Here is a 121,896-nt window from a genome sequence, read left to right as displayed (position 1 = left end):
AACTTCTGATTTGTGGAGTCCATTACAAATATTTATCCAGTACACAGATTTTCCCATTTGAGTTGTACAGTGGACCCCCACCTTCTCAGGGGCCTTTGGGACCATAACTGAAATGTGAACAGCTGAAATCCTTGAATATTTGAGATCCCCTCTAAAAATGGTTGCAACCACAGAAGTTGAAAGTTTAACTACCAAATATACCTTAAGATGGATTCTGCCCTGGTCCCTTCTGACCCCACTAGGGACAAGGATGTACAGAAAATGGATGGATGGAAACTGTCTACACGTTGATAACATCTGCTGTCTTCCTTGCCTTTTGTAGATACAACCAATCAGTGCCAAGGAAAAGAAATGGCACTCCTCGATTGGCTCCTTGACAAAAAAACTTGTCAAGTAGCATTCTGCATTTCATCTTTCCAAGTTGAATATCATTTAGAATATTTTAGAGATGCTATAAGGAAGAACTTGTGAATTTTCTGCAAATAACTTCCACTCAGCACAGAAAAAGTTGCCAATATTTCACTGTGAATCAGAAGGGATTGAGTGTATACTTCTGTAGCTCCTCCAGAGTCACCATGACAGCTTATCTGCCTCGCCTTTTCATTTCCAAAATACGGCCTGAACTGTGCCCTGGGAGATGTTATTTTATAACCTAAATCTGCTTTAAACTTCTGTCTGCTGTCTGGTCACAGGGTTTTAATTGGGGTATCTATGCATTCCTGCTTTTATTTATTTTTATTGGTAAATGAAAATTTAAATGCACATATCATGCTACATATCATTTCTTCATTGATGAAATCATGTTGTTTAAAATGTGTACTATAACTCTCATCTACCAGATTTCTGCTGTCTGCCTGCAGAGATTTCCTTTGATTTTAGCTTCTAACTCCACCCATTTGGTGCTGCCATAGACCAAAGCTAAACACTAACGTGTAATGTTTGCAAATATTCTTTGCCCCAGGTCTGCCTGAAAGATTCTTGGTTTCCTCTGTGGGAGAAACTCAAGTTCAGACCCATCAGTGCAGCTCGCTCCTTCGGCTGCATAATTCATTGCGATTTCTCCATAATTCATTTTATTCTGCGTCGCGTTTTGTCACTCGCTTAATTTACAAAGAACCCTCTTTGGCCTGTAATATTCACCTTATCATGAGTTTTATTTCGCCTGACAGTCATTTTTATGATTACTTAGTCTGAAGGAAACTTCTGAGGTCCACCAGGAAAAACACTGACTATGATGCTCCAATAATTGTAGTGAGCCTTATGTTTGACTAGCTCATCTATAAAACCAACTATGGAGGAGGACATCTTAAGAAAATCCGCCAAACACCCAAACTGAAATCCACCACTGGAAGCATTTTAGGATTATACAGCAGTGTGCCAGGTGCACACGCCATCTTTTGGCCAGGAGCTGATGATCACGATCTTATTGAGCGGTAGGTAGCCTTACCCCCTCTGGTTCCCACAAGCCTGGCACAGGCTTGAACAACGACAGACTGGAGGTCAGCCAGAGCCTGCTTTAATGAGACTGAAGCCACACCAAAGCTTGGCATATCTGTCCTCACTTCAGAGCGAACGTGCCACGCAGTCTGTGTGATGAGAGCCAAGCTTGGCCCCGAAACAGTCCTCTGCCTGTAATTCCTCTTTGTTACGAGACAAATCTTTCTTTTTCTTTTTTTTTTTTTACCTGAAACTGTTTTGAATATTGGTTTTTGTCTGAACCCATGTGTCTTGAATGCAGTGAGGGTTTAGGACTAACAGAGTGAAGCTATGTCAAACAAGACTTAATTGGTTTTGTTTTGGGTCAAAGCAGCTTTTCTATATTGCTGACTCATAAAGTCTAGTTGAATACATAAGAAAACAGTACAGGTGCAAAATGGAACATGATTATGTCTGCACTCCCCCGCCCTTCATCCTTACAATAACTTTCAAATATATTTAAAACCCTTGTACTTTCCCACAGTTTGTCACATTATTTGCAACTTTTATTGTATTTTATTTGGATTTGTGAAGTTGCAGAACAATTAGGCAGAACAATTAGGTGTTTTATATTTCTTTTTTCTACAAATACAAGCCTAAAAAATGTGATATGCATTTGCATTAATAATCTTTTTCTCTGATACCCCTCTGTCATTTAATCTTGGTAAAAATACAGCTGCTCTATGAAAGTCCCAAAGGTGTCTTTGAAAACTTCTGTCAAAAACATCTTCACGAAGACCAGGGAACACAGGTCAAGGAGAAAGTTCTGGAGAAGTTCAAAGACGGGTCGGGTTCCAAGCCTTGAACATCTTACTGAGCACTGTTCAATCACTCATCTGAAAATGTGCACTGAAAGGCACAACTACAAACCTCCCGAACACGATCAGTTAAAGTGATAAGCATTAAGGCAGTATGATAATTATAGGGACATTTTTTCATCGCTTGAGTCAGAAAAGCTGCTCAGAGTTGATATAGGAGCAAAAATCATGGACTAAAACGTATGTGAAAAGATGTGAAATTGAGATAAAGTTTCACTTTTCTGCAGGATAAAATCCATAGGAAAGCTCAGTTGAGGTTTTGATGAAAGTCTAAGAATCTATGGTAAGAGTTAAAAACTGATTTTCATATACTCCCCATCCAATGTGACTGACTTTAAGCTATGTTTGCTTAAAGTCAATCATTTCAATCTCTAGATGTTCTAAGCAGGTAGAGACAAACCTCTGAAGGCTTACAATTGCACGCCAGTTTTTTTTATTTTCGCTAGAAAATAAAATAGACAACATAGATTATTTTTCTTCCACTTCACAGCTATGCCCTGCTTTGAACCGGTCGAGCAAACACAAGTCTCATCTGATCATCAAATCCGGTCATTCTAATGGTCTCTGGAGTTCTAGGTGTCCCTGATTAGTTTTTCAATAGGATCTAAGTTAATAATATGTTGTTTTTTCTGTTGGTCTGTCTGGTTGCTTGGATGCGGAAAATGGCGCACATCAGGAGCGCACCCAAGATCTGATTCTTTCGAAAACATTTTGACTGTTTTCCATTAAAAAGATAATATCAATTCCATTAAGGTTATTGGAATCTCAAAAACTTTAGATTAGCTTTCTAAAAGTGTCACCAGTGGCATTTTTGCGCAACTTTGCGCATAGGTTTTATATTTGGTGTTTTTTTTACTTTCACATGGAATGCCAGATCAGGTCATTTCAGGCCCAAGCGACATCTCCATTTTATTTGAAGTCTTATTTTATGTCGCCGTGATACGGATCACGGCGAAGTCATCCAACACAGGTATGCGCACTGCGCGTCCACGAGTGTCTCCATGCGGAGAGTTGCTCCGGTGCACACAAGGAGAACTTAACACTGATTTCAGATCTCTGTCCAGCACTTTGCAAGTTTGTCCCTCTGCTGTGAGTAGGCTGGAAAACGGGAGGGTTGGAGACGCTTTGCTTCATAATTGATGTTTTCCCATGGAGGAGGAGTCCGCGTCCTCCGAGAAGGGGAGACTAACCGTAAGGTGGGAGAAAATCTCTTCTTTTTTTCTGATTTTTTCCCCCCTTTTTTCAGTGGGATAACATCAGGAGGGTTTGTCTAGGCGAGCCAATTAAGTCCCACCCCTGCTATAGATCGCTGCTATAATACAAAGCAGTAAAAGCGCTCGGCTCACACGAGCGGCTGCAGTTTAAACCAGAGATCCCGTGGCTTATAATTCTCTCACTACTTTTCTTTTTTTTTATATCCTCTTTCGATGTGCCCCGTTATTACCATCAGTCTGAGGCGCTCATTTCCGCACCTGCCGCGGTAAGAGACCAAGAGACGCAGGCGGAAAAAAAAGGGGGGAGAAGAGAGGAGACAAGGACATCGGCAGCTGAGATAAGACAGCAGCCGCAGCGGTGACTCTTTTTTCTTTTTTTCTGTTTTTAGATTTTTTTTTTCTTCATTATTTTATTTTTAACATGCATCAGCGCTGGACCAGAATCGCTTCTGTCGCTCTCATCTGCTTGTCCTTGGTGTCCTCCGCGGTGGGATGCGGACCGGGCAGGGGCTACGGCAGGAGGAGACACCCCAAGAAGCTGACACCTCTGGCGTACAAGCAGTTCATCCCCAACGTGGCGGAGAAGACCCTGGGGGCGAGCGGTAGATACGAGGGCAAGATCACACGGAACTCCGAGCGCTTTAAAGAGCTCACTCCCAATTATAACACAGACATCATCTTCAAGGATGAGGAGAACACAGGAGCCGACAGGATGATGACTCAGGTAAGCGCACTGAATAATTTTGTTTTGTTTTTTTGTTTTTTTTGGTTTTTTCTTTCCTGTATATTTTTCTTCCTCCTCCACCATCGCCGCGCACTGCAACAGCCTCCCTGTCAGACTGATTGCGCACGTTAGGTGAAGTCTGAACTCTTCACACTGAGCCTTTTAACTTCACTGTAAATGCAGATGCACTCTGATGCGCCAGCCTGGGACTTTCTCGCACAGAGATCCAGCTGGAGGAGTGATGTGCAGGCGGACATTCAGGACACTCGGCCTTCATTATTGTGACAGTGAATTTGAAATATTAATGCGCCCCCCCGCTCTCCCCCCCCCCACCAACCCACCCTCCTCCTCATCCTCCTCCTCCTCCTCCATCTCCTCAAATCTAAATTTGTATCTGAATGAGGCTCCATCTGAGAGCTCAGCAGAGCCTCGTTCTTTGACTCTTTCTTGTGTGTATGTGTGTGTTTCTGGATTAAGGTGATCATGTTTCGTGGTGATGCGTTTTAGACATTTCTTCCATCTGGATTGTGCGCGCAGGGGGTGCAATGAAAGATGTTGATTTCTTAAAGGGTGGGGAGCCAGTGGACGTGGACCGGTTACGCGTTTTCTGCAAGCGAGTTTTGCAGGAAGGACGGCAGATCTTAAAGCGCGACTCGATTCCTATCCCCAGCGTCTCCCCGGCACTGAGAGCTCGGCGAATTAGGAAACACTGAACATGCAGCTTTGGGTTCGTACCGGTTCAGTGAGAATAAAAATGCGACGGTAGGAGTGATGGTGGCGAAGGTGGCGCGCTGGAGTCTCTGAACTCGCGCCTTGCACCAGGCATGGGCTCCGATGAAATATTCAAATATATATTCAAGGTCTCAGCCTTCCCCACATATCCCTCCTCTCTCCTTTCTATCCGATACATGTAAGTTACCAACAGATGAGGATTAGGAAATTATAGGCCTTTGGAGGATGGCTTCTTTCCAGAGTGGAGCCGCGAGGATAAACTTTGGGGTTCTGTGGTTAATTTCCAATAGAAATTGACGTTTGAAAGGAACTTGGATGTTATTCCTGGAATAGATTTAAACACGCGTGGAAGGGAGGGTGCTAACTTCGTTAAAAGTGTTTCTACGTTACTGTGGTCTTGTGTTGCATGGTTTATTTTTCAGCCAATTTGTTAACCTGGACCACGTCTTATTTTGAAAAGCTCCAAGGCATTCTCAGTTTGACTTGAAGCAAAAGTTTAACTTCTTAGAGTCCAAGTAGCAGACCCCGATGGCCACTCTTTTCATTTACATCACATCACATAAAACTATTACAATGAGTTAACACACAGGAAAAGTGACGGTGGCTGCAGGTGACTTAAGCCTTACGTATAAAGATTTACCAGCGTGGTTTGCACTGTGCCTTAAGTTGCGCGCATTGGCGCGCAAAACTTTCCGCGCAGTTTTTAACCCAGTCTCCGGCGCTTTAGAAAATAGATATTCGGTGATAAACGCCCAGGCGGTAACTCTGGTAGATGTGAGCTGTGTCAGAATGTAGCAAGCAAGCGACCCTGTGAAGAAACTTCAATTCATTGCCAGGGAACGTGAGAACCATCCCGTTTAGTCTGATACAGTTTTGGAGGAGGATAGCTCCAAAAGTGACGGGGCAGCTTTTACTGCGGCTTCACCGCTCAGTCAGCTCCATGTGTCTCATAATAAACAGGTGGAGATGAGCATATCCTCAACTTTCTTTATGATATATCTTATTTTCCTTTTTTTTAACTAGCTGGTCTAAGTCTCTGATTTCTATTTTAACGTAGATGAGCTCGACTTAACGGGTTGAATCGCTTTTAAAGTAGGTATTTATGCAGCGTAATAAGTGAGTCGGGGAAAGAGACTGACAGGTAGCTGATAAGTGTTTCCTCTAACCAAATCATTTGTGAAAAAAGATTAAGAGGTGGGCTGCTGAGCGCCTCACCCCTCTGGAGCGCAAGAGCGCAGGTTTGCAGGCTCCCTGCTGGGCTTTGCTTCATTCATGGTGGCTGAGCAGAATTTGGCTTAATTTGCGGCACACGACCTGATGAATTAATAAACAGGGTTCAAGCTTTTTACGTCTCTTGACCAAGACAATCCCCACTCTGTGAGTTTTTCCCCTTCAACCCCCCCAAACAGATTGTATTTTTTATTCATCACATGCTACAAGTGTGATGCACAGATTAAAGGTCTCTGTGAAACCTCAAAAAATCTTGAGCTGTCCGTGAGGCTCCTCTGATATTTCACAGGTCTGTCTGTCAGCAAACTAATAACACCTCCACTTAAGGAGGCATGTCACGTTTTCCAGGACTCTGCAGGAGCAGAATGATGAAAGTCACCCCCCCACAAACACCCCATGTCTGAAAGGACTCTTTGTGATGTTTTATTTGACATATTAAGAACAGTTGTCCTGGAGAGGGCCAAGTATCTTCACTGAGTGCTCACACACACATTTTAAGGAAAGATAATCTTCATATCACCTTCAGAACCAGTTATTGATTTGAAGGAAACAAACAAACATTAGTTTGAGCATTTAGAATGTACTTATCTTGTTTAGATGGTTCCTTCTTTGATAGGGAAAAAAGGGGGGACATTTCACGCACCTTCCAGAAACCAAAGACCCAGATGATATAGGGCCAGTGAAGCGAATGCAGTGCTTTATCCATATTTCATGAGCAGCTTTCTTACCCGAGCTGTGCCCTCTGACGCTGCTGCTCACACTGAGAAATGCAAGCTCAGGATCAGAGGTGCAGTGTTTCAGCACAGCTGAGAGAATTCATGGATTTATGTGGGGATGGAGAGGCTTCACTGAGTCCAAATGTTCGTTTTCCCTTGCTACTGATATAAAAAAACAAAAAAAACAAACAGATGTATAATGGAGAAAGTGTGCAAATGAAAGTGTGGCAATAGAATCAGAAAATATTCAAGTTTTTAGTTCAATTTATTTGAATGATCTGCATTGGTTTCAGCTGATTTACTTGATTTCTGCAGAGATGCAAGGACAAGCTGAACTCGCTGGCCATCTCTGTGATGAACCAGTGGCCCGGGGTGAAGCTCCGGGTCACAGAGGGCTGGGACGAGGACGGCCACCACTTCGATGAGTCCCTGCACTACGAGGGCAGGGCCGTGGACATCACCACCTCAGACAGAGACAAGAGCAAATATGGTACCTTGTCCAGGCTCGCCGTGGAAGCCGGATTCGACTGGGTCTACTATGAGTCAAAGGCCCACATCCACTGCTCTGTGAAAGCAGGTAAGTAGGGGGAAAGATAGGGACCAAAATCAAGTCGTCATAGAATTGCATTTTGTTTAATACTGTCATTTTATTTAATACTGTCTCAAAATGTATAGGTAAAAGAAAAAAAAAAAGCATTGCTTAGTTTTATGAACAAATGCAGTGAAAATGTAACTCATTGTCGTGTAACTTGACAACTTGGAGGAAGTCGGAGTTGTAACTTGACTACTCCTCTCAATTTATGGTCATGTAAAGTATTACACATAAGTGTCTGGTTACTGGAGGTGGGTAGGGATAATTTATAGAATGGCGATTAGCCCCCTTGATCTCCCCTGCTTGCAACGTTGCATTAAAGTGGGAGCTATGAGGTGTAGACTGCTGTGCAAATGAATCCTCAAAAGCAGGTGCGGCTTAGGATTTTTTTTGGACTTATCAGATGGCCCTGCAAAGAAAAGTGAAGAGAGCTGATTAAAAAAGGCTACATTTTAAAACATGTCCTACTGGTTAACACTAGGTTTGCCGGGTAAGATGCTTTCCACGAGGGGGAATAAATAACTTCAGGGTAGCATGTCTATGCTATATTTGTACTCGAAAATTGGATGCTCAGTTTTTTCTGACAGAATTGGAAGAATAATGTCCCCTAAATTCAGTATCAAACATGGCTTCCACACATGAAAACTGATAAGGAGTGTTTACCTTGTGTTTCAGTATGAGCTCCACTTGTGAACTTTTAAACAAAAAAATAGGGGAAAACTTTAATCTTTAGCCTTGCTAATTGTTGTTAGCAAAACAACAACCAACAATGCTGGATTTCCAATCTCCAACTTGAACTTGGGTGTCTCATCATTTCCAGAGGAGAGGTTTAACTTTTGAGACAAATCAAACCATATACCATGTAGACAGGCTAGGGTTGGGGAACAAACAGTACCAGGAAGGAGTACCTGTCCCTCTCTTACCACTGGGTTTTCTTTATTATGTCAATTTGGCTCACAGCCCAGGATGTAATTCTGTCAGGGGGCAACAATAGTGCTTGGGAAAAAGAAGGTTTAATGTCAGTTGTCATTGAATTGGTTTCCCAAAACTCACTGAGTTGTCTAGTCATTGGAGGACGGGAAAATATAAACGTTCAGAGATTGGCCACTTATTTGAATTCAGATTCTTCTTATTGTTGTTTAGGGAGCATTTAACAAATGTTTTTTAAATTAATATCGACTATGAAATCGACATTCTGCTTCTGAAAAAAGGGAGATGTTCAATACTTTTTGGCATCAAGACCAACCTTATATTGTGCAGCATAAAAATCAAAACGTGTCAATAGGTCATACCTGGACTAAAGATATTCAGGGTTGATTCTTGAAACTTGTTTTCGAAAACGAAATATACAGAAACAGACTTACATTTGTAAAAGGTTGGTCATCAGAAAAATGAGGCAATTTTCTTTTCTAGATGCTTTTCTGGGAAAACAAACGCATGGTGTTTAAAAACCACAGCAGTCAATCAGGTGCAACAGGTTGCAGATTAAAAATAATTGTCTTCTGTTTAAAAATGTTCTCAAATGAGTCTGATTAATCAACATTATACGCTTCCCGGCAGTGCCAATGGTGATGAGGAAGGAATTTCATAAGAATATTTCAGGCAGTGATGTACGAGCACCTGTCATCCATTTGTGAGCATTTACCATGCAGCTCATTCCTTTATCTTACATTGCCCCACACCGTCTCCTAGTGGGAACAACAGACTGCAGTCTCAACAAGGCTGCTGGCTGTGACCCAGAAAAGCTAAAGCTTAATGGATAGGATACAACAATATTTTGGATAAATCCCATTTATTTAAAAAATTCATTATATATATATATATATATATATATATATATATATATATATATATATATATATATATATATATATATATATATATATATATATATATATATATATATATATATATACACACCACTCACAGATGAACCATCACGCTTCTCTCAGTCCACTTTATTGATAAATCCCTTATTTCTCATTCATCTCACACGTTCTGAGATCACAGTACGCTCTAGGCTGACATGTCATCAGGGGTCATGCGACTTTACAGAAAGGATTTGGCCGAACAATGTTGGCCAAATCTGGTTTGCAGTTGTCACCTCATTTCATGCTCGGGAACCTTAAAAGAAGATTAAAAGCCCCCAAATTCTGAGTAGAAAAACCTCCCTTTTCCCCCCCCTTTCTTTTTTTTCTGCATGATCCTAGAAACTGGTATGTGGAGAGCTTCCACCAAGGCCAACATTATCGTCATCAAGACTGACAACAAAGCAAGGAGAGGTGGTAGACAGGGTGGTGGTGGAGGGGGTGTGTATTGATGTTGCACAACAGCAAGCATTTAAGAGTCCGGGGGCACTCATTTAAATTCAAATCTACAACTCGAGAGGCATGGAAAAGTGGCTCCACTGAGTAAATAGTAGTTGTGAGTCGCCTATTTGTGTGAATTGTCACATGGAGGTTTCTGCACCTGAGTAAATATGGGGAGAGAGCTGGGAAAGGCGTGAGTGTTCTTTACGAAGAGTAGCTCCATCCACCAAGCTGATTTAGAATAACAATGCTTGTTCTTTATTGGGCTTTTTTTTTTTAATTAAGGATAGATGAGCCCAGGCTTTTAGGTTTTACAGGCCAAGCCAATACACATCTGACATCAAGGAGCCTGCAGGACATCAATATGCAAAATGCATACAGGAACACCAAGACGTCTAAAGGCTAAAAAAAAAAAGAAAAGAAAAGAAAATCATGGGGAATTAGTTCTTGAGTGGCTTTTGAATGACAGCTGTTTTATGACTGTTAAAAAAAAAAAAAAAGAAAATCAAGTTTCAGGCTGATACACATAGAATATGAAGGAGACCCCAAATGTGACACCTGAAGAAATTTAAGAGGAAATGATTCTGTAATTAAGGCTATGACTTTACATTTTCTAACATCATAAAACCTTCAGGTTATAGACTAAGTCAATACACATATATCACATGCATGGAGGAGCACTGAGACCTGTGGAAAATGAACAAGTTGAAGAAAAATAAGTTCTTAGTTGTTTTTGTAATGATGATTATTATATGAGATTGAGTCTTTTGATTTCACACACAAAAAAATCTGGTTTAGGTATCTTGTTTGAAGAAGCCAGTTTGGCATCAGTATAAAAATGCAAATAGGCTCAAGAAGATGTGTGAACATCAAAAGATCTGTCAAGAAATGCCTTCTTCAGCAGGTTTCATATGAAGGCTATATTATCAATTTAAATGTTGCAATTTTACAGGAACTTTCTTGTTTTAGGGCACATTTGAAGCAAAACCAAAAGAGCTTAAATATGCAAAAATCTTTGAGCTCATCAAATTGTGTCAAGACTGAAAAAAATGGAAAGAAATGTACTTCTTTTATAGTGGCTATGACATGAGTTAAAGCCTTCTGGTTTCATAGGAACTGTCAGACTTAAAGAAAACATCACTCTCCAACAAGCATGAATCAATGACTAAAGGCTGAACAAAAATTCAATAACAATTATATTTTAAGTTCTTTTCTTTCTTTTTTTTTTTTTTTTTTGAGTCAGTGTAATGACTACATAAACTTTTGTTCCAACAGAAAATTCAGTGGCAGCAAAGTCAGGTGGCTGCTTCCCGGGATCCTCCACAGTCACCCTGCAGGACGGCAGCAAGAAGCCGGTCAGAGACCTCCAACCTGGGGACAGAGTCCTGGCTGCGGACGGCGACGGAAACCCGACCTTCACCGACTTCATCATGTTCATAGACCGAGACTCCACCACCAGGAGGACCTTCCACGTGATCGAGACCGAGACGGGCCAGAAGATCACCCTCACCGCCGCGCACCTCATCTTTGTCGCCCGTGAGAACTCCACGCGGACGGCGACGTTCGCCAGCGACGTGCGACCCGGACAGCAGGTGTTCGTCTACGACGGGGAGCGGAGACGAATCGTGGCGGTTCACGTGAAACGGATTTACACGCAAGAGCACGAGGGCTCCTTCGCGCCCGTGACGGCACAGGGGACCGTGATGGTGGATCAGGTTCTGGCATCCTGTTACGCGGTGATCGAGGACCACCAACTTGCGCACTGGGCCCTGGCGCCCGTTAGGATCGCCCACTGGGTGTCCTCATCGCTGTTCATCTCCCGGCCTCGGGTCAGCGCGCACAACGAGGGGGTCCACTGGTACTCCAAACTCCTTTACAAGCTGGGGACGTGGCTCTTGGACGACCACTCGATCCATCCACTGGGGATGTCAGCATACCCAAGCTGAAAATCCCCCCCACAGGAACAAAATCAGACTGAAGTAGGACCCTCGAACTATCAGTAGAATGACATATTAAATAATAATAATAATCTTAAAATTAAAAAAAAGAAAAGAAAAACGAACAAAAAGGCCCCAGCGGAGTTGGGATATTTATTTCAGTGACTTTTCCATGATGCGTCCCCTTTCAATGAATGAATGGAGCCTTAAAAAAAAAAATCCTCTTTGAATAATTTATTCTCATGTGAACTCTGCTGCTGCTGTCACAGAAATGGATTGTGAAACGATGCGAGCAGCAAATTGTGCATAATCTATTTTTGTATATCTCAACTACAAAAAGCAAAAAAGATTTGAAAAAGGAAAAAAAAAAACAACAAAAAATATAAAAATGAATTAAAAAAAATATAACTGGACAGAGAAGACGATCACTATACATGTGCAACTGACTGTTATATTTTGGGGGTATAGAACAAACTTTGCGGGGTTCCATAAATTATATTTTTATACACAGAAATGTAAATTAGATTTGCTGCCGAATCACATTTCGTTATTTGAAATAGTGTAAGATATGAGAATATATTTTAATTTAAAAAAAAATACAGTAGCTTGGAAAGTATTGGAATTCTTGTACTGCTATTTGTTTTATTTTATTATTTTGGTGTCATGTCTGTATTTTTTGCTTTTTTGTGTGTGTGTGTATGTTTCTGTTTTTTTTTTCTGTTTTCTTCAGAGGAAATGAACATGTCAAAAAAAAGAAGCAGATTTTGACAGTTCAGTAACCATTAAAGTAGTACTGAAGCAACTTCGTTAAATAAATTAATAAGTAACTCTTGTAAATGTACTAAAATGATATTTGTTTTTTTCTTTTCATATTTTGTAATAGGGACATAGTTTTCTATGTATAGAAAATGACCTGCGGCAGATGCACATGTCTGGATAGTCTCTACCATACCAGTTAACTTTCATAACAGGGCGATGTGTCAAGAAATGTCTAGAGTTTATTATTTATATGTTTATTACAAAAACGAGATAAAGAAAAATCTTCAAACTTGCAGTTGTCTTTGTCTAAATGAGCTCCACTTAAGAAAATCCCCCACATAAAGAAGAAGCCCCTAAAGCTCGTAAGTTACCTTTATTTCTTATGTTAATACAATTTTCTATTTGCAAACTGTGTGGCGGTAATGAGCAAGAATCTGGCGTTTTGTGTTCTAATTGGATGACTTGAATTATTGGCAGAACACTCAAGAACAAAAAATAAATAAAAACAGAGAGAGAGAGAGAGAGAGAGAGAGAGAAAAGCAGAGAGGGTGGGACGAATATTGCGCTTTGAACCGCCTTTTGCATGCTTGTGAAATGTTGAGAGCCTATGTCAAATTTAACGAGCTTTGCCCTCTGCAAACAACTTCCCCAACGTGCAGACAGATTAAACAGGAGCGTGTTTGTTGTGCCACCGGTGTCGGCGGCGGCTTCAGGTCAAACACGGGCTGTAGGAAATATAGTCCCAAAATCACAGCTTCACTTAGTCCGAGCAAATCTCCGTAATCCTCCGCTATTTTCATACAGACTTATAGTACGCGTTTAGTGCTTAATGGAGCGCTTTCAAGGTGCATCTTTGTTAAATTGATTCCAGCGCCCAATTTCTTGCACGGTGGCTCGGAGGTTATTAGTCAGTACAATGGTGACACCGTGTGGTAAAATAGAGGTACTGATAATTGGAGAATGTTGAACACACAAATATATCTCACTTAACAAGAAATGCTTGCATGGCAGAAACAATCTGAGTTTAGGTTTCTACCATAGTTTATTTTATTTTTGTTGGTCAAAGGTTAAATCCACTTTCACAAAATCCACTCCAGGAAAAGACAGCATTGCTCACCCAATGGAAGAAATCCATCCTTTTACGATTGTGAACTATCTTTAAAAAAAGCAAAGAGAAAACTTCTCCTTAAAATGGATCTAATGATCTGTTATTCTGGTGATTACATCACCAGAATAACAAGAACCTGTAAGAGTTCTTGAGGAGGTCTTTATATAGAACCAGAACTCCTCACCATGAAAGAGTAAATCAGTGGTTCTGGTATGTGACTAAGATTCCTCCTGGATGGTTTCCTGCAGAGGTTTCTCACTGGGAGGAGATCCTGGGTTAGACCAAGAACACAAACCAGGCACCATATACAAAGTTTCTGACCTGGACATCCCCTTGGGGTTGCCTAGAATGGACTGGAGCGTGTCACAGGGGAGAAGGATGTCTGGGTTACTGCTCTGGATCTGTTAGCCATGTGACCTGGTCTGGATAACTGGAAGAATGAATGGATGGCCTGACTGAAATAAAATACTTTTGAGGAATTTGTTCAAATTACTTTGAGTAGCCTTTCTTTGAGATCATTCAACAGATTGCCTTAAAATATTATAACACATATAAGATCTGAATACAACACCTGCAATAAGATGAAGTGCCTCATTTTAATAGGACGGGGCAGAAAGCAGGGTAGCAGTCTGGTGCTCCTGATAGCAGCAGACAGAAAAAGTTGGTGTAGATGGTCTGAAAAGTTTGGCAATGCTCAACTTTTTTGTCCTTTCTTAAACAAATCTCACACTGATGTTAAAGACACTTTAATAATCCTTTCAGATAGTGACGTCTCAGTCGTATATGCAGCCATCACAGGTTTGAGTCTCAGTCTGTTGACCTTTGACCACAAGTCTTCCCCCTCACTCACAACTCATTTTCTTGTTAGCTGATTGTCAAATACAGACCACTAGAGTAAACACTCTCCCCCCCCCAAAAAAAATGACTAAAGTGGTGAATTTCAGTAAACAATTTGCACCAAAGTTGAAACAGAAAAGCTGGTAATCCTAAATGTGAAATAGAACATGGTGGGAATTAGGAAGTTTTAACCATACAGATTGAAAAACTGACACCTAAAGTCATCCATCATTGAGCTTTCAAAGGTAAAAAGGGCCAGTGAACCTGAGTTTCTGAGCACTGTTGCAACATGAGCAGGAATTCCCTTTTCTTCTCCCACATTGTGTTGTCCTGTTGATATTGTGAGGTGGAAACTTCAGGGAGGAGACAAAGCGGCCCATCTCTGCCGGTGCTGTGACCTTGGGTCCCCACCAGATACAAAAGCATCCGCGGAGGGCAGCATTCCTCAGAGCAGGTAAACAGAGCCGTCTCTAATCCCTCTGGGGGCCCTCAGTCTGCCAGGGCTCAACAACCGCTTTTACAAATGCTGACATTTGCAAACATGAACAGTCTGGCTTTGCTGGAAAACAAAACTCCCAGTTTTTGCAAATGGTGTTGGCTTGCTTGGTCCATCAGTCCTTTTTGCTCTTCTGTGGCGGCAGAGGTGTGTTAAGTTAGAGGGAAATGAACAGCATCAACAACCTGATGCAATTCAACAATAACTGGAAAGAAGTCAATTTTTTTTGTCATTTTGCATCTCCAAAATGACTAAAACAACCCCAACAAATAAAATATATAAATACTACTACACCAAAATAATACTAAAGGTCTTCTCTTTCTCAGATAAATTTAAAAAAATGCAAATTTATCAAAAGAATAGGTAATAAAAATTAAAGGTATGTCTGCAGCTATTCTGAAAATAGATCTGCACATTTTCAGCTCCCCTCACCATCTTCTGCAGGAACCTCTGGCCTGAGTAGTACTATGTGTGGCTTCTGTTTGGGTAGGCATGGGCCCATATGAGATTCCCAGTGTGAATATCATGACCACCAGAGGCTGAACACTGCACTCACTGAAATAACACCAAGATTCAAAACAACAGTTCTATCAAGATCTATTTCCTTTTGTTTGAACTGGTCAACAGACGTTAGTAAAATGCGACTTTAATAAAGAGTGGTTGAATGGATATTTATATGATCCAAGACGCATCATTTATGACCAGCAACTGCCCAAACCAGACTTTGTATATTGAGAGATTATGTATGTGAGAAAATCTTTGACGTTTATGGTGCATTAAGAATTTAATCAGAAAGTTAATGGTTCATTTTCCACTTCTACCAAATGAGCACTTACTTTCAAGTTGCATGCTGATCTGCGAATCATATTAACTTTAGTGTGATTAGCAATAGTGCAAAGCTAGTTGAGAGGTCGGCATGATCAGAAAAATGCAACAATTTAATTCATGAAGATTTCTTCCATCCAACTGACCAACAGCCTCCAAGTAAAATGTCCTATTGAAAACTGAAGATCAAAACCATGAAAAAATATGCATGCCAAGTTCAGAAAACCAATGATTGAAGCAAAAGAAAAAATAAAAAAGTGCATCTTTATAATTTGATTACAATTTTGTATAAATAACTTTGGTATAAATCCTTTGTACCAAAAAAAAACATTTCTCCCCAATTAGTCAATCACACATTTGCTCTGTCAAGTAGTTTATTTTCCATCTTTGCATTCCAATGTAACAAATCACAACTTTATATAAACATTTTGCAAGTTCAAATGTACATAACTGTAGAAGATTTTCCACATTCACAGCATCAGAACAATAATTTCAGACATAATCCTGGTCATTTCACATTTGAAATGTCACTGAAGGGTGTAAAGACACAACATGATGCTTTGTCAACATTTTCTATCAAAACTCCATGTTGGATTTCTTTAGTCACTGTTCGACATACAGTTCGACATCAGGAGTCCATAGAGGCTTCCGTTAAAGAGTTCGACCAAACAGTGATTGTCAAGAAGCTTGGAGGACCCTTTGGTGCAGAGAAAGCCATAAAGCAGCTCTCTTTAGAGTTACGTGTCTGCTCTGCGAGCCCAGAAGTCGTCACATAAGTGGAAACCTCCATCCACAGGGCTAACAAACAATGGTAATCCAGGCAGGCCAACCTGCTGCAATTCACTCAACAACAGAGGTGTGGAAGGAAAGATGAGAAATGGTCAAGTTTGTGTACCATATGTAAGTAGAAGAGCAAAGGAAAGAAGAGGCAGCAACAAAAGATCTGCTGCAGCTGTTCAGGGAAAAAAGGTCAACATAAAACCTTCATTCTGAGCCCAGGAACTGAACGGCTGAAAGAAAACCCTGAGTGTTAAGCATATGAAACAGCATTAATAAGACAGGAGTGTCCTTGGTCCATCAAAGTGCTCAGGATTATTCTGTTGAAGATAAAGTGCATAGATTTAATTCAGACATTACAGACAGTACTAAATGCAACACTTATTAGCTAGCCTGTGTGTCTAAAACAGTACACGAAGTGGATCATACTAAATACTAGGAATGTCAGAGAAGACCTGACTACATAAAATAAAAAAAAATAAAACTGAATAGAAAAAAAAAAGAAAATTATTCTAGGTTTACAGCTATCAACAAAGTCTAAGTATCATTTATAAAGTTTGTACAAGACAAGCCTATGTTCGAGGCATGGAACAGAATCTGACAAAAAACAAATGTATTGCTTTTTTTTTTTTTTGATAAAGCAAATCTATTGGTTTAATTCTAAAAAAACAAGGACTTGAAGAAAAGCAAGGCAATTTTAGAACACAAGTAATATTAACACGTGCCTCCAGTGAAGCAAAACAGTTTGTTACTTTATATTGCTATGTTTGAAATAAAAACATCTGAAGTGAATCTGAATAGGTTTTATGAGCTTCAACTTTTTGAAGCTCATAAAATACAAAAAACACCAACCGAAACTATCTGATCTTACTCTTATTTTAAGAGTAAGGTCAGATATTTAAATATTACACAGACAAAAAAAAAATTCCACAAATAATCCTAACACGCAGTTGTATTGACTAAATTACAAAAATGACCAAAAGAAAATTCGTTTGTGATCAGAATAAACAACTGAACATTTTCATTTAGGCCTGCCTATCCTGCTTGTGATAGAAAGAACAATATTCAGTGTTAAAGTTGTTAATGAGAGAAGATGGCAAAGACGAAGCAACTACGTTCAGCATCAGCGAGTTGAAGTCAAGAGAAGCAAAGAAACGTAAAAATATATTTAAAAGGAAACTATTTTCTACAGCATGTTGACAAATGTCTGAGCTACATTCACTCAGCACAAGAGCCAAAAATAACATAACTTTCAGCAGATAACAGGAAGGCCTGATAAAGTACAGCATTCTTTAGAATGATCAACTTTGGATTGTAAGGTAACATACTGGATTTGAAAATGTTGGCACTCTTTAGCAAATCATAGTTCAGGTAGGGAACTGACTTACCAAGAAAACCCACAAATGCTATGGGTTTTGTGAAGCTAACCTCGCTAATGTCCAATACAGCATAGCAGCTTAAAAAGTCAACCATTGTTTAAATAGTAAAACCCTGTGTTACAGAACTGAGACATTGCCACTTTTGAATGATTGATGTTTGCAACTCTATTAAATCATCTCCTTTAAATATGAGTATGCCGTACTAGCAATGAAAAATATGTTCTACTACATGCTTGGCCATTTATATGGTCACTCAGGCTTAAACCACAATAACTGCGTCTTTAATGGATGGGATTGATCTGGAAAAAAACATAAAAGAACATTAATATGACGATTACAGCAGATCTTCAGATCATCTGGATCCCGAGGCCTAACACGAAAACAAACAATACATTAGTGGTTCTGAGCATCCAACTACATTACATTTTTGACCAAAGCTGGCATAAACATGATTATCAATTAATAGACCGATTAGAACTTTTTAATAAAAGATAAGAGGAAAACAATAAACCAAAAATAAAAAAATAAAAAAAATGCACGAAGTCTATTGTAACCACAAGTGGTCTGATAAAAAGCAGTTGCTGCTGTTCAAACAGCTCACTGTGTATTTTGTTAATATGCAAAATTACTGCATCAAGTTCAACTATTCACAGTTTGTATGCAAGCAATTCTTCATTGTAAAGTACAAAAGATTTCAATGTGAATCTGTGTTTGGAATTATAAAGACATAATGTCTTATAATATTGTCATTATGAGTAGCATTGCTGATACTTGTTCCAAATCCATAGGATTTACTAATACCTTAAGGAAAATCAACAACTTAAAACACAGGAGCATAAAACATATAAAGAAAAAATCTCTAAAATAGCTCAACTTAAATTAAAGAGAATGAAACATGCTGAAGTCAGTTCAGACACAAAGAATAACTTAAATGTAAAACTTCTTGTTTACAAGAAGGAATTAGTACCCTCAGTTACTAAGATCTTAGTGAGGTAACTTCATGAATGTGCAGCTTCTTTAAAAGTAAATTATTTCAATTAAACCCAAATTAGAAAGGAAATATAACTAAAAGAGTTTGTGACACATGCAGAATGGTCAGATGTAAACAAGAACTTGTAAACAACAAGATTGTAGTTTAAGACACAAAATTAGGTTCTTCATTTGGGGTGTCATCCAGATAAGCAGCCAAGGGAAAGTTTTATCAAACCATCCAACATCCATATTTAATACTCCAATAATTCATCTATCCTTATTTCATCTAAATTACACCACAGTAAAATTATGCAGGCTTTGTTTTATGAGGCTGCACATCAGGATGTCACCACGGTAAAATCTGAATGTTAAAATGTCTAATATTCCTGATAAAATCAGTGCAAAAATGGACAATGAAATCCTTTTTTTAAGCCTAGCTCTTAAATATTTAAACCTAAGGAATATTTTTAGAAATGGTTTAATCCTGAAGTAGTAAAATCTTCCATATGTACGACACGTTGGTGAATACCCATAAACTCACAGCTTCTGTGAAGTACAAAAGATTAAAATATAACACACATATAAAGAGACGTCCTTATAAAGGCACCAGACACATGAACAGCACACATAACCAAGCACACATCTTTGAGCTAAAGTTTGACCGGCTTCACATACCAGCATGTGTACGGTATATTGGCCATGTTTTTATTAGCATTTTTTTGTTGTTTTCCTTTAAACGTTTGTTGTTTTTTCACTCATGAACAGAAATTTCAATTCTTGCTGTGACTCTAAAATAGAAACACACCACTTGTAAAAAGGATTTCTTTCTGGACAAATTAGCTCAGCTTTTACATATAAAAAAACTAACTTGTTACAACTTGACTAACACAGGAAAAGGAAAGTAATAGTCAAAAAGGATAAATTAAGAGCAAAATGTCTTGTTTACTTATATACACGACCACTAGAAGTTTAATGGTTGCTCCCTCAACATTTACTACGAATAATATTTGAATGTCACCAACTTCAGTGATATTTTTTGTGGAATACTTAAAAATGTAGTGGAGAAAGAAAGGGAAATGAAATGAGTTTAAATGTCAATTGAAATGTTACAGGAAACCCGTTTATCACTGATTTATGTATTACTGTATAAAAAGTCAGAAAAACTTGGAAAAAATATGTATCATAATAAGTAATGGAGAAATCTGGGTAATTTCCCAATAGCTTTTAACTGAACTACTTCAGCATGTTCAGATGACTGTTTGTGTGAATTCAATTTGTAGAAAAAGGTTTGCAGTTAAATTTCTTTGACTTTTCTTCTAACTAATAGTGTTAAGCAGTGACAATGATTTCAAATCCAACTAAACCACACTGCTCAGTTATAAGACACCAACCAATCAGATGACTTCAAAATCTTAGATCCTTTCTCTGGCTTAAAAAAAAAGGAATGAATGAAAGCAGTTTTTCTCCCAAAGCAATTAAAAAAATGATTCCAAATATAGCACTTGCCAACTATAAGAAATCAAGTCACTTTGATAATAATAACCTTTCTATTTTTGGTACAGCTCTGAACTTTTGACAAGTACATAATCTAACAAACAAACCGCATGTCAAAAGAAAACATTTATCTCCAATGCCAACAGCTAAAAGACTGAATTATATTCAGAACAAAAAGAAACAGAAATTCTTTAATCTTTAAATCCAGAGGACTCTGAGGAGAACCAGAAAGGCTAACAGTATTTACAAACTCCTTAGAGTGCTTGGTATTCTGAAAACTAAACCATCTAAGGATCTCTCACAGCTGCTGCTACAGTAAACATCCAATCAGCATCCAGGTCCCTTCTGTCCCTGCATTAAACATCCCCACTAGATGGCGCCATTGGCCCAAAAAAAACAACCTGAGGATAAAGCTTAGGCTGAAACCAACAATGCAACGAAAGAGATAAAATACTGCCACCTACATCAAGGGAGTAAAAATTACACCACAAACTTCTGCCTGCATGAAACCGAAGTATAAAATAAACATACTATGAGGGGGTTAAAGCTGAATAATAATTATGTGACTTTTTAAGTTTAATATAGATAACTCAATGAAGAGGGTAGCAACCATTAGTTATCCCATGATAGATTTTACCATGTCCTTTTGAGATTGGGGAAAAAAAAGAAAGTTCAAACATCAAGGGATGATTCACTGTTTAGTGTCTCTTCAATGCCATTTTAAAACTACAGACACTTGGCAAGCAGAATCAAACACATGCATGCACATAGGTACTGTCTTTGTGTTCATTTGTCCAAACTGGAGGGAGACGAATGATGAAATCGGTGGCGAGACGATGAGTGTGTTGAAGAAATAATCCTGTAGCCACGTGGAGCAGAGCTTTGCACGAGAGACTCCCACCACAGCAGAAGAAAGAGACCCTTTGGTGGATCTGCTGAGCTCCTCAGCCATCAGTCAGCGACACATCAATGTGGGACAAATCAATCATGTGCCTGTGTAGCAATGGTGAAAATATTGTTTGTACCACAGACTGCTGAGAGACATCATCATAGGCTCTATCAGGACTACTAATCATTTAATTATGTAAACAAAGATGAAAGGAAGGTGAGTATTGATTACCTATGGAAGCTCATTTGGAAACTCTCAGCATGCTGGGGATTGGAAAATTTGGCAATAGCTTTTCTCTGCTGCGGCATCATTTTGAACATCTGCAGGAGACAGAGAAGGAACGAACTGAATAGAGAGATACTCATCCAATACACAAGAGAACATGGGGGTGGTGGGGCCGACTGGGGTAATTTATTCATTAACTTCAAAATCAATCCAACAGAGGGCACTAAGAGATCACGTTTCAACACATTTCTACACTGGTGGAGAGATGAATTTCATACTCTTTGAACTCTGTCATATTTTTTCACCAAGCCTCAATGTTTTCACTGGTGACAGACCAAACATAGAGCAAAACAGGAAAATTAAAGTGAAATTAAAGGATTAGAAATCTAAAAAGTGTGACATAAATTTGTATTCGATGTTTCTGGGGAACTGAACTTTTTTCCCTTACTTTTTTGAAAAGTAACTCAAGCTCAGTCAAATTAGACAAAGTATTTCTGTGAACATCAGTTTCTAATCTTGCTACTGAAGCCCCCATTTACACAAAGCTGCTCTTTAGTAAAAACTAACATTTGTGTTGCGATCCAGCCGTTGTGTTGCACATTGCCAGTGATTGATTTGAGTCTCTGACGCGATCACTTTTGGAAACCATGTTTCAGAGAGCAAGTTCTTAGGAACAACTCCTGCAGAGGTGTGAAGCACTGTGAAAAAGCACATGCCCAGAACACATGGCTGTAGGGTTTATCTATGCCAGCACGGGCAAATAAAAACAATGGCTGATAGCATTGTACTCTATTGTGCCACGTAACTTGTTCAGCTTAATACTTCTGACAAAAAACACATCTGAATCACAGAAAAACTTGGTTCACTGGAGACGGATTACTGTTTTCTAAATTACGTGAAAGCTAAGACCTATGTTCTGACGACATGCTACAATCTCACAGCCAAGTAGTGGCCTGGCATAAAAACTACAGATGATTCAAGGTGTCTAAATGGAGAATTTGTCCCAAATCAAGATCCATATTTGGTAAAAACTAACTGAAAGGGAGAGGGCAACATGGCAAAAAATGTCAACATTTCTTTCTCCAACAGTAAAATTGTGATCTTGAGTTTCATCACAATTTCTGTGTAAAATAAATGTCCTTATATATAAGCATATAATGAATAAGAGAACTTCAACACAGAAAGTGCTCTCCAGATCTCTTCTTTGCCAGATCATCAACACAATGTAAAGTGCATCCATCTTTCAATCAGCTTTGAACAGCTCCCCTGTTTTTGAAAAAGAAAAGCAACCCCACAGCATAATGCTGCCACTGCCATTGAAGTGTTTGTTTCACACTGAAATGGAGCTGTACACCACAGGATTCACCTACTTTGACATGATTGCTTTTACTTAAAAAATTGCTTTCTTCTAGCAACTCTTTCATCAGAAGGTTTTTTCCATCAAATAAAACCCACATAAATGAGATTGATGTTTGTGGCTAAAACTAAATCAGTGAAAGTTTGCAAAATATATTTTAAACTTGAACCTTTATAAAGATGTGGCGTGTCCTACCTCTATAGGGCCGATGGACATGAGGAGGTTCTTGAGCTGAAACTCAGTAGTAGATGTGGAGAGGCCCTCGATGCACACAGTGCTGTGTTCTTTCTCTGCTCCTTTTTGGCTCTGCCTAGTGGGTAGTGGGTGACCCCGTCCCACCGGACCAGTCCCTCTACCTCGACCCCGACCCGATACAACAACCTATACCAAGCAGTGAGCGAAAAATAAATAAAATAAGGCTTGAAAAAAAAAATCTAAACTCTGCTTCTGTTGAAGATACGTTTCTTTGTGCAAAGATGCGTTTAAAAAACGTCACACATTTTTCCTCTTGTGCCTTTCAGACTTTTAACGTGATTGACTCATCACATTTCTACACAGAACATAAACGTCAGAAGATGATGCCAGGCTGCATGACATATCTTCATATGATCTTGTGTGAGAGAGAGGTATGTTTCCCCTGGTGCAGAAAGAGGAGGAGGTGGAGGAAATATGGTTATGAGTGTGTGTGTGTATCTGGGGGTTGAGGGAGCATAAAGGCAGAGCAGCCATGCAGGCGCAGTGGTGGCTGCCTTACACTGTCAGCATCTGCAAGTCTGGAACCAGTGACAAGAGCCTGGTGGTGACATGTGCACGGAGCGGCCAGGGGAGATGGAGGATCTCTGCTTGTTCTGCTGCTTTCAGCCTGTCAATACTCCTGAACCTGGCACACCGCTCTGTCCCACTGTATGATTGCTACATCTACCTAGCGCTGGCATAATCACTTTTTACAGGAGACGTTTTGGCTGGGAGTTGCCATGAAACACGAGTTTACACTAGTAATAAATACATTACAGGTAAAAAGATTCTTAGTGTCCTAAAACAAAAGAGACAGAGGTAGAGAGAGATCTCTTTCATGTCACACCCTGCTTTGCTGTGCGTCTCCCGAGCCCCCGCGGCTAGCCTGCGGTGTTCCACCTGGTCCCACTTGCTGCTGTCCCATCATGGTCACCTTCCTCTGGATGCTCTGGTTGAGTGGAGGTGCTTGCCAGGTGCCTTGCTGCTGCGCTGGGCTGCTGGTTGCCTCGGGCCTCTTTCCACTCTGGATTGGAAAAATAAAAAAAGCACTGAGTCACTAACCAAATTCTGCTTGTCTTTATTTGTGTGCAGCCCCAACATGAAGTATTTGGCCAACATTTTACACAGTAGCATTTGTCCTCCCATTATCCAAGAGCAGGATAATTCTGTGCTCTCTCAAAGAAGCACAGCATGTAGAACTTGTATTGCCCGTTTTATTAACCAATCAAAATGAGTGTTGAAACGATTCATCTGATTAATTGTGATGAATTGATTACTGAAATAACTGTCAAATAATTTAGTATTGTATTTAGGAAATACTCTGACAACTTTGAGACTGAGAGCTTTGTAATGAAATGCATACATGAGAGAAAAATAAAGTAAATAAAGATTAAAAGATAGAAACAGAACGGGTGTTAAATACAGTTTATACAAGCTCAATAAAGACAATTTTAACATTTTTTTCTCAGAAATGTTCTGTTGAAAATGTAAACAGTCGAAACATGTTCTAGTACTCTTTCGGTAACTGTTAAATATGCTTTTTTTTTCTCCGATTAATGGCCTCTACATTGATTGCTATAGTGATTACTGTACTTAGAAGTAGGTAGAGGTTCACCAATTGCAATTTTCTGTCCGATCACCAATCTCTAAGAAGCCTGACCTGCCGATTCCAATTTTGGCTGAAATTAATGACTTTTTTTGCAAGACATAGCAAAAGGTTACCAGGTTTGCAACAGTAAGGAGACTATAATTTTAGGTTGTTTTTTTTTTTTGTTTATCAGGGGGGAAAACATGCTCAAAGGATGATACAACGAACACCATGTTCCACTATGGGAATGAATACAGCGTAGACTAAAAAGTTTTATTTGGGTCTAATCTGACCAGAGCAGCTTTTCTAAACATTTGCAATGTCCCTAATATTCTAACCTGCATATAAAAAGAATAAATGTATAATTTTCTTTCCATTCTTCTATTACACTATTTGTGTTTGTCACATAAAATCCTGGTAAAATACATTGAAGAATGTTGAAAAGTTGAAGGGATATTAACACTTCTGCGAGGAACTGTATATAATTGACCAACGGTTGCGAAAGGAGCTCCACAAAAGAAACTAAATATCTGCAATCACTGGAACTGGATTTCTATCAGCCACTCTGCAGAGAATAAAGATCAACCCAACAAGGTGATGGACTCATTATGAAATAAAGTCACAGCTCTGCTGTTGACATGCGGCAAGGAATTGAAGGTCGTCCCTTCTCCGACTCTGCAGAAAGATGTGACAGATCAATACACGGGAAGAAAAGAGCCGCTATCTCTGACCTGTCCCCAGCGGAGAGTAAATGGATTAATCCCTTCTATAGAAATCACAGCTCCTGATTGCACCCATCAAATGCTAAGCTGTATTACACTGAAGCGACAGCAGCTCGATGTGTATCCCATCCCTCCTCCCGCTTCGCACACAACCATTTTCCTGAGCTTTTGTGTTTTGCACTGCTTTTGTATTACCTTTGATTAAAATATAATTTGCCTCTTATCTCTGTGCCTAAGCTATACAAATCCAAAATCCTCAAAAGTGGCAACTTTCTTACACAGGTATTATGTTATCCCCCCTTACACCTTCAACCAAGAAAGATTAATTACAAGGGTCTTGGATTGGCATCTATTGTTGCCTCACACCTGAGAGATGGGTTGATATCAAAAGCAACTGAGGGATGACAGAGAGGAAGAGGGAAGGGGAATAAGAGGAGATAACATTGTCAAGCTCTCGTTGATGACAGCAGAACAATGCAGGAGGGAATCTTTTTCGCTCTGCAACTTATGAGGCTTTTCGTTTTCAACCACTTTTTCTCCACTTCAGATCCTCCTACACTTTTGGCTCTCATTCTGATTTCCTGATTTAGTATGTCCATTAACACAGTGACACCCTGTGAACTTCATCTGCAGCCAGTCTGCAATTTTACCGCAGCTGCTTCATCCTAAGGGATGAGGGGCTGAAAGCAGCTCATTTCAAATAGTATCACAACCCGCTGACACGTCTCTTCAATGATGAGTATTAATGCTCAACATGCATTCCCTTTGTCATTGTTCAAAAATAACAAAATAAAGATTAGTGTGCAATTAGAACAAAACAATAACTTAACATAAACCTTCAAGTTTTTTTGTTATCTTACACTACACATTTCAATGTATTTTATTGCGATTTTATACCAAAGCTCAATAGAAAACGTGAATAATTGTGAAGCAGAAAGATGTGTTTTAAAGATTTAACAAATAAAAGTAAAAAAAAAGTGTGGCATGCACATATGTTTAACATGCTTTACTTTGACAGATCTCAATAAGATTCCATTTATAATTTATCTCAGTATAAACCCTGCTGTTTTCTAAAGGCCTCAGAAAGGCTTGTTAGAAAGGATTGATGAATGAACTGCATCATGAAGACTACAGAACACGGCATACAAGTCAGGGATAAGGTTCTTGATAAATCTGAAGCAGCATTATATTATAAATCATTAACCTAAACTTTGGACAGAGCTCAGTTCAACCCATTGTCCAAGAATGGAAATGGTAGGGCTATGTGCAAAAACTATGTGCAAAAATACATCATCAGGACAACTAATAATAGTGTACCACACAAACATAGTCTTTATTTAAAAATAAAAGCTATGTTGGTTTGTGAGAACAACAAACCATGGTTGAAAGTTGAAGAAATTCGTAAGATTTCCTGCTTACAGTTTGCCACACAGTAAACTAAAATTGTGGAAGATTATTTTGTCTAATCAGATGAAAACTCAACCTTTTGTCCCACAAATAGTCTATGAAAGGCTGAAAACTGTAATTGCATATCCTGAATTCATCATCCTTATGGTGAAGCAAGGAAGCAGCTGCATCATGCTATGGTGATCTTTTTTTCTGCAGATACTGAAAACTAATTATAAGCTATCTGGGGGTTAATCCTGGTATCCTGGTGTGTGTGAATACAAGAATGGTGACGTCAAAGCACAGAGCTGAAATCTTATAAGTTTATTAGTGTGTTCACACCAGCTCTTTTTAGTCTGCTTTAATCAAACTCTGGTTCGATTGTCCAGAAAGTCCAATGTGAATGTAATTAAACCCAGGTTTAGTTCCATTGAAGTGAACTACGGTACGTTTTGAAACCACATGCAGATGCAAGTGAAAAAGAGATAGAAAATAGGAATCAGACTAGAAGCAGGGCATTCTGGGTGAATACAACCTAAACAAACGTGAGTGTATAGTGCTAGCGGAAAAAATGGGTCGCCAAAGACAAAAGAGAAATCCTTCAACCGCTAAAATATGACCCTACTTCATTTTTATTTGCATTTTGTGAAGAAGGAAGTTGCCCTATATGTCTTCTTCAGAGGTTTTCATGTTGTGGATCTTGGTGCATACACCACAGGTGAGGGGGTGAACATTTTTTCAAAAGATTTGGTTCTTTTGACACTGCAATGTGAAACCCAACTGCACCAACTGAAAATGTAACAAAAGTTGCTATTTTGGTCACCAATCGAACAGAGTCTACCAGACTACCGTGTCAAAAAAACAATGACATTCACTATGCACTATGTTTAAGATATTTCGCACAGAAGAATGAGCTAGAATTTCAGTCTGCAGATGTGCAACACTGTAAAGATATGCCTAATAAGACTTGCAGCTGTAATTGACCCAAAAGGTGGTCCAACAAAATAATTACTCAGAGTATTAAGTAGTGGTGGCACTACTTAATACAGCCTGTTTCACTTTGCAAATATCGACAATGTTGTTCAATCAAAAAAATATTTCAATGAAAAACTCTTAAGCATGGGATTGTAATGTAATCAAAATGTTTAAAAAGTTCAAAAGATATCAATAGTTTTGAAATGGAGAGTATGAAATGGCATACCTGAATATCTTGTTATTCTTATTTTGCTCATTCGTCTTGAAAAGAGGACATCAACCTTTAAAAGCAGAGCTGAGGAATCTCCCAACTCCATAGATAAATGTCAAACTGATCTTTTTTTATTAATGCCACCAGACTTTTTGAGTTCCAAGAGGTAAAACGTGTGTAAAGACATTGAGGCTTAAATACCAGCTCCTAATGCTTAATAGAAGATACTGTTAACAGATCCAATTTTACCAAAATGACACAGACATCGCCATGTCATTCTAATAGGTTAGATATCAACTACATAACAAAATAGACAGTGAGAGAGAATCAATGGCATTTCCATCCCCAGTTATGCAGTTTCCCTTGTGGGTAAAATCTACAGCAAAGGATCAAATAAATGTCAGACACAAAAGGAAGTGTCAAGTAAAAATGAAAACCTGAGCTCACCGGTCCTGATAGTTTGACGACTCTGACTTTCTGTGGCACCTGCTGGGCTTCCACACCTGCATTTTTCACACGCTGCATCACAGTTCTTTTCGCCCCGGGTTTAGGTCCAAGAGTCTGAGCTGGGCCTTGCCTCACTGAAAGAGGGGTGTTCTTTTGAGGAACTTGAGCGCCTGGTTTGTTTGCACTCTGCAAAGAGCTATTTCTTCTTTGTTGCAGCAGAAGTGGCTGCTGCTGTTGCTGCTGCTGCTGGTTCTGTTGGGGCTGCTTCCACTGCTGCTCAGGACCTGAGCCAGGGGTCTGTTGCTCCTGTGGGCTCCCTTTTACCATCTGTAGGCGTGACTTGACGTTGGGGCGTGGGGCAGGGATCAGGGCAGGAATGCTAGGAGGCATGGCACTGTCCTGATTAGGATTAGTTAATGTGTGATTTACTGACTGTTGTGGCCTCTGAGGAACCGGCCTCTGCTGCTGGTGAGCCTGTAGTTGTTGCAGGTTTTGTTCTTGCTGCTGCTGCTGCTGCTGTTGCTGCTGTGGTACAGGGAGCTGATTTGGTGGTGAAGGTTGAGTCTGTGTAGGAGTAGAGTCCTGGTTTTGTGTGTTTGTCTGAGCGTTAAGTCTCTCCAGCAGCTCCTTCTTCCTGACACCAGCCTGCATCTGCCGCCGCAGCTCCTTTCTCTTCAGGATCTCCTCTCTGAGACGCTTCTGCTCTTCGATCTTCAGACGGTACTGCCGAGTCTCTTCATCTTCGTCAGGGTCCTGCACCATAAAAAGGATGTTGCAAAAGATGATTTAACAGTAAAAAGGGCTGCTCAAAAAATTTAAAAAAATCATAATAATTGTAGTCAATATTACAATCATTATAATATGCCATAGTTATTTAGTGGGGTTAAAACATCCTATATTTATCGCACTTGAAAGCAAAATTAACGTTTTTTACCAACATAATGTTAAGTTGTATCTTTTAAGGCATTACTAATTTATTTTACTCCAAATAGATTTTACATCACTGGAGAACATTGAAGCCCTGTCTATTTCCAGATTTGTCTGTGGAACATGATTCCAAATTACTGAAATATTCTAAAAGAAAAGTGCATATTGGGAAACTGAAATATATAGAGAAATTGCTACTTGACATCTTAAACCCCCACCAATATCAGAAATTCACTGTACAAAACATTTACCTCAACTTCCACTACTTAGAAAAAAATTAAATGCTGGACCTCACTTCTGAATCAACAGAATTTCCCTTTTTTAAGTCAAATGACCAAACTTGGACTAGTGCTCGTTTAAAATATGTAACATTTAGATAATGTGGAATGGACTCAGTGGCTGCTGGTATTCACTAGATTTACAAACAGTATTGGCCAGATTGAGCTCTAAATAAGTTTAAATTTTAAGGTACTAAACAACTCTACTGCAACAAGGCACAGTATTTCCTGAGTTAAATACATTTCTCAATTATCTGAACAGCAATTTTGTTGTTGTTTTTTTCTTGCAATTGGGTCTGATCCTGGATCACTGACCTGTGGTATTGAGCTGGATGGTGTGTTTGTAGTTTCCTGTTGTTGAGTCACCACCCTGCCTGCTTCCCCAGCCTGTGGTTCAGTCTTCGCAGCTTGGCCTCTTCCTCTGCCACCGCCATACGCCGGCTGAATGCTCTGCCCCGGACGCGTTCCCGGCGTTGTCCTGGCAACAGGATTGATGCTGGCAGCGGGGGAGGAACTGTTCATGTTTGTGTTAGCAGGTGCTACAGGGAGCTCCCGTAGGTTGCTGTTGCGGTGCTGCATTTGCTTGGAGATGGGCGTGTTCTGAAAACACAAAGAGATTTAATTCAGGTCTTTAATTACTTTTATCTACTGGCATAATTTTGGTCTCAAATGAAATTGAGGGGTTCCAACTGAAAAAATAAATACAATGAAATACAATGAGAAAAGACTAATTTTGCGACACTATGGCAAAACAGAACACTCTGATTTCACTTTGACCAACAATGACCTTCTCTGTTGATCTCTTACCATTCTCTGCCTGTTTGACATGTTCCTCTGTGGGGGGTTCTGAGAACGGGGATTCATGTGCCTGGGGCCACCATGCCCCTGCTGCTGATGGAAAGGATTTTGACCATGATGTGTCATGGAGCGAGGCTCATTGAGATTTATCTGTTGGTGCTGTTGATGGGGCATCTCTTGCCTATGGTGGTGGTGCTGCTGCTGCTGATGTATGGGATGGGGAGATAAAGGATCATGATGTGGCAGCTGGGAGACAGGGGGCGTGTGCATCAAGCCCTGCAACGGTAGCATAATTCACATTAAAACAAATATTTTAAATCATCTTGAATTATTTTTCAATAAAAACTTGTGAAATGTGCTCAACTAATTTCATCTCTTTCGCATGGAATACCCCAAGGCTCTGTTATGAGGCCTTTACATTTTTCTGTACATGCTCTGCCTCCCAGGAAACATCATCAGGGAATAAAATATTTCTTTTGCCTTTTGATGCCCCTGGCACCTACTTGTACCTCTCTCTGAAGTCTTCTGATTCCCTAAACCTCTCTTCTTCTATCTAAGTGAAATAATCTAATGGATGAAAAATTTTATTTACAAAGCTGGCAAAACTGAAATTTTGTATTTTTGGTCCACCAACTCAGAGGCTTTTAATTCTCTATTCAGGTTTTATGCTGGAATCTAACTTATTTGTGTGTGTATACAAGAGAAAAAAATTACAAGATTATCCATATTCATTTTAAAGGACACACTGCTAAATGATTGGAGTACTTAGTTTTGATTGATTTTTCAACTATTGAACAGCTGATTACAAACAGAGCAGATCAAAATTAATGTCATCATCACCAAAGGGACCACTTGATTTGGAGCCAGAAAAGTCCAAATATGATTGACATAAATACAAAAACAACAATATGCACGGCAGAACGAGAATACAAACTATGAGTGTCATACAGACTATGACACTCTCTATTTTGGCTAATCAGTTAAAATTATGAATATGGTTATCCATAAAAGGGACAAAAGCAAATATTTTTATCTGTTTGTATTACACTTTGTTAACATGGATTTGAAAATACTTGATAATAAATCTTTGGTCAACAAGAATATGTTTAGCTTTTCTTGCAACTCTGCAGAGTAGTATTTACTACCCTGCTCAGTTTGGGCTTTTGCTTTAAAAAGAGAGACACAAATCATTAAATAAAAGTAAAAGCTGAAGCTGACTAAATAAAAAAGTTTATCATTTTCAGAAATATTCTCAATGTCCAATGAAACTGTAAAAATTTAGGCTGTATCTGTTTAGCAGCTGTAAATCATATTACAGTTATCTGTGTAGTCTACAATCTTAACAGCTCTCATGAATAAAAACCGGAGGGCAAAGTGGAGACTTTTTTCTACAATCATTTCACTTTTCTTCGATTTTTGAGAAATTCATCTTTAGAAATGACACAGATAAAATTCTACAGTCACAATCAGAATCCTTGTCAGTAATCAAAGACACCTTTGTAGAGTCATATGGAAACTTTTTGCCTTTAATTAATAACTGGAACAATACATTTCCTATATCTTTGCTTGACAATTTTGATTATGGCAATTGGCAAAATGTAATATCCATTGCTCGTTTCATAACTGGCTACTCTGTCATGCTTTTATTGTGTAAAGCACTTTGAACTGGATTGTTACTGAAATATGTTAGACAAATAAACTTGACTTAAAACTAAAATTTGAGGTGATTGATGTGAACTTAACTTTAATTGTTGCTTATGTTATTGTTGTTGGATTTCAAATATGACACGATAAGGATTCCCTCACTAGGGGGAGCTCTAGACTATTTCTCTTGACAAAATGCATTGGCTCTTGCTAAGTGAGAATGTTTTGATAATAATTCAGAACACTTAATAGAAATTTCAAGCAGAATCAGAGCATAAACAAGATAAAGAAATGTCCACCACTTACTCTTCGTGGTACCTGCAACCCAAACTGAACTGGTGGAGGGGGGAACATGTTGCCCTGCTGGCCGAATGGCTGTCGAGGGCTCATGAAAGGCCGGGGCTGGTTTGGGGGACCACCTTGTTGATTCAGGTTCACCATCCCCTGGTGGCCTTGGTGGGGAGGGAGGTTGGGTCTCGGGGGTTCTCTCTGGAACAGTCCTAACGGGCCCTGGCCTGGCTGGTTGAAGGGCGCTCCAGGAGGGCTGAAGCTCATGTGGGCCTGGCCAGACAGCTGGTGGTGGTGGAGGTTGTTGCCGCTGTTCATCAAAGAGCCAGGCCCTGGGTGATCAAACATGTGCTGACCTGGAAACCGTGATGAATCTCCACACTCTGTGGGCACACAGGGAAGACAAAAACAGCTCAGTTTAGTTTGTTTTCTCCTAAAGAAGAAATTTTAGATTTCTTTGCAGCATGAAAACAACATCAGACAACTCTATCAGGGTGAAGGGTGGAAACAAGAATATAGGTTATCAATTTTACATTAATGATGGGTATGAAAAATCATAAATATGTATGTTTAAAGCCATTTCCAAGGTTCATTCACATGTATATACGAACATGCATTTAACATGAGATCTGCTAATACAGCAGCACCAGAGAGCTGGCAGCATACCCTCTAGGTATAGGGCTAGAGGTGATGAAGAGAGCTCAATATGCTCTGAAAGCTTCCTAATACTCATCAAGGCTAGACGTTGAGACTAACCTCCTATAAAGAGAGGCTCCCTGTCCTGAGGGCCCTGAGGTGGTTGGTTCCTTAAGGGCTCCATGTGATGAGGCAGTCGCTGGGGTGGACCAAAATTACCTGGCATGTGCTGCTGGAAGTCTCCAAGGCCCTAGGAAGAAAAACCCACAAAACTCATGAATCATTTCACCAATCTGGAAACTCAATAATGGAAAAACAACTAACTAATAAAGGGAGAATTGTGAAGAATTAGACTGGGCAGAGAGAATGTGAGTAATTGAAGTGCTGGGGCCTTTAAACAGATGTAAACATCAATATGCATGCCAATACCAAAGGAACCCTTCAGCATGAATTCCTGAGCAAACCTGCATTAATATTTCTTGGGGCTTTATTGATATAAATGAAAAGCCAGTGTCTAATAAGGAAAGGGTGTTTCGGGGGGGAATAGGTGGCCTCATCTTTGTTTCAACCACTTTGTCTGGTCGACAGCTTTCTACTCTAAACCCAATCAATTTAACCAAGAAAACCAGATAACAACTATTTAATCCCTCCTTGGAATTTGAATCTCCCCTCATAACTGTCTCCTTTATTCTTTAAACATCCATCTCTGTTGAAAAATTAACCTCCTATTCAACACGTGACACTTCCACAAATGGGCTGCTTGCCTCTTCTGAGCCTATTGTAAATTACTTAAGATGCTATCAAGGCCTAATCCATCTTTATTCCACTTCTCTATGGAGGTATTTAGAGAGAAGATGTGTTAAAAAGCAAGGCCAGAGTCCCCAAAACTTGCTTAACATAAAGTTAATCAAAGGGGCTTATGAAGACAGGGGATCACAATGAGGGCACAATCATACTATTCTAAAAGGTCAGACAGACAGGTTTGCACAATGAGGACTCCGGTGTCCATATAATACCTCTCAAATACCACAGCTCATCCTCTCACTTCTAATCCTTGATAAAACAGTGTCTGGAAAGCTCAATATTTGAGTGAAGCTGGTGAAGCTCCAAGCTAAAAAGGTATAATATATGTAAATATGTAGGGGTGGCCAAATGTTAAAGTGCTCTTAATGAATGTCTGATTTTAACAAGATGGGTTTTTTTAAAGAGATTTTATATTGATTTCTTAGAGTGAACAATAAAGTTAATTGATTTTTGAAATATTTTAATTCTATGGCAATACATATATATTACTATTTTTCCTCTTTCTACATAAATTTTGTACCCGTAAAATTAAACTTTTCATAGCCACTGACTTTAACTTTTGATTATTGGTTTGTTTCTTATTATAGCCAAGAATTTTAATTAATTATGGCTATAAAATGTCAATGCAAAAATGCCCAAATATGATATGTAATTTAATTGCATGTTATCATCTGAAAGCTTTGTCTTGCATTTAATTGTCATTAATTTTCATTCCAATCCATTTTTGGGCCAACCATCTGTTAAAAAAAGAAATTATGCAATTCATTGGAGTCATATCAAGTAGCAGAATGTAGCAAATCACTTTAAACTGGTACAACAAGTCCTGAAATGAACTAACAATTCAGATGAAATAAAAATTGGAGAAAACAAGACAACAGATGGACAGGATGGATGAATCTTCTTTTTTTTTGTTTGTTTTCCCAAACAGGGAAACTGCATATTTACAGTAAATCTGTAAGAACTGTGAACTAATCCTAACCATATATTGACGGTCTGTGCTCATCTTAAGCTCGGGTGATGTCAAAAAGGCTTTGAAATTTACACTTTTTTGTGCTCACAGACAGAATAAAGGTTTCATAAAGGTGACACAACAGTTAATCTCTAAATGAGTCCTAGTCTTGGCAGATTTAGATTTAAAATAATTTTCACTCAACCAAAATGGTTGTCGGTATGAAAACAACAAAAGAGTGTTAATTAAGAAGAAAAAAATATTTCTGCAATCATTTGCATTTTGATATGCTGAAAATGTGATATAATTTTTTCAGTAAGCAAAGAAAAAGCCTTTCCTGAGCAGCTATTTGCATCTTTGGTGATAAACTCCAAAACTCCAAAGGCTTTCGGACTTAGGCGCATCTTAAAATTGGGGGAGGGAAGATGAGACGTGTGACTCATATCACATGTCACTTATAAATGACAACTATAGGGGATATGATGGCATTTTTGAAAACAGGGTTGATTAAGATGGGAGAAATTAAAAGTACAACTGATACCAGTTTGATCCCAATTACTACCTACTATGTGTAGGACACTGATTCCAAAACTCCATAGAAGCTCGCAATTGAAAAAGGTTTCAACTGTCCTTTTAACAGTCTCAACCTAACGTTGTACAGTTCACAATTCTAACATTAGTATTAGAAGCAGTGTTGCACAGAAGTCCTGTTAACTTTTGTAGATGCTGACTGTATTTCAAACCATAGCTAATAAACAGCAGGGTAGCAAGAAGATGAACTGGCTAGCTTTGTTTTTTGGCTGAGCACAGACACTGTTGTGACATTAATTCTTTTTCACACACCTCATTAGCAACTCCTTAACAGCCATCAGCACCAGTAGGCATCACCAAGAGACGACTGTTCATAGATGGAAGTAAGCCAAGCTTCTCTATCCAGCAGATTATAATGTAGAATAAGGATTCCCATAATGTAGAAATGTTTTCAAAACTAAGCAAAAAGCTATCAAATAAACAGCATCTAATTATTTTTACAAAATGTTCTTTTGAGCATTTTTTTTCCTCCATATTTTGATTTTTAAAATAAATTAATCATTTTATTGAATAATTTTTTAAAAATCATTATACGTTGGAGTTTAGAGGCTTAAAGATGCGTAGAAACAAATATTCCTAAGAAGGGCTTTAATTAGTGTTAAGATTAATATTTCAAAACCTGTCTCCACCTCCAAAAATTTAATGCATTAATACTGGAGGCTATGACCCCCCATTAGTCCAGCCTTTAAACAATTAAATTTGATGGGATGATAATGTATGATAATTACACGTAATCACATGTCCACTGATAAATGGAGAGTTGCCTGCTGGTGTGTCACCTGCATTTCAAATCATGTCCTTGGCAACGGCAGCCTAAATGTGATTGACAGCTAGGGAATCCAACATCGTGCTGTTTATCTTCCAACTTGTCTGAATTCTCTTCCCAATACTTCTGCTTTCTGATAAGAGCCCAAACTGTTTTTTTAGCAAGTCTGCTGTCAACATTCAACATGATGTTAAGACATATGGGAACAGGAGCAGCATCATTCTGACACAGAAGGTTGAGAAAGAGGTAAATAAAAATACAGCTTTTCATTAAGAGCATCTCCAGGGAAACAACCAGGCTCATTTGTACATCCACATGAAGGCAATTGGATGTAGTCATTTTCTGATTGCTAATTTGCATAAATCCATATAAAATGCAATTTCCAGAAATATGTCAGTCACCAGCAGCACCACCTGATGCCTGGGCATCATTATCTAAAAGGATGGTGAGACTTAGGGCACTTCGGCTCACTTTATGGCAAGCAGGCTTCTTCAATGCAATTATGACCTGAAAGAAATTTCTGTTGCAATTTGGGAGGGCTTCTTTGTGACTCAAATGGGAGACCCTTTCTTCCAGAAAAATCCCTAATCTCAGATACATTTGTATGCCAAATGTAAGAATATAAGATGGAGGGTGGGGGGAAGCCTCAGTCCACCACGTTTCACTAGCTCAGATATCATTGAAAGCTAGTGCAGAGACTGAATTTTTACCAGAAGTATATCCCATATTCACAATACCATTATGTGCCAAGCTGGCTTGTCTGAGCTCCACACCATCCATGAAGAGCTGTTAAGTAATTCCCGTCACAGCAGAGCCTTGCCTCCAAGTCTTCAGCCTAGAGCTCCTATCATGCGTTTCCAGTTGTACACCCAGGCTCGTATCGCTGTTTACGGATTTACTTTAACAGTATTTGGTCAGTGCAGACGGTCTAATTGAAGTAATGATATTTCCACTAACATAAAGGGACATTGACCGTGTGGCGAGTGAAAGAAAGTGAAGCAAATGGAAGGTGGAGGAGCAGCTGCTACTCACAGGAAACCTCTGAGGACCCACAGCAGGTCTGGACTGGCTCTGAGCAGGAGGCATCAAGGGCACTGCAATGAGAAGAGAGGGGCAGAAACAGGGAGCAAAAGGTGGGGGAAGGGTGGAAAACAAGGAAAATGAGAGGCAGTAGGCAGAGAGGAGGAGATATCCCTAAACTAAGGATTCTTAGGCATAAATGTTACATTTCCACATCTTTTTTTTACGTTGATAGGTATGGAGCAGGGAGCTCAATGCAATGTTAACCTCAGAACAATTTACAAAAAAGTAGAGAAAGCATTTGCAGTTTCATAACATTTGGCATCAAGTAATCCAATAAATTAAATTTTGATGCAACTCAGTTTCTAACAAAAAAAGGATTCAGAGACAACAACTCAGTCAGAGTAGTAAATACATACTACATATGTAAAAATGAATAAAACGATGGACAGTTACATAATTCATATGTTCATATGTTATCCTGTCTTTTAAGGGTTCTTTCAATATTTAATTTAAATCTGTATTCTTAAGACTCAGTTTTCAAGATTTTTTTTTATAGTTTTTGGATTTTTAATTTAAAAAATGCCAACATCTGGAAATTAACATCCTAAATCTTGACTGATTTATCACACATTAAACACTTTGAAACCCAGTTTGTGATCTCTGATACATTTTTTATATTTGCAAAACTTAAAAAAATGGAGGAATTTAAGACCCTTTTAGGAACCGCAATTGCAGAGCAAAATCCCATGGTGTAGCGATGGACTTGAGACTCGGTATACTTTCATCCGAACTGCTCAACAGTGGCTCTCGCTCAGTGTTCAGAGTCTTTGTCCTGCTAGGAGTTGATTACACTCCAGTCTCAAGTCTTTTGGAACCTCTAACAGGCTTTCTTCCAGGATTGTTCCACATTTTGGTTCAGCCATCTTCCCACTGACTCTGACCAGCTTCCCTGTTCCTCATTATGACAGGCATCCCCATAGCATTATTCTGCTATTACCATGTTTCAGGATTGAGATTCTGCATTAGGGATTACATGTAATTTTGGTTTTCTGCCACACAAAGTGTTCTGCAAGTGGACCAATAGTTTAATTTCAGTATCATCTGACTAAAATGCATTTTGTTTACAGTTTTTTCCCAGATAGCTTGTGACAAAATGCAAATATGGCTTACTATAGCTTTATTCTTGATTCTCCGAGGAACCGGGAAATAAGGAGTGCAGGATTACTGGAATAATTCATAATAATGTACCTCCTCCTTGTTTTGTTTTTTTCTCACCAATGAAAAAATAACTCAAGTAATTAAATATAAGAAACTAAGACAACACATGTCAAAATAAAAAGTCATTATTTATAGGATCACCTACTTTGTACAGAGGACTGTGCAGGTCCTCTGAAGTGGGGGTTAATGTGGATGTTTTTGGGTTGAGTGGGCTGTTGCTGGTGATGTTGAGGGAAACTAGGCGGCGGGGAATTCATCATTCGAGGTGGGGGTTGTTCCAGCTGGGGCCGTAGGGGTGGGGAGCGATGAGCCAGGTGAGAGGAGAGCAGCGGCTGAAGAGTCTGCTGGGGAATGGGGCGTCCGTGCTCCTGGAAGGGAAGTGGTCCTCTTGGACGTGAAGGGTGGTGCTGATGGGACTGCAGATGCTGCTGATGCGGGGAAGGCATTCGAGAGGACGGCTGTTAATTGGAAAATGTAAGAAAACGAGACAAGCTGTCAAAACACAGGTCTTCCCATTAAGAATGACACCATTTCATTTGCAACATGAGGTATAAATGTTAAACAGAATCTTAATTTAAGGAGTATTTATATCTTAGTGGACACTTTCAAAGTGAGCGACAGTGAACATGATTCACAAACATAAACATCTGTACCTGCAAAAATATACTAACCAACTGATAAATGCTGGAGGGGATCAAACGGTACAGCTCAGTGGTGTTTCAAATTGATCTTTGATAATTGGTCAAGCAAACAAACAAACAAACATGCCACTGACCACATTAGTCAAATGGTAAAAATCTGACAATTACAGTATGTCGCAAAAAGCACAACCTCATTAACTGCAGACAACAAAATGTTTGTGGTGCTGGCATGTCATCCACGTGCCATTAATTTTTCATTCCATGTGTTGGTGTTGTGTTTGAAATTTTACAGCTTATTATTATTAATTAATATAACCTAAAAAAATGCAGTGCTAGAGTTTAAATGCAGCCTTGAGAACTACTTTAACCTTAGGGGTTCTCTTTAGCTCAGTTTGTTTTGTTACCTGTAGCCTTGAGCTAAAGTTTGAAGCGCCGCCACAGATCTATACAGCTTTTGTTTAAAAATTTATTTCAAAGATATTCATTTCAGTTTGGTTTATGTGTACTACTTACAGAAGGCATTGTTGCAGCATATTAAGCAGCTCGAGTTACAAGAAAAAGCCTGATAGCCACAGTTCAGATTTTTCTCTTAGTTTCTAAAACACCCTGAACATTTGCAAGAGAAAAAATCAGGCGAGTTATTTATAGAAAACAGAACTCTTGGAGAAGCTATTTTCCACAAGCCACAATAAGTGAAACTAAAATTAGAAAAATATCAAACCGGAGATATGCTCTGATCATATATTTGATCCTGTGAAGCTGTATGTTGTTGTTGGAAAGACAGACTTCAGAACAAGATCTATCAAATAAAAATATTGTAGTGTGACGCATCGTGGGCTGAGTCAAATTAAAACATTGTTTTTATGCTTTTCTGTTGAAGTACAAACATTAAGAGTACTTAGTGTCACAGTTTGATTTGGTGTTATTGCAACATGGTACAACCATGTTTTTGGTTGTGACCATATTTGTCAGAAAACTTTCAAACAAAATATCATGTCTTGTTACATTACAACTAAAATATAGATGCTCTAATTCAAAATAGTGTATACTTTCTCAGTATATCTATATATTTACACTGATAATTTGGAGGTTAGTGTTGTCAGAACAGAAAAAATGTGATATTATTTAAATGAATTATACCTGCATTTGAGCGAAACAGATTTTATAAATAATAGTCACAAATGTCAGAAATTGACAGCATAAAAAAGAAATAATGCACACTGTATCCATGTAATATAAAATTACCATAAAAGAGGCTTGCATTTGCAGATCAAAGTGCAAAAATATGCTTTCTAGAAAAAACTGACCCAAGAGGATTGAACTGAAAAGAATATGCCAAGCTGTTCATTTTGAAAACCAAGTATTATTTTCAATTCGCTTGAAAACTATACCCTAACTTTGTTTTGGTCTGTCACAACAAATTTGTATCTCGTAAGTAAATTATTGTAAGGGAGAAACAGTTTCAAAAAATCCAAGTGGAATTTGGGCAGATAAGTTCACAAGTTTACCTGTATGCTCATGTTTCCCATCAGGGGCAGCATTTGGTCATGCATTTTTCTTCTTTGTCCTCCTCTAAAATCTGCCATTCCAAAGCCAGAGAAACCTCCTCTTCCTCTGCCTCCTCGCCCCCCTGCTCCCATTCCTGCTCCTCTGCCTCGGCCTCCGTGACGGTTTTGTCTCTTCTGCCGTTCCTGCACCTCAAACTCCATCAAGTCTTTCTTGGCCTTGTCTGAAAGCTCTAGAGACACGCAGAAACATAACATTTATGGATTCCTCTTTCAGGGAGCAAAGTATAAATTATCCACAAAAATAATCAAGAAAACAGATAAAGCATACCGAGAGTTTCAGGGATGTGCCTTTTTTTACTACCAGAATCCGCCAGGCGCACAACAACGCCATCCTTCCTCTCAGATTTAAACCGTATTCTGCCAGATTCTGCACTTTCTTCGTCCTCTTCATCAGATTCCTCCTGCGTTTCGTCCTCAGGAAGAGTCTTATTCCCACCCTGGAGACAGTGCCCAACATTAAAATCACAAGTACTATGGTGCTGTGTTGTGTAGAGGTACAACAGCTGTAGCTGTCCAGGATCTGAATCTGGGACTTATGGTGCATTGTCTTCCCCCCAAATCCCTCTACCCACATTCTGCTGCAAATAAGAGCTACTAATATTAAAAAAAAAAAAATTAAACAAGTAAATCACTGAAAATTTTCCAGCTACCAGTACAGTAATTCATGTCAGAGTTACTATTCTCTGGTCCATCCAAGTTTTTAGTTAAAAAAAATGTTATCTTAAAAATTATAACAACTTTTACAGAAGAGATGCATTTATTAAAAACAGGTCAATTTCATAGCAGATATCTTTAACTTGAAGGTCCTCAAATTTTAAAAAGTTGATATATTTCTTATTCCTAGGGTCAAGTTAGTTTTATTTTGCAGGAGTGTGGGCAAAAACTGGCCCAGTCGATTAATTGCCCTGCCCTGCTAATTTCTGATTTAGTACATTTCCATTTGGATTATTTTCTTTTATCTCTAATAGGTACAATAAAAAATTTATTTTTTTAATATAAATTTGTTAAAAATAAATTATGGCAAAATTGAGAGAAGTCATACCAATGAGAAGACTGTGTTTTGTAGTTTTAGATTTAATCACAAATCAAAGCACTCAGTCCAGACCCACCTCCTCTGTCTCATAGACTGGAGGTTCCTCTGTTGCGTTTTCTTCTTGCTGCTCTTCTCCTCTCCCCTCCTCAGCATCTTCCTCCTGAGTCGTTTCTGCTTCATTGCCATTGGATCTTTGAAACTCCTCATTCTTAAAGGTAAATCACAAAGTCAGTGTTATTCTCTGATATTTACCAACAATGTACCACTGTATTTTAGAAATTATTTTTTTTTTATCATATCTTATTTCTGTTAGAAAGCAAGAATAATCTTGACAAACAAAAGAATAGAAGCAAAAGAGATGAGTGAATTAAGAAAGATACAGGTTTGTTGAATTAATGTAGGATTTGCATTTTAGATATATACAATTTTAACATAAACAAAGACAAAAAACAAAACATACAAAAAAAAAAAAAAAAAAAAAAAACACAACAAAACAAAAGAGAATGGAGACCAAAATGTTATGGTGAGGATTTGGAAGGCACCAGGGAGCCCCACCCCTTTCCAAAGGCAAATTACCATAACAGTGGGAGCAAGGCTTCATTACTATTCCTGGTAGCATTTGAAATTCAATGAGATGTAAATGTTTGACATGATATACAGAAATGCAGGCACAGATAAAAACACTCCTCCCTGCTTCAGTGATGGTGAAAATATCATTGACTGACTCCTCACAAATCACTCTGTTATTGGCTGAACTGTAAGTTCACGACTGCGTAGCGAAGGAAGCAAAACATTGCAGGATGACAAATCAGTTTTTCTCTCTTTTTATCTTCATAACTGTTTCATTCGGCTTCTGATTCGTTGCAATTTATTATTATAAATTCAAAATAAACAAGTCTGCTGCAGAGGCAAAAATCTACAAGTCATTCGCTTTCTAACAGAGCTAGTAAAGCGATTCAGAATAACAAGCATTAGCTTGTAAATAAGGTCATATTGCAGGTCACACAACAGTGTTTTTCTGTTGTACCCCATTAACCTCCCAACTGGAAAGCACATAAATGCAAAACATAAAAACAAACTTGCAGAGAAGCAAACAAATGGAGTGACTCTCCCAAGAGAGAAGAACATCTTAATCATTTAAACCATTCCACATAATCCTCAATGAAACCAGGGTTAGCAAAGAGTCAAGGTCAACCTGTTTAGCGACCCTGTAAACAGCAATACGCATCTATACCCACACATCCCCCTAGATTGAAAAGAGACAGCCACTTTGGCTAAAAAGGTCAACATCTTATCTTTGTTTTGAAAGGGGAGTTGGGCTAATATATCTCTGTCAGGTGCCAAACACAATCACAACACGGTAAATGGACCATAACAGACATTTGCACATGGATCTGGCCTTATCTTTGATCCTCTTAGTCTGGCTAAAGAGTAAAGGGAACGAATAAAAGAGAAACTAACATCAATCATTAGAAAACTGTATGGAGTGTCCTTAGGAAGGTCAATAATCTTTTCACCTGTGTGAGACTTTATCAGATCCAGTGTAAAAGCCAGAAAAGGGGGGGGAGCCTCCCACATTAACCTCTGGCGATTGGCAGCACATCTCCCCAACACAAAGAGGCTTCTCGCTGCTCTAAAGATACACGGCCCAAGGTCACAATGGCAGTGAGATTCGAAGGCGACAGCGGCCAAACAAGCCGTCAAGTAAACTTTGTCAGCAAGATGGAGAAATTTGCTGGCAGGAGGTGATAATGATTTTAATCGTCCTCTCCCCAAAAAACGCCAACAGATGTCTCCGTCTCCTGAATAGATTTTTTTTCATCCTGACTTCTCCCAAGATGAGACATTATCTCTGGGACACAATAGAGGTGGGGAGAAAATGTGAGTGGGAGAATGTGTGGGTGTGATTGTGTGCGTGCGAACCTTTACACAGCAGCAACAAGCAAATGTGAAAACTCACTTGAAATTCACCGTCTAACGGCTCGTTGATGTTGATGTCTAGCACTTCATACTGGTAGCCATCATCACCCTCAGCTGGCTCTCCGGCGTAATCCATTTGGTTCTCAGACATCTCTGTATTGTCCTCCTGGTTGTAGGTTTCTGCATATGCATCTTCCTCTTGGCGGAACTCCTCCTCCTCTTCGCAGCCCTCTGCACCCAGGTTCACGACATCATCTGTGTAGTCTGCTTCCTGCAAGTTGCCCTGCTGGTCATAGGAAGCTCCCATGCTGTATGTAGCATGTTGACCACTGAGAGAGAAAACAACATTAGAGCTGCTGGGACTCATTGTGATAGTTAATCACCTCAACAAAAGCTAAATTATTAAACATGACGAAATGATTATTGAAATAATCGTCAACTAATTGAGTAGCAGAGTAATTGTTAGCTGCAGTGTACAGGCTCAGAAAAAAGTCATTTGCTGAAAGAACAACTGACATTAAGTCAAGCAGAAAAGGTTGAGATTTTCACATGTTAGAATTATTATTTTTAGCTGCAGACGCATCCTTTGACACAGATGGTCACGTGTACTGCAAAGGATTGCTATGTTACTGTATTTCAGGTCATAAAATGTTTATTTTCTTACTTAAAAAAGAAATTGAACTATTTGTTTATTTGCCTCTTCTAGTGTATTTCCAGTAATTTTTAAAAAGCTTAAAGTGTTTAATAAAAAATCAGCAGAATGTGACCCTTTTTTATCCAAATAATCAGCTGAATAATCAATTAATCATAAGAATAAGTGATTTACATGTCTAATCAGCTGAACGATTTGCAAAGTGTGGAAAACATCATCATCATACCGTAAAGTAATTGCCAAAGCACTGAATATTAGTTTGAACTTTCGCTGTATTAGCACCTTTGACTAGCTCATTTTAAATATAAAATAATACTTTTTAAAGCAGATAAAAACAGGTGAATAAATTTAGTGCATTACATTGAAACATAATCCAATGTTTTATTTTAGTAAAGGGTTTAAAACAAAACAGATTCCTCAGAGCTACAGTCATGATTGAAAAAGTCAGGGTGGTGTCGTACATATCTTTGAAAAATCTGCTTTTTCTACCTATATTTTGTTCTTTGTTGAATAACAAAATACAAAATATGAAAAAAAATTGAAGAAATAAACTACATAAAAATGTTTTGAATATCTTGAGGGAAATCAGTTGCTTTAATTAGCTGCTACATTGACAAAAATGCCAATTAGATTAATAAAAAATGGCAAAAGAAGCAGGACTAAAGTGTCAGAGAAACAGAAGCAAACACTGATGCTAAATCTGAGCTAAAAAATGATCTGGAAACATTATTTTATGGAAATCTACCTCGTGTTCAGGTCGTCATCGTCACTTTGAAGAAGGTCATCATTTAGCTCTTCATCTGACATTTCTGAAGGATTCTAAAACAAAGTAAAAAAAAAAAAACATCATTCTAATGTGTCATTTTCAACCCATCTTAAAATTGTACCGCCTATGCCTCTTTTTGGAGTGTGTGTTTTTGTAAGAGGCGTGGGGGCAGGTCACCTCCAACCCCTGAGGATGCTTTATTCCCATGTGGTGAAGGCAATCTGGGCAGGTCAACACTGGCCTTTTTTGTCAACTACATTTCCTCCTGTTTCACATCAACAGTTCCCCCTGCGGAGGAGCCACCTGCTACATGTCCAATCCTCACAACTATTCTCAAGGGTTTCAACAGTAATATTGCCTAATGTTTTGGGCGTCATATTCCTGTTGTAAGCACAAAATCTGCTTCAAACTCAATTGTTTTGCTGTTGCAAAATAAAACAATAACCTACTTCCAAGCATTGTTGTTTACGCTTACCTTTTTAGCAGACAGCCAATCTTCCTCCAACAAATCCTCTTCCAAATCACTGGACAATATGAAATTAGAGCAGTGTCAAATAAACAAATACATAGATGGATAATGGAGATAGAATTAATCCTGCCTTCTTTTCTTTTTAATACCGAGCACTGTCATTCTTTAGTATCTTGGGATCACAATAAATCCCCCCAAAAAAGAAAAAAAAATCAACTGGGCACACATTGTTCAACCAGACATAAACCTATACATATATTTTATTTTCAAACTCCACTGAAATTTATTTCACACTTCAGGTTGCAACAAAACACACTACAAACCATCTTTACAGTGAAATACTTTTGTGTGACTGTTTTCTTTTTTTTTCCATCCATACTGCTTCTCAGTTGTTTCATACTGAATAGGTAAGTGACTTTTAGATATTTGGAAGGATAAAAAAACAATGACTTGACACCTGCATTTTGAGATAAACTGGAGCTTAAAGGTGAAAATTTTAAGAGACAGTTTTTACTGTTCCTAAAACCATATTGTCACTCTGGTTGTCAATCTGCAAGATTATATTTTATTCATCAAAAGAAAAAAATACAATGTTTTACAGGACCTTTTACATGACCCTAACAGGAAGTTGAGCTTTATTTTTGTATAAATGATCATTGGGCAACATGACTTATTAATATTGTTGAGCATGTTAAGCAATTAATAAATTCACCATCTGCACAGATCTTTAATCTTTCCTAAATATACATATAACAGGTATGAATACTTTGAGGTGTTCACGTTTAAGTTTTCATTTGACTAAACAATAATATCAATGCTGTATGTAGCTGTGCCTTGGTAAATGCAGTAAACAAGCTCTAGCATCACCATAGCAGCAGGATTGTTTACATCAATGAATCGTAATCACTGGAGTCCCTCTACTAAACACAGGGCACTGCTGCAGGAAAAATAATTGCTATAAAGCACGAATGGTAGGTAAATAACATTTAAAAGCAAGTATGCTTACAACACAAAACAAGTTTAATGTTTGAAGGCTCATATTTGCATCACATTTCATAAGTAATATTCAAAGTCTCATATATTTTAAGACTGTTTCGGCTTGCAACATAGTCACAAATATGAAAGAAGATCATTTTGATGTGAGGTTTTACCTCTCCAGAGCATCTTCTCCACCTCTTCTTCTGCGGGAACGCTCAGCACCAGGTTTGTCATACTCATCAAAATCATAGTCTGCAACAGAGAAACAGTTTCTCTTATAAATATGCTACCAATTGCAGTTCTGCAGTAAAACATATCTTCTTTCATACCAGTTTAAATATTTATCTGTTTTTGGATAACAATAGTATTCTCTCATTTATTAATTCAAGTGAGTTACTTTAGTATCAAGGAATAATAAGCAGCAAGATTTTATGTGAAAGCTTCAATTAATAAATTAACAAATCAGCAACAGCTCAATCTGCAAACAATCTTGGATAGACATAAAATTACTAGCAATGAATTAAAACAAAATACAGTTACATGAGTATTGCCAAGAAGGGCATCTTAAGATATTATCTATTAATACTCAATATCTAGGAATAATAGAGTTCAGCAACTCCGATCTTTGTCAACACTAACATTGATAATATCATCCTGGCAGCATGTCTGATAAGGAAAACTTCAAGAAACAATCTAACTTTTGATGTTAACAAGATTTACAACACGGTCATAAAAACTGAACCGCTGGAGACACAAGGCAAAACGAAGAGCGATAAAGTTGACTCCCACATATTAGGAATCCAAAGCAAGATTGGTCATTCTTTCTTCACAGCAACTGATCCAGGAGGATTTTTGTGCTATGTGATGAAATTTCTACGCTGTGAATAACATTTACAAGTAGAAGTGTTCTTAACTAATGTGTTTTTAGCTACTTAATACCAAACTTTAATTAGCTTACACGTCTGTGTATGAGCACCCTTGAAGCAGCTTTTAATATATGCCCCAAAGACATTTAGAAGAGAGAGGAAAGAGAAATGAGACAGGAAACTTAAGAAAATAGGTTAATGAGATGGGGACAAGTTTCACCACAGTATTTCAGACCACAAACCTAAATGTACTTTAAGTTTAACTTTTTAGGTTAGTTCAAGACTTTGTTTAATTCTGTCTGTCTGAATCATGAAAAGTTGCTCACTGATATTGATAGAGAATACTTTTTAGGTTCAACCATGAAGTTTTTAAAACTGCAACTATGGCAAGCAGTCACATTCAGGCTGACTTAGCAATGGAGCATTGGTATATCAGCATTACAGTCGTACCAATTCTATAGCAAATACATACCACTTCACTGAGAACAAAGCCTGAAAAATTTTTTTTTTTTGATTAGGTGTGGAACTTACACCACATACCTTTTTCTATTTGTAACATAATGATCTAAAGAAATTAGAAAACCACAACACACAAAAAAAGGTCAGAATACTACAAGTAGCATAACTTAAAAATGTATTAATACTGTGCATCTGGAATAACTTTAATAAAAACTAAACGTTCATGAATGCTGAAATCTTAGACACTGACCCAGCATATTAGGGAGAACCACATTGAGTAACCCCCAAAAACATATTTTTGAGGTAAATATCATTACACCAAATATGCATAGATCAACTTCAACTATTTATTATTTCAGCAATTTTATTTTAAGTGCATTTTCAGATGCATAGAAATCTTTTCAGCGAGTGAATGATTTATTCAAGCTAAACGTTATCAGGTTTTATATGTTAAAACAGAACCTTCAAAGCCACAAACCTCAATGAATAAGAAGAACGCAGACTATGTTACATCAGACTTTAGCCTTTTTTAAAACTCATAATTAAAATGTAGAATAGGAAAACCAACAACTGGGTGCACCCTAAATACATGCATAGAGATTTTCAGGTTTATAAATATATTCAGAATCTGAATGCATATACATTTTTTAAATAGCATCTATAAAAAATTCCTTCCCAAAATGATTTGAGTTCTTGTTCCAGAAGCATAATACAATTTGAAAAACGTCAAATAAAATAGAATAAACATTACTTTTTTTTATTCATTCGTTAAAAAAGGACCTGGACCTGCACAGAAATATAACCTTTCCAAATTCTGAGACAATTCTCTAGTATTTACTGATGTTTGAGAATGTGTTCTTGCATTATTATGCCTTTATCATTATTTTACTTGAAAATGTTCTCAAAATGACAATATTATTTATTCCAATAACTTCTGAAACAATTTATCATCAAACAAAAGGTGTTATTGTGACAAGCCTTTTTATTAATGTCTTAACATAAGATTTTTATATACATTTCCTCAGCATTTAGTAGGATTGCATTTGAACCGACTTTTCATAATAGTTTGATGGAGTTGTGGTCCATTCCTCCTGACACAACTGCTGGAATTGAGACACATTTGTAGACCAAACCACTTATACACATCTTTTCAAATCTGCCCTCAACTTCTGTATAGGCTAGAGATCAGGACTTTGTGATAGCTATGCCAAAGAATTGACTTTGTTGTCCTTAAGCCACTTTTTAGCACTTTGGCTGTATGCTTCAGGTTACTGTCTATTTGGAAGATCAATCTGAAAAAGAGTTTTAACTTCCTGACTGACGTCTTTAGATGTTACTTCAATACTTCCACATATTATTTCCTAATGCAGATTGCATCAGTTCCTCCTGAAGCAAAACAACCCCATTCTTCGCAGATGGATTGGGGTTCCTAGGCTTACAGCATCCAATTTTATCATACAAGTGTAACATGGTCTTTACAACCAAACAGTTCCACTTCAGTGTGTTCTAGGTGTTAAAACACATCTACGGGTCAGCCTCCAATTATTTCAGCTATGTCAGTTAACCTTCCAGAATTTTCCAAAACCATCTGGGCTTTTCCTCTTTAAAGAGACCTTAATCATTCTGTATATAAACTTCTGATTTTGAAGACATTCATAAGACATATTCTCTCTGTCATTATTGTGACATTTACTAAAATGAAAAAATAATAATTCTCCATAGGCTAGAGAATAAATAGTGTTGTGGTTGTACTAAACCACAATACTAAAATAGAGGTACTTAAGAAAACAACCCTCTATCACATACACAAACAGTAATGATATGGAAATAGTAATGGAAACAATATTGCACATTCCTTATAAAGTAAAATGTGACCACTTGGTAAGGTTTTTTTTTTGCCTATATAGTTTTTAAATGTCAAGATCAATACGTAATTTAACAAATTCATTCTTTAATTTAAAAATTCTGTCTGTAATTATTGATGCATCTACAAGTGCAGAGTGACGTTATTTTGGGTGAGCTCAGAACTACCCTCGTCTTAAATCTAAAATGCTTCGAAGCTTCTGATGGCCTCGATAATCTAATACCAAGTAAACACAACAAGCCTCGAGTAAAAACACTCCGTAAATTGCGCCACAGATAATACCCTCTTGCACATGTTTTTCCAGTTCAACTTTACATATAAAATATAACACTGGTTAGAAAGCATATGTCCCATTGCTCGTCAAAAATCAGATGTTCTTGTAAACTAACATTGTGAAAGTAAAGTTAGCTGTCGTACATTAAAAGCGGGCTACACATTAAACAAAAACAGGCCAAATACATAACATCAAATAAATAGCAGTAATATGTGTTTGGTAACATTACGTTACTTTGGGGTTATACCAGCCATTCTAAAGTTCACAGATTTGTCTTGCAAGTTGTGCACCAATTTAGAAGCTAGCTTGCGTGCTAGCTTGCGTGCTAGCTTGCGTGTAATTGTTTCGTTCTGACGAGATCAAGGTGATTGAAGTAGTTTATTAAAATCATTGATATTACGTTTACAAAATTAGCTGTGCGATGTTGTTATTAACGTTGTAAACATTTTTGGTGTTTTACATCCCGGCGCTGGTCTACAACACGGCCTACAACCTTGGCAGCAGCCTCCTTAAAAGCTGCTATTAGTATTAGCTAGCCACGCTAGCTTATAGCTAAAGTAGCATTTTTAGGTCAAAAAAATTTATATACTCACCCTGAGCGTTGGCTGCCATTGTGCAAATCCCAACCCCTTAAGGTTTACGGAAGCAGTGGGTGCATTTAATACTCAGAACGTGAACATTATGATAGTTAAAAAAACGGAGTACTCTGAAATAGCGTCTATACAGTAGCAGTCTCTCCCCACGACGACGGTACAAACATGGCAGAGAGGTTTGCGGCGATGATGTATTGGGGGCGTGGAGAGACAAGCAGGTCCTTCGATCTTTTTTTGCTGCATAGCCCCACTGGATGTACTTCTAACGGTAACAAGAACACATTGCATTAGGACAGATGCACAATTTATTTTTAATTCGCTTCTATTCAAGCCTATATGTGTAAACTGTTTAGAATGACCAAGAGGCGTTCCAGTGAAATGAATATATTGGCTGCTCAAACCACCCTATGTGTTCGTTTATTTATTTAGATGAATACTTTCAATATTTTTCAGAAGAATTTATACTTCGTGAGCTTATCAAGACTTATAATTCTTCCTGGGATATTAAGTAATATGCCAAATTTACTGGTTAAAACAGTGAATTGAAGGGAGATGACACAAGGTTTTCAACATTTTCTACCAATAGAGGTCTGAAACGTGGTGTGCATATTTATTCTGCCAACTTTATTAAAGGACTACAAGATTAAAAGCTTCAATCTTATACTCCTAAATGAGATCCAGAACAGCTAATTGCCATTGGCATTACCTACTATAGCCTACACATATTCCATAGGAAGAAAAGTGGGTTGAAGAAAATCACTTGTGAAACAAAGCCTTAAGAAGTTCTGTTTAAAGCTGGGCTTTCAACTCCAGTTTTCACAGGCATGTGACCAGCAGATTTTAAATTAATCCCTGGTTCAGCAGACCTGAATTAAATTCAATAGACTCCTGCAAATGACCTAATCATTTTTGAATTATTCCAAATAATTTGAAATCAGGTGTCTTGAAACAAAACCACATCTGTAATTTGCAGGATACAGGAAACCATTCAGGATAAGTTTGAGACTGTTACGCTAAAGTTTCACAAGCTATGTGGAAGACACCGGAAACAACTCAATTATCAAATAAAAGCAAAATCAACTTTTCCACTATGTGTGGTGGAAAACTCAAACTAAGCATCATCCTGAGCATCTTGAGCACATCATCCACACAGTGACACATAGCTGCAGGCTGTTCCTAGGCCAGGGACTGTAGTCAAAGTTAAGTTAAGATGTCTGGAGTTAAATATAAGGTAATGGAAGAAATAAAACAGTTGGAGGTGACACAATACTTGAGACTGAAACTAAACCAAGTAAATCAACTATTTCTTTCATTTTCAAGATGTGCAAAGTTGGCAGGAATATACCCATAAAAATATGTCATTCTTTCTTTCATTTCACCATTAGGTTTTACTTTGTGTTGCTCTATGACACAAATCTAATTGATAAAATACATACTTTGGTTGTAATCTGACAAAATGGATAAACATTTTAAAGTAATGAATGTTTTTGCAGGAGGTTTAGGGAGATGGCTGGGCTGGACAATAGCGCAGTTGGTAGCAATGTTGTCTTGCAGCAAGAAGGTCCTGGCCTCGATTCCCAGCCCAGGATCTTTCTGCAGAGTTTGCATGTTCTCCTGTGTATGCATGGGTTCTATCCAGGTACTCCGGGTTCCTCCCACAGTCCAAAAACATGACTGTTAGGTTAATTAGTCTCTCTAAATTCTCCCAAGGTGTGAGTGTGTGTATGCATTATTGTTTGTCCTATCTGCCTCTCTGTTTCCCTGTGACAGACTGGCAACCTTTATCCAACAGAATAAACTGGGTGGGACTGCTGTAAATGGAATTCTTGGTTTCCTTTTCAACCTGTTCCAACTTCAGATAAGTCAAAGTAAATAAAAGAAAACCAGTAATTTAATGAAAAATTTTGTCTTTATTCATTTTTATTATAATTAAGCATTTAAATCAAACAAACTCTATGATGTATTATTATCACTTGTATTATTATTTCTATTAAAAACAACACATTTAATTATTTTCATTTATGCTTACTCTTACAAATTGTTTAATAAGATGTTCTCAAACTATCATGAAATACACAAATAAATCATCCAGGTCATACACTGTAAAAAAGGAACCTCATGGGTTATCACATTAACAAAAGAATATCATGTACTGTTAACTAAATAATTCCATGTTTGAGCCATAAACATGATACAATCATGTTGCATAAACAAGATATTCCACAACTTCAACGTTTATAAAATTGAATCATGTTGAGAGAACATAATTCATTATAGTCAGACCGATCCTATGCTGAAGACCACGAGTGAGATCACGGGATATCACGCAAGATTACGGGAAATCACGGGATATCACGCGAGAATACGCGAGAAAATCGGTTTTCTCTCGCAAATGGAATAATATGTATTCAAGGTGAGATAACGTGATTCAATTACGTCAGCTAGATCTTCCGCCAAAAAAAAAAAGAACGTCGGGGCGTATTACATTAACAAAAGAATATCATGTACCGTTCACACAATAATATTGGGTTTGAAGCGAAAACGTGATAAAATCATGTTGGATAAACAAGATATTCCACGACTTCACATTTATAAAATTGAATCATGTTGAGCTAACATGATTCATTATAGTCAGACTGATATTGTGCTGACGACAACGAGTGAGATCACGGGATATCACGCGAGAACACGCGAGAAAATCGGTTTTTTTCTCTCAACTGGACTAACGTGATTGAATGACGTTATCTCAACTTGAATACATCTAATTAACATATATATACCCACCGCGGGTGGTTCTTATCCTCTGAGCTCGGGTCCTCTACCAGAGGCCTGGGAGCTTGAGGGTCCTGCGCAGTATATATATATATTGGATTATCCATTATTACAGACTTGAGCTTTCTATTTTTTTCTTTAAATTGTAGCTCATATATATATATATATATATATATATATATATATATATATATATATATATATATATATATATATATATATATATATATATATATATATATATATATATATATATATATATATATATATATTATTATTATCCATTCGTCATTCAATCACGTTTATATATATATATATATATATATATATATATATATATATATATATATATATATATATATATATATATATATATATATATATATATATGTTTTTGGGGTTTTTTTTTTTCCATATCAATATTTGTCAAAGTTAATCTAATAAAAAAAAAACACAGTGACGTCAGTTCCAAAGCGCTATTGTGTCAGACTCATCTCCCGCTGAAGAGGATCCAGGTCAAGAGATTACGGAAATCACGCGAGATAACTGTCTTGCACCTTGTTGGGTTTTTTCAAGGGCAGAGGGGAGATTCCTGGCGTGCATCCACTTAATTTGAAGAAGGTAAGAGTCAAACTATTTTCATCTAAATCCATATAAAAATATGTAACTTAAAATGTCTCTACATTTGCACCATTTTCTACTTGTTCCATACTTGTGTCACATTATTTCATGTTCTGTAGATTAAGTCGGTTAGGTTAAGGCAGATAGCTATATGTGATATCATTGGTAAGTTTACATTTATCGCCGCACCATTTTAGGTACATTCTGTGCGAAAAAAGTCTGCAGAGCCATATGTAGTGTACAAAGCTGCTGCCAGAGACACAAATGGACCCCAGAAATGTCACAGTTTTGCTCCTCCTGAGCTCCCTGGAGGTTTAGTGGATTTTTAACACACGGATCTAACATCAGTCTATTTCTAACTATTTAATTCTATTTCAGTAATGTTACTATGGAGGTAAATGTAGATACACACACTTTGGTACCTTTCTATCATCATCGAGATTCTTAATTAATTATGGTAATAAAAAGTCCTACATTTCAGTCGGTGAAACCTGCAGAAAGCATTGCTTTCTGAGCTTTGTTAAATGTTCCTTAAATACCTGTTAGTTATGGATTTCTAGTATATTTTGTCAGGCTAAAACTCTCAATGGATTATCCATTATTACAGACTTGAGCTTTCTAATTTTTTTCTTTAAAATACATATTCCTCTGCTGTAAAGATGTTGGGTTTTTTTTTGGACTCTTCTTTGTTGTCCCCAAATAATTGTAGCTCAGAAACAATATTGAAGTTCATTGGTTTAATTTTGAAATGTTGACGTTTTTTGTGTTCATTGTATGTGCTCATTTTGACCTATGTTACTATTGCTTTCTATCATGTTCAATTCACCATTGTTCTGCACATATGTGCTTGCATACAAGTGTCCAGTGGTTATATTCATGAGGCATTCAAGGGACTTGTACTAAAAGATACAACTCAGTTCAGTATGAATTGCATATTTTAATGGCTGAAAATATATCTGATCTCTTTCAGAACATCACCTGATCACCTGTCTGTAATCCACCTGCTTAAGTTCTGGTCAAGGGGCTCATCGGCTATCAAATTATAGATTTCAGTGGCTAATAGTAAGTTTTGCCAGATCTAAAGTGACTGAATGTAGTGTTAGAGAGCTTATAAAGCTAGGGTTCAGCTAAACTTTTATTTGGCCAGTCTGTTTTATTTGTCTTTATTTGCGTGGGGATGTGGAAATGTAAGGAGTGTAGTCTCTCTCTGTCTCGTAGATATGACCTGTTAAAACATTTTACACTTAAACACCGGCATATGCGACGTTATCCATGCCCACACATAGACTGTCCATGTACTTGTAAGACATGGAATGCTTTGCATATTCATTTAAGTAGAAGGATATAGACTGTGTTGACCATTCTGTACTTTTCACATATTTCTTTGGTGATATATTCATGTCTTTATTTAAACATCTAACAGCTTCAGTTAGATGTTTAAATAAAATGTTAAACTCCATTTTAGTCATGGCACAATGAAGGGATACTAACAATTTTAAATATCTTTCAAACAGACTGCAAGCCACTGATCACTTTTGTTGTGACTTCCTTTGAATGTAGCTATGTTTTCAAGTGTGTGAACCTATACTGCTGGAGTTTTGAGATTGTTCTCTTTGTTTTTTGATCTGCATATTTAGGAAGACACTGCTGAGGTCAGACGAGAGTGCATCCTCAAAGGTCTGTGTGTACCTAAATGAAGATCCAGAGAAGCTGGTGAGGGAGTACATGGTATGTTAAATTCTCTTTGTGTTTACAATAGAACTCCTAAGAGTTGTTAAAATACTTTCACCAACTAAGGTCCATGAGTGACTCAATCAATGTCAGTCTTAATTTATTTATTTAATTACATGTGAATTGTCTGCCCCCCAATACCCTTCCCTAACTCCCTTAGGACGTTGATGAATGTGCAGAAATGGCCAAAGCCGAGACTGTCCTCGGAATCGTCATTTGAGCAGAGGGTGCCGATGCACATCTGGATGTTGGGATTGTCCTGGAGGGGGTGGAAGTTATGAACAGCTTGGGCAGTGTATCTTCTGCAATAGTGATGCTGCTGGGACTAATCTACGCACTAAACTTGAGCTACCCTCAAGTTTAGTGCGTTCAGCACTCAACTTGCTCAGTAACTCAAGCATACCTTTGAAGTAATACAGGAAATAATAATGAAATTGGATGGAAAGAACTTATCAAAGAAAGCACAAGTTCTCAATATGAAACTCGCCGCTAAGTTGAGTAAAGTTTCATATGGAAAATGAGTGTTTAAAGTCTGCAGTAGAAAAGATTTATATTGTTACAGTTCTCTAAGTTGAGCAAATATACTGACATGTTTTATGTTGTAAAGAATTGGCTGGGAAATGAAACTGTAACCTTTTTGTAGTTGTTTTTTTATTTCAATGTCCAACTCAGCTGTGTTTTGTGCTGTGTAAAAAAAACGATGTATAACAATTCTGAAAATACAATTGTGTTGTACCTTTTCTAATTGTTGAGTGTTCTTCCTACACTTTCACCTAGTGCTATCTTAAAATGCTTCATTAACGCTTGAAAAAATGTCTTTGAATTAACGTCATGAAATAATGGAAAGGATTTCCACACGATTAACTAGCTGTCTTTTAGCATGAAGCATATTTGTTGAGCTAACTTACTTTTAGTGAGTTGTACCTACTGAATCAGGTAGTGTGAAGGTACCACTGTAAAATAAGGTGGTTTCAACTAGATTTACATTCATCTTAATGAAGTCACATCAATGATTTGGTCCTAAACATTGCAGATTAGTTGGCGGGCTGTATTGCATTACACTGGGTCACGCTATAGTAACTCAGTTAAAGGAACCTTTAAAACATATGTTGAGCCAACACATTTCATTTGAATTTGAATAACCATAATGAATGGAGTTGAGCCAACTCATTTGATTTACAATCATCCATTGCATTACCATAATTCTGGTTAAGCCAACATATTTGGTTTAAATTAGAACAACCTTAATGAATTATGTTTTGCCAACTCATTTTATTTATATAAGAATAACCACAATATATTACGTTGAGCCAACATGTTTGATCTAGAATCGCCCATTGAATCACCATTGTAACAAGTTGAGCCAACACATTTGCTTTACATTGGAATAATCTTAATAAATTAGGTTGACCTAACACATTTGCTTTAAATAGGAGTAACACAAGTACATGGTGCTGAAATAAAGCAAAGTAATCAGGTGGAAATCCTTTCCATAATTTTTTTATGTTCATCCGATGACTTATTTTTTTCAGTGTAATACTCTCCCATTCACATATATATGATCTGCTTTTTTTGTTGTTGTTGCTTTCCATGCAGTCTAGAATATCATAATGAAAAAAGATATAGTATCTTGATAGTGAGGGACTAGTTTTGTCTTGCTTCAAAAAGTGTTTTTCTCTCCGTTTCAAAATTACTGTCACTGACAGAAATGAGAAATCCTTACAATTCTGACATTATCAAGAACCAAAATCACCAAAAAAAAAGGTCATCCTTAACTCCTGTATAGAAATGTAACGCCTCTCACAGAACCAGGGGAAAAATAAAGTCTGGTCCGGCCAGCTCACAATTTGAAAAAGTTGCATCAGTGTGCCCATCTTTCTTTCCGACTCAAATATTGGAGTTGCCCTAAATAATTTGTGAGTTTTGTAAACATGGAATGTCTTTTGGGGTTACCATGTTTTATGATCGTATCTATATACTGAAGGACAAGAACACTCTTGGAGAAGCTGAAAGAAGAGCAGGATCTGTCTACAGAATAGTACTCTTTATCTATAAAATATAAGATGTAGGCTCGTGAATAATTTATAGAAAAATGATGGTTTTATTAAGCTTTGGGCCCTATAGGCCTTTTTGAAGTATTCATACCCTTGAACTTTTACCATACTTTTCCATGTTGCAAAGTCAACATATTCTTGTATGGCTTTGTGTGATAGATTGGCGTACGCCGGTAATTTGGATAATGGTGAAGATAAATCAGTATTAGCTTTTGTCATGTCGGACGAAAATGTTACATTTTGTCTCATTTACCAGAAGTCGTTCTCTAACATGGTTGCGGTGGATGTCCCTTGCATGGCTTGTGGCAAATTGCAAATAACACATTTCACGGTCTTGCCTCCTCAGTGAGACCAGATTTGCACTCTCCTTGTCAGTTTAGATGTAGACATTTCTTGGTGCCAAGCTCTTTCCATTTCCAGGTAATGAACTTAACATTTCAAATGCACACCACATTTGCACAAACCTTTTATTTGTAAGTAGCATTCCAAAACCATTTATTACTATTATTCCACCTCAGAAGTGAAACTACCTTTGGTTGGTCTGTAACAAATACCAATGTGTCTTTGATGTTTGCAGCTGTAACAAGATGAAATGTGACACTTTTGCAAGGCACTGTAAAAGGTCTGTATGATAAAAAGTCAAAAAACACCTCAAAGCACTCTGCAATCACAATTGATGTTGAGTAAAACCCCTCGCTTAAGTGCCTAAAGCCTTTCCATTTGACCTCTCTAATGCCTCTTGTGTCATGCACAACAGGAATGATAATTATGGGCTGTGTATAGGCTTGATTATAATCAAGCCTATACACAGAGTTTATTAGTATTTAGTGATTAAAGATAAGATTGGACAGTAACGGCTAAAGGTCTGTAAACATGTTTTATATATTATATCCCTTGGAAATATACTGTACTATCTGCAAATTCATATCAGGTTTGTACATTTGCTCTGTTATATTAAGGAGATTATAATTTTTTGCAGTAATTCCTGGTAAATTTAGTTTAATGACACTAAACATCTGATATGCTGAATAATATTGCTTTTTCATATTTTCAAAAAAGCAATGTTAGTGCTACAATCTACTCAATATAGTTATGTCCATGTTTCAACTGAAACAAGCTGAACTGATGAAAAGTAGACGCAAGTGTAAAAATCATATTTTCTTAGTTTTCAGTCACATTATACCAATTCAATCAGCCAACTTTTTTACCCCCATGTCTTTTCTTGCCTGACAGGTTGAAACCATTTTTCAATCAGCAAACGTTTTACCCTTTTGTATGTCATTCTGGGAGTCAAAATGGTGGTCTGAATCTGCCATTGGCTTTTGCAGCCAAATTCGAACCCCCAAATTCCTCTGGGCTGACAAACATCAACAAAGACCCTGAGAGAGACCAAGGAGAGGTGAGCAGTGAACTTGAACTGAAGCCTCATTGTATCGGCTCATTATAGGGTCTTGAGGGGAGGAAGAGGCTATTTTGTTGCGCCACAAGGCCAATATCTAAAAAGACAGGGCAATGTAGAGGATCAGCCACAAGACTTTTAATTTGAGAAGGTATCAAGGGACTTCCCTGTAAAAATAATAATATTAATAAAAATCAGTCTATGAATATTAATAGACTTGTTGGACTGAACACATTTTTTTCTTTCAAACATTAAGGTACAGTTATTCCACACAGATAGATTCTGCTGAATGGAATTGATCAATAAAAAATATATATTGTTTCCAATTTCAAACAATAACAAAGGCAACCAAGGTCAGGAGTTGTTTAATTTTTGTGACATAAGAAATGTTTTCCACTAATTAATACTTTAAATCTTGCAGATGCAATTCATATTGCACATCCTAACACATCTGTTTTCAAAGCTGTAAAATATATTTCTATGCCCCCTGGATTTTCTTTCCCAGGAATTTTGATTTTACTTCCAAATAGATTTGAAAAGGAGGAGCTGTCACTCTCTATTATGGTAACCTCAATGATTTCGTGCTCTGTCCAAATCCAGTGGTTTTCCATAACAATGCAAATTAAAGGGCACAAAGCTGAAGGAGACAAGACTTGCTATTTCCCATCCGAAGGACAGAGGTTTCCTAACAACAAACTTGTCTGTACGCCTTGTGTAGACTTTGACAGAATTTATATGCCGACTTGGAAGTTGTTTTGTGCGACACAAAAGTTTTTGATGTCAGTTCTTGAGGATCAGCAGCTGTCCTGAGAAAAAGTGGTACTAGCGCTGAGGAATGAGACCGGAATGTCCCTGCAAGAGATTAATTTTGTGAATGAAACCGTTTGGGGAGCTACTTATCTAAATGGGTAGAAGTTAAAGGTTACCAGACCTTGCATAAATGGAAAATTTGAACTCTGTGAACTCTGCCAGAAAATATTGCTAAGTCTACCTATCAATGTCTTATCTTATTGCTAAGTCTACCTATCAATGTCTTATCTTATCTTATCTTATCTTATCTTATCTTATCTTATCTTATCTTATCTTATCTTATCTTATCTTATCTTATCTTATCTTATCTTATCTTATCTTATCTTATCTTATCTTATCTTATCTGTGACATGGAAGGAAATGTTTACAAATAAAAATCTGAAACATGCGATGTGCACACTGCCTTCAGAGTCACTCATAAGTTAAAAGTAGAAACCATCTGTAGTGTGAATGTCTCGGAACTTTGTTCGAGAACATTAGAGATTGAACAGCATCAAGAAGACAAAAAAGGAAGAAAAAAAAAACAGCATACATATCACAGAAAAGGTTGTGAAAAAGTTGACTGGGATTGGGTTGTAAAACTGTATACCAAACTTTGAACATCTCCTGTACAAGCAGAACAAATCCATGGTTTCTGAAAAACATGGGTACTTCGTGAGATGCAAGACCAAAACTAATTTCTTACTAGTTACTTTTTTGTGACGGACCCACATAAAGTAGTTCATACTTGTGAGTTGGATGGTAAATGTTTCAAAGTTTTCAATTGTCTTTTACAAATAGAAATACAAAAAAGTGGGGTGAGCATCATTCATCCTGAAAATGGAAAAAGTACAAAGTTTAAACATACCACAATAAGGAACATGGTAACAGGAATCCACATTTTACAGGGAAAACCTGTCAGACCAATTATGATTTAGATCTGGCTTTTATGGACGAGTGATGAGAAGAAAACCACTGTAGAATGCCATAAAAGGCAGGGTTTGCCACAAGACAAGACACACCAAAAACCTTGAAGAAGGTGCTCTGGCTTGATGAGACAATAGCCTACCTGAAATTCTTGACTGAGCCACAAGCAAAATAGTGTGTTTTTCAGAAAATATACAATTTAACACTTCAGATAATTATTTTTTTAAATGGACAAACTGTTCTAGTTAATATGATTGGTGTAGGTCTATCATGCAATTGTCAATTCGCATTTACAAAACGCGAGAAAATTTAAGGGTTGCGAAAACTTTCATAAGGCGCTTTGTCTGTCTTAGAGTAATAAAATTAATTGTAGAAAGATGGCTTTGTTAATTAAACATGATATCATTTCTCTGTAACACATTCAGTCATGCACCCGCTCCCCTTTTCCCAGAGTGAATTTCCTGCAGTCAGTGACCCAGATCTATGTGCAATGAACTGCTTGACTCAGACTGTTGTTTTATTCAGCGCACTCACTGTCAACAGTCGGGCGAGGAGGAGGATGAAGGGCGGGACGTCACGCTGATATTCCATTCTGATTGGCTCCCCGCCCCATAACTCTTATCGCTATTGGCCGCGCGGGGTGTCCTTTCGGAGAAGATCTGTCATCGCCGCCGTTTCCCGCGCCATTCGCGTGCACGCGCGTGAGAGGGGACCAGGCACGCAACCGTTAGGAGACTGTCTGGAGTCTGTCTCAAATTGATAAATTTGGAAATGGAGTTTTACGGGTCTCTGTGCATCTACAAGGAAGCCTCCCGCTGGGAAATTTGGATCTTTGCGCTCCTCCTCAGACGTCGCTTCACATTGAGTCGCCACGCATTGACGAAATGTTTATTTTTCTTCTTTAGAAAACAAAAAGCCCAAAGTTTTTTTTCCCCTCTTCTGCAGTCCATCAGCAGGCAGACAGCTCCTTGTGCCCAGGTAGGTTAAGGCAAATCCTGGAGTGCAAGCAGCCTAACAGAGCGGATGCTGCAGCATTACAGCAGTGCTTTTCGTATTTTTAATGCCTTTTTTCTCCTCCAACATCTTCCTCTGCTTACATACGCAACAGAGTGGAAGAAGAGATAGTCCCATTCATTTGTTCTGCTAAAAAAAAAAAAAAAAAAAGAAAAGAAATCGCACCGCATTCGCGTTCGTATTATTTTGTGCAACTCATGCCAGACAATAGCCGTGTTGTTGTGGGGACTTGACCTCATTCACACACTACTTCAGGAAGATGCGCAGGTGACGCACCTTTGCTGACGCGAGGCTTTTTGATTAACTCCACGCGCACTCGGGCTCTGTGTTTACTCAGCAGTCACCTGAGGGGCACAACCTGGCCTTAGTGCGTTTACTTTAACCCTTTCAGCCACAGCACCAAGCACTGGGGATTTTTTTTTTTCTTTTTCCCGAAAAAGCTGTATTCTATTTATCCTATGCAACATGCACCTAAATTGTTTCATCATGATGAATTATGAACTCTATAAAATGCTTCCCTTTATTGTGTCTGTTTATGCTCTGCAGGGAGTTGATCCTCACCCATGGAGTTCAAGATGAGTGCATCATGCACGAGGCAGCCTATAAAAGCACATAAAGGTTTGTTTTGGCATAAATTTTAGGGATAGCTATTGTTCTCCCATAGATAGATAGATAGATAGATAGATAGATAGATAGATAGATAGATAGATAGATAGATAGATAGATAGATAGATAGATAGATAGATATTATGAAAGAATAAAATTAAGTGTTATTGTTGAATTGAATCTAATTTATTAAATTCCACATTACTGCCTTTGAAAGGCATCAGTGCCAATGAAACTGAATCCAATTGGTCAAATTGATCACGAGCCTGGGGAATGTGACTTAATTACTATGACGTTTCAGATATGTGATAATGCAGTAATAATTGCAATTCAATATGTTGAGCAGCTCTAATATTCTGTTGCTTAGACATTTGGCCTGAACTACACAAAGCCTCTACCATTTAAATGTACCATAGTTTGGAGCCTCTATTGAAACTCTTATTCTTTCTTACTATATTTATTGTTTATCTTCCAAAAACTTCCCTATACGTTTTCTCATTCATCCCAAGATTTTACTGTCATTTTAGCATCAAAGTACAACAATCCATAAGACAACATGTAGGACTATGTTAGATAAGATTAAACACTCAAAGTCCACATTGAAAATCAAAACTCATATTTGGACCATTAAGTAAAAAAAAAAAAAAAAAAAAAAAATTATGAAGTTGTGAGTTTGACAACTTCATAAGTTTAACCCTAACCTGGAAACCCCAGAACACATGTGACCTAGTTTAAACGATGCGCTTGATGGTCTTCATTATTTACAAAGAATATGTAAATAAAAAAAAATACTTTTAAATAATTTAATTAAATAGACAAACAGTCAGAATTCATTGATCTCTGGAAAAATCACAACTAATCTGTGTGATGCTGCTAGTCTACTTCATCTGAGATGAGTTTAGGCTCGTCTAGACACTTTTTTTCCCAGTCGCTGCAGTTGTCTGCAGACTGTACAGTCATATGACTCAGTCAGACAGACAGTTCCTCCTTCCTCATCTCAGCTCTGTTTTGGCAAGATGGCTGCTGAGACTAATGCTGCATTCGTGATGTGTACAATCAAAGATAGGATTTAAAAAATAGAAACATGAGACTAATGATGAATCATCAAGTCTAGATAGCACTTGATTGCAATGCATTAGTATAAAGAGCATGCAGACCCCAGAGGGAGGTTGCCTTTTTGAACCGATATTTCTGACTGAAATATTTTTTGGTTTGCGAGTTAGAGGCTTCTTTCTCTTCTTTTCAGCAAGTTTCATGCATTGATCAACTAAACTCTGTACTATTTCATTATTTTCATCTGGTTCTCAGTCACATTTTCTTTCACATGCTCATCGAGTGCTGCAGATCTGAGACGCTTGGTAGCCATTTTGTCTGCTGCGTGCGTGCAAGAGGCTTGCAAGACATCAAACTATTACGAAAAACACTAAACAGACTCTCCATGTTATCCTCTTGACTTTGGATTTTTAAAAACACGTCAAAATATCGGAGTGTCACATAGAAAAAGTTTAAAATTAAATCTGAATGTTTGTTTTAATGACATGCAATTAATAGCTCTGCCTATGATGATAGGTGTGGAAGGATAAACAATTTAATGTTGCCAATAAGTGCTAATTTTATAATTTAGACATTTTTTTGATTACTTAGCCGATGTTTTTAAGGGCTTTCGATAAAGGTTATTGAAAAATATTCTGACCTTCTAGAGTCCACTATATAGCGGAACATAATTAATTTCACTGTATTTGTGTGTATTTTGTTCAATGTTTAACTAATTTTCTACTTATAAATTCTGTTATTAGAAGTTATGCGATTAAGGACAAAGTCTTTTTTATTTACAGCATTTATTTACTACGAAACCATTTTTATATTGGTTTAATGAACGTAAATATAAATCGTGATGCACCGTAAAAAATTATATTACATGATAAATTGTTCTTTATAGCTTGTATAATCATTAAAAGAAAAGAAAACAAAAAAAAACAAAACCTGTCGTGCAGTTGAAAGTTTTTTTTCTTTACAACTTTCTTTTCTGAGGGAGTAATGCAAGTAGCTGAAATTAACTCTGGCTTAAAAAGTGCTCTGAGCGTCTGTCTGACAATACAAGTTACATCCACTCACTGAGTCTGTGATGTTTATCTGTTTGCCATATCATTGACCAGCCTGGACAGATCTCTTCATTATCATCTACTTAGTGCATACTCATCTGCTGTCAGAGGAGCTTCTTTAATCTCTTGTGGTCCTGGTTGCTTTAATGGTTTCTGAATGCTTGCTGATTGTGTTGTTTAGTGAGGCATGAAGCCGCCTTTGAAAACATGCAGAAGTTTTTACAGGTCCTGAGTCTCTCCTCGAAAAGTATAGTAGAGGTATTTTCAGGCTCGTCTATTAATTTTGTGTTCTCAGCGATAAATTGCCAAACATGGGTTTTACAATTTTTTTGGTGGGAATAATTTATGCACAAAAGATAGTTTTTGCAAAACGTATGACGTATACTTCTATAACTAAACGTATAACTACGTTATGTAGAAGTAAAAAATTATCTGATAAATGCGGCTGGTGTTTAGATGATAAATTGTACAAATGCATCTGTTCAAAATAAAATTATTTTGCACACATATCCTACATTATGTGTACCAGAAAGAAGCATTTGCAACCTTTTGTAATTTAAATGTTAGAAGTGAAATAAAACTTTATTTATTATTATGAGAACAAGCAGCTGACGTTAAATAGTAATTAGTTTTTCTATTTTTTAGACTGACAGATAAAGTTTAGGTTGTTTTAAACCATTCAGCGCTACAATGACAGCAAAATATTTTTTATTTGAAAATGGTTGATTTTGCGCTTGCAGCGAAATCTTCCACACAGTCTCACACTTTTTTTGCTAGCTCTTCATTCTCACAGGCGATTCATGTTTTTGCTTTTCTTGCAGCCGCTGACATTGACAGTTATGATTTCCTGTCAACAAATGGTAAGATCTACTTTGACCTTTTCATTAAAGCACATTTGGGTAAATTTAAAATGGAGTAAAGCAATTCTAGGAAGGTTTTAAGGTGCTACAGCTATTGAATATGATTGCCTGAGGGAAATATCACTCCACGGCACACAACGGTGTTTGCAGAGGTCGAGCTCTTGAACTGCAATGCCTTTTCTGTACACTACACTGCTGAAAATTTGACTAATCAGCACTGTCGCCATTGCTCACTTCTAAACTGTGATTGGTTTTTATCAAGAGGGATTTTTTTGATCTCTTCATGACATAATCATAGATATGAAACTTGTAACTTTCACTTGAGGCTCGGTTGAAAAACGCTGATGCAAAAGGCACTCCGAAGCATCCTCCCTTGTTTTCTATTGGCTTGCTGTCTCCACCCACAGTGAGGTCATGAGGTCCAACATCGTGACGATGTCTGGTGAAAAACAGGCTTTCATCTTGTCTCTAATGCTTCCTGAGGTTTAATGAAAGGATTTTTCTGGGTCTATTTCTGAGTGCGAACAGAGTTAAATCCGAGCACGTTTCAAAGCACGGCCCTCTGGAAAAGCATCCGCAGCAACAGTCTGCCTGGTGAAATGGTGGCGTGTTTATCTCAGCAGTTCTTGCTGCATGATGATGCAGTCTTCTCTGACACTGTCGTGGGACATTTCAAATGAATACCTTGTGTGTACTTCAGAATGTCTTTTGGCAGCCTGGCAAAGCTTGGGTCCACTTACTTGGGCCCACAACTGTGCAACTGAGACCCGGGGCTGGTCTTAGCCTTTATCTCAAAGCCATCAGCGTCCATTTTACTTTGTGGCAGTTGAGATAAACTGTACTCAAGCTTTTAGAAAGAAGAATCGGAACTCGCAGACTAAGTCCCTGAAGAAAATCCTACAACTTTTATGCGCCACACAAACTTTTCCTCAGAAGATATTTCAAAAACAATTATACACGATCGGATGCATTGATAAAAATGTAGTTAATAGTTAATAAGTAACATTTTTCTTGACGGCAGCACAAATAATTGTTTATTTTATGCTGTTATAATTACAACCTTTGTGAATTTTCTGAATTTTAAACATGCAAGCTATACAACTTTTGATACAATGAATTAAAATACATAGAAATTAAAGTTTCAAACATTTTGAAGCAGTATTTAAATCTTATTATATACCGCAATTACATGTTATAAAATGAAATCGATTGCTATATTATCTATTCCATGCACTTTTTTTTACTAATTACATTACAGAAATTATACAGGCCATATGTTAGTTAATTAAATTAAGTGTTTTTAAAGAAGACATTTAAATCTTGAAAATTACTTTGACTGTAAAATTTTTTTATTTTGAGTTTTCTAAACCAATATAAAAAAACTCCTTCCTGAACTGTAGGAAAGTTTTTATTTACAGCTTATAAAAACTGAATTTAAAAAATATTACATGATAAATAAAAACACGGCATAATGCAAAAATAAATATTGTCTCATTTCATTGTTCAGTATTCCAGTATAAAATTTTAAGGTATATTGTTGTATTTATTGTTTCACGGTTGATATCTTTTTTTGCTTACAGATTTATGCGTTCACATCTATGCAGTTATTTTCATTTTAAATCTAATTACTTCATTCACAAAACATTTGATTCATATTAAACTTTTTTTTAATTAAAAAGAAACAGCGACTAACTGATGCTATTTGGGTGTTAGGTTGCAAAAGTTAAAAATTAACGATTTGAACGATAAGGAGGTTGCATTATTTTGGGAATGTATGTTGAAATAAAAAGCGGCCTTATCAAGATTTTGTGGAAAGTACAGTACACTGTGATTTAATCTAGCTAAATTGAGTGACTCCTCCTTACTTCTTGTTTTTGTCTACTGTTAAAATTTTGTATGAAAGCCAGACTGGGTTCTTATGCCATGAAGCACAACAGTGGCTGTCCATAATGTCAAGTTTAGTCTCCTCTCTGTAGTCATGCAAAAAGTGAGAGAGAACGCTAATTCTTTGGGATCATGCATATGCAGGAATTCCATGTTCCCAACTTATAGCTTAATGTCAGACTAATCAGCTTTTCCCTTATTAAACATACAATTTCTTGCCTTTTTCAACAATGGAAGATAACTTTACCACATTCATTTCAATGCATTTTTACAGTTTCAGTTTATGTTTCTTAATGTTGGATTATTGAAAACATGCGATTTAGGATTCAAGTTTGTTTAAAGCACAAAAATATGCAGAGAATAAACCACTGTTGCTTTTTAAAGTTTTCTCTCTCTTTTTTTTAAACTAGTATTCTGTGTTTAGCTTTTCTCATTTTCAAACATTTTATATTTGAAAATGTATCTTTCTCAAACGAATTTTTCTAAATAAAATTTCCACTTCTTAAAGCCATCTTGAGCTAATGTTTGACTGTTGTTTGGTTAACCACAGGTTCTGTCTTTTTGCTGAAGCCACAAAATAATTAATAAATATTAGGATCACATTAATAACAGCATGTCGCTCTTACATTGATTATAGTGCAAATGTAAATCTGCTATTTTTGAGCTTTTTGAAAAGGTAAGTGGTTTTGCTGTCAGCAGTCTAAATGTTGGGTGTTTGCCCTGCTGTTCTTGCACTGTTTGTGATCCTGCCACTCTTCAGATGTGCACGTGTTGCATGTCCGCTCCCCTCTGCCAAAAAACTGCAGCAGTGACAGCTTAAGCAGAATACTCCCTATTCTCATTTATCTTGAATTCTGACCTGACTTTAACAAGGAGCGTGCCCATCCACAAACATTTAAACGACTCGAGGAAGGCTGCTAACGTCTGGAAGACCGCTGTTCATTGTAATGTTTCTTTTCAACATAATATTCTCCTTGTCTCAGACAAACTTCTGCTAACTTTAAGTTTTTAGCTTTACTGAGTTCTCGGTATTTACGAAGCAAAAAGATCTAACTGGAGTGAAGCCTTACAAATGAAGAAAGACTTCACAATATAAGATTTTCCAACACTCTGGAGTCTAACAGAGGCTCGCTGTAGTGTTTCATGGAGAGTGTTTTGCTTTCAAGCACAATAACTAGCATGATATGTATAGTTTTCTCTGTCAATAAAAGATTGATTTAAATGGTCGACAAAAAATTTGACTCGCAAAAAAATAAATAATTGATGAAACGATACTATCTGTTTTGGTTAAAATAGATACACTTAACTTGGAAATGATCATGACCAGATTAATACGTTCATAGTAGAATAAAATCACATTTTAATTTGACTAGAAATCAAAAGTATCCATCAAATTTTAACAGCAAAAAACAAGTGGTAGACATATCTTTAGGGGCTAGTCTAGTCTTCACTTGACCACTTATTTGGTGTAAATACCGTAACACCGAAAGGAGTTTTAAAAAAGAAAAACAACAAATTTCTCGTGACAAAAAAGGGAGAAACCTGGGCAAAATATGATCAAATTAATGTAGTTGTTTAGTTTTGAAATTATACTTCACTAACAACTATAGTAGTATTAGTCAATACCTAAGTTTGATAGACTGTTTTGTTCCAGTTTTCTACACAACACATTAAATATTGCATTTCAAACTTAAAGACCATTTGTAGGAAAAGGAAAGTGCTGTTGTTTGACTAGCAACTGACATACTGATGGACTAACCTTTTTGGCAAAATAACAATGAACTTTCTTCCAATACTACATCATAAAGGAATATATTTGTGGATATCTCGGAAAGGAAGCACAGACTCCCAGAGTCAGCATTGATGCTAAAATTAGGGTTCTCCTCAAAGTTTTTCGAATTCTGAGAGAAATATTTGAAATGTGTTTCTGACATTAACTCCCTCCTGACACACACACATACACACCTCCAGTTCAGGGGATTTGCTCAAAGTTACCATCAAAGTCAGACTTGTGAGAATTGGCAGTATTGCCTGCATTTTTCTTTAATTGGGGCTTATTCCAACACACCTTGAATACCTTCTTTCACTTTAGCCATTTGACCTTTTTTGTGAATTAAGACAGCACGGCAGAGTTGAGCTCGTCATCCCCGCGGTACATCATAGTTCAGGGGAGGCTGCACCATGACTAATTAGTAAATCTCACTTCTCTCCAAGGTGAGAAAAGAAAATGATTTTCTTCGCAAGAAGCTCGGGGGCTTGCTGAGTAAATACCCACCTGCACTAAGTTGCAGTAACCTAATAAGTCTCCCTGGATTTCGAAAGGGAATATTTCATATTTCACTGATCTCAAACTGCTAGTTTTGCGTGTCTCAAATTTGACTCGGAAAGCCCTCTAAGGTGGCTCAGGCTGCACCCATCGACTGCAGGGTCTCTGCTGTCACACAATGGCATGGAAAGGTCAGGCCTAATGAAGTCGGGGGTGCGACCCCAAGCATTCAGTGACTTTGCATGGGCTCCCATCCCACCTCTGCAACCATGCTGGTTAATCCCTTTTTGATCCTAATTGATAGGCATTAACATGATCCTTATCCAGGAGCTGTGTTTTGTCTTCCGCAGTCCTTCCCTCTTGGTGTCAATGACACAAAGTGTGAAAGCGTTAAGCCAAATGTGAAATTGATATTTTTCATGTTTGTGCGCCTAAACTGTGGCTACGCTTCCAAACAGTCCCACTGAAGTTCTCAGCATTTTGCCCTTTGAGACTATCAACAGGACTTAACTTCTAACCTCTGGAATCCGACTGTGATGTGAATGGTAGCAGCCCATTTGCACATTCTTTTTCTTAGAGTCCTTTCATCTTCATCAATAGGCAATTATTGTCTATAACTGGTAACTAATGACCCTCTTTAAAATGTTTTCTTAGACTCTTAGGTCAGAGCACATGTCACTTTGAAAGTGAGGACAAAGTGTGATTTCCAAAGTGCAGATGCTACATCAGTTCTCACAAGCTTTAACTAAACAAATTTATTCAGTAACGTTTAATGCAGCTGTTGTTCATTGACAAAAGCTCAGTTTCCAACACTTTAGAAAGGACGTAACAATTTGCATAACTTTTAGTTTGGGTAGACTTTTTAAAAATACATTTCTCCACATAGAAATTATGCTTCACTGCTAAAAAAAACACTTAATTATTTGAATTTGTTTACTTAAACTTTTAATTTGAATAAGAATTCTTTGTCAATTTCCCAAATATAAGTTTAAAAAATATCTACAGTAGATGTTTTAAAACTTAAACTTTTGCTCTATCTTTCCCGGCCTTATGATAGTTTTAAAGGTTTGCATGGTTGATGCCTGCATTTATACATGTCAAATAAACGTAGAGAGCAGAATGCCTCACATGACAATTAAGAATAATGGCTGACTCTACCAATTTTTTGGTTGATTTTTGCTGCTAATTGCATGTTGCACCTTATTTTTTTTAGAAATACTTTTTCTTTTTGTTTATTTTGATTATCACCTGCTTGTACATGTGTTGAAAGAACTGAAAAATCAGTTTTCTCTCCTCAGGCAGCGCCAAAATTCTTTTTTTGCTGCACTGGTTTGAGCGTTCTCGAAGTATTCTTTCAAATATCCTCTAGGCTAAACTTTTTCTTATGTGGTATCCAATGACTGCTATTTAATTGTTTAGAAATGTTAATGGGGCATTGTTAATTCTGGAAAGAGAAGAATGTTGTCATTTCTGCTCTTTTGGTGGCATGGAACTTCCCGGGAGATTAGGACTTGGAGTTTTTCATAAAGTGTGAAATGCTCATGTTTCTTGCATTAAGCTTATAGCTTATATTTAATACCAACCAAAATCTTCTTTATCACTTTAAACATTTAGTACGGTTCATTCAAAAACAGCACAAATTGTTGCTAATGCTTGTTGTATATTGATGTATTTTATGTAGAGTTTATCTTTTGTAACTAAGTTTAGCTAAATTGGTGCAAAACAAACATCTGACACCTTGATTTGGAATAAGATTTTAGGTTAATATTTAAGCCCAATCCTGCATTTTTCCCCAATTACTGTTTGTGTCACCTACTTGTAAATAAAAAGATGCCGGTGACATGGTCTTTACTTAGACTAGCAATAGATATGTCTTATCTGGATAGTTTTAAATGTACAAATATATATTTATCTCGATGGGATAGGTGGCAAAAATTGTTCACATTAAATGGCGAAGCTCCTCAATAACCTCTGCTGTCTCTCAAAATGACATCAATTTATCTCATTCATTTGCTATTACATTTTAATCAGTAAGCTTTTCGTCACACAACCAGTGTTTTATAGCTTCACGTGTGTTTTGGTTTATTGTGCACAAAATATTTGGTGGCAAAGCATTGAAATTAGTCATTATGATGTAAAATTAATACCAATAATTATTGTGGGTACAATTCACAAACCAGTCTTGGAAAAGTTTATGAAAAGATTGAATTTTTCTCATGAAAAAATATTGAAGTAATTTGACTCCAACTGAAAAATGTTGCTGTTCACAAAATAACCCCAACTATGAAACAGGAGAGAACCTTAGGACAAACATTTATCTTTCAGCCTGCCTTGCAATCTACTCCACTGTCAAGCCTGTGTGATTTAAATTTAGTTAAATGTAGCTGCCCAGCAAGGTCAATGTCTGCTGATGAATGTTTGCAGACCAAATGATTGTGCTGACTACTTGCCCCCATGAACAATACTCCCAATTACAAGGTGGCATCAAACACACCGCAGATAAAGAAAACCTGTGGGTCAAATAATAACAAAAATCATAAACACAACCATGACTCATATTTTTATGAGGAGTAGATTTACTGTATTCCATGTTTTAAATCAACATTTTCTACAATAAGAATACAACTCAACAACACAATTTTTAGGTTAAATTTTTCTTCTTTTGTGAGTTTAATCAATTCAACCTTGGCTCTTTCTGCATGCATGTGTAGTTTCTCTCTGGGTTCTCTGGCTTCCTCCTATGGTTTAAAAACATAACTCTTAGATTGACTGGCCTTGAAAAAATTGCCCTTAAATATGCAGGTGTGGTTAACTGTTGCCCTGGGATGAATTGACATCTTCCCAGTGACTACTGGAGTTGGGGTTTAGAACCCCCATTAGCTTACAAGAACAAATGTGTACAAACAAAGAATGAATATATGAGATTATGAGATTGTGCTTCTTGTACGTTTATTTATTTGGATTTCACTCACGGTTAATTAAGTATCACCTAACCAAATCAAATGTTCCGTATTATGCTTTTTTCCAGTTGGTCCCAAATCCTGGAACTGAATGACACAGTGATAAGTTAATATCCTGAGCTTAAAGAAAACACATAACTAAACCCATGCATGATCTCGAAGTGCAGATCTGTGTTAAAAATAGACTCAGAAATAGAAGCAATAGAAAAAAAAATCACCTTTTGTTTATTGGTTTGGTGACAGAGTTACACATGGCTGGACTTTGTAATTTTGCAAAAGCATACCTTTGAGTTTAAAATTTGAAAAATATAACAGGAAAGTACCATGGATTTTGTTGTGAAGTTTTAAATGGGACGTAGATAAGAACATACCTGTGTTAGCTGTAAAGCTGAGGCATAGCAGGCTGTTTCCAGCACCGAACCCAAAGCAGCATTTTAATGGGCCCCATTTATGTGTCAGCTTGTCTAATATTGCACACCTGACCTCATTCAAAAAGGGGAACTTTAGGTAAGAGTGCAGTTTCTATTGGAGTCCACTCTTCCTGCTGTTTTTGTTTAGCTGCCATGTTCTTTGCAGTTACTGTCCTTGATTAAATGTAACTTAATATGTGAATAAATTATTCTATCATTCCTCCTGGTCAGATTTGTATGTGATTTGAGACTAACTTTGCTGTCCTTGTATTTTCATAGGCTGTATGCTTATTGCACATTTGGAAAACCAATCTCAACCGGAGCTTTAACTTCCTGGATGATGTCTTTAGATATTCCTTCAATATCAATATAGATATAATGATGGTCATTATGACCAAACAGTTCCACTTTATTTTCATTAAACCAAAATGAAGGCCTTTTTTATTTGTTCCTTGGAATAATGGCTTCCTCAGTGCTGAGTGTCTTTCAGACAATGTCAGCACATGACAAGTTCCACTGTGGATAATTACCAGTTTACAGTGTAAACTGTGGACTGCAACATCTTATGGATTGAGATAGTATTTTAGGGCAGCTCCATTTAACACAATTAGAACACAATAATTTTTTTCCATCATCCTGTTCGAGCGCTATTATTTTTTGCTTCGAGAAGCAAAAAATAATCTCCAGTGATCCAGGAGAACTGGCTTTGTTGTCCATCACTTTTGTTTAGGAATCCTGCATTACAGGCAAAAATGCACAAATACAGTTTCCGACCACAACCTTTGTAAAACATATTGCGATTAATATTGTGATTTTTTTTAAACGTTAAAGTCTATGTAATTAATCAAAATTAACTCATGATAGTCAAGGTTCTAATCTTATTGTACAATATGTGTCAAATTCTGGCATCAACTGTATGATATAAGGAGCAATTATTTTCAACATCCATCTGAAGATGCAATATAGAATCTTAAAAAAATGTGTTCTGTATTTTTCTTAAAGAAAAGGTACTCATGGGGGAGACCTCAGTCCTCGACGTGGCTGCCGCAGGTTCAATTCCTGGCCTGGTGACCCTTGTCGCATGTCTTCCCCCTCTCTCATTACCCAATTGTCTGTCAATTAACTATCAAATGAAGGCCACTAGAGCCAATAAAACCTTAAAAAAGGTGCTCATCTTACACATTTATGTTTCTATGAAAATTTCTTTCTATGTGGGATAATATCTTTACTAGAATGAAATTACTTTTATTTTTTTAAGTAGTTCTGCTGAAATTTATCATTTTCTTTAGATCGATGTTCATTTCTGAAATTGCTAATATTTGTACACTGTAAAAGATAATGTGTGTTAAAATTTATATAGAACAAATTTTTTTCTTTTCTTTGTTTTTCAAAGCAAATTTAGTTAACAAAAGATAACAGTAGTGGTTGTAGCATTTTCTGGACAGCCGTATGTGATATTTGTGAGTAAACTCAAATCTACAATTAAGGAGCACTCCGCACCATTGTGCTTAGCAGTGTGCAACAAACCACTCTGAGCTGTAAAACGCCAGGTGTCATGTTGGTTCTTGTTGGTTTCACACAGCGATTCCATTTCCTCCCCGGAATTCGTTTTGCATGTCTCCAAAGGATTGAGAGCTATTTCCAGTTTGTTTGCTACTCTGACTAATGAGTTCTCCATAAGTCCTGATGACATAATTTGAAGATCGCCAAGGAAAAATATCTAATTATGTAGTTCAGACATTACATACTGGGACTGCTCATGTACTTCACTCGACTGGCACCACCTGCCCTCTTTAGATGTCGCACTCACTTCCACACTGTTGAGATGCTGAGCTGGTATCTGTGCAACCCCCACCATACATATGTGCAATGACTCCTTAGTGGGTTGGATTTTAGACACTTACTGTTCACTTTATTAGCTTTAACTAAAGAAATAAAATTAGATAAAATGATTAAAAGCTGAATAAAAAAGATTGAGAGATTGACTGAATAATGATGCATTGACAGTAAAACGCGGGGAAACTCTTCAATGAGATGACAACAAAGAGAAATATGTGGAAGGGATCTTTGTTTCGAAGATTTTATTCTGCTGTGTGATTAACTTGGAGGCATTTGTCTTTATTCTGATATGCAGGAGGAGCTTTTGTGCTTCTTGTAACTCTTTTTTGTGCCAATTTAAAATGTGTGTTTTTTGGGGGGACATTTTAGAAGGGAGTGGGACTAGACCCCAGATGCATTGTTGTGTAAGTACTGTATGCCAGTGCTTGGGTTTGCTTCATTTTTGGCTGGAACTGCACCAAATATGTTTGCACTTCCACTTTGTTTTATTCAAGCAGAAGAAAAACATGCAAAACAGTTTATGAATTTTAAAACAGGACAGGCACATGAGTACGTAGAGAACTATGTTTTACTTTTAAATGGTGCAAAGGCACAGAAAGCTCAATGGAATTTGGTTTGCTCATATTATATATTATATTTTACATTTGAAACAGTATTTATTATGTGTTGTTTTATTTAAAACAGAAAAAAAATCAACCATTATTCTCACTGATGTTAAAATAAAATAGCACAATGAGATTTTGATATAGCATGTTACATATTAATGTTTTCAAAATGGCATTTCGCTACACTTTGGTTGTTAGTTTGATATAAATTAAAACAATCATTGCTCAAAATATAATCAAAAAGTCCTATTTTGACAGTCTGCACATGATAGAGTAACAGAACCAATCTACAGTCAGCTGTTTAACAAACATGCAACTGTAACTTGACAGCAGTCTTACCTTAATATGAGTGATAGCTGGTACTCCTTTAGTTTTCTTGGGATTTTCTGTCTTTTTATTAATATTTCCAAACAACTGAGTTTGTCTTTCTTGCAGCATGGGGGAAACATTGTGTAGCTCTCTTTCAGTCAGCTGACTATCAGTGCACAGTCAGGTAGGAGACTAGCAATGCTATGCATCCACTATTTGATGATCCATGCAGTTTCTCTGATGCCTTTCATTAAAAATCATTTAAAGTATTTCAAATGCTAAGAAAAGTATAACAGAAAGCTCTTAACTCTTAATATCATGTTTTACTGATAACTGTCCATGTCTACCCTTGATAAAAGTTAATCTACCAATGTAAAATGAAATAATCATATAAACTGGTGGCACTTCTAACGATTTCTATAAAATAAGTTAATTATACTTTACCATTCTAATTTGGTCATCGGCAGTATAGAATAACTTTCAATAAGTATTCCATGACTTCATCTTTCTCTGAAGAATAGAGGAGGTAGCACAGAGGGTTAATTTCCTCAACCATTTTTTAAAAATCATTTTTTTTAATGGTTGAGGAACTAACATATTTGCAATTAACATATTTGCATAAAACAAAATAATATTTTGCTACAGTAGCATTATTTCATACTAAAAAATAGAAAATCCAATCTTTAGTTTGAGTACATTTATTGATTTACTCAAAGATTCTGCATTAAAAAAAATTCTACCAGAATGACAGGTGTGAAAACAAACTGTTCACAAAGTAAATTCATCAAAAATATTTTTCTTTCGTTGTGCAAACGCATTATTACATTTTAAATAGAACCTTTAATTAGTCATGTGTGAGACCCTGTTTCTTGGGGGTGTACACATTCATTTTAATTAGCCACTTTTCAAAATGGGTAAGATTAGAGAACATAACACTCAGGTAGGATGAATGAACGTGTGTTAATGGTTTAGGCCAAGATATAGGAAAAAAGTATTCACTTATCCTTATTTCATCTACAACATATGTATATAGTTAAAGCAAAAATGAAACAGGTTAAAACAACTACAGCTATTTTGAACCAAGTGGGAAAATGTCGCAAGTTCAAAGCACGAAGCACTTTGAAAAGGATGGTGATGGAAGTTAAAAAAAAAATCTCCAACGCTAACATCTACTTTCCTTTTTTTAATGAAACTATGCCAATGCAATAAAAGATTTATTAATTTAAAGGTTTTTTGTGCACCTTTACCAAGTATCCCAATAAATATACTGTCTGCAACATATGGATTTATGCTGCAGACATAAATATTTTTTGACCCTTGCTTGTTGGTCATTCTATTCACATCTTTGTTGTATTGAACTTTTGTCTTGCTGATTTTGACAGTAATTGCAACGCAAATCACTAAACCACCCGAAATGTGAAATATGTTCAATTTTTACAAGGGTACGACAGTAATCAAAAATGTACGGTATCAAAACCCTTTCGTTGTGCAAACGCATGCCCAAGTCATTATAGAGAAGAAAATGTAGCTTGAATGGAGATTCATAACTCCAGACTTTTTTTTGGACTACTTTATGTCATGAAATAGAAGCCTTCCAGGTTACCATCTTTGGTTTTTCTTTTTGAATATCATTAGGCTAGAAAACTGCTTCCTCTGCAAACAGATGAACACATCAGGATGCTGCCGTAGTTACAGCAGGGAACGGAGAAACTTGTTGTCATGTGTTCATGCAGGTCTTTTAAGACACTGACACTAATTTTTGTTGCACCTAGGGTATAGCTGTCAAGAAAGCCCAATGTCAGTTGATTTCATTGATTTCTTTCTTTTTTTTTTTCAAACTACCTCACAGAAATGCGCCCTGTGACCATTTTGGACTGTGTGTTGATTATACACCATGTAACAGATTTTCTTTAAGAGCATCCAATTTTTATTAACTTTTTTTTTTTTTTTAGCAATTTACAGATTTTAGATAACATTTTTTAATTGAGAAACAGTTGTGAGAGAGGTGACCATAAGGCACCACTCTTTGCCATAGTTCTCTAACAGTGACTTTTTAGTTTTTTTTCTTTCCCTTTTCCTCTCTCACCATTTTACCTTAAAACACCATGCATTTAAAAAAAAAAAACTTGTTACTCATCTTATAGCAGTTGCTGGAGGCACCAAAACGAGGAGTGAGACCAATGATTTTTGTGGAAAATTATTATTTCATAACAAGTGATTTTTTCATTCCACAGTTCAAATGTACTCAAATTAAAGGTTGGATTATTCTAAATTTTTCAGTGTAAAATTATGCTTCTGCAATAAAATATACATTTATTTCAAGGCTTTTTATACATCTTTACTGTGTACATCAATAAAAGTGGAGGGTGCTTTAAATTTTAGTTTTTAGATAAAAGTAAGACAACTTAAAAAAAGATGTTACGATATGTGTTAAAAATGTAGAGATTCTAATTTTTCATTCTGTTTTGAAGCGTCAATAAAAATAACAGTGTCAAAGTTTTGTCTGTTTTCGCTTTAGATTTTCTGGGAGTTTCTTATCTACAAATACATGCAAGTATGTTAATAATTTACGTGTTTTGTTCCTGCAAAGTGGATTTCTCTAATTCTTCCTCTCCTTTTGAAATCTAAAATCTTAAGTACGTGCATTCTTTAAAAAAATTGTTGGTGATGAGTTATAACGATAATCTTGCTGGGTGCATGTGTAAATATGACTAAAATAGACCATTTTAGGATTGACCGTTGGCAATTAAATTTTAAGTTTTGCAAATCTTTTGGAATCCAACAAATTATTGTTTTTAGAACAGCACAATTAAAAAACAAAATCACACTTGCAGTTATCTGAAACAACTTTCCTCACCAGTGCTGCAAATCCTCCTTTTTTTCCCCCCAACAAAACCATTCAAGAACAAGGGCAGGATCACCTCTGCCACTAATGAGGTTGTTTATTCTCCAAATTTTCTTCTGAGCTCAAACTGAGAGAAAAAACAGGCCATGCACAGCAGAGCACATAATCAAGCATTAGCTAAATAAAGCTTCAGATATTCCAAGTTATATATTTGTGTGACAATATAACTCAGGATATCATACCTGCAGTGACTTCATGTTGAACATGAACACCTATTTAAGGAGGTTAGTGAAGTGAGCAGAGCACATTATTACACTCAACAAAGATGTGCAGGATTTTAAATTGGACATAATCTTCAAAAGAGGGCAGTGGGGAGTCATCAGGTTGTAGGTTTCAAAGATGAATAATTTTTTTAACTCCTTTTGAGAAATGAAGTTTCTTCAGAATGATCTCATGTTCGAGCAGCAAAAATGAAACCAAAATAAGTCTCTGAAAGTGTACATGGAGACATTTTATTTTATCTGACGATACATTTTTATGCCAAGTTTATTAAAATTCTGACCTTTTTTTTTGCTGAATACTTACACTTTATGGAGTTTTGATGCTGACATTATCTGCTCCATGGGTCAACTAGCACAAGAAATATTAGGGTTAAAATCAGGTTATAGGTGTTGCAACTAAAGAAAAATTACTCAAAAGCAGATTTATGAATCGTAAACTGACGGCTATAGCAAGAGTAATTAATGTTGCCAATCTGTCTTCAATCAACTAGTTGAAACGCTGAAATTTTCAAAAAATCTACTACATCTTAAATCATGCCATTTTGTTTGATTTCACTTGTTAATTCTTTTTTCCAAATTTTTATATGTTATTGTTTTGTTTTTTTACCACTGTTTACAACTATCATCTACTAGCATTACACATACTGATGTTTTTAAGCCTTTATTCCTGGTAACTGTGTTGATAGATAAGATCATAATATTACATCAGACCAATAAAAAAAAACATTTTTAATACAGAATGGTTATTTTTAAAAATTACTTTTAAGCTGACAAATGAGTCTCATTGGAAGGTTCTAATTTATTGAATATAATTGTACATTACAGTGTTTTTCTGACATGTAGGAATATCCTAAGATATACCGTGTTCTTTTTTCTATCGCATTTTAACATTTAGATTTGGTTTGTTCAACATTTTGTGCTAGAAAATTGCTAAATAATAAAGTTTATTCACTTTCTAATATGGGCGTAATAGCCCTCTGCCAAGGGTGCCAAACTGCAGAGGGTGTAACAAATTATTTGCATACTTTTTTTCATTGATTTACTTGTTTCAAACATTTCAAAACATTTTATGTTTGGGGTAATTCAATACCTTTTTCTACTTATTGCTTCATTTTTGACCGGACTGTAAGAAAAAGCTGTGTTGAGACTGCAAGAGAAAACTCTGACACACTTTGGGTTGCTAATAATGCTAACGTTGGTATTCACAAAGACATTTTTCTTTAATCTAAATGGCCCTTTAACTTATAGATACGAGTTTGACATTAGTTTAAACTCTAAAAGTAATTAGTTGGCTAAGTGTATTATTACACATTGTGCATAGATTCTTTAAAATAACATTTTGATATTTTCAAAAACAAACAAACAAAAAAAAACATTTCCAATTCTTTATTTTAATGGAAAGCACAATATTTTGACAATTCGAGCCCTTTTTTACACTCTTTACAAATTATTTGCAAAAACTACGTTTTAATTTTCTAAAACTTTTATTCATAAAATACAATCTAATCCAAATTTGTGAAAGAGGGTTTTTACCCACGGTGCCATTTGTGTAAAAACCAACACTGGTACCATAGCTCACTGTCAGCTGATGAAGACTCTCTATAGTTTTGTGGCAGTGGTATTTGTGTGTCGGTGGCACATCGCTCTGTTTAAAGACCTACTTATTGGAGCCCACGTATGCTGCTTTATTTGCTGATGTAGATTGGCTTCCAATCTCTGCTTAAACATGAGGCTTTACTGTATGTTTGCTTAACTGTCCAGCCATCCCATCTATTCAAACAGCGTTTTTTCAGTTAAAGCTGTGTGCTTGCTGGGCTCTTTTTTTTTCCCCTTTCCTTTTTCTTTTCTTTCCTGGGACCTTTTCTGTTATTTTGGGGACCAGATGGCGAGGAGCATGGAAGAGCCTCTTTGTCTGGGAGCCCCTGTGTGAAAAAAGGTTGTCCTCCCTAATGTAATCAGCAGCACCGGAAGGGTCCATTTTGGGCCGTGAAAGGAGACAATTGGGCCTGGACACGTCTAGATTACAGAAACGCAGGGTTCATCTCCCGACCCTGCCTTCTTTTGACCAATATCCTGGTGAGGAGGATCCTCATCTTTGATCAATGGAGGGTGGAGGTGCTGATGTGACCCCATGCAGGCCAAAGGCCACCCCCTCCCCTACACCATGGCCTGTTTACCCTGTACTTGGCTGCCACTGACACCTCCTTCCGGAAAGAGCCAGGAATGGAAGGGGAATGGGGTGCTGGCACTCCTGGGGAAAGGGAGGGGGCATCATGACCTGTCTAGACACCGTTGTTTCTAGTTGCTGTGGTGTTGCCAAGGGGATATAATGAACTTTGACCTCAAACATAGTTGGTTAGGAGATGCTGTGGTCAGTCAAGGAAGACATTTTTTTTTCTTTTTTATAATTTTCAGAGTTAGAGGTGAAGTTAGAGGGAAGTGAGGCTGCGTATGGATGCAACCCACATCAAACACATGCTGCTTAGAAAGACCACAGGCATGAATTTACTGCCTTATATATTTTCAACCAAATATAGAATTTCACTTTGATTTGAAAACCATTTTATTGGACTCAACCTGGATGCACTTGTGGAGTTATTTTTTATATATATATATATTTGCAGTAAGTAGCCACTAAATCTCTTGTTATTGAAAAATGAAGTATAAAGGATAGTTGCTGTGGAGACTTGTTGACTATACAGTATCATTCATTGCTGCGGTTCTTTAATAGAGAGCTTCTTTACTATCCGACTCACTGTGGTGACAAGATAAACTTTGGTCCATTCTTTGGCTTGTGTGTCACAGCTCCAGCTGTTTTAAACATTTGCATTTTTGAGGACTATTCTAATGAGCAAATTTAGGCCACTAGCCTTTATAATGCATGTTTTTTTCATTTAATGCCATGTTGTCCTGTCTTTCCCACTTCAAAAAGGTATTTTTAATAAAACAGTCATGACTATGTTTAATTTTGCCCTCTGAATAACTGTACTTGGCATAAAGTTTTAACCTTTTAGGTTTTCAGTTTTAAATTATCCTACTGCAAGATTTTTTGTTTTTTTTAATCAAAGCATTTTTGTTGTTTTATCCATTTTAAAGGGTGGCTAAGAAAAATTTGCCTCAGTGTCACATAATGTTTATACAGGGACATAAGAAGTCAAAAATGATTAAGTCAAAGGTCCTCAACTCTGTTGGTAACGTAAAATAGTAAATTACATATTTTTCAAGGTATACATTTTAAGTTAGTAATTGTTCATTTTCATTTAATTTAGAGTAGTTAGGTTTGCCATTATTGTGGTGTGAGTGATACAGCTAAAAACAGCTGATGAAGACTCGATGGTATGTTCTCTTGTCTTTCCAATTCTGCAGTCTTGGAATTAACATGCTTTCAGCTATGTGACCATCCTAGAATGGGAAAAACATAAATTATGTAAATGCTTTAATTTAATTTATTTTAAATGAATAGTAAGGACTGACACCAAATTTGGCCGCTCAAATTTAAGAAAAAAAAAATGTCTTCCTGATTTTGCAACATGATTAAACACAACTGTGTTTAATCATGTTTTTTTTAAGTTGACGTTTGGCTTTCTAATGTCATGATCATCTTAATTTGTGTAAAAGATGTGAAAATAGGGAAGTTTTCTTTTAAGTAACCTTAATTGATTTTTTTTTAACAAAGTAGAATTCCGATAGTAAAAAGATTTTATTTTCGTAAGAAAATATATTTGCACTGATTTAAATTCCGTCTTTTTGATGCAGGATCTCAGTTGTTTCTGTGCATAGTTGTTTTTAATCTGGATTATTCAAAATTACTCGAAAGCAAATGTTGCGAAATTAGGAAATTATAATTAATACATTTTTATTTGTGATAATGTCCTCAGTGAACATCTCATGCATCGTATGTCGTACACAGTACCTGAGTTCGAATACCTGAGTATAGAGTATATTCAGAACCTTACTGGCGAAACCTCTGCACAGGCTCTGCACTGGTGATTTCACCATCATGGCTGCCGCCATCACCAGCCACGCCCTCTCGCCTGCCATTCAGGAGTGAGTTAAAATGGCAGCATGCAGCAAAATGAGTGAGAGGGTAGCAGAAAAAAAAAAAAAAGCAGGGAGACGCCCACCTCAGTGAGCAAACACGATCGGCTGAGCCGCAGCTCGCCTCGTCTCGTATGCCAACTCAACAACATTCTCAATGAGAACAATGTTTTTTTGCTAAATTGCGTCCATCTGGGTCCAGAGTTAGCATCTAAATTTATGAAAAAGATAAGGTCTTTTTTACATGACTTTATTGAATTTTGCGATACATTTAATTCTTATACACCTCAAAACCCCAGTTCTGTAATAAATCTTTAGAATTGAGACACTAGCAGATTTTTACTGCGCACCCGCTGGAACGTGGGGTTGTGTTCAGTTCTTTTGCACCAAATCTTTGCTTTTTTAAAGGTGCGGACACTGATCTAAATTATTGAAACAAATGTTATTTATTTTTCAACTGCACAAGCTTTCTTTGAAATATGTGTGAAAATGGCTTGCGGTCTTAATGTTTTTTGTTGCAATATGGATTTTAATGCATCAGTACACTTTCAAACATATCCGTTACTAAATTTTACGGTAATTCAGGCCCCATAAAGTTATTATTGTTGAGGTTTAGTGTAGTAGGGTTGCACACTTCCACCAGTTTTTGCTCCTTACAAAATACTAAAAACTAGCTGAATGTTCTTCTTTAAGCTAATGCAAAAGTAAAAAAATGGGAAATTTGCTCCATTAGTTCCAAAAATCTGTTAATCCAATTCTAATATCGTCATTTCAGTGTTAAGTCTCACTACGCAATAATGCTACTGCTATTTGTCCAGCTTGTTGCCAAGATTGTTTTTATTTTTTAACGATTCATTGCATATTGTTGCTGTATCTTAAGTGGTAGCTCCTCATCCCATTTTTTTTTACGATGTATCATTTTAAAATTTAAAGTATTAAAATTATGTATGCAATATATGTGGTTGACATCTTAGTTTAGCCATCTGAAGTTATTTTCAATTCCACATTAATTTAAAAGACAAAAAAAGAACAAAGTGGAAAGATCACAGATTGGCAAAGCCCTTTGCTCCTAGGCTAACATCTCTATGGATGCGATTATTTTGTCATCTTACTAATTAAAGGCTATCTTAATACAGCAACCTGACACTGTTTCACTAACCTCAACACTGAACATTTTTACACCCAGTCTGTGCGAAAAGCTTAAATTAAGAAATATAACCTGTCATTTTTTTTAGCTTTGTAGCATTGGCTGCCATTTTTTAACAACTCTGTTGCTAGACTTCCTATATTCAAGCATCAGTGTGCAGAATTTAAAGGTAAATGTCTATATTTCATTATTTTTAGCTCTTCCCCACTCTCGCTGAATGACACTTTATTATTAGCTCTCGGTGTGTGAATGTTGTTTTTTTCTCTCCACAGTGCAGAGAGAGCTGTGTTGGTGGACTAGGAGGAAGATGTCACACTAAGGATGGGGTTTTTTGGCGATGATGTTGGTGCTGTTGATGCAGCATCGAGCTCTCACTTTGTGCCTCTGTCAGCTATGATCCGTAACCATAAAGTGAGTGACAGGCCATTCTCCGGAGGGAAAGCAGAGGTCTGAGGTGAGTCAGATGTATCCTTGACCCTGTCTAACTGTGTGTCAGCAAGCAACATGAACTCAGTAAAAAGCAGGCCTGAACTGGCATGACTGTACATTGTAGCTACATCTTTATTTTGTATGTGTAAGGAGAATGTAACATAAAAAGCAACCAATCTGCTCAAGAGATCTACTTTCTCCTGCCTGGACTCCCTTGACTTATGAAACTGTAATGCACCTCATAACTTAAAACACTGATGTTTTTCATAGCTTAATTTGCACCTGTGTCCCTTGTGACAACTAGGACACAGGTCCTACCTGAGCTAATTTTTTGTTTCCAGTAATAGTATTTTCTTTCATGCATTAAATACCCAAACCAGCTTTGGAATAATGCTTGGTTAATCCAAAGCAGAAGTTTTAGGTTGAAAACTTTGGGATTTCACATAGTTTTGAGCCCAATATATGTTGAAGTTTATGTTTTGCGGTGCGTAGTCACTTCAAACCAATATTCAGGGATGCATACCAAAATGACAAAATGTTGATCATTTTTTAATTACTGGTAAATGTAGGCTGGATACCAGTATCAAGGTATACCACAGTGCTAAGAGTTAGTTTCAATGTTTTAAAAATATTTTGGGCATGCACACAAAGTTGGTGCAGTTTGCAATTCTTTTAATGACATGTTAGAGAAAGTTTTCTTTGGCATAATATCGTACTTCCCCTCTAACTTGAGTTACTGCACACTGCCATTCGGCTAGCTTAAAGAATGTTACTACACTTTTTCAGCTTTTACAAGAAAGCAAAATTTGGCAGCTTTGAAACATTTCCAGTCTCAACAAAAACAGGAAATTAACGCGGTAGCTCTATATTTCAACAGCATTTGGCGAGTGTCAGCATTTGGCAAGTCTGGCAAGTCTGCAAGCAGCTGACTGTAGACATAACCTGCGCTGATTGCCCCACTAATGATTAAGTTATTAGAACTGTAAAAGTTTCGTCAAAAATTTTCATCTAAAAATTTCCAGTGAACTCTTGTATGCATTTATTTAATATTTTCACTTTGGTTATTGTATCACAATAAAAATTATATTGAATTAATATCAATCAACATGGTATAGTATTTCAGCTGCAGAATTGATGTCAAATTATCAGTTTTAAAATGAGTAATTAAATAGTTGAATATGTTTTGTTTTAAATTTGAGTATAATAATATATAAGCTGTGCTCTCAGAGCAAAACTTATGTTGGTAAGGTACTAGATTGTAAAATGTGTAAAATGAATCAGTAAAGATGCAGTTTTTTGAAAGACTTTATGGACTAATCAAATTTTTAAATATGATCAAAAACATATGATAGTCATTTGATATAATAATAGTAAGAAATAAATTTTTATTGTCATCACCATAAATATAAAATGCCTTGATAAAAATTTAAGCCACTTTCAGTCTCCTTAGTTTGTTTATTGCAGCTTACATTTATATCACCATGAGTTCCACAAAATATTTGATTAACTTACTTAATGTATATTCCTAGTTTGGGTTTTTCACAGCTTGTGTTGCCTTTGCCATAAATACCATATAATGTCTATAACACCCGTTCATTATTTACTTTTTTTCTGATTTATATGGTAATCACTATAAATGCCGCATAATCTTTCAGTCATTTTTGCAAATCTGTAGTTTTTATGACTTTTCCTATAAGTTTTACCAAAAATAAAAAATATCTTCATAACATAATGGACCTATATTTGTATTATCTTTAGATTTATCTTATTCACACAATATTTCAATAATATATACAATCAGTTTTACTTATTTCTAGTTTGTATTATATTTTCTAATTACTTGTGGGATCTTGACTAAAACCTTCCACCAAATAGCTTGAATAAATTTGCTAAAATTTTTGCTCCTTTCTTATTTGCATTACTTTTATGGTGACTAAGAGTATAACTGCTACAAATATAACAGAAGAATTGTGCTAAAACTTTATGCTCCTCTAGAGTTTTGATAGTTTGCTGTACTTTTTACCTGGCTTACAATAACTCATAATTGCCACAAAAATGTAAGTATGTTTCATTTATTCCACGTTAATATAAGTTTTACTTTTAACCTACATAATTAAAATAAGTATTACAAAATATTTGCATAATTTTCAAACTACATTTCTCATCTCTAATTTCATATTAATTTATTGTCTGTCTATTAATGTTTATAGCATTTTATGTCCACTTTGATTTGAACTTTTTTTCATGACTTTTGTCATCATTGTCATCATCATCTCCTATAAGTTTCATAAGCAGCATAGTCATAATAAACATCTTCAAATTACCAGTTGATTTTGCCTTTACTGTGATTTATGTTAGAATTGCCATACTATTATTCATAGTGATTCCCACTGGTCCACTATTTGAAAATATTTTCTTTCTTTTACCCTTAAGACTTAAATCAGGAAGTATTTTGAAAATTATGTGTTTAGGCTTTATGTGTACTTTTTTTGGTCCATATATACATACAGATATACATTGTCTATACATGCCTATCCACATAGGATCACAAAGGGATTGGGATCTAACACTACCGGTCACTGAATAAAAAAAACAAAAACATAAATAAATAAAAATAAAAAAAACTTTGTTTTCAGTGTGTTCAAACTTGGTCAAAAATTGGTCCACAAATCAGGGAATGTGAATCTGATATTTATCAAAAACAACACTCTGAAATTACTTACATTAGTTTTACTTCCTAATAAGCAGAAAGGAAGACAAATACAAGTCGATAATAGATAAAATGTGTTGCTAGCATAAAAAAAAAAATGTGTTGCTAGCATAAAAAAAAAAATGGATGACCCAAAGAATTTGAGCTTAAAAGTTCTGGATCCTTCTTCAAGGGTCACTCAAACCCTGTGTGTGAAATGAGAGTTGCTTGGGTGTGACTTTTACCAGAATGCACCCACTTCCTATTGTCTGCCCAGTCAACTTCTGCAGGCCCCAGTACCCTGACTTCCATACATGAGAGATCAAGGGTTACCAAGGTGCTTTTAGAAAGGAGGGCTCAGTGTGAGAGGGGACAAACTGGTCCACAAAATACTCATTTCCTTTGCATGTTAGATGCCCTAGTGAGGATTCAAATAGGGTCACTGACACTTTTTCCCCCTCCCATCGTTGTTCTTAATGAAACTGTTGCTTGCCTTTTCAATGGTTTGGGACCTCTACAGTATCTGCTGCCTGTACAGTACGCAGCTTGATAATACGGTGAGTATGCCCAAAAGAAAGTTTGTTCAGACTCTGGCTGTTTATTCGGCAGTACCAGACAGAGGCACCTCGTGTAGAAAAGGTAAAAGTAGTTTTGTCCACCTCTCATTCTTGCAAAAAAAAAAAAAAAAAAAGTTCAGCCACTGAGCCACGGCATTAACTTGTATTCTAACAAGATTAAAATATATTCGTCCTGGGGATTAGCATAGTTAGGTGTCCTTTTGCCTCTTTTTTTTTTCCTGCACTGGTGCGTTGACAGTGGGCTTTGATCTGTGTTGCGAGGCAAGAGTCCTGGCTTGGACCTAGCCATTCGAGTGCCAAGTGTGAAATTGGCCTGATGTCATCCCTATTCTTCACCTTTTACATCTTTCACCACTTTAATTATGTTTCCGCCACAAAGCCTGGGCACCTCTGAGCAGATTCCACTCTGGCCGTAGGAAGCATTCAGAAACTGTGGGTAAATGACACAGTAGGGGAGGAGGAGGATGGTAGGAGAGGTCATAGCAGGATGGGGCCCTTTTGTGTGCAGAGATATATACACTGATATTTTACTTGATGCATCCCACACTCTCTTCAGTAAGTTTAAGTTTCTGTAGTTTTCTTTGGACCAACAGGCCAATAGATATTGATGTACACCAAGGTTTTGAAAACTTAAGGCTTCAAAATCTCCCATAAAATTCTGTCATACTATAATTATGGATTAAAGTTGAATGAAATGCCAGAGAAATCAAAAGAACTGATAAGAGGTTTATGTAGCACAGAGTAAGGCAGCAACTCACCTCCCCCACTTGGTGCTGTGCACTGGTGGTCAGTTAGCTGGAAGAAGGCTACTGTATGTTTTCATTGTACAATAAAGAAATTCCAATAGATAGTTGGGATTTAGAAATTAAAGAAGCATCGACTCTCACAGCTAGCGTGTAACTAGTGTCTGCTAAGCAGAAAATTGCAGTCTGGCTACTTTAACAGGTGGTTTGACTGATAAACAAGCATAATATCAACTTGTTAAACTTCTGCTAGTCTAGCACAAATTTAGATCAGCATCAAGAGATATCACCATCAAGAGATATTATTCGACAAAATAAACCCTTGAAAACTAATTCAACATGTTTTTTTTTTAAACATAAGATCTCATTTTTAACAGAACAATATTTTTGGAGCTCACCAAAGGTGCAGTTAATGCTGAAACCGCCACTGTCTGTAGGCACGGGCTGGCATCAAATTATTAGGTACGATAACTGAAAATAAAAAAAAATTATGGTTTCACACTGTTTAAAATCAGAAAAATATGGAACTGTTTATTTTAAACTGGAAACTAGTTAATCCTACTGTCTAAGATTACATAGCATACTGATTATTGCACTTTTTCTTGTGTTTTCTATTATGCTTTTTGGCTGTTCTTGTTTCTCCTGGCTGAAAATATTTCCCCGGCACCTAATTTGTCTTTATTATAATCACAGAAAAAGTGTAGTAGAATTTTTTTCAGCCAAGAGTCCAGTGGTGCGTAGCATCAAGTGGCAAAGGAATGAAACTATGACGCCATACAGACATGTAAAAAATAAAAACACTTTAAAATCAGTATGACAGAGAAGTATTGTGGTTTACAAATGTTAGCTCCGCCCCTTTAAAACCTTGCTGTCAATAATTTACCTGTGCTAAGTCTTCCTATGTGAAATATGTTATGTGACACTGTAAAACATTTTCTAATGAGACAGTGTTGCAGTGTAAAAGTCAATAAAAATGTAATGTTGATTTAAAATTTGTTTAACATTTTTGTTTACGCAGCATGAGATGTCTATTTTGACTGGATATACCTTACAAATGATATATTGCATTCTTAGTATGTCTTTCACAGTGGACTTGTTTGTGGTGCACTACATCTCGGCTTCATTTCCTATGTAAATAATTATCGGCTTCTTTGCGGAAAAACACCCAGTCCAAATGTGAAGAAGATTTAAGGGGTCATAAGATATTGTTCGCATACAGAGATAAAGATGTTTAAAGAGGGTGGATGTCAGTTTCCTTCTCGGTGTCATCTTGAACTCCCCATTCGCATTAACTTCCAGAATCAACATATCTGAAATCATACTAAATGAAGACGTGAGTTGAGTTATCTGCTGAAGGTAAAATATTAACTACTTGTATCTTTTGACAGAATCTCACTTGAGAAATCTTTAATGTCCTTTTCCAAACCATCCTCAGATAACACATTTTCTCTTAATTTCCAGGAGAATGCGCCCATGTTGCTAAACAGCCTTAGTTTCTGTTCATTCATTGGTGTCCCTATCTGAACTTCCCGCAGCTCCTCTTCCTGTGAACATTCAGATGAAGATTCCTATTGGTTGAATGTCGGATCAAAACAACAGTGGAGTGTGAATGTGTGCGTGTATACCAGTGTGTGTGTGTGTGTGGGAGAGAGAGAGAACTAACAGAAATGAATGGAGTCTGGGGAATGTGTGGGAGAATAAAAGGAAATACAGTGATAAATGTGTGTGTGCATACGTATGTGTGTAAGGCAGACTTAGTGTATGAGTTTAGAGAGTGAGAAAGCTGTGTGTGGAGAATGGGTTACTAAGAGAGGCGGAGGTGGGGTAGGGTGAAGAAGGGAGGGAAGGGGGGACAGCCACCTGCAGCCATGACGGGCTTTGACCTTCATTGCTCTCTTTACCCTCCCTTCCCCCCATCCCTTCCTATCTCCCCCTCTCTGCTCCCCATTTCTGCCTCGCGATAGAAGCTCAGGCTCCTTTCAGAGGCAGCGAAGAAGACTGACCGTCTCGAAGACAGTGCTGGGAGCAGCCCCCAATCTGCTCCAACGCTAGTCGCTGGCCGTTAGATATGGCGTTCAAAGACTAGCGGTGCAAGTATGGAAATGCAGATAAGGCATTGTTGAGGAAACATGCCTGGGAATTGTTCAAGGTTTTCAGTTGCATAATCTTTGGATGTTTTTTGTTGTTTTTTTTTTTTGCAAATGTTTTAATCTGGAAAGTAATGAATGTGATTTTGATTAGATTTCATGGAGATTTCTTATGTTTACACATACATTTGTGAACATGTAATGTATTTTTTTTTTTGAGTAAACCTACATAATAAAGGTTTTTTGTATGTACATTCACTAGATGACTGCAAAAAGAGCCAGAGACCTACTCATGTATAATCTCCAAGGTTTTATTTACTCTTTTGCGGCTTTTCAGGAGGCAGTTAATTACACAATTAATACATGATACAAATTATGTACATTTATACCAAAGAATACTTCCAACATAAAATAAAAAATAGCATTGTATTCTACAACTCTGTGTTGTAATTTCATTTAAACATGTTCATATATAGATAGATATACGCTGATGAGTAAATTCATAATGTCGTACCAGCAGTTCTCATAAAGGCATTAAAACTTGAGTAAGTCTGCATTTGAAGTAACACTGCTTCTCTGATTCGGCACAGTTCTGTTTCAGGAAAAAAGTTCCAACTCGAACTTTTTAAGGCAAAGTGTGTTTCTGTTTGGTGGATTTTTCTTTCTTTTTTTTTGTTATTCACACACACTTTTTGCAGATGCACAACAAAAGAAAAAGAACACATTGAAAAAAAAAGGCAAAAAAGTCCACAATTTGGTATGGATACAGTCTGAAACTCGATCATACTTTTTTTGTCAATAAAGACCAAAGTTAATAAACACAGTTGTTTTTGCCCAAAGTACAACAAATTGCAGCTTTCATGCAAAAAAGGCCCCATAAACTTTTTTTTTCATTCACAAAGAAAAACAAACAAAAAGGAAACAAAAAGAAGTTATTGCAAGATAAACAAGCAGTGTAAACACCTCAGATATCTATTCTAAAGCAACACTGGTCATTGGATAGATTTTTTTCTCAATATAATCTATATAAATACACATATGAAGTCCTTTCAACAACGATAAGAGATTTGTAATACAGTCACTGACGGAGTTCCATTCTTTTTATGATATATGGATATGCAATAAAAATGTAAATAGAGAAAGATTTACCAAGAACATCCAACAACCTGCATGTAAAAGAGTAAAGAGTTCGCAGAAATGGTTGTCATCATTGTCTTTATGCTACAGAGTTGTTTCTGTGACTCAAAAGGCAGCATTATAGCCTTTGTTTAGCTACAAAAAATGATTCATATTGCTATTTTAAACTATAATAGCTGCACTGATGCATTGGCATATAATGAAGAGAACACGCACATTTATTTAAAGGCCGTGAGATGACCATAATCATATAAGCAAGGCCTACCTTTGTGTGTTAGTTACAAAAGAAAATTTAAAAAAATTTATTTTGCTCTTTCACTTCCAGTGGCGGTTTTTGAGACATGGCTATATCCCCAGGGCTGCCTGGTCTGGGTGCGCCATGACACAGAAAGGAGAAAGAACACATTTTAAACTGAGAAAATTTTGAAAGATTTGCTATGCTTGATTACCACTAATCAAGCATAGCATGATTAGTGGTAAAAAAAATTCTACTGATATTTTCTGTAATTATTATGTATTATCTCTATTTAGAGAAACACGATTCTTTTTAGAGATGCACCAATTAGATTTTTCCGGCCAATATTCGGCTTCCTGAGGTATGAGGTGCTAATTATCATTTTTATGAATTCTCATTTTTTTATGTTAACAAACTAAGACACAGCAAAGAGAAAATAAAATGTTTTGCAGCTTCTTTGATAGGTGTCATTTTAATTCAAACAAGAAATGTTGAAAGTACAAAATTATTGCAATTTATGCATGAAGAATATATCCCTAATCTTAACTTGATTTTGAACCAAACCAAAGACAACTCCATCAAAGTACACACTGCTAGTTGTGTTTACAGACACAAATTTGCCAATCACAGATTAGAGCTGTTTAAGTAAAAAAAGATGCAACTTTGATATATGGCCAATCATCGGTGCATCCCCAAGTCTTTGTGTTCTAAATGAACAAATCAAAAAATGTAGGTTCAATATGTGTATCTCTAAATGATTCTGCTGGATTATATAATAAAAACATTCTCTGTAAAATAGGTTTTGGGTGTGGGTTCTTTACATGTATTGGGTGGCCAAAGGACAACCTCACCCAGGGTGCCATTCCTGCAAGAAACGCCACTGGTCACTTCCAACAAACTGCATAACTACAACAACGCTTGGGGAACAAAATTAAATAAATAATAATAAAAAAAAATAATAATGCAGTGCCCAATTAGCCCTAACAAATTTCGATTTTCACTTTGCACGCAAAAAACAACCGAGAAAACCAAGCCAGCATGGCATTAGAAAAACCTTGTTAGCATATTTAAATTCACAGTAGCCTGGATGCAGCAGAAAAATATTCTTTGGACTTCAGTTTTTCTTTTTTTTTTTTTTCTTTTTCTTTTTATTAATTTCCCACTTTACTGACAAGTAAAAACGCCAAGTGCCAGTTAGTTAAAATGTAACACGATGACAATCATGGATAGCAGTAATCCTTATACGGCTTATAAAAATGGAGAGTGTAAGCATTGGTAGCCCCGGGAAGGGGGCGGGGACGACAAAAACAATGAAAACGTACCTTTATACATCTTTTATAGACGTGATATTGCAGAAATATCTCTCTCTTTTTTTTAACAATTTATGCTGGTAAAGGCTACACACTGGCCCTTTATTCGATCATATTATTGCATTGTAGGCTTGATTACACCTCCCATATAACGAAAAAATCACTATAATATTCCCATAGGAACCTATAGAGGCCTATGGTTCGGTTAGAAATTCGTGTAGGGAATCTATTCATTTGTTATGGTTTCTTGGAGCCATTGTGTACATCCATGGTGAGTGATAGTTAAAGTATCTGCAGTGGTAACATTAAATATTCCTGTAAGTAGAGTTTTAATCTCTATATAAATCTATCATAGGATTACTATAGGTTCTTTTTCGTCAGGAGGCTGCTGTTTACATCTCTGGGAATCAATCGCTGTCTGATTTCTCATCTTTCGACGTGACGGTGGCGTGATTGTAGAGTCCCTGCGCCATCAGGTGCAAGGCCAGACTGTTCTTGGTGCCGCTGGCCTTCTTGATCTTGGCCCTTTTGTTCTGGAACCAGATCTTGATCTGGGATTCGTTCAGACCCAGCTCTTGCGCCAGATTCTGCCGCCTCTGCTCCGTCAGGTACCGGTTGGTCTGGAACTCCGACTTTAGTCTCTGCAGCTGCTCTGCTGTGAAGGCCGTCCGTGGTCGCTTGTCCTCTTTGCTGGTCGATTTCTTCTTTGGTTTGCGAGATCTTGGCCCTGAGAGGGTGGAGAGATTGGGGAGCGGGAGGTGGAGGGGTTTCAGAAACACACGCAGTTGTTTGTCAGTATATATAGAAGAATAATTGATCAAATAATAGTCATAATAATTGAATGCTGGTATTTTTTTCCGCCCATTTTCCATGTTGTGCTTTTCTAGTTTTGTCCATAAAAGCTCCAAAAGGTCGAGGTATGTATGGTCTACGAAATGTAACTATTTCCCAAAATGCGTAGTGGAAAGTTCCATTTCGTACCCAATAAGCTGCAGTGTAGAGAATGTTCCATATTATATTATAGTATTACCATCAGTAGCTCGATAAAAGTTATTTTAGTACAATCAGGGTTCAAAATCTTGCATATTAAAAAAGCATCAACGGGCGCAAAACAAGAGTCTGAATTTAAATATGGAAATAAGGCGTAACACAATGGTTTCAGATCAACATTGGCTATTAAACAGCTATTTACTCGAGACTGGACATGTATCACGGCCACTGATGAAAGTACTTCTCTACAACGATTAATTAACAGATTACAATAGCTTAAATACAAAACAGCGAAATGGCAACGTGTGGAAACGAATTAGGATACGAATTATCGAAGCAGCGAACTAACCACAAACCAGCCAAAACATAAACCAAAACAGCTCCACCAGGAAGATATTTTTATGGTTTCGAGCAAACTACCTCACTAAATCGTGAATCGTATAATATTCTCCCACTTTGCATTCTGGAAATTAACATCAGTTGCACCCAAAATCCGTGCGTAAAGCACACTTTACAGCAAAAGGTCACTTTTTTTTCCCGAATATTTATTCTAATCGCCCAAAATGCATGTAAACAAACATGCTCATCTGGTGCGTCCTCAGTTCGGTTTGTGTTTCTGTATAACCAAAACATAAAAAAATAGCAAAACAAAAAACAAAACAAAACCAAAAAAAAAAAAAACATCGAAAGTAAAATTGTCTGAATAACTTAAAGCCATAATCTTTCGCTCTGAAAACTTACAGAAAAAGACAACAAACAATGGCTCAAAATCTGTCCTAAGCTCCCAAAAGCAGCCATGCCTCCCTGTTGCTCCCTCTCTTACAAACGCAGACACACATCAGACACACACTCACACACGCATACACGTTGGACATTTACGTCTAGTCTTAGGCACTCTCATATAAACACATTTCTGCAAGAAAAGTGGAAGAATCCGTGTCTTTTGTTGCTCAGTGAAGAATTAATGTTAATTTTGCTGTCGCTCTCATTCTTCCTCCCTTACTTTCTGAAAAACTCCTTGGCAGACGGACGTGAACGGAATTTTGGATCTGAGCTGCTCTCATGGCACGTTCAGTCACTTTCCACCTGGAAACACGGCCTGCTGGCTCTTCTGATCCGAAACAGTGCGCCAAAACATCAACGAAACAGACCCAGGATATGTTGAATGAGAACTGAAGCCCTGCAACTGGTAGTAGTCCCCCCACGCCACTCTATAGTATAGCATTACATAATGCATGAGAACAAGTTGTTCTCCACTTTTTATATACACGCCAAAAAAAAAAAATAAAAATTAAAAATCGTATCTACTTCTCAGTGAGACGATTCATGACAGGGACTTTATCAGATAGTTTATAAATATACCAAATAGTTGACAACAACTATCGTTGCATCTTGAGCAACGATAGTTATTAAATCACATTGCTATAACCCCAAATATAACTTTTAGTAAACAAACCCAGACTCTACAAGTGCATCAATTATTAGTGTTTTGTAGGCTTTCCTAAAGCCTGGAAGAGGCTCAGCTCGCCTGTGTTTACTTGCAAAAAATAAAAATAAAAAATAGTCCAAGAGTCTCGGATTTTCATTACTATACTGAGAAACGATCTATGCGTAAAGTTTAAAAAATGTGTCACTAATTATATTTTTGTCGACAGCTAAGAATAAAAAAAATGTAAAAATTCGTTTCGCAGACACTAAATATTTATCCTCTTTTGTTTTCATTTTCTCAAAAGGCCTACTCTCATCGTTCGAGATTCTGGTTTAGGTTTAATAATAATGAGATCAATTATTTACGTTTGTTCGGACCTGATGCCACGTTTTGGCGTAAATTCTATTTCTGAATGCAGCTCGAGGTTCAAATACATACATATATATAAATATATATTTTGTACTTAGAAAAGTATTCTTTCCGCTTTGTGCGCTCCACAGCGATCGTTCTCCCTGCTGCAGCTAAAACTCGGTCAAGCCATCCTGGGTCAGTGTTACGGGGTATTTCAGGTTACAGAAAATATACGGGGATGTAGTAAAACAGTATGTCACCAACCTGAAGAGGGCCTGTCCGAGTATCTGGTGCAGTAGACCCAGGCTGGCCACAACATGGGCTGCGACATGGATGGGTTGGAACTGGCTTGGGAACTGTCTGAGTCTGAGCTTAGGCACTGGTCTCCGCTCTCCCCGCTCGGTTTCAGGGACTCCTCGGCGGCTTTCGCGGGCTTCTTGGGCCCGGTGACTGTGTGTGGAGTTGAGGTCCCCTCCGCTGGCACAGTGCTGCCCACCGGCTCAGTCTGAGGGGCGGCGGGGCTGCCGCGGCTCTCCCGCGACGCTGGGCTGCTCTCATCGCGGTGAGCGTCCACGTCCTTCTTGCGTCCGAAGTCCGGCCGGAGGATGTTGTCGATGAAAAAATTGGTGACCCGGTGCGGGATCTGCAGGTTCCCCGGCGCCTGTAGCAGGGGGAGGATGGCTCTATTGGATTCATCCGCGGACTCCTGTCGCTCCACCGCATCTCTGTTGCCGTGATCATTTTCTTCCATACTGATTCACTTTCCCCCACTTTATGCTCTTTAACCCCTTTGTCGCTCCCTCCGCAGCAAGAAATTTTTGCGAAGAACTTTGAGGGAAACTACCCCAAAAAAGCTGCACGGGTAGAATAAATAAATAAACCAACTCAGATACCAGTGAGTGCCTTGGACACCACGCAAAGCCTTGCCGTAGTGTCCTTTGAGAAAAGCATAATTTGTCTCATATATTCCCTTAAAATCGGGTTACAAGTGATATCTTAGAGCTAAAGCGCTTGCCATTTGCGCACCATCCAAATTTATACCACCATCCGATTTGGTCGTCCTCGGGAATGCCTACACCTAAACTAAACTAAGGGTAAATAAAGAGGCTCCTAAACTGATGCTCTAATACTCTCACTCTGGAGTTTTGTTCTTATTTTCAATGCGAGCCCCCCGAGTGACGTTCTCCCACCCTCCTCCCAGACACGTGCCTCTGACCAATGGGACAGCAGAAATTGGGCCACATGACGCAGACTACGGAGCAGTCTACAAACGCCCCATCCTCGCCCTAGTAAAAGGGGAAGAGCCCTGAACATGTACGAGGACGAAAACCTAATTTGAATCCAGTGCATGCACACAGATACACCCAGTATTTCATGACATGTTGTACTTTATTTTTCTCAGGACTTTGAGAAAATGTGGCTTGTGAGGCGAAAAACAGAAAAACAACGGTGGGGTTGACATGTTCAGCCACGAGGATCCCCGGGGTTTAACAGTCTCAATAACACATAAGGAAATTAGATTTTCATTTGTTCAAGAACATATATGAATGACGTGAAGTTTAATTTTGTAGATGAAAAGTAGAAATGCTCATCAGCTGATTAACAGTTGAAAATCTGCCTAAACCGAAACTAATTCTGCACCTGACCTATTTAGGGGGGAATGCAACATACCCTACTGTATCACGTAGAAGTGAGGTGCTGTTTGTTGAATTCAGGCCCACTTGTAACAGTTGTGATAAATTTAAGCTGTGCATACTTTAAATAAAAACGCTTTACATAAAGTCAGCTGGTGTAGATTATGCGTAAAAATCAACATTAGGAAATGAAGTAAAACAGCCTTGGTTTTCTAAGCTATTATATCACTATATTAACATTTACCAGCTCATTGAACTTAACGACTTTTCTTTATACGTGCTTGTTTCCTGCAAAATAGCGTCACTTCATCTCATAACACGCAACTAAAAAGCGTGATAATTAAAGCTCGATGGCCAGAAGAGCCAACGCTGATGTGCTTTTAGTATTTTAAATGTGATTGCTTTCTCCTGCCATGACAGCTGCGGTCGCCCCAGAACAGGGTCCATATCCCTTTAAAAGAAATCAGTGATGCAAACAAACTGTTTTGTGCGCGCCGCTCGGGATCCGGAGTCGCGCCAAAGACAAAACTTTGAGTAACTTTGCTGACCACCTCCAAAGCCGAGTTTTCTGCGCTTTTCTCCCCCAATCAGTGAGGACGGACGGTGCTCCTCTGGCGTTTTGGAGCCGGGACGGTTTGCGTCAAGGAGGAGGAATCTTGCAGAAAGAGCGTTGGTGAGACTGGCTGAGTTAATTCTTTAGTAGGCCTATATAAAAAAAAAAAAAACGTGCGTTGTCTTTTCCACATCTTTTCCTGTTTTTATTTTTTTGCAAATTTGGGGGACGTGTATATTTTCTAAAATGCTATGTTGCGCCTGACATGTTTTGTGCTTACTTTGACGGATGTGATCGTATAGCATTGTTTTATTATTGCTTGAATGTTTTTTTTTTCTAATAGCTGTTTTATTTGAAATTTTGGCATATGAAACTTCTCTCGTCACATTTGACTAGCTGTGCAGAAAAAAAAGCATTTTATGCTTCCGCCTTTTTGATTGCTGCCTTGTTTATAAAGAGTACAGGCATTGTCTTTTGCAATTGTATTTTTTTAGGTAATTGGTTAAACCCCTTACTTATATATGTGTCTAGTATTTAGCTTTTTAAAGAATATTAGAGCAATAGCTTCATTGTGACGTTAAAAATGCATGTCTTATTTCCGAGCCTAAACATTTGAATTTTGATTACCTGACCAAGACCCACCGCTTCTGCGCGTCCAGTCCAAACAGTGGCAAGTTGAGAGTGAAAGGTGTAATTAGACAGGCCACTCTCACGCTGCGATTGTTTCTCACTTGTGAGGGGAAGCGCAGATTAATGTTGAGCGCTAAATAAGCAGCAGACAATGGATCCACAGACAGGCCGCTACCGCCTGGGCTTGGCCTCTAACCTCCCCAGCAAAAAAACAGGGGCGTCTGGAGGAAATGACACCACTGCAGACTCTGAATTAGAATGGGGAGGCCTTTTGTGCATTACAATATATTACATATTATTCAATCAAGCCCCCCTAAAAGTCGTCTTATCCCTGGAAAAGATAGGAAAAACGTTCCAAAAAAAAAATAAAAAATATGAGTCTAGGACAGATAGTAAAGCTCGGAAAATTTCAGATGATTTTTGTTCCCGAAAAACAGGTAAAAATGCTCACTTTGATGGAATCAATATTTTATATGTTCATTTTTGGCAGGCAAACGCCCATCGTGGTCACTATCCGCTTTGTTGAAGGAAAACTGAACATTAACTGCTATATCATGTTTTTGTTAAGTTGCCCGCTTTAATGGTTTTTGAAATTATTAGCTTTTTTTTTTTTTTGCAAATTTTTGCAACTCGAGTCAACCTTTTAACCAGCCACTCCTGTCTGGTTAAGGGATCGCAAAAGGGCTACAGTCAAATGAAATCCTAATTTTACTTTACCGCCTTTTAAGCTATAAACTGGTAAATATATGGTAGCACTTTCTTATTTGGCTGAGGTGTTTTCTCACAGCTGTTTGGTTTTGTGAAGTACTTTGAATTAGGATTTTTGCTGTTTCATGCAAAAACCGTCCTGCAAATAATAAATAAATGTACGCCAACTATGTTTTCATCATACCGGTTGCCTTTTTGGTACTCCAAAAGTGCAAAAAGGCTTCTATCTTTTGCATTCCTCCCAAATGTGCAATAAATGGTTAAAACATATGCAGTCTGGGCAAAAGTTTTTGTTTAAAACTGGTTTTCTTGTTGTTTTGACTGTTGACGCGTTTAACAAAGAGCCATGCAGCTGTTGCTGTTGTGCAGAGAAAACCTTGTTTCTGGAAACCAGTCATAGGCCTCGGTGTCTGCAACGATTTCACATGTTGAACGCAAACATCACGTTCTTGCAGGCCCTGCAGCCGCTTAAATTTCTTGATAGCTGCACAAAAATTTTGTTTATTTGTATTTTTTTTTTGCAATAAACATACTATACACTGAAATGCTTTGCATGCATTCCAGAAGTCCACATTAACAAACACGACCTCTATTTGCCCTGTTCTTGTATTTTCTTGTACAAAAATAAGAACCATACGCTGGGATGCATGCGGCCAAAAATAAATAAATATATATATATATATATATATTATATATATATATATATATATATATATATATATATATATATATATATATAATATATATATATATATATATGCTATATAAGTGCGCGTGTATTTCCTGTTTTTCATAGAGTATTCTTCTAATTTTATGAAGACTTGTGTATCTCTGCATGCAGTCAATGTATATGGCAACATCCACATATAGCTCCTCTCCCCCTCCCTCTCCCTGACTCACGCACGCGCGCGCACGTAGACATATCACCCCTCCCTACGCCTATAAATCAATGGCGCGCGTTGTGCGCATGTGCCCTGTCCTTGAGTTCCTATAACCCATTTCATTCCACACACACCCCCACCCCGTCCTCCCCCGTATCTCTCCTGGTAGGATTGTCGTATACGTCAGTACTATGGAGTACTACAAAAGGTGACGCGCAGGAGGAGGATTTGTGAATGGACGCCGTGATGTGTGCCAGCTCACTGATCAGAGGGCGGTGGGACCTTCTGCAGATGCGGCCCCACCGTCCCCCCCCGTCCCCCCCGCCATCCGCCTATCCCTCCTTCTTCCCGGTCATCATCCTTGCCTCCAGATGAATGGGGGTCCCCTAAGATATCGGCTATGTCACCATCGCAGGGGTCGCACCAAATCCTCCAGCTTCCTGTGTCCTTTCAAAAACCTGAAAGCACGTCTCTTCTATTTGATGATCCTGTATGATTTTTTTCCCTCCCTTTTTCACTTTTTTTCTTAAGATCTGGAAGCCGGCTATCCCCTGTTTTTCTTTTCCTTTCTTTTCTTATGATCCTGGGTCGCCCAAGAGCATGGCACAGAAAATAGTAGAAGCGAGCCCTAATTGCTAAGAGAGGAAACAGAAACAAAAAAAAGTCAGTCGGTAACTGACTAAGATAGATTTTTAAGGGGAGATCTACACCTGTTAAAATGTGAAAATAAGACAAAACAAGGATGCGCTGAAAGGAAAGTTAAACATCGTAAAGCAATCCAGATGTTTACAGTTCTATTAAGCAATTGAATCTTGTTGCATGGGTTCTCCAAAGTGCCTAAATTATGATGACCCTGTTTTTGACTAAATATTTGCCTTTACACGAACCATTTCCCCTCTTATTTATTCCCCGCACATTGCACTGCAGCTACATGATGTCTATATAATTTGTTTGTATTTTTTCCCCCCCGGAATTTCATTGTGATTACAGGGAGATCCTCTGGACTCGCCACGCTGTGGACTTTGTATCTGTGGAATCTTTTGCTTTTAGCCCTTTATAGGTTTTAATAAGTCTTAATCCGCCTGATCGTTGTGGCGTAGATAAGTCTCATTTGAATCGGGATTGTTCTTTTTTTCTTCTTCTTTTACTTCTTTTTCTTCTACTTCGTCGTCTTCTTCTCTCAACAGAAGCCTCAAACGGGGCGTAGCGCAAACAACTACCACCCTGAGCGCAATTAGGGCCTCAGCTAAATTAGATGAAGGCTAATTGAAAGCAGCTGAGTTCCCATCAGCGAAGCCCTGAAAGCTCCACGAACGTGGGCAGCAATCCCCGTTTGATGGTCAATAATTGCTTTTTTTAAGTGTAGGTGTTTATTTTGTGAGTGATCAAGTTGTTGAAGGGTTCCATTCATCGTTTTGGAAAGAAAGCGTCTGACAAACTACGGTGAAACTAACTGATATACAGATATACGCTAGTTTAGTCCATAAAAGTGTGACTTTATATATATGTAATAGTAATAGTAATGAAAAAAATTGCACGAATGAGCCCATAGGAATCAAATTGGATTTCATGAATAATGTGCACATAAAAGAAAAGTGTAAATATGAAAGTAAATAAAGTCTGTACACAAATAAACAAAGATTGTTTGCAGTGAGTGAATGCATCAGTAAATAAAATAAATAAATTGTCCCGCATTTATTCCCCCCAAAATACAGATTTGTCTTCTTTTATTTTTATTTTTTTTATAGAAATCAAATCCACACTGAAATCTTCCATCTTTCAAACCACGTGCAACTTTCTAAAACAACAAAGAAGTGTTTGATGAATGTTTTGATGTCAAAGATAATGACATTAAAGTTTGTTTTGATATGCATGGATGCACTTTTTTTCTTTTTTTTTAATCCCCTTCGTTAGTATAATGCATATTCATATTCTAAGAGCGGCTATATGTCTGCGGTGCTTAACTCGTCCCAGATCCCTGGCTTGTCCCGTTGAACTCCAGGTCTGCAGTTCTCACAGTGCGGAGGTTTTACTCCTGACACCAAGGAATGTTCTGTCCGCGGTGGCTATTTCTGTAAGTTTCCAGGCTTTACATTCCCATTCTTCTAGAACAAACAAGCTGCCATGCGATTGTTCCAGAGTTAGCTGGAGAGGAACAAAAAAAGTTAACTTGCCGACAATTATTTAAAAGAAGGAGAAGGGGGAAAAAAAGAGTTTGAAGAAAAGAGCGTGCAATGTCAAAAATCATCAAAGCAGCTGCACCTGTGCGCTGTAGTTTGCGTTCATCCCTCAAAAGTTGTGGATTTTCCACTGTCTTGTGCGGGCTAAATCTGGGATGTTTTGGAGTTTTTGACATGCCAGGGAGGGAGGAACAAGTGGGAGATGGACAGGTGGAAAGCACTTGCTGCAGAGTAAACACAGATTTCTTGCTCTGAGAGTTTAACCAGCCCTCTATACCAGGAACAATGCAATAACAGGAAATTCACGTGAAGTCGAGAGCGCCTTTTCGACTTTCCCCTGACGGATGCATGCAAAACACAGTCACCGTTTGTCGCGCAGCTTGATGATTCCTTTTCTAAAACCGTTCAAACATGAGCCTAAGGCTCAAAACATGTACGCAAAAACGAGACCCCGTAAGTGAGTTTTAAAAGTCTACCTGAGTTGGAAAACATTTATGTAAACTTTAAAAAGCATTGTTTTATCTAGATTTTTTTAAAAGGTGAGAAAACAATTTAAGCTCTGCCCTTGCGCTCAGCTCCCGGATTTAATTATAGATAGAGGAGGTCAGTCAGGAGCGGTTACCCGACCCCTCTCCCTGTGTGGCACCGCGCCCTTTGCAGTCAAACTCGCCAAAATAGAGCCGGACTCCCCTGAAAGTGCCATGTGCGCCCAAGTTCCTTTCTCCCCACCCTCCCATGCTACCGCACCTGAGTTGTTTTTACCCCCCACGACGCGGATATGTTGTGAATTTGTCACTTATCGGGAGCGCGGGCTCGTCAGCACCACAGCACTAACTTTCAGCCATGCCAACTCTGAACGTTTCTCAGCTGAGAGGCGCAAAGCATGTCTGCCCACACACACAGAGACTAATCAGTACATGCCCAACACTGACCTTTGTGGGTGAAGCTGCAAGCTTTAACTGGGTCATTAAGGGTCCATTGAATAGATTACTCAAAATAACAGCACATAGACTTATTGTGTAAGCCTTACAAATATTTAGAATGTGCACAGTTTTCACTTATATCTTATGCTAAATATGGATTTTACTGGGACTCGTTTGAAATAACCAACATAAGGTACTAATGCAAGAAACAACACAGAAAATATTTAAATAATAGCAAAATCTACAGTGTGGTGTGAATTTATATCCAACCCCTATATTCTCGTTCCGACAAATAAAATCCAGAGCAGCTTGGCCTAAAAATCTGCCTTATCAAACAGCGTCCTGCCTGTCATTGAGTTCATGTCAGTACACCTACTGCTAGTCCATTACGACCTCAGAGGTTCATCAGAGAACAGGCAGTTACTCGGATCCAAAACTTCTTTTGTCAACGTACGAAACATTATTCCTGGTCTAAAACATCCAGAACACCATCATCATGACTAAACACAGTAGTGGCAGCATTATGGTGTGGGGGTGCTTTTCTTTTGCAGCCTGTCCAAAGTACTGGAAGAAATCCTGCCAGAGGCTGCAAAAGACTGCAGAGTAAACAAGTAGCTAGATCAAAGCATGTTCAAGAATTAGAAGGGTCCAGTCAAAGTCCTGACAAAAATGTGATTTTGAATGTGTAAGACCCATATATAATTGTTATCAAATGCTTCACTGTCTGGTTTGACTGAGCTTGAGCTATTTGGGCAACAATTCCAGCGTCTGAAAGATGCCCTAAAAATAACAGCAGCTGTAGTTACAGGAAAGGCAGTTTTACAAGGTGTTTAGAACGTAACATAAATGTATGTTTGTCACACTTCTCAAGTTATTTGAAAGCAAAAAAAAACATCAAAAATTATGCATCTTTTTAATTTCTTTTTGCAATTGTCCTCTGCTTTGTGTTGGTCTAGCATGTTAAATTCCAATAAAAAACAACTTGTCCCTTTTGTTCTTTGTTTTCTTATTTCCTCTGAAGTCAATGTTGAGCTTGTCGACCTGTGTTCTACTTTTAGCCTTTCTGTTTGTTGAGTTCCTAAAATTGGCCAACTTCCAGACAGATAGTGGAATGGATCTTGATTTATTCCATTAATTTTCAACGTCATTGGCCTGGCTGACATCACAGAGTCCGATCTGTGCTGTGAGATGCTCTAGGTGTGTTTAATTTACACTGGCAAGAATTTGCTTGGATGGGATGCATAATGTGGCATCATTACAGGTTTATGCTGTCATTTTTATTATTGTCCTGCAGAAAGAAGAGGAGGAAAGCAACACAGATGTGGCTGAGCTCGCTGACTGAGCTGATAAATCCTCCACTCCACCACCATGATAACGATGATGGCTGTTTATCCTTTTAAAGTTGATGCTGGATCAGGTTTTGTTTTTATTTACTTTTGGGTAATTTGCCATGGAGCAAAGCAAGAAAAGTGGGAATAATGGATTCTAAAATGCTTTGATGGAAAAGAGGTGTGAACGGATCATTTACCCTGAAGACAGGGGTACACAGAGAAGCCAAAGAGCAGCCTGAGACTGCCATTTGAATGGGATCTGAGACGTAATTTGATCTAAAATGGACTCCAGTCATTCACCCTCCTCCCTCTCTCCCATGGCATCAACTGTAATTCATTATTCCTGGCCGGCACAGGCAATGAGCGAGGGCAAAGGACAGGAGTGGACTCTGCTCTGGTGTAATGAAGACTCAGTAGACCTTAACTGCCCCATTCCTCCCTTTCCTCCCCTCTCTCCCTCCATCACTTATACATACACGCAATCTTTCATTATCTATCAGAGGGAGCAGCACATTAATGCTGCTGAAGACCTTTTGGCGGAGAAATAAGAGTGTGCAAGGATTTTCTCCACTCTCAATCTATTTCATTGACCTTTTCCATCATGCATGTAACTCAGCTTGCTCGCTGCAGCACCAGATAAATATTCCAACAATAATATTCCTGCTGCCATTTAATCATGCATCTTTTTCAAATGCAAAAATGTATGTTCATCAGACTTCAAGGAAATTATATATAAATCTTTCAAGTTATCAATATGCTTCCTTCACTCAGACATGCAATTTAATGCTTTAGAGGTTATTTTCTCAGATTACAGAAGAGCATTCATTTTATGATTTATGAAGACTAAGAATACTTGCATTATCAAAATGTTAAAGAACTGCTGGGTTGACAAGGCTTTTTAAGACATTTCAGTTCCCTGTCCCTCCACTAGGGGTCCACAGATGTCTTGTCCAGACTGGCTGAGAAGATAAACACTGTCATCTGGTGGTAACAGGAAAGACAATTTCTTCAATTTATTTGGAGGCAAAACTGTCTTACAATATGCAGTTTGTGCTTTATTGCAAAAACATGTTTTGGGTGGATTTTCAGAAGTGGGATAAAAGAAAAGTTGTAGAGTGAAAGGTTTTCAAGAAAAGTTCACAAATATGACCAAAGCTGATTTAAAGCATTCATTAAATTAACTTACTTTTGAAAACTTACTTGTTGTGACTTAGAATGCACTCTTAATAATGTGTGAGTTGTAAGAGTTGTGAGTTGTTTTCCATATATTTTATATATATTTATACAAAATTATGCAAGTGCCTGTGGAGTTTAGTGCATATATTCTGGATCCTTAGTTTTTACTCACCACAAACAAGACGTGACACAAAGGAAAGAAAACCAAAAGTTAAAATAAAGTTAAGCTATGGAGAAAAAAAAAACAGTTCCACTTTACTTCTAAAGCACTTAAAATACGACATAGCAGCTGACTGAAATGCTGCACAAAAATAAGATAACAATAAAACAATAAGATAGATACAAGAAAACTGAACAAATATTACAACTACTAGTGTTAGTATGTGTTAAACTCTGAGCAGTTTAAATGACTGTGTGGAGGAGAAACAATGAATCTGTTGATAATTTTTAATATTAATGGATGCAATGTGTGCACATAATCATTTTATCATAAAAAACAACTGAATATATTCTTATTTAAACAATGTTTTTATTAAATATTAATATTAAATATTCCTGTTTATTTGCTTTTAATTACTTGTGTCACTTTATTTTTCTTTATTTTAAACATTTGTATATGTTTTTAGTTATGAAACACTGGCAGCTTCATGTGGGAAAGCTGCTAATTAATATTTATAGATGTAATTAATAACATTGGATTAACTGGCTTTATCAAAGCCACTTAGTAAAAATGAACAATCTATATGCTGTGTATTATTCTGAGGTTCTGTTAAGCTTTGTGTGGCCACAAAAGGGGATTGTGAATCATAATTCCTAACAATACATTAAAACTTGATTTGGATAGCATGAAATCAAGAGGTCAAATGTCCAGCAAGAGTTTCAGCTGTTTAGTTTGAAGAACAGTCAACTAAATATCAGCAGCGGTGCAATATTATATTTAAACCCGTGTGTGCAACTCAATACGTTTATAGTTTTCTTTTCCGACCACTGAACTTGTAAGTTGTGCTCCTCCAAAAATAGAAGAGTACAAACCAATCATTCAAAGCCCAAAAGCAATGTTCAATTCATATAAACTTTTGTCTTCTTTTTATTTTTACATATTTATACATTTTACATATTTGTACATATTTGTACATGTGTTGTATGGTGGATGTTTCTATCTTGTTATTGCTGCTTTATTGCGACTCCTTCCCCTCCAATCAATAAAGATTGATCTCACCTCAGCTGGGACCATTTGGATGAGAGAAACCGTTCGACCTAACTCTCTCCATTCCGTATTTGTTTCAAAATGATAGTTTCTTTCTTTTTTTTTAGACAAAAGTGAAGTGTGGAATGAAACAGTCAAAGGCAGGTGTTCTTTCAGAGCTTTCCTGTTTTTCTAAAGCCACCAGAATGCAGCTCGGGTTGGTGTTTGTCTGCCAGGACAGAGCTAGAGAGGGGCAAACTGATGGATCAGATCGGGGCCCGGCCTGGCGCGTCTCTGTGCCCTGGAGCAAGGATCGAGCTTATGAGTGAGAGGGGGTAGGGTGGTGGATCTGTTGGCAGAGAGAAGGTGCCTTAATGGAGTCTTTCAGTTTGCTGTGGCTGTTAATGAAAGGAGGCTGAAAGTCAGCCAATTACCATTCCTTAGAGGAGAGAGAGAGGGCGTGTGGCGCTGGATCATTGCCTGTATATGTATATATATATATATATATATATATATATATTATATATATATATATATATATATATATATATAATATATATATAATATATATATATATATATATATATATATATATATATATATATATATATATATATATATGTGTGTGTGTGTGTGTGTGTGTATATGCACATATATATGTATATAAGTCTATATATAGACTTACATTCACAGCTACGTAGATAAATAGGTTTATTCAGACTAGCCTCTAGACATTGGCTACTCTCCCAGAAATTTCCCCCCAGTGCAAAAGGTTAACTGTCAGTCCCCCACTAAGTATAAATAGAAGGCTGCCCTCCAGAAAGGCATGTTCTGGGATGGGGCAGACAGAGGCAGGAAGAGCAGGAGGGGCAGTCTCTTATGATCCCAGTGACACACAAGTGGAGAGCAGCAGTTTCAGGGCTATTTGGCTCACTGGTGATGGTCCCAAAAAGAAGAGGAAGGAGAAGGAAGATGCAGCCAAAAACATCATGGTGGCTTCAGGGACTGACAGAGCGCAGGGACAAAAGAGCGTCCTCATCCATTGAGCTTCACTGTGGCAGCAGAGACAGTCACCAGCTCCCCAGACAGCTTAATTCTGATATAGTCTGAGACTTAAATAAATTCAAGGGGCTATATTAAAAGCTGTTTGGATTAGTTGTGTTTTCACCAACAATGGAAGAGGTGTTTGTTTGTCTTTTCATTTTTATTTCAGAAATTGTTCAAAATCAGTGAGTTGCAAACTGTCACTATTTTGTGTACCTTTCAATTAACGGGATTCGGTAAAAGCTTCCATGTGTGTAAATGGTTCCATTGTTCCAAAGTGCAAGTTGTGTTTTTCATATCTTATGAGATTGAAACTAAAAGCTTTGTTGTACAAGCAAAAACTCTAGCATAGCTGCTCTTTAAGGAGAAGGATGCAATTTTTGATTGTTTCTATGAAAAACAGAATAGTGTAAAGAGCCTGAAGGCGAACCTATACCCTGATCTTAAGTCTGTTGTCGTTTTCCTCCACTCTGGCCAAGTTCCCTTTTGTGATGCTGCCACCACCATGTTGCATTGAAATTTTCTCCCAAACGTATGCAAAGAAAAACGTTCAGATTTGGTCTCATCTCCTTCCTCCACTTTCTGTGCCCAAATAGCCTGTGGCAAACTACAGACATGGTTTTCTTCTATCCAAAGTTTCACAACAGGTTTCTGAAGTGCATGACTTAATAGTTATGCTGTTGGAAGATTTATCAATATACACTGTGAATCCATGTTGCTTCTGTAAAGTTACTTCAAGCCCATGAAGTCAGCCAATTGCCATTCCTTAGAGGACGACCTTTTGTTATGTAGTGAAATTGAGGTGAATTTTCAAGCCTTACTGGCAGTGAAAGTGGTGATTAATTTTGAAAGACAAATAGATTATTTTACTACAATACAAATTAATATTTTACTTCATTTTAAAGAATCAACATATTTGTTGGTATTTTTTTAAAATAAAAGATGTATTCAGACTATTTAAAATATAATCTGATGTAAAATTCAATCAGTAAGCCTTTGTCATAAATAAAGAGCAAAGTGGTGTGTATGATTTGTAGAATCAGAATTATTACAGTATGTGCATCATACAAGATATTATTTGAGCATGTTAAAAGATTACTGTACAAACATGTATTTTGCATTACTTGTTCATGTGTGAATTTATACTTCCAGCATGTTCGTAATAAATTTTAAAAATAATCGTGAATTTTCACTTGTTATAGTTTTTTTCTTAAAAAAACTGCATTTTCTATTTACTTTGACTTGACTTTCAGTATTAAACAGTTTAAATATTAAAAAAATCATTCTTCCATCCCTTCATGATTATAATGACAACACAGATATTCAGTTTTTTTTATTTTTCACTTGAACTTAAGGTAGCAAAAACGATACATTGCTCAAATTTAAGACAGAATTAAAACACATCAAAACAAGGTGATATGCCGCATCAGAAGAAGAAAAAAATACAATAAATAAAGCTTCTTCTCTTGTTTAGCATACCTGAATGAATGCAGACTCCACTTGGAGCGGTCTGCCCCTGAACACACTTCAAAAAAAAAAATATCAGATATCCTTAGATAATGCTACACAATGAACTTTAATCAACGCTTTGACACAACATAGAATTTTTTTTTTAATCTTGTCTCTGGTGAGAGTCATTGGTGTCGACTCCAAAGGCATGAAATCTGACATAAAACAAAACGATGTTATTACTCTTTTTTGTTTTTCGCCAAGCAACTCACACTGCATGTACACAGATTATTTCTAAGCCTTTGTCAGGAATAATAAATAAGAATGATCGGCTCATGTGTGGTGTGATTGCACTTAATCCTCTTGACCCCTAAACACTACACATACTGTCGGTCTCGTGTGGCAATACCTGTGTGATTACATCGGCAGAATGCTTTTACACATACAAGCACTAATGACAATATCTCTACACAAAGGAGGAAACTAAACCATTAGTGACAAAAGCACTAAATTCTATAAAACACTGGCAATCACAGATTGCAAATCTTACAAAGTAATGTCTCGCCCACACATTTGATCGGGTGCATGTTCCCAAACTGTTGAAGTGCGTTTTTTAAGATGTGACTGGGAAAATGAGTGTGATCACATGATTCTGAGACATTTAGCTCCTAAAGGTTGTATGCCTATGGGACATTCTCCTTTCCTTTCTTTCGATTACAATCCAGTTTTTTTTGTTGTTGTTGCCCCGATCTAAAACAGTAGAAAATACAGTCTGTAAAAAAATAGATATTGTACTGACAACCAATTGTAAGTCAATATTGTACTTTTTTTTTTTTACAAGTAAAACAAAATAAAAGAAGAGGCTGTCAAGTTTGCATGAGATCCCCCAAATGTCTTACAGTGTACCTCTTAAACACAAATGCATGTGCTTATACTCATTTGTATAAAGTATCCTAACAATGGCACTTTTTACATACCAGCCTTTTGCTTTTCATTCCAACTATTCACATCTACATAAACCAACACTGTGGGAAACCATTTGCTTTCTTCTGAAATCCCAAAAACAAATGCAAAGCTCATCTTAATTTTTTACTGGAACTAACCAACCACCAAGCCTGTTTTGCCATTTGCAGAAAAGCTAAGCAATTTGTTTTTTTTTTGCTTCCCATGTTCAAAGCGCAATTTCCAAATAAGAAACTCTTAGAAAAGTCCAGCTGGAGATCTGCAACCCTGTGAGGTCTGATGCAAGAAATAAGCAATCCTGCAACTATTTACTCATATCGCATCTAATCTGCAAGGCCTCGTACAAAAACTTTGCTCCAACTTTGATGAGGTGAGGGAACTAGAACTTATAAATTGCATTTACAATTAAGAGGCTCTTGCTTTGAATTGTTTTGAAAATTTAAAGCAATTTAAATTGCTTGAAAATTTAAAGCAAGTCTAAAGTAACTGTACATTAAAATTCACCTTTGAGAAATCATGTTTTTTTTTTTTTACATAGACAATCTCAAGTAGTTTAGCTAAAGTTGAATTTGAAAGAAAGCAAATAATTTCCCAAACTGTTTAAGAACTGAAGAGTCTAAATTTGCATCCCACATGCATTTGTTAGTTTAGTGAAAACTTTCCAAAAATAAATACTTTAATTTGGTTTTAATGGGGAACATGCAATACCGCTTTCTATGAAAGAGTGAAGACAATTGTGTCCCCACTCAGACTAAGTTTCCCTTTTATGACCATATTACAGTCAGGTAAAAAAAAAAAGAAAATCTCAAGACATCTTTGCAAAATCATCAAGTCTTTTCTGCTAAGACTGTAATGCATTCACGCTCAAACACTCACGCACACAGGAGTTCACTTCATGAAACAAAATCATTGCGTGTCCATTTGTCACAGGAGACAAAGAAAAACAAAATCAAAACAAGGCTAAGTCCATCCTCCAGTGTGATGCGAAGGATGCCTTAATGCTAATGGAGGACATCGGGAATGCCGATTCATTTGGCTGCAAGAAGATTCGAAGGGCATGGCACGTTAGCAGATGGGGCAGAATTGACCTGTGCTTTGTTATTAGAACAAAGGATGGAGTCGAAAACAAGGAGTCAGTTTTTCTCAGGTTATCCTTCTCATTCTTCCTTTCCCATTAATCCATTTCTGCTTAAAATGTTCTTCACTTAAGGTCTTCCTCTATAACAGTTGTGCAGTTGACAGTTCAGTCCATGTGGGGTTTCTCAACGCCACCCTGCAGAAAGACAAAGGCGAAAGCAATGAGCTGAGGTGAATGAACAAATTCAATATACCACTATCAAAGTCTATTACTAATGGCAACATAGGCTATTGTGTTTAAAGTTATATTTTAGAACTTTATAGCCTGAATATGCACTAAGAGAAAAACAGGTATGACCTCCCCCAGAAGTGCTGGGTTCTTCATATCATTTAAGATCAAAACCAAAATTTCTGAAAAATAAATTGATTTTTATATTCATTAATATAATGTTGACATACTTTTAATTTTGAATTTGATTGACAACCACTGAATACATGCTCTACAAACTATTAACTCTGAAACCATAGTGAAAAAAAGCAGTCCTTAATAGATTGCAGGTGGGAAAATTCTGCTAAAAAAAATGTCCCACCGTAACAAGCTTACATATGAATCTTAATAAAGATGGTCTGAATACAAAAAAAAAATGGTGGTGCAAAAAACAACAGCTTAATTCTCTCCCTGATCCTTAGCCGAAGCACCAGACGAAGGGGAAAAAGAAACAAAAACAACAACAAAAAAACCCCACAGTGAACAAAACCCCCAAGTTCAGACTTGTGCCAGCATTCCACAGGCCTCATCGTAAACAAAAACAACAAGCAGCAAATGACCCTCTGGTCAGCCGAGTCCTGACTAGCTCTCATTGCCTCGCAGCGACTGTGAAAAACAAGAGCTCTTAATCTGCTTTCACGCTCTCACTGAGTCAAACTGAGGGAGTGACGGGACTCTTACTTTACAGACAGAATGAGGTGAGGCTTCCAGGCACAAGCTTAATGAAGACATCAAAGCTGACTTGATGGAATAATTATGACAGAAAAGCAAGGGGACTTGGGGGGGGGGGGGGGGAAAGCATGCAATGCGCTTTGCAAAATTTAGACCATTTCACAATATTATCTGCGAGCTCTGTAGCACTGCTATATAACTGCAAAGCATATGTGGTGAATAGGAGCCCTTTAAAAGTCTTTATTTTTATTAATGAATGGCATGGAAGTTGATGGAGATAAATGCAATTCAGTTATTCTGAGCAAATACAGCAGAATAAAAGATATCTCAGAATTTCAGCTTGGTCGTCAACATCAAGTCAATTATGTGACATATTCCACTAAAACATCTGGAGCAAAAAACTAGTTTGATAACCAAGTGGCCTCTGATTGGTCAATGGGAATGAGACATATAATCAATAGCAGAAACAAAGGGTTTTCATACTTTTATCAAAGCTTTGATCTAAGACCAACCAACATTCTTAAACTGTGTGATGTAAATGTTGCATTAGGCATCAGATAGCCTAATGTTTAACCTTTCATATAGAATTAAAAGCCCAAAAGAAAAGGCAGAAAATGTTACCATGGCCAGTTGCCGTCCGATGTTGCCCACAGTGACACCACCTGAGAAGAATATGCAGGGGAGCCAGGAACGGACATACAGGAAGTCTGGAGATGTGTACCTGAATTAGAGGACATGAATAAAGCAAATGATCAAATAACTGTTAAGGTTTTTAGAATGACTTTGATTTATAACTGAGCAGTTCTGGATTTGGAATGCATTTAAATTGCAGTAAAACAGTCCATAGACCATTTGCCTAAATTTGATAAGCATATTGGGGCAGTTAAGCACAAAATATTTCAAAATTGTGATTACCTAACTACAATCCATCCTACAGTTTTATGTTTCAGAAAATGTTGTTGATGGAGGATTTTATTTAATGAATGAAACCTCTATTTGAGGCTTAACATTGTTACATATACACTTTTACAAATTTACAAATAGGCTGGAAAATACTTAAGTGAGAAGTTTGATTTTAATGACATAGATACAGTTTTAAGTCAGTTTCACTAGCAGATTTATTTTGAAGATGAGCAGGAAAGGCATGGATGATAAGTTCCTTTATGGCTTTATTGCTCCCCTTCATTATGGGATTTGTAGTCTTGTCACACCATGGTGTATATTATATATTAAGTAGGTTAATAAGAAAACATGTAGTTTAAAAAATCCTGCAATTACAGCTTAAGCATGTGCAACTATATATAAAATTTTACTGTCAGCTTAAATCCCCCAAGAGCCTGGTTTCCTGTCTTTGGACCAACACGTACAACGCTGTGAGTGAAAACTGTTTGACTCACTGATAAACTCCGTTGTAGACCAGCAGCTGTGTGATGATGGTAGCCAGGAAGGCGGTGGTGATCCCCAAGCCAAAGCCACTTCTGGAGCGGTCAAACGTCCACCACAGGCCCAAAGACAAGGCGGCCAGGGTCAGGGACAGCTGCACATTGTTGGCAAAATCTAGTTTCTGGGTTAGAGTAAGTTAAGGGTAAAGTCAAACAGATTGACGTCAGGACAGGAGGATGTGTAGGACTGTGACCTCAAACAAATATTTGCCCGACCGATTGTGACCGAGTTTCATCAATAACAAATGTAAAAGTTGGTCGTTGTGTCCAAACCGTATCCTCTGGAGGAATTTACAGCAACTCTGAGAAGAACCTGGTTTGGGAATCAGCCCTTTGAGAAAGGATACAACACTTGCGTGGTTGATTCCGACAAACACTGCGATACATCTCATTACGCTGGCCCACTCTCTCTTGAACTTGTGCGGCTCCCCCAAATGGCTGTCGAGGCAGGGATAGAGAAGGCCGATAACAGCTGCAACAAAATAAAAAGAGGAACAAACAGGCCTGAATTATACAAGATAAGCAGAAAATTGTGTGACCCGCAGCAGGCCAATACTGACAAAGCTGTTAAAGATTATCTGCTGAGCATGGGTTTTTATACTTAGTGACTTATTTGTACTCATGCAGGGCATTGTGAAAGTATTCAAATCCTTTAACTTTTATATTACTATATGACAGCATGTAATGCATTTTATTTAGATTTAATTACAAAGATCAATACAAATGAGAGGATAATTGTGAAGTGGAAGGGATACAAGACCCAGTTTTCCAAAACATCAGAAATAACTGGACTTCAATACCTCCGGTACCTTCCTTCATTTGTGAGATCCCATTAAAATACGTTGAAATTTGTATTTCAAAATGTGTAGCTTAAATGTGCCAAAAATATCAAGTCTGAATTTCACCGTTTCTGTGGTTAAAAACGGAATAAAATTTATTTCAGAATAAATATCAACCCTCCCCTACATTATATTTAAAACATTGGTCTTAAGCTAAAACAAAACCTCAATAAAATACATACACACATATGTGTGTATGTGTGTACACATACACATATGTGTGGAAATGACAGAATTAAGAAAAGAGTGAACACACAAGGAAGAAAGTGAGGAAATAGAAACAAAAACAAAAGCACAAAATGAAGGCAAGAAGTAAGGGCAACTTTTCAACAATACTAAAGGAACTCAGAAGGTGTAAACAACATGTGAAATAAACAACACTTTTAAAGATTTTCTCAGGTTATGTAGGAACCCTGCTAACATGTTGCTGCACACTGTCTGTTAGCTGGCTAAAAGAAGGCTCTTGCACTTTAACCTAACAAGAAAAAGCATCTGGTGTTAGGAAAATATTTGCCTGTAAACCAAACTAACGGATTTAAAACAAATCCTTAATATCAAGGTAAGGCGGTCTGGAAATCACTGTTGGCAATCTACAAGTTCTAAGAGTCCATCAAATTAATTAACAAACACAGTTGTTTTATGTGTATGGAACTCTATATTAATACTGAAAGTTTGTTTTTCTGGACAATAAACATATTACCCTGAAAACTGCCAGTGAATCTAGCTGATGTGTAGCTAATTTATGTTAAGGAAAATTTGTTGAATTTATTTCTAATTGTTATTTTAAATTACATAACCCCATGTATAACTGTTTATTTAATTCAATGCATTACACAGCAGCTGTCTTTTCTTCTAATTTTGTGAAAGGAAATACAAAATTCGCTTTCAATGAACTCTACAGTTAAATAAAAGACAAAGAAAATCAACAATTTTTTTTTTGTTTCATTTCTCTTTCTGCCTCGCAGCACATGGGGGGGAGGAGCCAAACACGGATGTGTCCGGGGTTTTCAGGGAGGGCCTTCAACTCACCCGTTATGACATCAACCAATGAGCGCACATCTCACGTATTGTGCAGCCAATCAGAAGGCATGCATCTATATTACGTGTTTGTACTCTGGTTTTTCGATAACAAGCTGGCTGACATACCAAATTTAGACTGTAGCATGTGAATAATGACCTTATGCATCTGCAAGGAAATGAACAACAGAAGGAAGCGCCCAACTTACTCAAGCACATTATTAGTTTTTTCTTCATGAATAAAGGCTAATGTGTCATTCTGACCCTAAGTTAGCAACCACTGACACACGGTAGGAAAGTGTTTTATAAAGTGAATGTCCACTCACCAGCTCCTGTCCCGCAGCATGGCGGGATCCACCAGGCAGATGACAACAGAGTTGTCATCACCTCTTCGGGAAACAGAGTGACATTTCTCTGTATCTGCAGCAAGTTGAGCACCAGCGCCAGAAAAGCCCCCACTGTGAAGAGGACCAGACCCCTCCGGATGAGGTTGGCGGTGCGGACGTCGTGCAGGGAGCCGTAGGCGCTGCCAAGCATCGCGGTGATGATAGACATCATCTCTTCAGCTTTGGAAGCGAACCAGTTCGCTCCGGACGAATGCTTGGTTTCAGCTTTCGGTGAACAAGAGCAGCTCCAGCAGTGGTCCTCGAGCCTGGGCATTTGGCACTTTTGCTCTATTTGTCATAAATAGACAGGTGAGTTTTATTAGGGTGATGCTGGGAAATAAAATTTAAAAAAAGAATTGAAGAGAGACGCGTCAGGATTCTGGCCCCCTTACCTTGCTCTCGAGACGGTTTCAGAGTCTTGAGTCAAACAGAAACCTCCACGCCTGCTCGTGCAGCCTGGATCCCCCCGGCTTTGTTTTCCTGCTCTCTACAACAGTCACACAAATGACGTTGTTTTGTTCATATCTTCTTCGGTAAACACACCGTGTTGCTTCATTCGGCGAGTAAAGAAGGCTGATCGTACCAACAAAAACAGCAGCTTCCTCTGCAGAAAACAATCTCAGCTGTGTCGGGTGAGAGTCGGCAGCCAATCGGAGCGCGGCGGCTGATATGACGTGACGCCTCTGCCCCGCCCCCTTTGTCCGGTGCAGACAGATGCACAGAGATTAGGCGGTTCTGGGACAGAAGTGAAAGTAGAAACTGAGCAATACTTTAATACATTGACTTCCAAAGAGATGCATTCCAAAGGTTTTCTTCAAAACATTCGCTGTGTTTCACAATCAGACAATTACTTGCAGGGTTCATTTTTACCTATTTAGTCGTAGTTAAATGACAAAAATATATTTTCATTTTGGTTCCAGTTTAGTCATTTTTTATTGTATTTTTTCCCTATGGGGTTTAATTCAGTGTCACTGTCCATTTTAAGGAAATACTTTCACTTCCCAAAATCAAGATTATGTCTAAAATTGCACCTGGCACTTTGCTGGTGGTGGGCCCAGGTGGAAGTGGCACTCTGTTGCCTTATATGGGCTTCAGTGCCCTAAGAACCAGGGCACTTATTTCTTTGCTCCAGGTGAAGTATACAAGCTACCATGATAGCTTGTATACTTCACCTGGAGCAAAGAAATAAGTGCCATCAAGAACAAAATCTTGAATTAGGGGCTGGAGACCTCAACAGAATTACTAGGGTAATAAGAGCTACCCAAACCCCTCCAGCCCTATTGTGGTGGTGATGCAATGGATACAAACAGTTCCCTAAATACTCCGTGAAGGTTCTCTGAAGGGTAGGTTCAACATTACAGTTTGACCTTCTGAAGTGTCTGGTGATCCATTCTTTTTGCAACTGTTATCTTCACAGAACCTTCAGGGAAATATTTTATGAATGTTTCCCAAAAGTTACTGCAATTTTCACAATGCAAATTCAAAGTATTTTAAATAATAATATAACTGAAAAAAATAGATACAAGAAAATATGTTTACCAATCAGCCAATGATCTCGTTGGGATGGAGAAAGTGAAGAAATCCTTAGTTCTTACTTTAAACCCAAACTTGCCAGGTTTGCTCTCATTTCATTCATAGGTACTCTTATATATAGGTGGGCACTGGTAAATGGGGTTAGTGGCACAGCTTTTTTTCTTCTCTGTTTTTCACATGGTGCAGGAGTTGTTGAACTTTGGATCAGTCTGCAGGAGGTGTGGCTTAGGGGTGTGTGGAGTTTTATCACGTCTGTCTGTGATTTTGTTATTGCCAGGAAGGTCAATGACTCCTATCTGAGGATCAACAACAACATAGATACATGGTTGTGTGGTAATGTTACCGACCCTGTTCCGGAGGCAGCAGAACAACATATACACACTCTCTGCTAAAATCAGAGAGTGTGTGACACGTACATGCATGGATATTCCTTTGCCTGTAGATGTGTGTATTATATGCAACGCAGAGATTAATATGCTAAAAGAGCATGTTTAGATAAATACAGTCCTCACTTCTTTGATGATGTCCTGTTAATTAACTATCCAGGTGGATGTCAAATTAATGATTACAAAATTATCACAATTTCTTTATTCTAGCTTTTTGCACTTTATGAAAAAAAATTTTCTATGTAAATCAACAGAGTGGTAAGTCACTTTCTTTGACCTATAGCAAAAGAAAGACACAAATACAGAGAGAAAATTATTTCAGATGTTTGGTATATTCCTCATGGCTTCTCATCTTATGGAAATGCATTTGTGAAATATGCTTTTTTGCAAAAAAAACATGAAGACATTTTGTCTCGTAGACCAATATCGCACAAAGGAGACTATTATTAGTTACAGTTTGCTAGTACTGGGTAGCTGCTGACTGCTGAGGCTATTGGAGCAGTTGAACTAAAGAAACAAACTGCATGATTTGAGTTTTGTAACAAGATGGGTTATCCTCCTGAAAGTAGCCAACAGATGATGGATACATTACGGTTACATTGGCTCCATTACATTGCTTCTTGATTTGAAAACTAGCAGGTGATCTTCATCATGCCTTTATGACTGAACACATTGACCTGGCTCAGTTGTGTTAAACAGTTGAACAGGTGTACCTTTTAATGTGCCTGGCAAGTGCAAAGTGCATCTGAATTCAGTCTTTTGAACCTTTTTATTTCTCTCTGCAAAGATAAAAGTGGTGCGAATGGAAATCAGGAACACAACATAAATTATAAATACAAGGATCCCTGTTACATTTCTGGGACTTTTAATGTCAGGGTCAAATATTTCAAGCTGTAAATCAAATATAGGCCAATATATGAAAGCCAAAGTGTCCTACTTTGTGTTCCAACCGTGACATTATACATTTTGAAAGATAAAGCAGCTTCAGAAGGAATTTTTTCAAAGCATTACAGCTCCCCACTACACATTCAAACTGACCGACTTTAAATTGGATTCACTTGAACAAAATGAGAAAAGCTGTTCTCTAAAAAGGCACCGATAACTGAGTGGTTAAATATAAATGTCACAGTTGCACTCTGCCTGAGCCATTTTACCATACTGAAGCAAACAAGTCAGGCATGGAAATATGTTGAGGTTGAAAAGTTAGCATTTGTCTCCCCAGTTTCATTTCAATGAGATGTCCTGATGTTGGCAGAAAGCAGAATAAATAAACCGTGCAATGGTGAAGAAAATTGTTTTTTTTGTTGTTTTTTTTAAACCAGAACAGGTCTCATTTTCTTTCAGGTCATAGCTTTAAAATATGCTTGAATGTAAGTTTACCAGTCTAGAGGATATTTGCAAGCATTGATATAACATAACAGTCCATATATAATGATATCAATCCTATTACTACAACCCAAATGCCAGGGAAGCCTGTGTTTAATGCATATAAATCAGCACACTCAAAATAAAAAAATAAAAAGACTTATGAAAGATAGAATACAATGAATGTTGTAGGAAGCCAGATTTGGCCTTTCGGATCCACAAGGTGCACAAAAGTTCTATAAGATCCCTGAAGTTCCACCACCACCAAAGTAGTCCACCAATAGTAGTCCTTTCTGCAGCAGGATTAAAGGCTTGTCTCAGGGAAGCGGAGTATGTATGTTTCCCAAATGAATACATTTCTTTTAATGTAATTCTTTGCTATCCAAGTGCCTCTGGATAAAAGCCTACAGCAGTGAGTGTGTGTAGGTTTAAGAGTGTGCAGAGCTTTCCTCTTCTGCAGCAAGAACATGCTCAAAACTCGAGGAGGGATCCTCAAATAAAAGATGAACATGTTGACATTATTCATTGAAACATTGTTTAATGACAAATAAAAACTAGAATTGTGTAGGTCTTCAGCTCCGTGCCAATATTTATGTCCTCCTTAAAACTGAAGATTTTGTTGATGCATTTTAAAGTATTTTATTGGAATGTTATGTGAAATGCCCAAAGAATGGAAGGGAGCATAATTATAAAGTGGAAAGAAAATTATACGTGTTTTTCTGTGTGTTTTCAAATTAAAATAAAGAGTTTAAAATTATGTTACATGCTTAAGTATTCTGCCAATTTCATGCAATACTCCTAAATAAAGTCTAACAGAAATAAAAGTAATTGAGTCCACCGGTGTCCAATTCAATCTCTTTTTTGGGCTTTTTTGGAGAACATTAATGAAGAAACAGTATTATGTTGACTGAGAGACATGCAAGAGTCAAGAGTCATTCTAAAATAAATATATCATGTCATCTTGTTGTATGTCTCTTGTAGAGGCAGAGAAGCTGGTCGGAGTTAAGGGAAAGCTATAGCAGCTAAAAAGATGATGTATCTGCAAAAAATCATGCTAGATGCTGAAAGATTGATAATGGAACAAAAATAAATTTTCCAACAGACGAATGTCCGTAAACTCTTTTTTCTTCCTAAATAACATGTTTGGTTCTAGTGACCTGTGACTGAACCTATTTGTACAAAAACTTTGTAGCACAATCTTGTGGTACATATCGAGAATATTTGTGTGTTGAACTGATGACAGTAGTTCTTTGTTCTGGTAAATAACTGTAAAAAGCAGTATTATGAAAGAGTAGAGAGTACTCCCAGATATGACTAATATCTGTTCTTTACCAACATTAAAGTTTCTTATTCAGCTACAGTGATAACAGAGAAAGAATGATGGTCCAATCCCAAGCCTTAGGTCAGGGGTTTTCAACAGATAAAAAGGTATGGAGGACTCTGAACTTTGAACTGTACCTGAAATAACATCAAACAAAATGAACACATTACTGATACAGTGAAAAATAGTCCAAAGCCGAAATGTAGTTTCCTACAGCATTCATTGTATTGGCCTAATGTTTTAATTAACTCACAAAATCCAATGAAATTAAAATATCTCCAGCCAGTTTTCTATCATTTGGTCTTATCATTTCAAGGGAACCAAACCCACCATCTCCAGAAAATTGACTCTTGGGAGCTGCATTGAAATCCACTCCTTACATTTCAGACTTTCATTTGTAAAAAAAAAGTCCAACATCCTTTTTTTCTTTCAACTTCACAGACATGTTGAAAGAATAAGCATTATGTTCTTATTAAATAAAACCAGAATGAAAATAATTTTGTTTTCTGGTTCTAAAGTGAAAAAGCCGGAAAAGTTCAAAGGGTATGAATACTTTTCCAAGTACCTGGAGATTATGTCTGGCGGCTTCGCTGATAGAAAATGTGCAACAAACACTCACGTCACGTTAGCAAATACTTTTCCTTAAACAATAAAAATGACTCGGCATATAGCTCTCTGCAACCAGCAGTGTTGGCACAGACGTCGGGGAGGTCTTCCTCGTATCTGGAGATAAAACAGGATGGTGTATCACACTTCAAATGAAGAGCAGATCAAGCATGTCATAGATTATACCGTTAGACTCTGAGGGATTTTTCCAATAGGAAAGACGAGGAAGAAGCCTGCTGGAAGAGTTGGCAAATTAATCTATCAAACTCAAGCTTGACAATTTTCCCCCCTCAATCCTCTGTGAAATTATGAAAGGAAACATCCTAATCCACCCTCACCAAGAGTTGATTAAGACGGAAATGGTTGCAGTTTCATCTTGCTTATTCCCTTTGCAACATGTGTCAGAAAACATGGCATTTATTCCTCTCTTAACACATTTTCTGGAACCCTTAATC

At 37.3% G+C, this 121,896-nt stretch overlaps 4 protein-coding genes and 2 long non-coding RNA genes across 6 annotated transcripts; 3 read left to right on the top strand and 3 right to left on the bottom strand.

Moving 5' to 3' along the window:
* Nucleotides 1-3,593: 3,593 nt before the first annotated feature.
* On the top strand, nt 3,594-12,161 carry shha (sonic hedgehog signaling molecule a). Its single transcript, XM_055037943.1, has 3 exons — nt 3,594-4,232; nt 7,226-7,487; nt 11,087-12,161. The coding sequence occupies exons 1-3, from the start codon at nt 3,930-3,932 to the stop codon at nt 11,755-11,757; spliced, it is 1,236 nt and encodes a 411-aa protein (XP_054893918.1). The 5' UTR covers nt 3,594-3,929; the 3' UTR covers nt 11,758-12,161.
* Nucleotides 12,162-19,552: 7,391 nt separating this feature from the next.
* rbm33a (RNA binding motif protein 33a) lies at nt 19,553-50,602 on the bottom strand. The gene is made up of 19 exons (XM_055037473.1): nt 50,435-50,602; nt 46,552-46,630; nt 45,407-45,455; nt 44,911-44,984; nt 43,554-43,842; nt 41,670-41,801; nt 40,829-40,997; nt 40,501-40,730; nt 38,497-38,809; nt 37,143-37,204; nt 33,121-33,250; nt 32,383-32,747; nt 30,442-30,708; nt 29,950-30,234; nt 28,430-29,182; nt 23,948-24,124; nt 23,062-23,247; nt 21,516-21,604; nt 19,553-21,388 (listed from the first exon to the last, which is right to left on the bottom strand). The coding sequence occupies exons 1-19, from the start codon at nt 50,451-50,453 to the stop codon at nt 21,340-21,342; spliced, it is 3,717 nt and encodes a 1,238-aa protein (XP_054893448.1). The 5' UTR covers nt 50,454-50,602; the 3' UTR covers nt 19,553-21,339.
* Nucleotides 50,603-53,752: 3,150 nt separating this feature from the next.
* On the top strand, nt 53,753-56,298 carry LOC129364802 (uncharacterized). The gene is made up of 4 exons (XR_008606476.1): nt 53,753-53,827; nt 54,798-54,889; nt 55,465-55,555; nt 55,719-56,298. It is a non-coding gene; the product is annotated as an uncharacterized LOC129364802 (long non-coding RNA).
* Nucleotides 56,299-61,446: 5,148 nt separating this feature from the next.
* Nucleotides 61,447-90,606, top strand: LOC129364938 (uncharacterized). Its single transcript, XR_008606489.1, has 5 exons — nt 61,447-61,705; nt 62,288-62,359; nt 65,271-65,309; nt 84,166-84,347; nt 90,297-90,606. It is a non-coding gene; the product is annotated as an uncharacterized LOC129364938 (long non-coding RNA).
* Nucleotides 90,607-90,709: 103 nt separating this feature from the next.
* Nucleotides 90,710-96,980, bottom strand: en2a (engrailed homeobox 2a). Its single transcript, XM_055037887.1, has 2 exons — nt 96,136-96,980; nt 90,710-93,828 (listed from the first exon to the last, which is right to left on the bottom strand). The coding sequence occupies exons 1-2, from the start codon at nt 96,620-96,622 to the stop codon at nt 93,509-93,511; spliced, it is 807 nt and encodes a 268-aa protein (XP_054893862.1). The 5' UTR covers nt 96,623-96,980; the 3' UTR covers nt 90,710-93,508.
* A 12,455-nt stretch (nt 96,981-109,435) lies between these two features.
* insig1 (insulin induced gene 1) lies at nt 109,436-117,887 on the bottom strand. The gene is made up of 8 exons (XM_055037699.1): nt 117,770-117,887; nt 116,814-116,965; nt 116,623-116,717; nt 116,171-116,518; nt 114,336-114,460; nt 113,944-114,110; nt 113,168-113,267; nt 109,436-111,802 (listed from the first exon to the last, which is right to left on the bottom strand). The coding sequence occupies exons 4-8, from the start codon at nt 116,502-116,504 to the stop codon at nt 111,773-111,775; spliced, it is 756 nt and encodes a 251-aa protein (XP_054893674.1). The 5' UTR covers nt 116,505-116,518; nt 116,623-116,717; nt 116,814-116,965; nt 117,770-117,887; the 3' UTR covers nt 109,436-111,772.
* Between the last annotated feature and the right edge of the window lie 4,009 nt (nt 117,888-121,896).

The sequence above is a fragment of the Poeciliopsis prolifica genome, unplaced genomic scaffold (assembly GCF_027474105.1).
Source record: "Poeciliopsis prolifica strain line A6 unplaced genomic scaffold, Auburn_PproV2 SCAFFOLD012, whole genome shotgun sequence".
Lineage (NCBI taxonomy): Eukaryota > Metazoa > Chordata > Actinopteri > Cyprinodontiformes > Poeciliidae > Poeciliopsis > Poeciliopsis prolifica.
Note: the sequence above shows the minus strand (reverse complement) of the source record. Positions and strands in the feature narration are given on the sequence as shown.

Bases quoted from the DNA above. Each gene is read 5' to 3' on its own strand.
- en2a (XM_055037887.1), bottom strand. From the start codon at position 96,622: ATGGAAGAAAATGATCACGGCAACAGAGATGCGGTGGAGCGACAGGAG. The intron at 93,829-96,135 runs GTTGGTGACATA...CCACCCTCTCAG, and splicing joins CTCGGACAGGCCCTCTTCAG to GGCCAAGATCTCGCAAACCA.
- insig1 (XM_055037699.1), bottom strand. From the start codon at position 116,504: ATGCCCAGGCTCGAGGACCACTGCTGGAGCTGCTCTTGTTCACCGAAA. The intron at 114,111-114,335 runs GTATCCTTTCTC...ACTCTAACCCAG, and splicing joins GAATCAACCACGCAAGTGTT to AAACTAGATTTTGCCAACAA. The intron at 111,803-113,167 runs GTAACATTTTCT...GTCTTTCTGCAG, and splicing joins TCGGACGGCAACTGGCCATG to GGTGGCGTTGAGAAACCCCA.
- shha (XM_055037943.1), top strand. From the start codon at position 3,930: ATGCATCAGCGCTGGACCAGAATCGCTTCTGTCGCTCTCATCTGCTTG. The intron at 4,233-7,225 runs GTAAGCGCACTG...TGATTTCTGCAG, and splicing joins CCGACAGGATGATGACTCAG to AGATGCAAGGACAAGCTGAA. The intron at 7,488-11,086 runs GTAAGTAGGGGG...TTGTTCCAACAG, and splicing joins CCACTGCTCTGTGAAAGCAG to AAAATTCAGTGGCAGCAAAG.
- rbm33a (XM_055037473.1), bottom strand. The intron at 43,843-44,910 runs GTAGATTTCCAT...TTTCTCTCTCAG, and splicing joins GATGACGACCTGAACACGAG to TGGTCAACATGCTACATACA. The intron at 38,810-40,500 runs GTAAACTTGTGA...TCCAATTAACAG, and splicing joins TGGGAAACATGAGCATACAG to CCGTCCTCTCGAATGCCTTC.